General features: G+C 39.1%; 3 protein-coding genes and 4 pseudogenes across 3 annotated transcripts; 4 read left to right on the top strand and 3 right to left on the bottom strand.

Moving 5' to 3' along the window:
* Positions 1-1,232: 1,232 nt before the first annotated feature.
* On the bottom strand, positions 1,233-2,231 carry LOC129558160 (olfactory receptor-like protein OLF4). Its single transcript, XM_055429026.2, has one exon. The coding sequence runs from the start codon at positions 2,229-2,231 to the stop codon at positions 1,233-1,235; it is 999 nt and encodes a 332-aa protein (XP_055285001.2).
* A 16,691-nt stretch (positions 2,232-18,922) lies between these two features.
* Positions 18,923-20,153, bottom strand: LOC129558161 (olfactory receptor 7A17-like; annotated as a pseudogene).
* A 9,990-nt stretch (positions 20,154-30,143) lies between these two features.
* On the bottom strand, positions 30,144-31,133 carry LOC129558162 (olfactory receptor 7A17-like). The gene has a single exon (XM_088839320.1). The coding sequence runs from the start codon at positions 31,110-31,112 to the stop codon at positions 30,144-30,146; it is 969 nt and encodes a 322-aa protein (XP_088695446.1). The 5' UTR covers positions 31,113-31,133.
* A 32,207-nt stretch (positions 31,134-63,340) lies between these two features.
* Positions 63,341-64,345, top strand: LOC129559322 (putative olfactory receptor 7A2; annotated as a pseudogene).
* Positions 64,346-79,080: 14,735 nt separating this feature from the next.
* LOC129559383 (olfactory receptor 7A10-like) lies at positions 79,081-80,064 on the top strand. Its single transcript, XM_055431051.2, has one exon. The coding sequence runs from the start codon at positions 79,111-79,113 to the stop codon at positions 80,062-80,064; it is 954 nt and encodes a 317-aa protein (XP_055287026.2). The 5' UTR covers positions 79,081-79,110.
* A 26,950-nt stretch (positions 80,065-107,014) lies between these two features.
* On the top strand, positions 107,015-108,117 carry LOC129559276 (olfactory receptor 7A10-like; annotated as a pseudogene).
* A 23,552-nt stretch (positions 108,118-131,669) lies between these two features.
* On the top strand, positions 131,670-132,649 carry LOC129559085 (olfactory receptor-like protein OLF4; annotated as a pseudogene).
* The last annotated feature ends 11,530 nt before the right edge of the window (positions 132,650-144,179 follow it).

Here is a 144,179-nt window from a genome sequence, read left to right as displayed (position 1 = left end):
AGAGAAAGACAGATGAATATAGATTCCATGAGGAGCCCAGCAGAGATCAGAACAACTCCACTCTACACAGTTTCATTTAATAGTGAAGGGGTTATATTAAAACATTTATCATTAGGATGAGTTCTAATGCAGCAATATCCAATGATACAACATAAAAGCGAACAGAACTGAGAGCCACATTAATAATCTACTTCCTATATTCTAGACATTTATATGATATTTAAACACAGCATTCATAGTTACTCTGCTTTTAAATTTTATGTCAGATAATTGCATTTTAAAAAGTGACTCCATTGAAATTTCATTCCAGGTAAGTAGGAGATTGGAAGACAAGTGTGTTTGCTCAAATTGTGACCCTGTGTGATGTGACCAAACAGATATTAAAGCTCTTCTGTGAGTCTTTTTTGATCATGATGACCCATACATATATTTGTATATAGAACCTCAGACCTTGAGCAACACAAGGGCTAGGGGCATCAACACTTTGCATCTTCAAAAGTTATATAATCTTATAGTAATTTCTTTATATCCAATAATTCAACCAACTTTATTTAAAATAATATGATTTGTCTTGGTTGTTAACTATATGCTTTTTTTATTTTAATTTTATTTTTTTCTATTTTATTTGGAGGCTAATTACTTTACAATATTGTATTGGTTTTGCCGTACATTGACAAGAATCTGCCCTGAGTGCACATGTGTTCTCCATCTTGAACCCCTCCTATATTTTTTTTAAATAAGTAATAGAATTCATGATTCTTTCAGAAAGACAAATGAAAATTACTTGGGGTGTCATATGAGTTTTTTTAATTAATTATTTTTTAATAGGAGGATAATTTCTTTACAATGTTGTGTTGGTTTCTGCCTTACGACAACAAGAATCAGACATAACTATATGTATCCCTCCCACTCCTTCATCCCACTCCTCTAGGGTATCACCATTTTGAGAAGCAATTATTCTGAATAGATCTGTGATGAGACATCAGAAGAATGGGATTTCCAAACATTTCTACTCTAAAGTTAGGAAAATTTTGAAGTAGGAAACAGTATATACTGTCTGAATATCAAGCTGATGAAAAAACTTAAAGTTACTAAAATTTGCATAGAGAAGCTGAATCAAAACAAAAAGGAAATCTGAGGAAATAAATAGAAGAAGTAAGTTTTATTCTGCAAAGATCAAAGCATTGCAATATCTGCTTCCAAGTCTTTGAGTCATGTGATCAAGAAAACATTCATTTCTTTCGTGTAACAGGCAATTTTATACCTGGCATCCCTAAATAGAATCTGTTCAGAGACCTCTTTATGTCTTTGTTCCTCAGACTGTAGATGAAGGGATTCAGCATGGGCATGACCACAGTGTACATCACCGAGGCTATTGCACTTGTGTGTGAGCTATGTGTAACAGCAGAGCTAAGGTACACTCCTAAGATTGTACCATAAAATAAGGAGACAACTGAGAGGTGAGATGCACAGGTAGAAAATGCTTTATACTTCCCCTGAGCTGATGCGATTCCAGTTATGGAGGAAACTATTTTAGAGTAAGAGTAGATTATGCCAGCAAAAGGACTACCACCAAAGAGAACAGTTGAAAAATAGATCACTATGTTATTGAGAAAAGTGTCAGAACAAGAAAGTTGTATCACCTGGCTGAGTTCACAGAAAAAGTGGTGGATTTCCAAGTCTGAGCAGAAGGACAATCGCAACACCATCAAACTGTGTAACAAGGAATACATGATATTCATTATCCAGGAGAGCAGTACTAGCAGTCCATAGAGCTGGGGGCTCATGATGACCATGTACTGCAGGGGGTGGCAAATGGCCACATACCGGTCATAGGCCATCACAGCCAGGAGAACGTCATCCAATCCTGCAAAGAGAATGTAAAAATATATCTGGGTGATGCATCCTTCATAGGTGATAACTTTGCTCTGTGTCTGGATGTTCCACAGCATATTTGGGATGGTAGTGGAGGTGAAACAGATGTCTACAAAGGACAGGTTGGAGAGGAAGAAGTACATGGGGGTGTGGAGGTGGGAGTCTGAGCTGACAACCATGATGATGAGCAGGTTTCCAAGCACAGTGACCAGGTACATGGCAAGGAAACTCCCAAATATGAGGGGCTTCAATTCTGGTTCCTCTGAAAATCCCAGAAGAATAAATTTTGAAATTTGTGTATTGTTCTCCAGTTCCATGTGGCAAATGTGACTATTGGGAAAAAAAGAAAGCAACATGATTAATTTTCACTTAAACAGGCATGCCTGAAATAGCTGAAATACTATAATTTCTATTTTGCAGGCAAGAAATTTATGTTAATATGTTGCATATATATGAATTTTTCTTGATGGTATACCTCATTTCACCTCTGACTAGAATTTTTATTTTCCCATTCTGAGTAAATGTACAAGGGTTTTGATCCCTGGGTCAGGAAGATCCCCTGGCAAAGGGGATGCCTACTGACTCCAGTATTCTTGCCTAATTCCATGGACAGAGGATCCTGACAGGCTACAGTCCATGGGGTCACAAAGAATCAGACACGACTGAGCTACTAACACTTTCACTTTACAGTTTTAATAAGAAACTCTTTCATGCCTTTGAGAGCAAACATGTCCCAAGCACAAAGAGGGATTCAGAAAAACAAATCTCCACATTCCAAGAATGAAGATAGATGATATTAAAATAAATATTTTCTAAAATATGTCAGTGGTGACAGATGTTACGAAGAAAATAAAACCAGATACAAAGGAGAGAATAGTAGAAGGAGTTATTTTGCACTGAGTGTTCAGGCAAGGTCTGCAAACAAAGGGTTATTTGAAGAGACATCAAGAAAGTGAGCAAAGCATCTAGTGTGATACCAGGGGAAATGTGTTCCTGGAAGATGGAGCTGCCACTGCAGAGGATGCAAACAAAGAAGCCAGTTGGTCAAAGGAATAAGCAAGAGGCTGAGTGATTAAAGATGGTGTCAGGGATGCTGAGGAAAAACATGGTCTCCCTGCTACAGCTGAACCTTCATTCCACAGAGAATCCCTCCTTCCATGTTGTTCCCAGCACTTCAGAAATGTAGTTGCAAAGGCACCCTGTGAATTGAAGGAGATCCTCTTCTTAGTACCATATGTTCACTGAGTTCTGGCCTCTCTCACCTTATTGTGTCACCTTAATATATGACCAGATGCTTCTGCTTTAAGAACTGCTCTCACTCCGCAAGGCACAGACACACTGTGGCTTCCTGGACGTGTTCCTGTCATGATTTTCTCATCCAGAACCACGCTCCTTAGGCCATCTGTGGTGACAGCTCAAGCTGGTCAGATCAGAGAAATTCCACTTCATAAATTTCCAAGGCAGCAATAAACTTGAGGTTCCTTTCTGTTCTGGCCACTTGATGCAAACAGCCAACTCATTGCAAAAGACCCTGATACTCGGAAAGATTGAGAGCATAAGGAAAAGGGAGCAAGAGAGGATGAAATGGTTGGATGACATCACTGACTCAATGGACATGAGTTTGGGCAAACTCCAGGAGATGGTGAGGAACAAGGAAGCCTGACATGCTGCAGTCCATGGAGTCACAAAGAATTGGAGACAACTTGTCAACTGAGCAATGACAACAACCATCATTATTTAAAGAAATATAAAAAGTATTCAAGACAGATAGATATAATGAAGGGAAAAGATCTAATGAGCTCCAGTGCCCCTGAGAAAATGTGACCGAGAAAAATTTCCTTTCTTTGGGAACATTGCAAAATCAGCTATATATCCTTAATGCTCAGGTAAAATCATAAAGAAAAATATGTTTTGCCACTGACAGAAACAATGATATATATGTAATGTGAAAAATCATACAGATTTAATACCCCAAGAGAAAAATAAGCAAAGAGAGTAAACTAAGAAATCAAAATGGAAACATGGAATACAACAAAATTTCTCTGTGTGTTATATGAATCAATAGATTTGTTTGTCCTGAGTGTTTTTCATATTATTTTACAAATTACATTTTTGTCATCTGATACTGAATGAAGAAAGACCTGTATATTTTCTTATGGGAGATATTTTATTTATTATTCTTGTACTTAATAATTTTTTTCAATAAATCCAGTGGGCACAATTTAATTCTTGTTCTGGTCTTTGTCCAACATGCAAAGGTCTTTCCATACCATACTTATAAAGCCTGAGGAGGTAATGAAAATTCATTCTGTTATTCTGGATAAATGTATTTGCATAATTTAAACCTGAGGATACTATGTTGTAGTCTGTGCTGTGCTGTGTTGTGCTTGGTGGCTGAGTTGTATCTGACTCTTTGCAACCCCATGGACTGTAGCCCACCAGGCTTCTCTGTCCATTGGGACTCTCCAGACAAGAATACTGGGGTGGGTTGCCATGCCCTCCTCCAAAGGATCTTCCTAACCCAGTAATCAAAGCCAGGTCTCCTGCATTGCAGGCAAATTCTTTACTGTCTGAGCCACCAGGGAAACCATTTTAGTCTACTGTACTGCAACTCTGTCACTATAGTGCAATATCAGTAGAGACTTCAACTGCATTACTCACTCATTTTTCCCAAATATATGTGAATATATGTACATTTATTTAAAAATGCACTTAGGAAAGTTAGAAATTATGAAATAAAAAGAATAGCAAAAACAGTAAAAAAAAAAAAAAAAAGGTGATTTTGCACAATTGTATTAAATAAAACTAAGTGGAACATCAAAACTGAAACATGATATACAATAACAGTCATTGGACAATTACGGCATTAAATAATAATTAATTAAGAAAAGACTTTGACTCAGGAGAATATAACACATAATTTATCCAGAAGTTTTGGCACATAGCAGATGCTTTGCTATTATTTGTTGAATGATTAAGAATTAGATCCCCTTAGATATGAACACTATCCTATAGGTGCATTATATTTCAGTTTGGTTGGAAAAGTCCAGATTGTTGAATAAAACTTTGTCTACCTGGAAGAAATTGAAGAGGTTCCTTATATAGCACATCTTTTAAAAAAGGGACCAAAGATGCCAAAAGTAAACAGTCTACTTTAGATGAATACATAAAAAACTACATATAAAGTCAATAGGTGGGAAGAATATCATAATTAATGTGAGAAAATCAGAAGTAATGAGAAAGACAGGTTTGACTCTATAAAACTTAACATTTTTATGGTGAAAAACACACAACCAAAAGTCAATTGCGGAACCAATAATCTGTCAAAATCATTGGAAATGCAGCTAATTGTCAAGAAATAGGCATAAAACATATTGATGTATGATAATAAAAATCGACATGCTGATCAAATATATGAATCTTTACTCAAAGTGACTAATAGTTTAAAAATCACCAAGAAGTCTCATTCACAACCCTCAGACTGGGAAAACACTTACTGTTGACTGAGGTTGAAACTTCTAAACAGGTATCACAGACATAAGGGGAGTTCTGTAATTTTGCTGGCAAAAATGTGATGTGGAGAACATTTTGGAAACTACCTATGACAGCTCTTGATTGTGGAAGCATGGATATTATTTAACTCAGAGTTCCTCCATCTCTGCACTACTGGACATTCTCTGGCAGATCATTTTCTGTGGTGGGGTCTGCCCTGTATACTGTAGGATGTTTAGAAGCATCCTTGCCCATCATCTACCCTTCATCAGTGTGATAGTGAAAAATGTCTACTCATATCGCTAAGTGTCCCCTGGAGGAAACAATTACCCTTTGTTGGGAAGCAGTTTTAAATTGACAATCTCCACATATTTTCATAATAATTTATAGCATATCTGCAACTTGTTAAGAGACAGCAGATCTGAAAATTTCTCATCACAAGAAATAAATTGGAGCTATATGTGGTGACAGATGTTAACTAGATGTACTATGGTGATCATTTAGTGATAAATACTGAATCAACATGCTATATGCTTGTAACTCATATGTTGTCATGTGTCAGAGAAAGGAAGTGAAAGAAAGTGAAAGTCTCTCAGTTGTGTCTGACTCTTTGAGACCCCTAGCCCACCAGGCTCCTCTGTCCATGGAATTCTCCAGGCAAGAATACTGAGTGGATTACCATTTCCTTCTCCAGGAGATTTTCCCTTCCCAGGGGCGGAACTCTGGTTTCCTGCATTGCAGGCAGATTTATTACCAACTGAGCCACAGTGTCAAATTACAAATTCTTTCTTAAAAGTGATGAAGAGAATGCTGTATTTGACAGATTTGACTGACAAAATTTATAAATACTTATATAATCCCCACAAATATATCTATACATACATAAAAGAACTAAAGGATGTTCAGCTTTTTGTTTAAAAAGCTATTCTTTCTTTCAAAGAATTACATTTTAAAAAGGAATAACAGTACTCTGATACCACTATGTAAAATAAAAGTTACAGAGATATTTTTCAATATAGAAACATTCAATGCCTAACAAATTCACAAATATATTCAGCCTCACAGGTAATAAAATAATTGAAAAGTAAACCTCTTGACATACATCTTTTCACCTATGTAACTAAGTTTTTTTTTTTCCTTACGTGAATACCCACCGTGAGAGAAGATACTGTAATATGTAGGTTTCATTCACAGATGTTGCAAGGGTATATTCGCAAATAGTCTTCAGTTTAGATCTTTCTCCTCCATGTGAAAACAGAATCTAATATGTCCCATCTTACAATAAAAGGAAATGCCCTTACCTCACTGTCTGACCCTCCAGGTAATACCCTATTTGTCCACTCCTGTTAATCAACAAGATCCCTGGGCTCATGTTCTACATTTACTGGTAGCAGTTTAGGCCTACCATTCCTTCTTCTATTGGGTTTCCAGTAGCATGATTTAATTGTTAAAAGTGACTCTCATGTTTCCAAGCACAATGTTTACTTGGAAAGCCAGCAAACAGCCACAATGATCTCTGACCTCTGGGCTATGCTAGATTGGTCCCAGGTGACCTCAGGTACACGTTCCTGACATCCCTCCTCTCTGACCCTCTCCCGAAGTATCTGTGGAGCTCTCAGACTCACCTGCTTAGGAACTCTGCATGGACATTTTCCCTGCGAAGGTCAAAATCCCCTCCCCCCTAAATAATTGGTGATGGAGAGCAAAGTTTGTCCATAAACAAGACAGCAGCATTGGTCTCTCACCCAAATTTAGGACTGCATAAGCAAGGACCATGTGCTATCCAACCATGTGGCACAGGCTGAGGGACTGCAGCAGAGGAGATATTTATAGCTTCCTGTGTCAGCTCATTAGGCATGTTTCCTCTTGTTACTCCAACCTCTATATACATAATTCTCCTGGGAGATATTGGTCTGGACAGAATGGATTTTTTTTCCTGCTGATTCTCTGTTCCTAGGAGACTGCATTATAAGTTAGGTGAATTCAATTTTTATCATTCCTTATTTAATTCTTCTGCTTCCAAAAGGCTAAACCTCCCAGAATCTCATTACTTCCCTGAGTTCAAATTTTCTCATATGGGCATATGTCTTGACTAGGTCCTTAAGGTCTTCAGTGCTTTGATTAGTGGTTGCAATACAACTCCTGAAATATTTGAGAATTATTATTTCTCTCTTCAAAACGGATGCTAACTTCACTTCTTTAATGTAAAACTGTGATATTAAAATTCTTGGTTTCAAGAAAGTTTTACAAAGGCAATAAGGATTTCCTACTGATAGTACATCTGTCATTTACCCCTCATTATAAAACATTAAAATTATAAAAAGATATATTTAGATGTTGTTATGTAACACTAGTTTAGAATATTACAGGGACTGTCAAGTTTAGTCTTGATAACTGTGTGTTCAATGAGTTAGAATGTATAAGAACCCATTCACACTGCAGAAATGGTACTCAGAGGGATTTAATGTTCTGCTTAAAGGTATAAACCAAGTAAGTGATGGAATCTTGGTTGGAATTGGTCAAGATACTTTCAGTTCTCAAACTCTGGGCAGTGATTCTCAATCAGAGATGATTTTGTCCCTGGGGATATTTGACAATGTCTAAAGGATTCCTCATGCGACGAGTTGACTCACTGGAAAAGAGTCTGATGCTGGGAGGGATCGGGGGTAGGAGGAGACGGGGACGACAGAGAATGAGATGGCTGGATGGCATCACGGACTCGATGGACATGAGTTTGAGTGAACTCCAGGAGTTGGTGATGGACAGGGAGGCCTGGCGTGCTGTGGTTCATGGGGTCGCAAAGAGTCGGACACGACTGAGCGACTGAACTGAACTGAATTGAACTGAACTGAAAGGATTCTACTAATCCCCAGTATACAGCAGGATAGCACACTGTACCTTTCCTGCCTCAAATGCCAACAGTGAGAATATGTGTGTGTTTAGTTGCTCAGTTGTGTCTGATTCCTTGCAATGCCATGAACTGTAGCACGCCAGGCTCCTCTGTCAGTGTGATTTCACAGGTAAGAATATTGGAGTTGATCGCCATTTCCTTCTCCAGGGGATTTTCTCCAACCAGGGATCAAAGGGTCACCTGCATTGTAGGTGGATTCCATACAATCTGAGTCACCAGGGAAGCCTGTAAGAATGTAAGGAAATCTACCTTTAGATCAGAGCATCTATAGGTTCTTTGTTTATTTTTTTAATTTTTTTTAATTGGAGGATAATTACTTAATTGTATTGGTTTTTGCCATACATTGACATGAATCTGCCACGGGTGTACACGTGTTCCCCATCTTGAACACCCCTCCCACCTCCTCCCCATATCATCCCTCTGGTTCATCCCAGTGTACCAGTCCTGAGCACCCTCTATCATGCATCAAACCTGGACTGGCGATTCGTTTCACATATGATAATATACATGTTTCAATGCCATTCTCCCAAATCATCCCACCCTTGCTCTCTCCCACAGAGTCCAAAAGACTTTCTATACATTTGTGTCTCTTTTGCTGTCTCGCATACAGGGTTATCATTATCATCTTTCTAAATTCCATATATATGCGTTAGTATACTGTATTGGTGTTTTTTTTTCTGGCTTACTTCACTCTGTATAATAGGATCCAATTTCATCCACCTCATTAGAACTGATTCAAATGCATTCTTTTTGATGGCTGAGTAATACTCCATTGTGCATATGTACCACAGCTTTCTTATCCATTCATCTGCAGATGGACATCTAGGTTGCTTCCATGTCCTGGCTATTATAAGCAGTGCTGCAATGAACATTGGAGTACATGTGTCTCTTTCAATTCTGGTTTCCTCGGTGTGTATGCCCAGGAGTGTGATTGCAAGGTCGTATGGCAGTTCTATTTCCAGTTTTTTTAAGAAATCGCCACACTGTTCTCCATAGTGGCTGTACTAGTTTGTATTCCCACCAACAGTGTAAGAGGGTTCCCTTTTCTCCACACCCTCTCCAGCATTTATTGTTTGTAGACTTTTGGATAGCAGTCATTCTGACTGGCGTCAAATGGTACCTTATTGAGGTTTTGATTTGCATTTCTCTAATGATGAGTGATGTTGAGCATCTTTTCATGTGTTTGTTAGCCATCTGTATGTCTTCTTTGGAGAAATGTCTGTTTAGTTCTTTGGCCCATGTTTTGATTGGGTCATTTATTTTTCTGGAATTGAGCTGCAGGAGTTGCTTGTATATTTTGGAGATTAACCCTTTATCAGTTGCTTCATTTGTTATTATTTTCTCCCATTCTGAAGGCTGTCTTTTTACCTTGCTTGTAGTTTCCTTTGCTGTGCAGAAGCTTTTCATTTTAATTAGGTCCCATTTGGTTTTTTTGTTTGTTTGTTTGTTTGCTTTTTGGTGGTTTTTTTTTTTTTTTTTTTTTTTTTTTGCTTTTATTTCCAATATTCTGGGAGGTGGGTCATGGAGGATCTTGCTGTGATTTATGTAGGAGAGTGTTTTGCCTATGTTCTCCTCTAGGAGTTTTATAGTTTCTGGTCTTACATTTAGATCTGTAATCCATTTTGAGTTTATTTTGGTGTATGCGGTAAGGGAATGTTCTAGTTTCATTCTTTTACAATTGGTTGACCAATTTTCCCAGCACCAATTGTTAAAGAGGTTGTCTTTTCTCCATTGAATATTCTTGCCTCCTTTATCAAAGATAAGGTGTCCATAGGTGCATGGATTTATCTCTGGACTTTCTATTTTGTTCCATTGATGTATATGTCTGTCTTTATGCCAGTACCATACTGTATTGATGACTGTGGCTTTGTAGTAGAGCATGAAGTCAGGCAGGTTGATTCCTCCTGTTCCATTCTTCTTTCTCAAGATTGCTTTGGCTCTTCGAGGTTTTTTGTATTTCCATACAAATTGTGAAATTATTTGTTCTAGCTCTCTGAAAAATACCATTCGTAGCTTGATAGGGATTGCATTGAACTTATATATTGTTTTAGATAGTATACTCATTTTCACTATATTGATTCTTCCGTTCCATGAACATGGTATATTTCTCCATCTATTAGTGTCCTCTTTGATTTCTTTCACCAGTGTTTTATAATTTTATATATATAGGTCTTTTGTTTCTTTAGGTAGATATATTCATAAGTATTTTATTCTTTTCATTGCAATGGTGAATGGAATTTTTTCCTTAATTTCCCTATTTTCTCATTATTAGTGTATAGGAATGCAAGGGATTTCTGTATGTTGATTATATATCCTGCAACTTTGCTATATTCATTGATATTATATGCCAGTAAAATGGACACCTTGAAAGAAATGGACAAATTCTTAGAAAAGTACAACTTTCCAATACTGAACCAGGAAGAAATAGAAAATCTTAACAGACCCATCACAAACACAGAAATTGAAACTGTAATCAGAAATCTTCCAGCAAACAAAAGCCCAGGTCCAGACGGCTTCACAGCTGAATTCTACCAAAAATTTAGAGAAGAGCTAACACCTATCCTACTCAAACTCTTCCAGAAAGTTGCAGAGGAAGGGAAACTTCCAAACTCATTCTATGAGGCCACCATCACCCGAATACCAAAACCTGACAAAGATGCCACAAAAAAAGAGAACTACAGGCCAATATCACTGATGAACATAGATGCAAAAATCCTTAACAAAATTCTAGCAATCAGAATCCAACAACACATTAAAAAGATCATACATCATGACCAAGTGGGCTTTATCCCAGGGATGCAAGGATTCTTCAATATCCACAAATCAATCAATGTAATATACCACATTAACAAATTGAAAAATAAAAGTCATATGATTGTCTCAATAGATGCAGAGAAAGCCTTTGACAAAATTCAACATCCATTTATGTTAAAAACCCTTCAGAAAGCAGGAATAGAAGGAACATACCTCAACATAATAAAAGCTATATATGACAAACCTACAGCAAACATTGGAGTTGGTGATGGACAGGGAGGCCTGGCGTGCTGTAATTCATGGGGTCGCGGAGAGTCGGACACGACTGAGCAACTGAACTGAACTGAACTGAACTGAACAGCAAACATTATCCTCAATGTTGGAAAATTGAAAGCATTTCCCCTAAAGTAAGGAAAAAGACAAGTGTGCCCATTCTCACCACTACTAGTCAACATAGTTTTGGAAGTTTTTTTCACAGCAATCAGAACAGAAAAAGAAATAAAAGGAATCCAAATTGGAAAAGAAGAAGTAAAACTCTCACTGTTTGCAGATTACATGATCCTCTACACAGAAAACCCTAAAGACTCCACCAGAAAATTACTATAGGTTCTTTGTGCATACAAATCACCAAGGTTTGTGGTTCAAATGCACATCGTGACTCATCAAGTCTCTAGAGGGCTCAGGGACTGCCTTTGCAGCAAAATCTTATGTGTTGAAGCTTCAGGTCTTGCTCTGTGGACCACAGTTTGGATATTATTGCAGTGGTCCTGTGTTAGAGTCAAGTACACATAGATTTCATCTTCTCCCTGAAGGGTCTTTTATGTACGAATTTTGAAAGAATCATTTTCACTTGCTTCATAGGTGATAATAATTGTGTCCAGATCTCTAAAATATAATAGCTCTTGAGTGACATCAAATAAAATATATATTAAAAAGACTCTAGGTCCTCCTGGTGGCCCAGTGGCTAAGATTCCACATTCCCAACACAGGGCCGGGAATCAATACCTAGTTAGGGAACTAGATCCCATATGCTACTTAGAGTTCTCATGCCACCTCTAAAAAAAGATCCTGCATGCCTCAACTAAGACATGCCACAGTCTAATAATTTTTAAAAAGGGGAAAAAAGAAGATTATGGGGTAGGCAGCATAAGGGATTCCAGAAGCTTTCATATCCTAAACCAAAGAACTTTGGAATATATTTGTTACATAACAAGGTAATTGAGACAGTAGATGGGATAAAATTACTAGTCATACATTTAAGATAAGAAGATTATCCCAGATTATCCACCTTGAAAGTGAAAGTAGCTCAGTCCTGTCTGACTCTTTGCGACCAATTCTCCAGGCCAGAATTCTGGAGTGGGTAGCCTTTCCCTTCTCCAGGGGATCTTCCCAACCCAGGGATCAAACCCAGGTCTCCTACATTGCAGGCAAATCCTTTGCCAACTGAGCTATCAGGAATGTAAACACAATGATCCTCTAAATGTGGAAGACAGAGGAAAAATTGGGGTCAGAGATTTGAAGATGCTGTGCTGCTGGCACTGCAGATGGAGGAAGGATCATAAGCCAATGTATGTAGATATCGCCTGGAAACTGGAATAGAAGAAGGAATTCATTCTCACCTGGAACATCTTAAAAGATCCAAACCCTCCAGATGTCTTGATTTAAGCCCATTAAAAACCTATTTTAGGCTTCTGATCTCTAGAGGTTTAAGATAGAATGTTTTTTATGTCACAGTCTGTTATTTTCTTACAGCAGCAAGAGGAATCTAATGATACTTAACCAAGAAAATATTGTTGCCAGGAAAAGAGTTTAAGCTTCTCAAATCATTCACCCTTGGCATGTCATTCTATATTGAAATCCCTTTTCAATAAAAAATTAGAGTTAATTTGGAGATATTCAATACCATTACCTGGTATAGAGAATTTCTCGTTACATAATGTAAATGTGGTTCTGACTTCAAAGGCTCTAGGAATTTAAGGTAGTAAAAAAGTAATCCCTATTCAAAATAAAGTAAAACTTTTACTTTAACTCTTCTAGGTTATGTTTATTCAAATGTCATACCCTTCAATCTCTCTCAGGTTTTCTTTCAACATGGTAGATGAGATGATGAATGAGTTTATGTATATATGCATATGTGTGAGTGTGTTTAATTGAAAGAACAATATGTACAAATGCACACACATATATATATTCACATACTAGCTATTCTTGAACGCTTTCTTTGGACACATCAAAATAAATCAATATATATCTAACATTCATTTATTCCTTACAGCATGCACCTGAATAAAGGTTTGCTATTAAACTTGAGCCTCTTGATGAAAGTGAAAGAGGAGAGTGAAAAGGTTGGCTTGAAGCTCAACATTCAGAAAACAAAGATCATGGCATCTGGTCCCATCACTTCATGGGAAATAGATGGAAAAACAGTGGAAACAGTGTCAGACTTTGTTTTTTTGGGCTCCAAAATCACTGTGGATGCTGATTGCAGCCACGAAATTAAAAGACGCTTGCTCCTTGGAAGGAAAGTTATGACCAACCTTGATAGTATATTAAAAAGCAGAGACATTACTTTGCCAACCAAGGTCCGTCTAGTCAAGGCAATGGTTTTTCCCGTGGTCATGTATGGATGTGAGAGTTGGACTGTGAAGAAAGCTGATCGCCGAAGAATCGATGCTTTTGAACTGTGGTGTTGGAGAAGACTCTTGAGAGTCCCTTATACTGCAAGGAGATCCAACCAGTCCATTCTAAAGGAGATCAATCCTGGATGTTCATTGGAAGGACTGATGCTAAAGCTGAAACTCCAATACTTTGGCCACCTCATGCGGCGAGTTGACTCACTGGAAAAGACTCTGATGCTGGGAAAGGTTGGGGGCGGGAGGAGAAGGGGACGACGGAGAATGAGATGGCTGGATGGCATCACCGACTCTGTGGACATGAGTTTGAGTGTACTCCGGGAGTTGGTGATGGACAGGGAGGCCTGGCGTGCTGTGATTCATGGGGTCGCGGAGAGTCGGACACGACTGAGTGACTGAACTGACTGACTGACTGATTAAACTTGAGCACATTTTGAACTCTAAAAAATGAACCATGCAATGTGTACAGATAATTTTTGAAATTTAACAAATTGTATAGTTTAAAACTTGCAGTTTATTGTATGCAATTACACTTCAAGGAATTAGTTAGAATTTAAAACTTCTGGTTTTGCATGATTCAAGGTAGTAAATAAATCCCATGCAGTTGATTCACACCTAAAATTGGGAGATATCTCTTCTACCAAGGAAGAAAACAAGTGTCCTATATAGATATAGGAACAGTGAAATTAAAACAGTTAACATTTGATAAACCACTTTTTTTCTGTAAATTAAAGACTAACCTACAAAGGTCCATAGAGCCAAAGCTATGGTTTTTCCAGTATTCACGGATGGATGTGAGAGTGAACCATAAGGAAGGGTGAACCACAAAGAAGGTTGAACCATAAAGAATGCCGAAGAACTGGTGCTGTCAAACTGTGGTGCTGGGGAAAACTCTTGAGAGTCACTTGGACTGCAAGGAGATCAAACCAGTCAATCCTAAAGGAAATCAACCCTGAGTGTTCATTGGAAGGACAGATGCTGAAGCTGAATTTCCAATACTTTGGCCACCTGATGTGAAGAGCCAACTCATTGGTAAAGATCCTGATGCTGGGAAAGACTGAAGTCAGGAAGAGTAGGGGGCAACAGAGGATGAGATGGTTGGATGGCATCAACAGCTCAATGGACATAACTTTGAGAAAACTTCAGGAGATAGTCAAGGACAGGGGAGCCTGCATGCTGCAGTCCATGGGGTCACAAAGTGTCAGACATGACTGAGTGATTCAACAACTACTACATTTATAAAAGGAAGAAATTGGCATAAAGTGGCTCAAGAGAGAAGAACACTACAACCACACACAACATCGTGGAGGAGCCTTTAAAACACAAAATAGAGCCTGACAGTAGACCCATGAAGAAGAGATAACCTGTCTCAGAATATCGCCCCACTATATACTCCGAAGTTAATCGGTTTTATGAAGACCTACAAGACCTTTTAGAACAAACACCCAAAAAAGATGTCCTTTTCATTATAGGGGACTGGAATGCAAAAGTAGGAAGTCAAGAAACACCTGGAGTAACTGGCAAATTTGGCCTTGGAGCACGGAATGAAGCAGGGCAAAGGCTAATAGAATTTTGTCAAGAGAATGCACTGGTCATAGCAAAAACCCTCTTCCAACAACACAAGAGAAGACTCTACACATGGACATCACCAGATGGTCAACACCGAAATCAGATTGATTATATTCTTTGCAACCTAAGATGGAGAAGCTGTATACAGTTAGCAAAAACAAGACCAGGAGCTGACTGTGGCTCAGATCATGAACTCCTTATTGCCAAATTCAGACTTAAATTGAAGAAAGTAGGGAAAACCACTAGACCATTTAGATATGACCTCAATCAAATCCCTTATGATTATACAGTGGAAGTGAGAAATAGATTTAAGGGACTAGATCTGATTGATAGAGTGCCTGATGAACTCTGGACGGAGGTTCGTGACATTGTACAGGAGACAGGGACCAAGACCATCCCCATGGAAAAGAAATGCAGAAGAGCGAAATGGCTGTCTGAGGAGGCCTTACAAATAGCTGTGAAAAGAAGAGAGGCGAAAAGCAAAGGAGAAAAGGAAAGATATAAGCATCTGAATGCAGAGTTCCAAAGAATAGCGAGGAGAGATAAGAAAGACTTCCTCAGTGATCAATGCAAAGAAATAGAGGAAAACAACAGAATAGGAAAAACAAGAGACCTCTTCAAGAAAATTAGAGATTCCAAGGGAACATTTCATGCAAAGATGGGCTCAATAAAGGATAGAAATGGTATGGACCTAACAGAAGCAGAAGATATTAAGAAGAGGTGGCAGGAATACACAGAAGAACTGTACAAAAAAGATCTTCATGAGCAAGATAGTCAGATAGTCACGATAACGTGATCACTGACCTAGAGCCAGACATCTTGGAATGTGAAGTCAAGTGGGCCTTAGAAAGCATCACTACTAACAAAGCTAGTGGAGGTGATGGAATTCCAGTTGAGCTATTTCAAGTCTTGAAAGATGATGCTGTGAAAGTGCTGCACTCAATATGCCAGCAGATTTGGAAAACTCAGCGCTGGCCACAGGACTGGAAGAGGTCAGTCTTCATTCCAATCCCAAAGAAAGGCAATGCCAAAGAACGCTCAAACTACCGCACAATTGCACTCATCTCACACGCTAGTAAAGTCATGCTCAAAATTCTCCAAGCCAGGCTTCAGCAGTATGTAAACCGTGAACTTCCAGATGTTCAAGCAGGTTTTAGAAAAGGCAGAGGCACCAGAGATCAAATTGCCAACATAACGCTGGATCATGGAGAAAGCAAGAGAGTTTCAGAAAAACATCTATTTCTGCTTCATTGACTATGCCAAAGCCTTTGACTGCGTGGATCACAATAAACTGTGGAACATTCTGAAAGAGATGGGAATCCCAGACCACCTGACCTGCCTCTTGAGAAACCTGTATACAGGTCAGGAAGCAACAGTTAGAACTGGACATGGAACAACAGACTGGTTCCAAATAGGAAAAGGTGTACGTCAAGGCTGTTTATTGTCACCTTGCTTATTTAACTTATATGCAGAGTACATCATGAGGAACGCTGGGCTGGAAGAAGCACAAGCTGGAATCAAGATTGCTGGGAGAAATATCAATAATCTCAGATATGCAGATGACACTACCCTTATGGCAGAAAGTGAAGAGGAACTCAAAAGCCTCTTGATGAAAGTGAAAGAGGAGAGTGAAAAGGTTGGCTTGAAGCTCAACATTCAGAAAACAAAGATCATGGCATCTGGTCCCATCACTTCATGGGAAATAGATGGAAAAACAGTGGAAACAGTGTCAGACTTTGTTTTTTTGGGCTCCAAAATCACTGTGGATGCTGATTGCAGCCACGAAATTAAAAGACGCTTGCTCCTTGGAAGGAAAGTTATGACCAACCTTGATAGTATATTAAAAAGCAGAGACATTACTTTGCCAACCAAGGTCCGTCTAGTCAAGGCAATGGTTTTTCCCGTGGTCATGTATGGATGTGAGAGTTGGACTGTGAAGAAAGCTGATCGCCGAAGAATCGATGCTTTTGAACTGTGGTGTTGGAGAAGACTCTTGAGAGTCCCTTGGACTGCAAGGAGATCCAACCAGTCCATTCTAAAGGAGATCAATCCTGGATGTTCATTGGAGGGACTGATGCTAAAGCTGAAACTGCAATACTTTGGCCACCTCATGCGACGAGTTGACTCACTGGAAAAGACTCTGATGCTGGGAAAGGTAGGGGGCGGGAGGAAAAGGGGACGACGGAGAATGAGATGGCTGGATGGCATCACCGACTCTATGGACATGAGTTTGAGTGAACTCCGGGAGTTGGTGATGGACAGGGAGGCCTGGCGTGCTGTGATTCATGGGGTCGCGGAGAGTCGGACACGACTGAGCGACTGAACTGAACTGAACTGAACTGATATACTCCTATGTGATAATAAAGGCATTATTATCCATTTGCTCTTAGGACAACCTGTTATGCAGCAGGAAACTGATATAATAATCCAAGTGAAGAGAACTGAGGAAATTAAAATAATATATTGCTTCTCATTCTAGGCAGTTCTGATATTTGAATAGCACTCTATTTTTCCAGTCTATTTCGTATAACTGTGACTCCATTAAAAAGTAACTCCATTGAGATTTTCTTATAGGTAACCATGCAAGGTGAAAAGGACTTGCTTGTTTGTTCAAACTGTGAGACTCTAAATCACAGGAATAGACAGGAATTTAAGCTCTCTAGTGAGCCAAACTTTGGAGACACACACACACAGACACACATATATATGTATATTTATATTGTTTACTCAGCATGCTTCCAGTGGTTATGATAAAACTTAGAATAAGGAAAGATATTTCATTTACTGCACTGGAAGAAATCATATCTATAAGCAGCATTGCAAGTTTTCAAGCAGAAGAAGAAAGATAATTCAATATAAAATATAATTACACCAAACAATGCTTTACCCCAACAATAAACCAATACCCATGGACACTGATGATACATACAACAAGTAAATATACATCAGAAAAAAATAGTTTGTCTACTTAAAATCTGGCATAAATCCGTGTTTCATTATACTTAAGATCATATCAGACTCCAGAAATTATGTCAAACTCTTTATTGAAACTTACGTTTCACATAGACTACAAATGGAGACATGCATTTGATGATCAGTATTTCCAGTGATTCGAGTAGCCAATGTGGAACCTGAGCTATATAAAGAACAAGATACTTTATGGAATAAAACCAATGCCCTGTTAGAAAACTCACTATATGGTAAAGTCTGCATTTTCAGGAAGAGCAATTATGGTAGTGATGTTAAAATGAATGATGAGCAAAAAGTGATAAATTGTGGTTTCACAATTTATACTCTTATAAAATTATGTAACTGGCTTTAGTTGCCAAAGTAGCTTTTTTTCCCTCAAAGAAGTAGCTAAATTCATAATCATTCATTTAGTAAAATGAGATAAACTTGTTCTGTACATATAGTTCAAGAAGAAAATATTCATAGGAGATGGACCCAGTCTTACGAGGTATCTGGGAATTTCAATTTATTTCACTTAAGACTATGAATCAATTTGGGACAGTAGAAAAATGAAAAAGGATAAAATATATATGACAGGTCAGAAAAGGTAATGAAGTGAGTCGCTGAAATTGAAATCAAAGAAATAGAAATAGCAGACAATAAGTGGAAGGAGCAAGTGCTATTTCCACAATCTCATCAAATAATCACAAAAAGTTGCCCTGAGGCTTTAGCCCTATTATCATAGGCATTTCTCCAGCCCAAGACCAAATGACCCCGCTATAGTTTCCATACCAAAGAGTCTTCTCAGAGCCCTCTTTATATCTTTATTTAACAGACTGTAGATGAAGGGGCTTACCATGGGTGTGACCAGAGTGTACATCACCGAGGCAGTTTTACTTGAGTGTGAGCTGGGGGTAGCAGCAGAGCTAAAGTACACTCCTGCTGCTGCTGCTAAGTCACTTCAGTCTTGTCCGACTCTGTGTGAACCCATGGACTGCAGCCCACCAGGCTCTCCCGTCCCTGGGATTCTCCAGGCAAGAACACTGGAGTGGGTGGCCATTTCCTTCTCCAATGAATGAAAATGAAAAGTGAAAGTGAAGTCGCTCAGTCGTGTCCGACCCTTAGCGACCCCATGGACTGCAGCCCACCAGACTTCTCTGCCCATGGGACTTCCCAGACAAGAGCACTGGAATGGGGTGCCATCGCCTTCGGCATGTACAATAAAATAAGGAAACGACTGAGAGGTGAGATGCACAGGTAGAAAATGCTTTTTACTTCCCCTGAGCTGATGAGATTCCTCTTATGGAGGAAACTGTCTTAGACCAAGAGTAAAGTATGCCAGCTGGAGCCCAGATGTCCAGCTCCCAAATACATCACCATGTTATTGAGAAAGGTATCAGAACAGGCAAGTTGGACCAGACATTTTATTTCACAAAAATAGTGAGGGATTTCCAAATCTATACACAAGGACAGTCTCAGCACCATTAAGCTGTGTAACAAGGAATGCATGGCACTCATTATCCAGGATATCAGAACCAGCAGTCCACAGAGCTGGGGGTTCAAGATGACTGTGTAGTGCAGGGAACGGCAGATGGCCAGAAAACGGTCGTAGGCCATCACACTGAGAAGAAAGACAACTAATCCTGCAAAAAAAATATGTAAAAATACATCTGGGTAATACATCCTTCATAGGTGATAATGTTGCTCTGGGTCTGGATGTTCCACAGCATCTTTGGGATAGTGGTGGAGATAAAGCAGATGTCTACAAAGGACAGGTTGGAGAGGAAGAAGTACATGGGGGTGTGGAGGTGGGGGTCTGAGCTGACAGCCACGATGACAAGCAGGTTTCCAAATACAGTGATCAGGTACCTGAAGAGGAAAATCCCAAATACGAGGGACTGCAGTTCTGGTTCCTCTGAGAGTACCAGAAGGAGAAATTTTGAAATTTGTGTATTGTTTGCTGTTTCCATGTGGTGGAGATGACTACTGGGAAAAAAAGAAAATGGTATTACTAAATACATTACTAATTTTCACTCACACAGATATAACTCACATAGCTGAAATACTGTAGTTTTTATTTTGCTGTAAAGGAATTGATGTTATACTGTAATTTTAATTTTCAGTTCAGTTCAGTCACTCAGTCGGGTCCATCTCTTTGAGACCCCATGGATTGCAGCACACCAGGCCTCCCTGTCCATCAAAAGCTCCCAGAGCTTATTCAAACTCATGTCCATAAAGCTGGTGATACCATCCAGCCATCTCATCCTCTATGTTCCCCTTCTCGTCCTGCCTTCAATCTTTCCCAGCATCCAGGTCTTTTCCAATGAGTCATCTATTTGCATCAGGTGGCCAAGGTATTGGAGTTTCAGCTTCAGCATCAGTCCTTTCAATGAATATTCAGGATTGATTTCCTTTTGGATTGACTGATTTGATTTCCTTGCAGTCCAAGAGACGCTCAAGAGTCTTCTCCAACACTACAGTTCAAAAGCATCGATTCTTCAGCACTCAGTTTACTTTATAGTCCAAATCTCACATCATACATGACTACGGGAAAAACCATAGCCTTGACAAGATGGACCTTTACTGGCAAAGCAATGTCTCTGCTTTTTAATATGCTGTCTAGGTTTGTCATAGCTTTTCTTCCAAGGAGCAAGTGTCTTTTAATTTCATGGCTGCAGTCACCATCTGCAGTGATTTTGGAGCCCAAGAAAATAAAACCTGTCACTGTTTTCCTATCAATTTGACATGAAATGATGGGACTGGATGCCATGATCTTCGTTTTTTTAATGTTGAGTTTTAAGCCAGCTTTTTCACTCTTTCATTTTCATCAAGAGGCTCTTTAGTTTTTCTTTGCTTTCTGCCATAAGGATCTGAGATTATTGATATTTCTCCTAGAAATCTTGATTCCAGCTTGTGCTTCATTTTTTATTTTGCTGTCAAGGAATTGATGTTAATATGTTGTGGATAGATATATTCTCCTTGAGGGTATACCCTATTTCACTTTTGATTAGAAGATTTTGCCCTATTCTCATCTTGGCTCCATAGAATTCATGCATTTAATGAGAACTTTCATGTATTTGAGAAATATATATATTGAGAGTCAGTCATGTCCCAAGCACAAATAGGAAATAAATCTGGAAAACAAATCTCCCACAATCCAAGGACAGTGAAAAATGATATTAAAATAAATATATCATATTATATAATATAATATGTCAGAAGTTGACAGATGTCTCAATTGTAAAGAATCTGCCTGAAATGCAGGAGATGCCCGATATGTGGGTTCGATCCTTCTTTTGGGAAAATCCTCTGGAGGATGAAATGAAACCCACTCCAGTATCCTTGCCTGGAAAATTCCATGGACAAAGGATCCTGGTGGGCTACAGCCCATGGGGTCACAAAGAATCAAATATGACAGCACACGTCAATGATTTAAATGAGTTACAGGTGTTATGAAGAAAACAAAGTAAGATCACTAGTTCAGGGTCAATGCATGTTATAGGATGCTCGGGGCTGGCATGCGGGGATGACCCAGAGGGAGGATGAAGGGAGGAGGGAGGTGGGAGGGGGTTCAGGAGGGGGAACTTATGTAAACCCGGGGCAAATTCATATCAATGTATGGCAAAACCAACCAATATAATATTGTAAAATAATTTGCCTCCAATAAAAAATAAATTAATTACATAAAAAAAAGAGAGAATAATAAGAGGTGTTATTTGTACTGAGTGTTCAGATAATGCCAGCAAACAAGGTGATCATTGAACAGATAAGTCAAGAAAGAGAGGGAAGGATCTTGTATATCAGAAGTGTGTGCCTGGCAGAGGGAATGGTTGCTGCAAAGTAACTAAGGATGATCCTAGTTCCACATGTTCAAATCCAAACAAGGAAATCAGTGGAGCAGGGGAGTGAGGTAGAGGGGTAGTGATTAGAGATGGTATCAGGGATGCTAAGGAACAAGTTGGCTTCCCTACTACAGGTGACACTTCATTCCACATAGAATCCCTCCTTCCATGTGGTTCCTTGTATGTGTGTGTGTGTGTTTGCTTAGTTGCTCAGTCGTGTCCAACTCTTTATGACCCCATGTACTATAGCCCACAAGACTCTTCTGTCCATGGGGATTCTCCAGGAAAGAATATGGAGTGGGTTGCATGCCCTCCTCCAGGAGATCTTCCAAGCCCAAGGATAGAAACCCACATTGCAAGCAGATTCTTTACTGTCTAAGCCACCAGAGAAGTCTGTGATTCCTTGTGCTTTATGTATTTAGTTGTAAAAACCACCCTGTGAATTAAAGGAGAATCCATCCTTAGTACCTTCTGCTCATTGAGTTCTGGCCTCTGTATTATAAGGCATCTTTACATATGAGTCCAGATGCCTCTGCTTTAAGAACTGGTCTCAGTCCATGAGGCACAGAAACTCATACACATGGCCTCCTGGACTGTGTTCCTACTATGCATTTCTCACCCAGAACCAGCATAAATCAGTATAACTCAAGCTGGTCAGATCAGATTCTTTTTCTCCTAAACAATGTATAAATGGTTTCCAGAAATCCCAGTTCATAAACTGGTCATGAACCAATACACTTGGGGTTCTTTCTTATGGTCACTTTCATCTATATATTTAAAGAAACATAAAACAAGCCTGTGTATATAAGAGAGAGAAGAGACTGGGGGTATGAAATAGACATTAGAGGGTAAAAGATTTAATAAGCTCTAATGGTTCCTGAGGGGGCTTCCCTGGTAGCTCAGCTGGTAAAGAATCCTCCTGCAATGCAAGAGACCCCAGTTCCATTCCTGGGTTGGGAAGATCCCCTGGAGAATGGATAGGCTACCCACCCCAGTATTCATGGGCTTTCCTGGTGGCTCAGACGGTAAAGAATCCGCCTGCCAATGCAAGAGACTTGGGTTCAATCCCTGGTCCAGGAAGATTCCACATGCCATGGAGCAACTAAACCTGTCCACCACAGCTATTGAGCTTATGCTTTAGAGTCTTGGAGTCAGAACTACTGAAGCCCTTGCTCACTAGAGCCTGTGCTCTGCAATAAGAGAAGCCACTGCAATGAGAAGCCCTGCACTGCAACCAGAGAGTAGCCTCCTCTTGCCATAACTAGAAAATAGCCCAAACAGCAGAGAAGATCCAGCACAGCAATAAATAAATAAACAAAATAACTCAATGCAACAAAACTGAATGACTATCTAGAGTTAAGTTTCGTAAAGACATGAAACAGTAATACTATAATGATACCGACACGGACCACTGATTCAATATTAAATTGCCAAAGATTTGGATATAAAAGAATATAAGAGAAGGTATCTTAAAATGCAAGGAGGAAGCGGTATTCAAGTTATAATTTTTATCTTAAATAAAGATACATGGATTCAAATGTGCTTATGGGAGACAAAGTTGACCTTTATTTAAATGAGAGAGAAGAATGCCTTTTAGATAATGACCACAGGTGACACAATTTTAGAATTACATTTAACCAAAAAAGACAAAAAGGAACAATAAGGAATCAGAGAGATGAGAATAAAGTTAGAAATATGTATAATTGTGATTATGTTATATATGTATATGTTAGTTAGAAATATGTATAATAGGTAACTAGCACTAAAAATATGCAGACCGTTCATTATCTTTTTTGTTTAAAACAAGAATTTTTCAAGTGAAGAATATCACAATGACACAATTAATTAGGTAAAAGAAAGAATAAAAAAAATAAAAAGCAAAATAGAGAACACATATGGACTGAATGCTAGATTTGGCCACACAAAATTTGTTTTGTATCAAACATTCTCACAAATATATCTATACATACATAAAATAACTAAATGACAATCATTTTGTGGAAAAAATAAAGCCAATTCTTTTAAAATAATGTGATCAAAGACAGAATGCAATTACTCCAATCACACCATACAAAGGACTCTCACAATTTCTGAATAAAAGAGTAAATTATTAACAAATAGATATGTAATACAGCCTCGTAAGTTATAAAATAATGCCAAAATAAAGTTCTGTCAGTTCAGTTCAGTCGCTCAGTCGTGTCCAACTCTTTGCGACCCCATGAATCTCAGCATGCCAGGCCTCCCTGTCCATCACCAACTCCTGGAGTTCACCCAAACTCATGTCCATCGAGTTGGTGATGCCATCCAGCCATCTCATTCTCTGTCGTCCCCATCTCCTCCCACCCCCAATCCCTCCCTAGTGTGCCCATTTTCACATATCAAATTTTTTATACTACTATCCAGGAAAGAAAAGTTACTATGTTTCAAGAAGCTTTATTGTAGGCATGTATTTGCAAGAATCCCTTGGTCCAGATTTCACTCACTAACACAGAAATAGTTAAACTTGCTTTATCTTATTTATGAAAATAAATACACTGACTTCACTCTATATGCCACCACATCTAATAATCTATTTCTTTTCTCTTGCTGTTTAGTATGTCATTAGACTTATGTTCAAATTTTTCTGGAAGGGCTTTATGCCTCCCACTCCCTCTTCTAATTGAACTTCCATTATTATCACTTAATTTGTAACACTGAGCCTCACATTACTGAGGTCAATGTCTTTTCTTTTTAGGTCATAACTAAACATACTTCTTTATAAATCAGACCAGCAAATAACAGGCTAATCTCTGATATCTGAGCTAGGCTAGATTGGTTCACAGCTAACTTGAGATATAAATTCTAGTTTGCCATTCTTTCCAAACCTCTGCCACAGCATCTACTGGGATCCCAGACTCTCCTGGATGGGAAATATGAGAGCAAGGTCTTTTGTGGAAGTTCAAATTTCTCCTGGATGGCTGATATTAGAGACTGAAGCTCTATCCCCACGTGACAGCTGAAGGGAATGAAGGACTGGTTTCCCAGCCAGACTTGGGTATCCAAAAGGAAACATGTCCTATGGCATCCAGATTTCTAAGACTGATAGGCCTGCAGCAGAGAAGATTTATAGCTCACTTTATCTCATTTGGGCTTCCCTAGTAACTCAGACAGTAAAGAATCTGCCTTCAATGCAGACGACCTGGCTTCTATCCCTGGGTCGGGGAGATCCCCTGGAGAAGGGAATGGCAACTCACTCCAGAATTCTTGCCTGGAGAATTCCGTGGATGGAGGAACCTGGTCATAAAGAGCTGGACACAACTGAACAACTAACACACACATCTTCTCATTAGGCATCTTTCTGCTATAATTCCCATATTCTGAACATGATTTCCCTAGGGGACATGAGTCTGGACAGAAAGGAAAATTTTCCTTTTCATTCTCTGTTCCTAAGAGACCATGTTACAATGCAAATGAATTCTGTTTTTATTACTCCTTCTCCTTAATTCTCCTATGCCCAAAGGTGTAAACCTCCCAGCACTTTATTGTAGCCAGAATTAAGTTTTCTCAAAGGCTAAGGCTAAGAATTCTCTCTTGATTATATCCCTTGGATCTTCCAAGCCTTGACTGGTGGTAAACACAGAGCTCCTGATATTTCTAAAAATTATTTTATGAGTATGAAAGCATTGACCTTTCATATGAAACCTTAGACACTATGTTCTTGGCTCCCCAACATTTTTTCCAACACATGCTTACATCAGAAGTTTTGAGCTGTCATTTGGTACTTCATTATCAATATTTGTAATTATAAGACAAATTTAGATATTGTCATACAGCATATATAATTTAGCACATCATAGGGATTGTCTGATATAATTTTTATAAAAGTTCATTCTGTGATGTAGTCCTCTTTCTACTTCATTCTCCATTATAGAAATGAGACTCAGGGGGTTTAATGTGATGCTCAAAGGTATAAATCAAGAAAGGGAAGGAGTCTTGATTTCGAGTCTTGATCATCAGAATGCTTTTAGTTCATAAACTCCAATGCAGTGATTCTCTATCAGAGATGATTTTGCAACTAGGTGTATTTTGCAATGTCTAAAGAGAGGCTGCATTGGGCTGAACACCTGTAATGCACAGAACAGTATCCAATACAAATAATTATACTGGCCCAAATACCATCAGTGAAAAGGTATAAAAATTTATTCTAGACTACCACTTCTCTAAATTCACTGCTCCTACAAATCACCAAGGATTATAGTACAAATGCAAATTATTATTCAACAGGTCTGATTCACACTATGTTTCTAACAATATCCTACCTGTTCTTGATGCTGCAGGTCCTGGTCTATGGATCACAGTTTGAGTAGCAAGGAAGTGGCTCTGTTTTATATCCAGGTACAAGTAGTTGTAAGTCTTTACCAAGTCTTCCATTATGTAATTTGAAAGAATCTTTTGCACTCACCTTATATACAGTAGTAAATTCTCTTTGATATTTTTTTTTGTATAAGGATTCTTGAGTGACATCAAATGATTTGTATCTGAAAAAAGACTCTTTTAGTAGAAAGAATAAAATCCTCCCAAAGATTTCTATGTCATAATCACAAGAACTTTTGAATATTCTAGTTTACACAGCAAGAGAAATTTCAACAGCAGATGGAATATGTTTGCTAATCAGTGATCTTGATATCAGATTAGCATGGATGCTCAAGTTGATCTAACATAATCACGGTGGTCCTCTTAGGGAGGAAGACAGAGAAAGAGGAACTGGAATCAGATAGACTTTTCAAAATGCTGGTGCACTTTGGTTTTAATATGGAGGAAAGACCATAAACCATGGAAGGCTGGCATTCACTAGAAGTAAAATAGGAAAGTTAATGCATGCAGCACTTAGAGGGATCGCTGTCCTGCAGACATCATAATTTGAGTCCAGTGAGAACTTTTTAGGCTTCTGACCTTATAGAACTTTTAGATATCTGTTATAACCTGCTGAAAGTGAAAGTCGCTCAGCCGTGTTCAACTCTTTGTGACCCCAATACAGTCCATGGAATTCTCTAGGCCAGAATGCTGGAATGGGTAGCCTTTCCCTTCTGCAGGGGATCTTACCAACCCAAGAATCGAACCCAGGTCTCCCGCTTTGGAGGCGAATTCTTTACCAGCTGAGCCATGAGGGAAGCCCATAGAAATGGCAGCTGTGGGATTCAAACCCCCGCCCCGGAAGAGACTGGAGCCTTAATCCATCCCAGGCCATGCTACCACACGTTGTAACCTGCAAATGCGGTAATTTTTAAGAGTATTGTTAGTTGCTCAGTCGTGTCCGACTTTGTGAACCGATGGACTGTAGCCCACAAGGCTCCTCTGTGCATGGCTTTTCCAGGCAAGAATATTGGAATCTAATACAGATATTTGTCCAATCAGATGTTGTTCCTAGAAGCTGAGTTTAAGACTTTCAACTCAGTCAGTGAGCTTCCTTTAGGTACAGCATTTTTGTGCTGAAATTCTACCTTAAACAAAAGGAGAAATTTGGGTCAGTTTGAAGATCTTTTGCCACATTAGCTAATAAAGAGAATTTCACTTTGCCTAAATGTAATTGTGGCCATGACTTTGAGGCCATTGAGAATTTAAGGTGGGAAGAGTAATCCATTATTATTAATAAAATTAAGGTCACACATTCTACTTTAAATTTTTCGGTCAGCATTTCTACATTCTGATTTATGTTAATTCATTAATTATTTTCACTGCTGTCCCTCTAACTTTCTCTCAAGTTTTGTTTCAACACAATGGATGAGATTCCAAATGAGAATGTGTTGCCCATGCATATATGTGTGAGTGTGTTTGTTTGAGAGAAAGGTGTAGACAGACGCAGGCATATATATACGTACGTGTATTCCTAACCTTGAACATGGTCTGTGGACTCAGCAAAGTACTTCTGTACTTTTCATTCACTGCTCAAAATATTCATATGAAGTTAAGATTTATTATCCCACATTTCCTTCTGACATAAGTAAAACTGAGGCTCAGGAAAATTACATTTTTAACAAAAACTTTACAAATAATTAAAACTTATTGTGCAATTATTCAAACTACACAAAAATGGAACCATGTAATATGTACTGTTAATTTTCATAATTCAGCAAATGGCATACATTTAAAATGTGTGATTTATTGTGTCTAATTATGCTCCAGTGGGGGCTTCCCTGGTGGCTCAGATGATAAAGAATCTGCCTTCTATGCAGGAGACCCAGGTTCAATCCCTGGGTTAGGAAGGTCCCCTGGAGAAGGGAATGGTAACCCACTCCAGTATTCTTGCCTGGAGAATTCCATGGACAGAGAAGCCTGGCAGGCTACAGTCCATGGAGTCACAACAAGTTGGACACAACTGAGCAACTAACACTCACTCACTCATACTCCAATGAGTTAGTTAAGAATTTGAAATCCTCTGGTGGGGCATGGCTCAGGGTACGATATAGAGAACATGCTTTGAGTCACACCTAAAATTGGTGAGAGAAAACTCTTCTAACTAGGTAGAAAGCAAAGTGTCACATATGGACATTGGAACAGAGAAATTTAAATAAAACAACAAAGATTTGATAATCCCAATTATTTCCTGAAAACTGAAGACATATTAAAAAGGAATAAGTTAACACAAAGTGATTCAAGAGACAGGAGCAACACAACATCATGTGCATCATGGATAAACCTTAAAAGCCACAGTATAGAGCCTAGCAGTTGATAAGAGATCCGAGAAGAGATAATCAGAACTCCAGTCAACTCCCTATCATATAATCCCATTTGACAGCAAATGCATTATGTTTAACGATTTACTTTTAGAATGACTTGTTATGAATAACAGCTAACTGTTGTGTGTGTTAGTCATTCAGTCATGTTGAACTCTTAGAAACCCCATGATCTGTAGCCTGCCAGACTCCTGTCCATGGGATTCTCCAGGCAAGAATACTGGAGTGGGTTGCCATTCCCGTCTCCAGAGGTCTTCCTAACCCAGGGATTGAACCCTGGTCTCCCACAATTGCAGGCAGATTTTTTACCATCTGAGCCACCAGGAAAGCCCTGTAACAGCTAACTGATACAATAATCAAAGAGACCAGAACTGAAGGAAATTATAACAACATGCTGCTCCTAATTCTGGTCGTTTGTTCTGGTATTTGAATAGCATTTCACTTCTCCACCTTCTGGTTAAGATCAAATATAGTATAGGGGCTTCCCAGGTGGCTCAGTATGTAAAACCCACTTGCCAGTGCCAGAGACACAGTAGGTGTGGGTTTGATCCCTGGGTTGCGAAGATCCTCTGGAGGAGGAGGAAATGGCAACCCACTCCAGTATTCTTGCCTGGGAAATTCCGTGACAGAGGAGCCTGGTGGGCTACAGTGTCAGTGTCCCTGCGATTGCAGAGTCAGACACAACTGAGAAAGTGATCACACACAATATTACTGTGATTCAAGTTTATTTTCTATACAATAATTACAAGTGATTCTACTGAGGCTCCTTCAAACCTAACAGTGAATAGTTGAAAAGATACACATTTACTATCACTACACTTTAACTGGTTACAGCAAAATTTAGAGTAGCAGGAGACACTCCATTTAGATTAATTGAAGGAATCATATTTGTAGGCTGCAGTGGAAGCTCTTAAGAAGCAGAAAGATAATTCAATAGAAAATGTAATCACAAGAAACAATATTCATCCCAACAATAAACCACTTCTCATGTGGTCACAGACCCTGTGTTCATCAATAAGTAAATGGAAATTTCCAAATATTTCTCTTCCATGTTTGGGACAAGCTTAGGGAAAATAAGAAACAGAAAAATGGAAGACTTTCTATATCATGAAGACTAAAAGCTTAATCAAGTGAGTTAACTAGATTTGTATACAGAAGTTGAAATTAAAGAAATAGATATACTTAGCAGTTCATATGGGGAAGGAAATGGCAACCCACTCCAGTGTTCTTGCCTGGAGAATCCCAGGGATGGGGGAGCCTGTTGGGCTGCCGTCTAGGGGGACGCACAGAGTCAGACACGACTGAAGTGACTTAGCAGCAGCAGCAGTTCATATAAGGAACAAATCCTACTTCACAATCTGAACAAATAATTGTTATTCCTGCCTCCAATATTTGAGTCCTGTACTCACAGGCATTTTTTAGCACCAGGACAATTTGTCCTTTTATAACTGACATTCCAAAGAAACTTTTTTAGAACGCTCTTTATGTCTTTATTCCTCATACTGTAGATGAAGGGGTTCAGCATGGGTGTGACCACTGTGTACATCACGGAAGCTGTTGCACTGGAGTATGAGCTGTGCTTAGTGGCAGAGCTAAGGTACACTCCAAAGCCTGTACAATAAAATAAGGAGACAACTGAGAGGTGAGATGCACAGGTGGAAAAGGCTTTATACTTCCCCTGAGCTGATGAGATTCTATGTATGGAAGACGCTATTTTAGAGTAGGAGTAAAGTATTCCACCAAGAGGAACACCACCAAATACGCCAACTCCAAAATACATCACAATATTATTAAGAAAGTTATCACAACTGGCATGTTGGATCATGTGTTTCAATTCACAGAAAAAGTGGGGGATTTCCAAGACTGTAGAGAAGGACAGCCTCAACACCATTAAGCTTTGTAACAAAGAGTTCAGAGCACCTATCACCCAAGATATGAGAACCAGCAGTCCACAGAGAATAGGGTTCATGATGACTGTGTAGCGCAGGGGGTGGCAGATGGCCACAAACCGGTCATAGGCCATCACTGTCAGGAGGAAGATGTCCAATTGTATAAATAGAAGGAAACAATATATCTGGGCTATGCAACCTTCGTAGGTAATGACTTTGCTTTGAGTTTGTATATTCACCAGCATCTTTGGGATGGTGGTGGAAGTGAAACAGATGTCCACAAAGGACAGGTTGAAGAGGAAGAAGTACATGGGGGTGTGAAGGACGGGATCTGAGCTGACGGCTAGGATGATGAGCAGGTTTCCAAACACGGTGATCAGGTACATGGAGAGGAAAAGCCCAAATATGAGGGGCTGTTGTTCTGGTTCATCTGATAATCCGAGAAGAAGAAATTTTGAAATTTGTGTGTCATTGCCTCGTACCATATGGTGGTGGTCACTACTAGGGAAAAAAAAATTACATCATTAATTCCTACACATGTGGACATTAACAGTGGAATGCATTATATGTATTTAAAAAGGATCTACTATGTCTGGGTCTCCATTGATACCCTGAGAGAGAACGGACTTGTGGACACAGTGGGGGAAGAAGAGGGTGGGGCAAATTGAGAGAGTAGCATTGAAGTACAGACATTACCAGCTGTAAAACAGACAGATAGTGGGAATTTGCTGTATGATGCAGGAAGTTCAAACCCAGTGCTCATGACAACCTAGAGGGATGGGATGAGGTGAGAAGTGGGAGGGAGGTTCAAGAGGGAGGGAACATATATATACTCATGGCTGATTCATGTCAATATATGGCAGAAACCAACACAGTATTGTAAAGCAATTCTCTTCCAATCAAAAATAAATATGTAAAAAAATTAAAAATAAAAGGATCTTTTGTGACACGTGTGATTATAACATCCTAAAATTCAGATTTCCTCCCAAGAGTTCACATGTGACTGCGTTTTAATGCAAAATTCTTTCATCCATCTGAAGAATTTACATTGAATACCATCTTCTAAGGTAAAAGTATAGACTGCCGAGAACAAAACTCCCTACAACACAATAATGAATAAAATATAAATTAGTTAATTAAGAAAGAAATTACCATGTCTTATTGTGATAAATGCTATAGAAAAAACATGCAGATATAAAATAGAGTGAATGGTGCTCCTACATTTTACTAGGAGTTCAAGACTTGCAAACAAGGAGAAATTTGAACAGAGGCTTGAAGAAAGACAATGCAGAGACATCAGGTTATCTGAGGGACAAATGTGCCCTGTTGGGGGAGGAGTCAGTCTAAAGGCTCAGAGTATGTTTCACCTGTACTTGTCTCAAATAGTCAAGATTCAAAGGGAAGCCAAAGTGTAGAGGGGAATGAAAAAGAAGAGATATGTTAGAGAATGCTGAGGAATGATGTGACCTTCCTGCTGCTGCTGCTGCTGCTGAACCTTCATTCACACATTGCTCCTTTTACATTTTTAATTTTTCTTCAGATGATTCCTATAATTAGAAATGTATCCCCTTTTTATCTCCAACTGACTGGTTAACGTTATTGTATCTTTTTTTTTTTTTTGGTTCCTGACTTCCCTCATGCACTACAATATTCTTTTTTTTTTTAATTGGGGTGTAATTTCTTTAAATGCTGTGTTAGTTTCTACTGTACAATAAAGTAAGTAAGCTACAAGGTCACCGTTTGGAGTACATAAACCTAAGTACCACTGCCAGAGAACTGCTCACACCCCACAACACACACACACACACACACACACACACACACATTTATACACAGAGACAAGGTACAGCATGTTATGACTTATTGGCCTTGTTACTTCCTGGATCTTCTCACTTCTAGCCACAATAACTTTGAAAAGATTGATGAAGGGAATTTATCAACATTATATGATCTTTGCCCTAGAAAATGTAGAAATAGTACCAATAATCTAGTTGGCAAGCCTCCCAAGAACACTTCATTTAATATGACCGTTTTGTATCTTTCATTAAAAGAAAAATTAGAAAGCATTTCTAAAAACAGAAAGAGAAGACAGAAATGGACATTTGGAGGAAAACACGATCTTCCTTAGGGTCTCACCTCTTGGTGGTTGCCTTATCCTAAATCTGAGGCAATGGGGGTCTGTAAACCTCAGTTTTGCAGGCATTTCAGCCTCTAGGACAAGTCTGATGACCTCAATGACCTACACCATGGTAATCCCCATGATGAACCCCTTCATCTATAAAATAATATCTAATAACCTCAGGTGTTCTCCAAGAGATTGTGATGAGGAAAAATCTTCCTTACTTGTGTCAGCATTCCTAGTTATATACCTTTGCTGCAGAATATCTAGTAATGCAGGCTGAAGCAATCTATCAAAGGAGAAAGGAATCATATCTTTAGGATGTCAAGACATCTTATTGATTGACCATCTCACTGGAAAAATGAACAAAGGGAATTAACCCACAATTTACATCAGAACACAGACAATGTGCAGCAATAGATGATTAAGAATTTTAAAACATAAACGGAAACAGAGTTTCTCAGTCAGTTCAGTCACGCAGTCGTGCCCAACTCATTGCAACCCCATGAATCACAGCACGCCAGGCCTCCCTGTCCATCACCAACTCCCAGAGTTCACTCAAACTCAAGTCCATCGAGTCGGTGATGCCATCCAGACATCTCATTCTCTGTCGTCCCCTTCTCTTTCTGCCCCCAATCCCTCCCAGCATCAGAATCTTTTCCAGTGAGTCAACTCTTCGCATGAGGTGGCCAAAGTACTGGAGTTCCAGCTTTAGCATCAGTCCTTCCAATGAACACCCAGGACTGATCTCTATAGAATGGACTGGTTGGATCTCCTTGCAGCCCAAGGGACTCTCAAGAGTCTTCTCCAACACCACAGTTCAAAACCATCAATTCTTCGGCGATCAGCTTTCTTCACAGTCCAACTCTCACATCCGTGCATGACCAAGGGAAAAACCATAGCCTTGACTAGACGGACCTTTGTTGGCAAAGAAATGTCTCTGCTTTTTAATATACTATCTAGGTTGGTCATAACTTTCCTTCCAAGGAGTAAGCGTCTTTTAATTTCATGGCTGCAATCAGCATCTGCAGTGATTTTGGAGCCCAAAAAAATAAAGTCTGACACTGTTTCCACTGTTTTTCCATCTATTTCCCATGAAGTGATGGGACCAGATGCCATGATCTTCGTTTTCTGAATGTTGAGCTTCAAGTCAACTTTTTCACTCTCCTTCTTCACTTTCATCAAGAGGCTCTTTAGCTCCTCTTCACTTTCTGCCATAAAGGTGGTGTCATCTGCATATCTGAGGTTATTGATATTTCTCCAGGAAATCTTGATTCCAGCTTGTGCTTCTTCCAGCCCAGCGTTCCTCATGATGTACTCTGCATAGAAGTTGGATAAACAGGGTGACAGTATACAACCTTGTCGTACTCCTTTTCCTTTTTGGAACCAGTCTGTTGTTCCATGTACAGTTCCAACTGTTGCGTCCTGACCTGCATACAGGTTTCTCAAGAGGCAGGTCAGGTGGTCTGGTATTCCCATCTCTTTCAGAATTTTCCACAGTTTGTTGTGATCCACACAGTCAAAGGCTTTGGCATAGTCAATGAAGCAGAAATAGATGTTTTTCTGGAACTCTCTTGCTTTTTCCATGATCCAGCGGATGTTGCAAATTTGACCTCTGGTTCCTCTACCTTTTCTAAAACCAGCTTGAACATCTGTAAGTTCACAGTTCACATATTGCTGAAGCCTGGCTTGGAGAATTTTGAGCATGACTTTACTAGGGTGTGAGATGAGTTCAATTGTGCGGTAGTTTGCACATTCTTTGGCATTGCCTTTCTTTGGGATTGGAACGAAGACGGACCTTTTCCAGTCCTGTGGCCACTGCTGTTCTAAGTGGTTTTAAATGCCAAACTTTTGAATCAGAAAACCACTATTTGAATCTCAGATTTGATGTTTGGACTTAGTGAGACTTCAGGTCCATTCTATATGTTAATGTCCTTACTCAAATAGTGGGGATAGTGGTATTTACCCTCCTAAGTTAGTAGACAAATTTAATCAATATATGTAAAGGATTGACATAGTTCTTTCAGTTTTACAAAGTGTATGATTATCACTGGTGATGAGATTTGGCTGATTTTTGTTGTTCTACCTCACAAATGTCTCCACTGCTTTCTCACCTCTTTCTAATGAAAACTTCTAAAGTAAAGCTTGTTAGCATATCCACTGGTGTATATTAAGCATAACTTTTTGATTTGAACGTCCAACATGAGAGAAGATCCTATGATGTGTGTGTCTCAAGAATGCTGTTGCAAAATAGTATCTATGCCCATGACTCTAGGTCTTTCTATAATAATAAATTCAGAAACTGCTCAAATACATCTTACCATAAAAATCTGAAAAATGCATTTATTTCACTGCACATGCCTAGAAAGCTAGTACTTTTTTTCCTCTTCCCCTTAACTGCCAAACTCTTGCTAATAAGTAATAATTAATTGGAGCCAATGTATGTTTCTAATTCCTCGGTTTCATCCTCTGAATTTCCGTGCCCATCTCTTAATTGTCATCAACAATCCTTGTGTTGCTGAGTCCAACATATACTTCTCTTTATAACATTAAATGAATCATAAGTTAATTAACCAGTGTAGCAAACAAATATAACAATTATCTTGGCTTTCAATACAGTTAAGTTCACAGGTGACTGACTTCAGGTAAAAGTTTTCCACTTTCAGTCTTGCTGAACCTCCCCTGAAGTACCTATTGAACGCTCAGACTCACCTGAATGGGGTCTATGAGAGGAAAACCCCTGGGTAGATATCTGAGTTCCTCCGTGGATGGTTGATATAAAGATTGAAGCTCTATTACCAGGCAGGCTTGGAACTCCAAAAGCAAAAATCATGTCTTGTCTTGCTGAAGGTTGTATAGGCTGAGGAAATATTTACAGCCTCCTGTGTCTGCTCTGTAGGCACTTTTCCCATTGTTAGTCCCACCACTGAACACATTACTTACCTATGGGACATTGACCTGGATAGACAGCAAATTTTTCCTACTGATTCTCTGTTCCCAGAAGACCAATTAGAAGTGAGGAGAATCTAGTTTTTGTTAACTTCTTCTCAAGAATTGTCCTTCCTTCTAGAGGTCTAACCTCTTTGCACTTTATCCTAACCTTGAGTTAATATTTTCTCCTAATCTGTAACAGAAGAAACTATCTTGACTTGATTCCATGGACCTCCAAAGTATTGTCTTGTTCCAGGGAACAACCTCTCCTTATCTCTAGAACATCGGTGACTGGTGACCCCATTCAATAGGAGAGAGGTATGTTGTTTACTACAAATCCATATATAGTCCTTGGTTTCATATGATTTTTGACAAATCATAAGACTTATACATGTAACTATAATTTAGAGCTGTCACTTACTCCTCTTTAAATAAGTTTGCTAATTATAAGTTATATTTATGCACCATGTGCAAAGATTAGAATTTTATTTGTAGTGTCTTATTTTATTTCTACAAAATTCCATTCTTTGTGGTCTGTACTATTACTAACTTCACTTTACATTTGCAAAATTAGAGCTCCAAAGTGTTAAGTGATCTGCCATAAGCTGTGAGCTGAGAAAGGGGTTTGATTTGATTGGAACTGTCTCAAGATATTTCTAATTCTCACGCTGTAGTCCAGTGAATCTCAACAAGGGTGATTTGCCTCCAGAGAACATCTGACATTGTCTAGAGAAAATTTTGGATGTCACAGTTATGGAGGTGCCACTTAGCAGTTTGAAGCAAGGATGCCCCTCAAAATCCTACAGTGCATAGGATGGCCCCCACCATAGAATTATCCATCACAAATGTCAACAGAAAGAAGAAAGACTCTTCTAGACTGGAACTTCTCCAACACTGACATGTGTAGGAGTCACTTGGGAATCTTGTTCAGAAACAATTCTGATTCATGGGTATAAGATGGGCCCAGAAATTCTGAGTTGATCTGTGCTCCACTCTTGAGTGCCAAAGCTATGGTCCAGTGTTAGATTCAGGTGCAGGTATTGTGACGTCACCAGGCATCCTCCTGCCCATATCAGGACTGACATTAGGTGGTAAAATGTTGGACTCAGTAGTTCCCTCCTGGATGTACCTTCCCCATCCCCTCCCCTGATGGTAACCACTAGTTTGTCTTCTGTATCTGTGAATTTGTTTCTATTTTTCATATATCCATTACTTTTTAATTTTTTTAGATTCCACATATAACTTATATATGGTATTTTTCTTTCTCTGTCTGATATATTAATATTTCATTAAGTATAATACCCTCTAATATCATCCATGGTGTTGTAAATGACAAAATTATTTTTATGGCAGAGTAGTATTTCATAATATATGTGTGTGTATATATATATACACAGATATATCTAACATATACACACAATTTATATGTGTGTGTGCTAAATCGCTTTAGTCATGTCCAACTCTTTTGCCATCCCATGAACTGTAGCCCACCAGGCTCCTCTGTCCATGGGATTTTCCAGGCGAGAATGTTGGAGTGGGTTGCCATTTCCTCCTGCAGGGGAACATCCTGACCCAGGGATGGAACCTCCTCTCTTATGTCTCTTGCACTGGCAGGCAAGTTCTTTACCACTAGTGCCACCTGGAAAACCCATACACAATATACACTGGATAAATAAAATGTGATTATTTATGCTATATATAATCACATTTTATGTATGATATTCATGGAATTCTCCAAGCATAAATACAAGAGTGGGTAGTCATTCCTTTCTGTATTGCAGGCAGATTCTTTACTGTCTGAGCCACAGGGACAATATATATATATATATATATATAAAACACCACAATTTCTTTATTAATTAATCTGTTGATAGACACTTAGCTTGTGTATGATTCTTGTGCTGTGTATTTAGTTGCTCAATTGTGTCTGACTCTTTGTGACCCCATGGACTGTAGTCCACCAGGCTTCTCTGTCCATGGGGATTCTCCAGGCAAGAATACTGGAGTAGGTTGCCATGCCCTCCTCCAGGTACATATCTTGATTATTATAAATAATGCTGCTATGAACGTTTGGATGCATATATCATTTAGAATTAAGATTTTCATTTTCTTCCATTATCTATATATGTATGCCCAGGAGTGGAATTGTTGGATCTTATGGTAGTTCTATTTTCAGTTTTTGAGGAAACTCCATACTATTTTCCACAGTGGATATATCCATTTACATTTCTACCAACAGTGTAGATATGGTCATTTTTCTCTAAATCTTTGCCAACATTTGACTTTTGTGGTCTTTTTCATGATAGCTATTCTGACAGGTGTGAAAGGATATCTCATTTGGTTTTGATTTGCACTTCTTTGATGATTAAGAATTGAACACCATTTCATGTGTCCATTTGCCATCTGTGTGTCTTCTTTGAAAAAATGTCTGTTTTTTTCAAAGATAAGAAGGGCTGGTGGAAACTATGATTCACCAAGGAATATGAGCTTTACACACATTGTTGTTCAGTTGCCTAGTTGTGTCCAACTCATTGTGATCCCATGGACGACAGCACACCAGGCCTCCCTCACCATCTCCTAAAGTTTGCCCAAGTTCATGTCCATTGCATCGGTGACGCCAAGCAGCCTTCTCATCCTCTGATGCCCTCTTCTCTTCTGCCCTCAATCTTTGCAAGCATCAGGGACTTTTCCAGTGGGTTAGCTATTTGAATCAGGTGACCAAAATACTGGAGCTTAGTTTCAGCATCAGTCCTTCCAGTGAGTATTCAAGGTTGATTTCCCTTAAGATTGACTGATTTGATCTCCTTGCTGTTCAAGCAACTCTCAAGAGTCTTCCCCAGCACCAGAGTTAGAAGGCATTAATTCTTTAGCATTCTGCTTTCCTTAAAGTCCAGCTCTCACAACTGTACATGATAGCTGGGGCAATCACAGCCTTGACACATATGAGCAGATTACAGAAGCAAAGTAAAAAAGCTTGAAAGAGTCTAATTTTTTTAACTGAACTGGTACAGAGTCAGCATGAGGGGCTCTGAGTTTATGTCCCCACATGGAACAAAGCATGTAATGGTGGCTCTTAAAACTCTCTGCTCACTTCATGGGACCCTGGGAGATCTTTAAGATGGTGACTCTGTCTCCTAGATCAGGTAATCCTGGACTCACTTCTTATCCCAGTAGATTTTCTGGAGTCCCAGTGATCTTAGCAAATGTGGAGCTCAGATATAGTTATTACAGCTGCTTGTTGATCTGTACCTGTTCTGTGCCAGGTAATTTCCTGTGAGTTTTACAATATTATCAACCTCTCAACTCCTTAGGCAGCATTTCCCCAGTTTATAGATAAGGAAACAAATGTCTGAAAAGTTTATTTCCTGTTAAGAGAGAAGTACTCAAGAAGCTCATGTAAAATTGTGTTTGCAGAAGTTGAATGATTGAGTCCACCATTTACATCAGACATGAGGTGGGGAGGAAAATTCTTGATGGAGAAGAGCTTAAACTACCTACACCTGACTCTTAACACTGGACCACAGTCTTGATACTCACAGAGTGGTCCACAGAACAGAAAATCTGGGAGATTATTATAAATGCAGAATTTCTGTGACACCCTAGTCCTGTCAAATCAAAATTTGTATTTAAATACTATGCCCTAGTGATTCATATACACATTGATGTTGGGGAACTGCTTGTTTAGTGTTTCTCACCCTCACCACTATTGACATTTGTGCTGGATAATTCCCTATAATGAGGGCTGCCCTGTGTTTTGCAGTTTGCTGGACTGCATCCCTGGTCTCATCACACCACATGCCAGTAGCACTTCCCCAGATGTAACAGTCAAAACTTTCTCCAGATATTGCCAAGGGACCTCTGGAAGCAAAGTCATCTCTGATTTAGAACCACTCACCTAAAGCAAGAGAACTAGAAATAGATTATGTAATAATCAAAGCACACACCGTATTCAGCTTCTAAACTTGGGCCTTTGAATTGTGGTGCTAGAGAAGACTCTTGAGAGTCCCTTGGACAGGAAGGAGATTAAATTTTGCTTTAAATCCTAAACTCTTAGGATTAAGTCAATCCTAAAGGAAATCAACACTGAATATTCATTGGAAGGACTGATGTTAAAGCTGAAGCTCCAATACCTTGGCCACCTGATGGGAAGAGCTGACTCATTGGAAAAGACCATGATGCTGGGACAGATTGAGGGCAGGAGGAGAAGGGGACAACAGAGGATGAGATGGTTGGATGGCATCATCGACTCAATTGGCATGAGTTTGAGCAAACTCTGGGAGATGGTAGAGGACAGAGAAGCCTGGCGTGCTACAGTCTGTGAGGTCGCAAAGAGTCAGACATGACTGAGTGACTGAACAACAATAGCAACAACTTTGGGCCAGTCACCTAATTCTGAAAATTGAGAAGGAAGGTCAGAATTGCACAGCCCTCATAGAATGGACCTTTGAAAAAAATAAATGAGACATATGTGTAAGATTCTAAGCCCAGCCCACCATATATTAAATGATCTAAACTTTTCTCTTATAATTTTTCATAAATGTTTCATATATAAGAGAAAATGCCAGCTTTTCATGTGTAATAAAATTGATGTATCAAAAGCATTATGAAATCAAAGATTATTTTTACCTATGGCTTTTATAGCAAAGGAACACAGTCCACTAATTTATTAAAGAAGTAATAGTAAATTTCTGGTGGTATCAGGAGCTGTGTTCCCACCACACGTCAATCCTTTTGAGCTGCAAGTGAATTAATCAGGCTCCTGAGTCTTAGATTTGGAGAAAACTTGATCTCAGGGTTGTATAAAGTTTAAATGTTAACTGGAAACCAGAAGTGTTGATGGAGTAGTATTGATAATAAGAATTAAATACACCTGATGTCTAAGCTCATCTCTTGGGAATTGCAAATCAGCAGGAAAAAATTCCTGTTTTATCCAGACCACTTTCCATGGGCAAATGTGCTCAGAGGTTGGAGTGACAGTGGAAAATGTGTTAATGAGCAGATGTGGTGAGCAGATAAAGAATATATAGGGCTGTAAATATCTCACTGTTGTAATGTCTGAGCAGTTCCACCTTGAGCTGAAGCAGTCACAGTTTTTGCATCTTGATTCCTAGGTCTGGCTCCATTTCACACCTTCCTGGTCTCTTGCTGAAGACAGAGCTTCAGTCTCCGTCATCAACCATCCAGTGAGGAATTTGAACTACCACACAGAGGTCAAACTCTGAGTTACCATCCAGGTGGCTACAAGACACACATGTACACCCATGGCTGATTCATGTCAATGTATGGCAAAAACCACCACAATACTGTGAAGTAACTAGCCTCCAATTAAAATAAATTAATTAGACCCCAATTAATTCTGCAGGAGAAAGAGAAACTGAAACCCAAGAATAAGTACCTGAGGTTACCTGAAAACCTAAACACCTGACTCAGAATGGAGACTTCTCCATGTTTGTTTACTTGATAGAATAATTAATTCAGAATCAATGTATTTAATAAGTTGAATAGAGAAGTGTCTATTGGATTCAGAAATTCAAGGACTATTGTCTACATTTAAGTTTGGGAATGAAAATTTAGTTGAATGAGACTCAAATGGGAAATGTAGTGTTGTCAGTAAAATTTGAACATTTCCGAGGAGATGAGCAATTAGGGAAGCAGAAAAATAATTAGGTGAGAAACATTTTTCAGTGATGATTATATTTTATTTGTATACTTTTGATTTTAAGATGGGATATATATGAGCAACAAATCAATGGACATAGCCGCTGCCTTGTAACTACAGTTCTTGAGATACATATTTCACAGAATCATCTCTAACACTGCATATTTACTTGAAAAATTGCATTTCATATGCAAGCAGGCATATGGTAGAGGGCTTAACTTTGCAATTATTTCATTATGTGAGACACCAAATATATTTTGGAGTTTATTAGCCATTTTTCAATACTTTACTACAAATTCTCTATGCACATTCTTTACTTTATATACTGCAATCTGAGTGTTTTTATTTATTTTCTTTTTTGTCCATATCATTTCCTTCATAGTTTATTTCATCTCCAGCTCTCAGAGAAAAAGCCAGGAACTTCACTCCAACATATGGAGGAAGGGGAGGATGAGATGTATTTTTAATGCTTTGACAAGATTTCTATGCTAAAACTAGAGAAATGTGCTCAGATGCTCAGTCATCTCCAACTTTTTGTGACCCCACAGACTGCAGCCCACCAGGCTCCTCTGTCCATAGGATTCTACCAACAAGGATACTAGAGTGGATTGCCATTTCCTCCTCAAGGGGATCTTCCTGATCCAAGGATCAAACTCATGTCTCTTACGTCTCCTGCATAGGCAGGTAGATTTTTACCACTAGTAAAGGGCTTCCCTGGTGGCTCAGAGGGTAAAGCATCTACCTGCAAGGTGGGAGAACTTGGTTCAATCCCTGGGTCGGGAAGATCCCTTGGAGAAGGAAATGGCAACCAACTCCAGTATTCTTGCCTGGAGAATCCCATGGATGGAGGAGTCTGGTATGCTGCAGCCCATGGGGTCGCAAAGAGTCAGACACGACTGAGTTACTTCATTTTCACTTTTCACGTGGGAAGCCCTAGAGAAATATGTCAGATATCATTTCTATGACACCATTTCACCCCAAACTTCTCTAAGCTGCAACCGTTTCCCCTTGTATCTCTGAATTCTATATCCCAATTTCTCTTTATTATTATTTTTATTGTATTCTTTCAAACAAAATATTACAATTTTTCAAAGGAATTTGCTATTTGGCATTTAATTTTTTTTTTCATTTTTTAGAAGTTTATTCTTTTTATTATTTTTTTAATTTATTTATTTTAATTGGAGGCTATGTGTGTAATTTTGTTTAATGTGTTTGTTGGAGTGTGTGAGAGCTTATGGATGTGGTCAGATCTAATATTTGGTTATATTTTGTTCTCCCTCCCACTGCATTTTAAACATAGAATGTTCTCCTCATCTTTAGCAGTAATAAATCACCTTTTAATATGAATTGATATCTTATTTCATATGTTTTAGCAGTAGTGCAAGCATTTGCCTTTAGTAGTTAGATCTATATTAAAGACTTCCATCATTTGTTGACATCTTGTGAAATACATGCTTTTGCTTTCAACTGAAGATAACTTGCATCTTCCTCATAATCATGTTTAAGCCCATATATGTTTCAGTTCAGTTCAGTTCAGTAACTCAGTCGTGTCCGACTCTCCGCAACCCCATGAATCACAGCACACCAGGCCTCCCTGTCCATCAGCAATTCCTGGAGTCCACCCAAACTCGTGTGCATCGAGTCCGTGATGCCATCCAGCCATCTCATCCTCTGCCATCCCCTTCTCCTCCTGCCACCAGTCCCTCCCGGCATCAGGGTCTTTTCCAATGAGTCAGCTCTTCACATGAGGTGGCCAAAGTATTGGAGTTTCAGCTTCAGCATCAGTCCTTCCAATGAACACCCAGGACTGGTCTCCTTTAGGATGGACTGGTTGGATGTCCTTGCAGTCCAAGGGACTCTCAACAGTCTTCTCCAACACCACAGTTCAAAAGCATCAATTCTTTGGCGACCAGCTTTCTTCACAGTCCAACTCTCACATCCATACATGACCACTGGAAAAACCATAGCCTTGACTAGACAGACCTTTGTGGGCAAAGTAATATCTCTGTTTTTTAATATGCTATCTAGGTTGGTCATAACTTTCCAACTATCTAGGTTTGGTCATAACAAGGAGTAAGCGTCTTTTAATTTCATGACTACAATCACCATCTGCAGTGATTTTGGAGCCCAAAAAAATAGTCTGACACTGTTTCCCCATCTATTTCTCATGAAGTGATGGGATCAGATGCCATGATCTTCGTTTTCTGAATGTTGAGCTTCAAGCCAACCTTTTCACTCTCCTCTTTCACTTTCATCAAGAGGCTTTTTAGTTCCTCTTCACTTTCTGCCATAAGGGTGGTGTCATCTTCATATCTGAGGTTATTGATATTCCTCCCGGCAATCTTGATTCCAGCTTGTGCTTCTTCCAGCCCAGCGTTCCTCATGATGTACGCTGCATATAAATTAAATAAGCAGGGTGACAATATACAACCTTGACGTACTCCTTTTCCTATTTGGAACCAGTCTGTTGTTCCCTGTCCAGTTCTAACTGTTGCTTCCTGACATGCATATAGGTTTCTCAAGAGGCATGTCAGGTGGTCTGGTATTCCCATCTCTTATTTAGGTTAAAATTAAAATGTTAGTTACTGTTTCCCACACAATTTTACAATCACATTTCATATTCTTTGTTACTTTTTTTCCTATTTAATTTATATTTAAAGCCTGTGTTAATGTGATTGTTGTTATTTTGTATTCTCCTTTCAGGTATTCATCTTGCTATTTCATTCAATTTTGTTTAGCCAAGTTGTTTTCAGTTGGGTGTATTTAACCTGGTTTTATCCCCCATGCTAGTCTTTTTATTTATAAATTCCATTTTCTAAAAATTTATTTCTATATTAAGGCCCATATTGATGAAACCACAGAGTGAATAAAGCAGATGGGGTTCCTGCCCATCTGGGTCTCGTATTTTAATGAAGAAAGAAGATATGGTCTCTTGAGTCTGAACACCTTGCTGCCTGTTCTCTCTGAAACCTGCCTCTTCTGCTGAACTCTTAATTCACATTGCTTTTCCCTCAGCAGGTACTGGTCTTTTTTGAAAACTATTCTTGCAATTACTGGAACTGATTAGAAAGATTTTGGACTGTGTCCCCTAGCAAAACATACCTTTTACCTGTGACTCGGAATGCATGCACAACAAAGCAAGCAATACATGTTTGCACATGTCAACATACACACATGTGCACACTCACACACACACACAAACACAGAGCTGAACAAAGAAAACCAAAATACCCTGACGTGATATGCTGCACTCTGGATTTATCACTGAACTGGTATGGGAAACAGCTAAGTGTGAAATAGGAAGTCCTATTCAGAGATGGCGTAAATGATCCCTTGACATGGAAATTTCATTGAAAAATATGGACACTGAGTTTTTGAGTGCAAAATATAAGTTGTAGAATTTCAGCTGTTTTTGCAATGCCAATTTTTGAGAAAACTATACTATTTTGTGTTTCCAGGCAGTCACATTCACCACATGAAACCAGGAAATGATATGCAAATAACAAAATTTCTTCTCCTGGGATTATAAAAGAAACCAGAGCTGCAGCCTCTCATATTTGGGCTTTTTCTCCACGTGTACCTGATCACTGTGTTGGGAAACCTGCTCTCATCATCCTGTCAGACTAGACTCCCATCTCCACACCCCCATGTACTTCTTCCTCTCCAACCTGTCCTTTTTAGACATCTGTTTCACCTCCACCTCCATGCCAAAGATGCTGAATAATATACAGACAAAGAACAAAATTATAAGCTACGAAGTCTACACCACCCAGGTAAACTTTTTCCTACTCTTTGTTGGACTGGACAATTTTCTCCTTGCTGTGATGGCCTAAGTGATGGCCTTTGTGGCCATCTGCCATGCCATGCACTACACAGTCATCATGAACCCCCGGGTCTGTGGGGGGTTTTTTAGACATGTTTCACCTCCACCTCCATGCCAAAGATGCTGAATAATATACAGACAAAGAACAAAATTGTAAGCTATGAAGTCTGCACCACCCAGATAAACTTTTTCCTACTCTTTGTTGGATTGGACAATTTTCTCCTTGCTGTGATGGCCTCAGTGATGGCTTTTGTGGCCATCTTCCATCCCATGCACTACACAGTCATAATGAACTCCCGGGTCTGTGGACTGCTGGCTCTGATGCCCTGAATGATGAGTGCCCTGAATTCCTTGTTACAAAGTTTAATGGTGTTGTGGCTGTCCTGTACAAACTTGGAAATCTACCACTTTTTCTGTGAAATTAGTCATGTGGCTCAATTTGCCTGTTAGGGCACATTTCTTAATGTTATGGAGATGTATTTTGCCACTGTGATGTTGGGTGGTGGTTCCTTCATTGGGATTCTTTATTCAAATTCAAAGATAGTTTCCTCCATAAGAGGACTCTCATCAGCTCAGGGGAAGTATAAAACATTTTCCACCTATGCATCTCACGTCTTGGTTGTCTCCTTATTTTAGTCTACATACCTAGGAGTGTACCTTGTCTCAGCAGCTACTCACAATTCACACTCAAGTGAAACAGCCTCAGTGATGTACACTGATCACACCCATGGTGAACCCCTTCCTTCATCTACAGTCTGAGGAACAAAGATATAAAGAGAGCTCTGAGGAGAATGGCATTGAGCATGTATATTGTCATATGTGAAACAAATCGACAGTCCAGGTTCGATGCATGATACAGGATGCTCGGGGCTGGTGCACTGGGATGACCCAGAGAGATGATATGGGGAGGGAAATGGGAGGGGTGTTCAAGATGGGGAACACACGTACACCCGGGGCAGATTTATGTCAATGTATGGCAAAACCAATACAATAATGTAAAGTAATTAGCCTCCAATTAAAATAAATAAACTAAAAAAAAATAAAATAAAATAAAGAATCAATGAGATGGCAGTTTTATAAAAGCCAGTTGTCCTGGGGCTGATGAAATACCCATGATTTAAGGGATCTAAGACTCAGAGCCAGAAATTTCTATTTTTTTTTTTTTTTTGTAATTCATTTATTTTTTATTGGAGGCAAATTATTTTACAATATTATATTGGTTGGTTTTGCCATACATTGACATGAATTCACCCCGGGTTTACATAAGTTCCCCCTCCTGAACCCTGCTCCCACCTCCCTCCTCCCTTTATTCTCCCTCTGGGTCATCCCCGCATGCCAGCCCCGAGCATCCTATAACATGCATTGACCCTGAACTAGTGATTCATTTCACATATGACAATCAGATTGTTAGATACAACTTGCTCTTTCTGCTTATTTCCTGGAATTTCCTTTTGTTGTACTCAAGTCCTCTACACAATTTGCCCCTCCCTTTGTTAAATGTATATATATATATAAACATAGTTTTGCCCTATGTCCATACAGATAATGCATTTAGATATTCTGCAAATTTTCCCATGCCTGGATTAAAAATATTTGAAAATTTTAATATCTTACCTGAGGAAACAGATTTCCTAAAACTTACTTCTTCTCAAATGACATATATCACATCAAATAATTTCCCTGAAAGAATAATCTTGTTTTACCCACATGCAGAAAGCAAACTATGCCTGGCAACTAAGGCCATTTGTATAATTTCATTGTAGAGGAAGGTATGAAGCTACAGATTTTACTTCAGACCATCATTTTTGTCATTGCTACCACATCTTCTATTCATCACAGTATAGACATTAACTTGTCCATTTAAGTCTCAGCCTATTAGTAGATATGCTTTTGGCTAACTGTGTCTGAAGCACTTAACTGGGCTGCATTATGTACTTCAAGACTACACAGCCATTTTCCTCCCAAGTCTATAATGTGGTTGGATAGGCCCTTGTGGTGTTTATTACTATTGTAGGATGACCCTCAGCAATATGAGTGCCAAAGAACTGATCCTTTTGAACTGTGGTACTGGAGAAGACTGTTGAGAGTCCCTTGGACTGCAAGGAGATCCAACCAGTCACTCCTAAAGGAAATCAACACTGAATATTCACTGGAAGGACTGATACTGAAGTTCCAATCCTTTGGCCACCTGATGAAAAAGCCAGCTCATTGGAAAAGACTCTAATGCTGGGAAAAGGACATGATTGAGAGACTAAGCCCAAGCACAAGAGAAGAAGGGGGAGACAGAGGATGAGACATGGTTGGATGGCATCACTGACTCCATAGACATGAGCTTGGCAAACTCTGGGATATAGTGAAGGACAGGTGAGACTGGTGTGCTGCAGTTCTCGGGGTTGCAAAGAGTTGGACTCAGCAACTGAACAAAACCTCAACAATATCTATTGGCAAACTGAAAAAAATATAGTAATAACAAATCCTGGAAGGTACACAGCATGACCAAGGTCTATGTATTTAAGTATTATGTAGAGAAACAAATGAAGAAAGAGAAAAATCCAACTGGGGGCTGTGCTTTAGTAAGTTCTGAGGGTAAGGTGGCTAGGATTCTGCTGGTTCATTATTTAATGATGAATACATAAGGTGAAATGATGGCATAACCAAGGAAAAGCAGACACTCTTGAGTTCAGTTATCCATTTACTCGGGGCTTTCTAAAGGGGCACCTCATGGGCGTGGGTCTTCTGGGTGTTTGTCTAGTAGCTGTTGTCATACAGCTGGCAACATGTTCATTTAATGTATTGTCTTTTAAAAGAATGCCTCATTGAATGTATAAATTACTTTGGGTAGTATACTCATTTTTACAATATTTATTCTTCCAATCCACGAACACGGTATATTTCTCCATCTATTCGTGTCCTCTTTGATTACTTTCACTAGTGTTTTATAGTTTTCTATGTACAAGTCTTTTGTTTCCTTAGGTAGATATATTCCTAAGTATTTAATTGTTTTCGTTGCAACAGTGAATGGAATAGTTTCCTTAATTTCTCTTTCTATTTTCTCATTATTAGTGTATAGGAATGCATCAAGCTACCAACAATATTTTTCACAGAACTAGAACAAATAATCTCACAATTTGTATGGAAATACAAAAAACCTCGAACTGGGGGAATTAACCTGCCGGACTTCAGGCTCTATTACAAAGCCACAGTCATCAAGACAGTATGGTACTGGCATAAAGACAGAAATATAGATCAATGGAACAAAATAGAAAGCCCAGAGATAAACCCACGCTCCTATGGACACCTTATCTTCGACAAAGGAGGCAAGAATATAAAATGGAGAAAAGACAGTCTCTTTAACAAGTGGTGCTGGGAAAACTGGTCAGCCACTTGTAAAAGAATGAAATTAGAACACTTCCTAACACCATACACCAAAATAAACTCAAAATGGATTAAAGATCTAAATGTAAGACCAGAAACTATAAAACTCCTAGAGGAGAACATAGGCAAAACACTCTCCGACATAAATCACAGCAGGATCCTCCAAGACCCACCTCCCAGGATATTGGAAATAAAAGCAAAAATAAACAAATGGGAACTAATTAAAATCAAAAGCTTCTGCACAGCAAAGGAAACTCTAAGCAAGGTGAAAAGACAGCCTTCAGAATGGGAGAAAATAATAGCAAATGAAGCAACTGATAAAGGATTAATCTCCAAATTATACAAGCAGCTCCTGCAGCTTAATTCCAGAAAACTAAGTGACCCAATCAAAAAATGGGCCAAAGAACTAAACAGACATTTCTCCAACGAAGACATAAAGATGGCTAACAAACACATGAAAAAATGCTCAACATCCCTCATCATCAGAGAAATGCAAATCAAAACCACAATGAGATACCATTTCACACCAGTCAGAATGGCTGCTATCCAAAAGTCTACATGCAATAAATGCTGGAGAGGGTGTGGAGAGAAGGGAACCCTCTTACACTGTTGGTGGGAATGCAAATTAGTACAGCCACTATGGAGAACAGTGTGGAGATTCCTCAGAAAACTGGAAATAGAACTGCCATATGATCCAGCAATCGCACTCCTGGGCATACACACCGAGGAAACCAGAATTGAAAGAGACACATGTACTCCAATGTTCATTGCAGCACTGTTTATAATAGCCAGGACATGGAAGCAACCTAGATGTCCATCTGCAGATGAATGGATAAGAAAGCTTTGGTACATATACACAATGGAGTATTTCTCAGCCATCAAAAAGAATGCATTTGAATCAGTTTTAATGAGGTGGATGAAATTGGAGCCAATTATACAGAGTGAAGTAAGCCAGAAAGAAGAACATCAATACTGTATATTAACGCATATATATGGAATTTAGAAAAATGGTAACCTGAACCCTGTATAAGAGACTGCAAAAGAGACATAGGCATTTAGAACAGTCCTTGGGACTCTGTGGGAGAGGGTGAAGGTGGAATGATTGGGGAGAATGGAATTGTAGCATGTATATTATAAGTGACCAGTCCAGGTTCGACGCATAAATTTTCCTCTGTTAAAAAAAAAAAAAAAAGAATACTAGAGACTGGAAATGAAAAGCAAAGGAAAATCCAAAGTTAACCAACAAAGACCTACTGTATAGCACAGGCAACTCTGCTTAATGTTATATGGTAGCCTGTTTGGGAGGGGAGTTTGGGCAAGAATGAGTACATGTATATGTATGACTGAGTCTCTTTTCTATTAACTTGAAACTGTCACAAAGTTGTTAATCAACTATTATAATACAAAATAAAAAGTTAAAAAAAAGAATACTAGAAGCTAAAAATAAAATAAAATAAAAGAATGCCTCAGAAATCGAAAGCTGAATTACTGGCTCTTACATTGTAGTTGAAACCTTAATGCCAGACAGATACTTAAACTGCAGACTTGCTAGTGTCTCATAACTGCACTTCTGGTTTCATTCAATTATTCATCTTGGTGATCACAAGTGTGCTCAGTCAGTCAGTCAATCATGTCTGACTATTTGTGACTCCAGGGACTGTAGCCTGCCAGGCTTCTCTGTCTATGGGGTTCTCCCAACAAGAATACTGGAGTGGGTAGTCATTCCTTTCTCCAGGGGATCTACCCCACCCAGGGATTGAACCAGCACACACACACACACACATATGTATATATATACCTCCCAGTGAAACCTACATGGAAAGACAAACTGGAATAAATTTACCTGATACTATCTTAGTGTCACAGATGACCATAAATGTGAGGAAAAAATGTTAAATCACACATTTCATTATGATGCAATATGTTTATTTTACATTCCACACATCTATAAATTAAGGCATGGAAGATAGGTGCCTACAAGTGAAGGGGTTTATTCATTGAAGTGGGGGATTGGTTACTGTATTTTATTACTAAATTATTATCCTCTTTCTGCTTGAAAACTTCTAATGCTACCTACTTAAATGACTCTTCTTATTGTTCTAAAACTAACTCCCATTTCCTAATATTTGTAATAAACACGAAAAGGGATAGCGATTGAACGATGTCAGTTCATCCATTTCCCATCTCCTTTATGTTCAGAAATCAGTCCATTCTTTGTGATCAGAGAATGATCCACACACAAGAGTTTGATATCCTGCCCGGACACTGATATCTTGCCCAGGTCACCAGTTTTTCTCCACAAACATGCAAGTCTATCTACCTCTCCTACTTATCTAGAGAGAACCTCAAGGTAGTCACTTGTCACTACACTGATCTGAAATATATTTGAATAACAGAATGATCATGGATTTTCTCCTCAAATATCTCCCAGAGATTGCTCGAATTCATATCCTTTGAGTTGGTGGTGATATTTAACAATCACATGCTCTGCTGTCCTCTACTCCTTTTGTTTTCCATCTTTCCCAGCATCAGGCTCTTTTCCAATGAGTTGGCTCTTCACATCAGGTGACCAAAATATTGGAACTTCAACTTCACCATCAGTTCCTTTCAATGAGTATTCAGGGTTGATTTCCTTTAGGATTGACTGGTTTGATCTCTTTGAAGTCCAAGGGACTCTCAAGAGTCATCTCCAGCACCAAAATTTGAAGCATCAATTCTTTGGTGCTCAGTTTTCTGGATGAGAATATACTTCATGTTTATATATGTGTGTGTAATTTGACAGTGATAACAGCTTTAAATGTTTTGTTATGTAGTTGCAAACAATTTAAGCTCTCTGAACTTCTTGTCTCCTTATTTCTGAAGGTAATGTGGGATAGTAAATGTAACTTCATATAGATGCTCTGAGAAATAAACAAAATGAATATAGAAATGCATGAATTTCTATAATCATTTTTTAGTCTAAAGAAAACACTCAAGTGCAAATGCTGTTTCTATGTATGTGTATTTGGCTACAATTTTCTTTCAAATAAGCACAATCCTATACATAAATGTAAGGGCTTCCCTGCTGGCTCAGTGATAAAGAATCTGCCTGCCAATACAGGAGTCATTACTTCAATCCCTCGGTTAGAAGATATCCTGGAGAAGGAAACGACAACCCAAGCCAGTATTTTTGCCTGGGAAATCCCATGGACAGAGGAGCCTGCTAGCTACAGTCCATGGGGTAGCCAAAGAGTTGGACATGATCTAGTGACTAAAACAACAACAAACAATACACATATGTACACACACAGATAAGATTAGGATTCCATCTTTTCTTTTTAAAGGATAGGAGATCCAACCAGTCCATTCTAGAGGAGATCAATCCTGAGTGTTCATTGGAAGGACTGATGCTAAAACTGAAACTCCAATACTTTGGCCACCTCATTCGACAAGTTGACTCACTGGAAAAGACTCTGATGCTAGGAGGGATTGGGGATGGGAGGAGATGGGGACGACAGAGAATGAGATGGCTGGATGGCATCACCGACTCGATGGACATGAGTTTGAGTGAACTCCGGGAGTTGGTGATGGACAGGGAGGCCTGGCGTGCTGTGATTCATGGGGTCGCAAAAAGTCGGACATGACTGAGCGACTGAACTGAACTGAACTGAGAGAGAAAAGTAGAGAGAATAGAAACAAAATGAATGGACATTTCAATTAATATAAAAGAAAAGAATGTAGAAATATAGACACAAAAATTTAAAATACAATGGGTGACCTCTATCTTCATAGTGGATTACATTTCTTTCATTAATGTCACAAGGCATCATAGTCAGACAACTTTTACAGTTATGTAATACATAGATCATTGTATAAGCTAATGGTATGAAATAACTTCATACTGATTTCAAAGTTTTTTCTACTTAATGTGGGTTTTCAACATAAAATGCTCTTATTAAAGTAACAATGAATGAGTTGAGAATGTTAAACTCAATTTTTGCCAACAAATTTTATTGAATGAGCATCTATATTAGGTTTCTGCTACTGTTGTAAAATATCCCCAAACTATTGGTTACAATAAGCAAATACGTGGGATCTCCCCTGGTGGCTCAGACAGTAAAGCATCTGCCTACAATGCGGGAGACTGGGTTAGATCCCTGGGTCGGGAAGATCCTCTGGAGAAGGAAATGACAAACCAGTCCAGTACTCTTGCTGGAAAAGCCCTGGGAAATCTCATGGACAGAGGAGCCTGGTAGGCTGTTACAGTTCTGGATATCAGAAGTATAAAATGAATGAGTCTCATTGGATTAATATCAAAGTTAGAAAGTGGCTCAAGTTGGCAGCATAGGAAGATCAGACACTGACCTCAACCCACAGGCACACCAAATATGCAGCTACATATGGATCAATATCTTCTGAAATTGTCTGGTTCTGAACCAGTACCATACTGTTTTGTTTACTGTAGCTTTGTATATATGTTGATATTAGAGACTGTTGCAACTCCAGCTTATTCTTCTTTCTCAAGATTGCTTTGGCCATTTTCAGTATATTGTTTTTATCCATACAAATTTTAGAATTATTTTTCCTAGTTCTGTAAAAAAGAAAGTGCCTTTGTTATTTTGATAGGGATTCCATTGAGTCTGGAGATTGCTTTGGGTGGTATGGTCATTTTAACTATTAATTATTTCATTGTATATCTTTCCGCTTTTTGTGTCATCTTCAGTATCTTTCATGAAAGTTTTACAGTTTTCAAAGTTCAAGTTTTTTGCCCCTTTATTAAATTACTCTTCAGTTATTTATTCTTTGATGCAACAGTAAATTATATTTTCCCATAACTTATCTTTCTTATCTTTCATTATTGACAAATAGAGACTTAACAGATTTCTGTATATTAATTTTGTACTATGCAACTTTACTGAAAAAAACGTGTTATTACTGGTGGTGTCTTTAGGATTTTCTATATACAGCATCAGGCTTCCATGGTGGCTCAGTGGTAAAGAATCTGCCTGCCAATGCAGGAGACATGAGTTTGATCCCTGGGTCAGGAAGATCCTAAGGAGAAAGAAATTGAAACCCACTGCAGCATTCATACCTGGGAAATCCCATGGATAGAGGAACCTAGTGAGCTACAGTCCATGGGGTTGCAAAAGAGTCAGATACGACTTAGTGACTGAGCATGTATGCATATATAGCATCATGTCAATTGCAAACAGTAACAATTCTTCCTTTCCAGTTAGATTATTTTCATATCTCTTTCTTATTTCTCTGTCTAGGACTTCTAATATTATGTTGAATAAAATTGTCAAAGTTGGGTATCTTTGCCTTGTTCCTGATTTTACGAGAAATACTGTTAACTTTCATCAGTGAGCATAATGTTGGCTATTGTTTTGTCATATATAGCGTTTTTTTATGTTGAGGTATTTTCCTTTATGTCCACTTTGTTGAGAGTTTTTATTATAAGTGCATATTGAATTTTGTCAAAAGGTTTTTTGTATATATTCAGATGATACTACAAATTTTATTCTTCATATGTTAATTAGAAGTATCACACTGATCAGTCTATTGGCATTTAACTATCTTTGCATCCCTGGGGTAAATCTCAATTGGCCTTGGTGTGTGACTCTTTTAACGCATTTCTGAGTTTGGTTTGTTAATATTTTGTTGAGTATTTTTGCATCTATATTTATTGGTGGAATCAACCTGTCATTATCTTTGTTGTGGTATGCCTGTCTTGTTGAAAATGAAGTTATGACAGCTTCTGGAATGAGTGAATACACTATTCATTCAAAATAACATGCAAGCATGAATTTTCATTCAGAATAGCTAAAACTACCTACACCTGAGTTGCATAGGCCCACAGCCTGGCTACTCAGAGTGGTCCAGTCTGAATATCTGGGCCCCAGGACCTGATGAATCCGAATCTGTATTACAATTACAACCATAGGTAATACCTATGCACACTGAAGTTGGGGAAATGATGGTCTAGAAGAGGTTTTCTCACCTTCTCATGCTGACAGTTGAACTAGGTAACTATTTGTATTGAGAATTGCTGGTGTTTAGCAGCATTCCTTCGGACATTGACAAATATTCCCAGGGGCAAAATAATCTTGGGCTGATCAGTCTACAGTTTGAAAGCCGGACGCATCCTGGCAGAATTCTGATTAAGGTCCTTTCTATACTCAGTTTGAACCTTTAAGCATATCGTTAAATTCCTTTAAACACATTTCTGAAATGTGGAATTGTGCTCATAGTAATACTACCTCATAATATAGTTTTCTAAAAGGTAATTCGGACAATGCCTAAGAGATGCCAACCTCAGGTGAACAGTACTAAAATATAGACACATAACATCTACAATTAACAAAATATTTTATAGTGAGGGGGTAAGTATCAGCTCTTAGCTTGTGATGAAATTTGAAATCCCTAATACTTGAACGAGTGTTTTAAGAAGCCAGAGACTGTGGTGCCCCAAATTGCATTTCAGTTCTCCCCTTTGCTGAAGAGAAGAATAACAATTTTCTGAGGACAACAAGGCTGTGTGCTGACTATAAAGCAACCTTTTAGGGATCAAATGTACCTAGTCCTGACAAGTTCCTTAATGTCAGACTTTGGAGAAAATATTAATTCAGGGTTGGGATAATGTGATTGAGGTTAGATCTCCAAAAATCAGGAAAGATTGAGGACAAGTATAATAAAAGATTGGATTCACTTGACTTCTAACCTGATCTCTAGGGAACAGAGAGGCATTAGGAGAAATTGCCTTTCTGTTTATTCTAGAGGCCCAGAGAGAAATCACGTACTTAGCGATTGGAATAACAGGAGGGAAATGTGCCTAATGAGCAGGTATAGAGAGCTATTAATATCTTCCCTGCTGAGGTCCCTTAGTGTTTGTATCCCTAAGCTGGACAGGGCATGACAGATGCTTTGGAGTCATAAGCCTGAATCAGGAGCCAATGTTTTACCACTACTCTGCTGTCTTGTCTGGTGACAGAGCTTCTGTTCTCATCATCAACAATTCAAAGAGTAATTCAGATTTCAACCAGAGAACTCCCTCTCTGAGATCCCATCTAGGTAAGTCTGAGAACCCAGCAGGTGCTCCAGGAAAGATTTGAAGAAAATGGAACCTGAGAACTTTTTTCTTAAATCACCTGAGAACCTAATCAGTCTAGCCCAGAAATGAGAGCTCACTGTGTTTGTATTCTTGATTAACTAGTGAAGTATAATTTATTTATTTACTATGTTAATAAGGATGTGTCTGTTTGAATCTGCAGTGCAAGCTGATAAGGAAGTGATAGGAATTGAGGTTCGGCATGAAGACATTGTAAAGTAAGTGAGGTAAAAATATGGTTCCAGTAAAATTAAAACATACGTGAGATTTGCTCTTCAGAGGAGTAGGAAAGTATAGTATTACATGTGGAGGACTATGTAGTAAATAAAGAGCATTTTTCAAATTTCTAAGTTGCAGTATATTTGAGCATGTTCTGCATTCCTCAAGAAGGTCCAGGTCAAAGGCAGTTTTGTTGTTGTTCAGTTGCTAAGTCATGTCCAGCTCTTTGCAACCCATGAACTACAGCATGCCAGGCTTCCCTGTCCTTCACCATCCCCCATAGTTTGCTCAAACTCAAGTCCATTCAGTCTGTGATAACTGTCTGATCCTCTGTCGCCCCTTCTCCTCCTGCCCTCAATCCTTCCCAGGACCAGGGTCTTCCCAGGTGGCTCAGACAGTAAAGAATCTGCCTGCAATGTGGAAGACTTGGGTTCAATCCCTGGGTCAGGAAGACCTTTGGAGAAGGAAGTGTCAACCCACTCCAGTATTCTTGTCTGGAGAATTCCATGGACAGAGGAGCCTGGCGGGCTACAGTCCATGATGGCAAAGAGTTGGACATGACTGATCAAGTGGCAGGTTTACATTCTCTATCAAATTGATTGTGAAAGTTATTTACACAGTTTATGTATAAGGCTCTAAATGGCTCAGTGGTAAAGAATCCGCCTGCCAATGCAGGAGATTTGGGAGACTCAGTTTTGATCCCTGGGTTGGAAAGATCTTCTGGAGGAGGAAATGGCAAACCATTACAGTATTCTTGCCTGGAAAATTTATTAAAAAGCAGAGACATTACTTTGCCGACCAAGGTCCGTCTAGTCAAGGCAATGGTTTTTCCCGTGGTCATGTATGGATGTGAGAGTTGGACTGTGAAGAAAGCTGATCGCCGAAGAATCGATGCTTTTGAACTGTGGTGTTGGAGAAGACTCTTGAGAGTCCCTTATACTGCAAGGAGATCCAACCAGTCCATTCTAGAGGAGATCAATCCTGGATGTTCATTGGAGGGACTGATGCTAAAGCTGAAACTCCAATACTTTGGCCACCTCATGCGACGAGTTGACTCATTGGAAAAGACTCTGATGCTGGGAAAGGTTGGAGGCGGGAGGAGAAGGGGACGACGGAGAATGAGATGGCTGGATGGCATCACCGACTCTGTGGACATGAGTTTGAGTGTACTCCGGGAGTTGGTGATGGACAGGGAGGCCTGGCGTGCTGTGATTCATGGGGTCGCGGAGAGTCGGACACGACTGAGCGACTGAACTGAACTGAACTGAGAGGATCCTGGAGGGTTATAGTCCATAGGTGGCCAAGAGTCAGACACAACTGAGCACCCACCCTTGAAAGTTTTTAAATACTTTTTTCATGTTTTCAGAAAAAAAGTGATTTTTTTCCCACTAAGTTCATTGTTTGACATCAATTATTTTAAATATATATTTAGATACATGTGGGGAGTGTGTGAAAGTGTACACATTTCACATTTCACATGTATGGTCAGTTCTATTAGTTAATCATGTCACACCCTTACATATAATTACATTTTATATGGAGAAAAATTTTATGCATCCCTGATAATAATAGCAGACTTTTATATGCATTGTGTTCTTATTTCACATCTGTACTTCCTTATTTGTACCTTTTTTGCCTTTTGTAGTTAGATTTGTTTTTAAGAATAATAATCATCTTCTCCCCTCTTATGGAAGACATTTTTGGCATTCAAATGGCTACTGTCATTTTTCATAAGCATATTGGAATCTGTTTATGTTTTTATTGATAAAAAGTTTAATTTAATATACTGTTTCTTTTTCTACTTTTCAAAAATATAAAAATCTTTATATTTCTTACATAATCTTTAATTAAGAGACCCATGTGGATCTGGTTAAATTTTTACTTTATGTTTTACTTTTTATGTTCTTATTTCATAAGTCAGTCTTAGATTTTTATTAAATATCATTTAATACAATTGTTTGAATCCACTAGTTTTCACATGGTTTTATTTTCCTTACCATATTTTTTATTTCATGAATTCTCATTTCTTTAATTTTTCTCTATATAAATGCACATATTTTGAAAACACAAAAGTGAACAAAATATGAAATCTCTGTTCCTTTGGACCTTAAATCATAATAGGAAAGGCCTATTACATAATATAAATGCATGAATATGATATACTGTCCTCAGAGATAAATCATGTTAAAAGATAAACTTTATAGCTTATATAGTATTTTATGGAATATGGTGTGGAGAAGCCTCTGATGTTAAGACTAGGAACAGAACCAGTTCTAGAGCATGCCCATCAGATGTGTCAAAAATGACCAAAAACCAAAGCTAAAAATGCCAAAATGACCAAACCCAAGCTAAATAATGACACAGAAAGTAATACTACAAAGAAAAATGAGATAAGAGCCAGCACATCCACAGCTGCATGATTCTTTTATAAAACTGCTGTCAAATAAACAAAGATAGGTATAAAAATCTCAGTAAGACCAGGGGCATGAGGTGGATTCCATGGTGAATCAAGTGGAGTATAAAGGTCCAGTCAGTCTTTGGTCCCTCGAGACTGAGGTGATGTCAGCACCCACACTGTTGCCTGTTCTACCTCCAACTTGGCTCCTCTGTTGGGCTCTTCATTTATGCTGCTTTCCCCTCATTACTAGAACATCTCTTCTTAAACTTTTCTTGCCTTTAAAGCATTGGATTCTAGCTGTTTTTGACTATGTATCAAAACCATGCCTTTATTTTGTGATCCTGCATGCTTGCTCACAAAAGATTTAAAAAATGAACATATACACATACACGCATACTCACCCAGAACAGGACAAAAAGAACCATGAAGCAATTTTGCAGGAATTATGAATGACACTCCCCAAGCAGTAGATTGTATGTTGTTTGGTCTGCAACACTAAGGGTCTCAATCTTAGAATATTGGAAACATTTTTCTGGCATATCCTACCCACTTATATTAGTTCATTTGGCTCTCTGAATTTGTGGGTTCCACATCTATGGATTCACCCAACAATAGATTAGAAATATTCCAGGAAATCCAAGAGAGTTCAAAAAAAGCAAGATATGAATTTGAAATTCACCAATGTTGGTAATTATATGTACCACATTTTCTTCACCCATTCTTCTGTGAATGGACATTTAGATGACTTCCATGACTTGACTATTTTAGATAATGCTTCAATAAAAATTGCAGTGCATGTGTCTTTTTGAATTAGGCTTTCTCTGGGTATATCCCCAGTAGTAGGATTGCTGGGTATTGCATGTGTACATATTCAGTTGCTTTAGTCTTGTCCAATTCTTTGTGATCCATGGAATGTAGCCTGCAAGTCTCCTCTGTCCATGGGATTCTCCAGGCAAGAATACTAGTATGTTGCCATGCGCTCCTGCAGGGGATCTTCCCAACCCAGGAAACCAATGAGCATCTCATTCATCTCCTGCACTGCAGGCAGATTGTTTACTGCTGAGCCGCCGAGGAAGTCCCTTGCTGGGTCATATGTAGTTCTACTTTTTATTTTTTAAGGAGCTTCCTACTGCTCTCATAGTGGCTATTTCAACTTACATTCCCACCAACAGTACAAGAAGTTTCCCTTTTCTTCACATCCTCTCCAGCATTTATTGTTTGTAGATTGTTTGATGATGTTCATTCTGACAGGTGTGGAGTGATAACTTATCAGCTTTGAGTGCTCTGTGGTGACAGAAATGGGAAGGAAATCCAAAAAACAAAAATACGTGTATAAATACAATTGATTCACTTTGAAGTACATTGGAAACTAGCACAACATTGTAAAGCAAATATGCTCCAATAAAAATTAATTAAAGATAAAAATCTCAGAATGCAACTAAATAAACTATAGACTCTATTCTGTACATTACATCCCAATGACAATTTATATAACTGGAAGTTTGCATATTTTTTATTATTTTACCCATTTTCCTCATCTTCTTTCTCTGGCAACCACCAATTTTTCTCTTTTCTCTGAGCTCATTTTTTGTTAGGGTTAGGGTTTTTTGTTGTTGTTATTTTAGAAACTGTCATGGTCCGTGTGTGTGTTGGTAAAGAATTTCCAGACCTGAGGCAGAATCCGAGGAGAATAAAGTTTATTAGAGTGAGAGATGTTAAAACAGTGAGCCAGCTCAAGAGAGAGATGATGTTGAACAGGGGTAGTTAGTCCATTTTTATACCAAGGATACAATGAGCAGGATAGGGGTCTTACGGGTCATTTGCTGATTGGATGAGATGGGGGAAGAGTAAGGCAAATGCCTTCTCTCTATGGGGTAGGAGGGGAGACAGGTTATACTGCTCAGGAGGACCTGAAATTCTTTAATAGTTACAACATGGGGGAGGGAGGGACAATAAGAGTCTGTTTTTTCCTGTTCCTTCATTCCAAGGCCCTCCTTGTTTTTCTTCTGTTCTTTTGTCCTTGGGACACCACAGAATCCACGTGTGAGATTATATAGTATTAGTATTTTTCCTAGTCCATTTAACATAAAACAGTCAAGATCCATCCACGCTATCACAAATAGCAATATTTTATTACTTTTTATGGCTAAATTAAAAAGACAGCTTATTTTTTCATTTATTCATTGATGGGAATTTCATTGAATCTATAGGTTTCTTTGGGTAGTATGGGTATCTTAACAACAGTAATTCTCATGGGAGAAGGCGAGGGTGGGATGAATTGAGAGAATAGCATTGAAATATGTATATTACCATATGTGAAATAGATCATCAGTCCAGGTTCAATGCATGAGACAGGGTGCTCAAAGCTGGTGCACTGGGGCAACCCTGGGGGGTGGGATGGGGAAGGAGGTGGGAGAGGGGTTCAGGATGGGGGACTCATGTACACCCGTGACTGATTCATGTCAATGTATGGCAAAAACCACCACAATATTGTAAAATAATTAGCCTCCAATTAAAATAAATAAATTTTTAAAAAAAGAATAAAACCGCATCTTAAAAATAAAATAAAAAAACTATTAATTCTCTCAATTATGAGTAGGATATATCTTTCTATATACTTGTGCCTTCAATTTCTTTCACCAATGTCTTATACTTTTCAGTGTACAGGTCTTACACCTGCTTGATTATTCCTAAGTATTTTATTCTTTTTGATACAGTTGGAAAATGTGCTATTTCTTAATTTCTGTTTTGATAGTTCATGGTTAATGTAGAGAAATGCAACAGATTTGCAACTGATACTCATAGCAGCATTGTTCACAAAAGCCAAGATATGGAAATGACCTAAGGTTCAATGGATGGATGAGTGGATAAAGAGGTTAAGGTGAATGTACACAATGAAATAACACTTAGCCATAAAAAATGACACACAGAGGAAATCCTCTGACTTGAATGAAACATGGAGGCATTATACTAACTGAAAGATGTAAAACAAACAAAAAAATCAAATACTATATGATCTCACTTATATGTTGAATTTTAAATAAACAAAAACAGAAAGCTCATAGGAAAAACAGACTTGTGTCTATCAGAAGCAGAGTATTGAGGCTTAAGAAAATAGAAAAAAAAAATATCAAGAGACAAAAGCTTCCAGATATAAGTACTAGATGTAGATGCAATGTAAAAAATGATAAGTATAGCTAATGTTGGGCTTCTGTGATGTGTCAGTGGTAAAGAATTCCACCTGCCAATGCTGGAGTCACGGATTTGCTCCCTGGGTCAGAAGATCCCCTGGAAGAGGAAATGGCAACCCATTCCAGTATTCTTGCCTGGCAAATCCCATAGACAGAGGAGTTTGGCAGGCTATAGTCCACGGGGTCACAAAAGAGTTGGACACAACTTAGCAACTAAACAACAACCAAACTAACACTGCTGTACAATATATAGGAAAATTGTTAGGAGAGTAAATATAAGAATTCTAATCACTAGGAGGGCCTTATCTCATGGCTCAGATGGTAAAGAATCTGCCTGCCAGTGCAGGAGACCCTGGTTCGTTCCTGAGGTGAAAAAATTTTTATTTTCTTTTTTATTTTATTTCTTAGTTTATTTTTATTGTATCTATATGAGAAGATGGATGTTAGCTTAACCCATTTTGGTAATCATTTCAAAATATATGCAAATTAAACCTTCATGCTGTATTCCAAGAACTTACACAGTGATGTATATCAATTATTTTTTAAATGAAACTGGAAAATAAACAGTTGACTTTTGTCTTGTTCCTATTCAAAGAGGAAAAGCTTTCAGCCTTTCTTCATTGAATATAATGTTAGCTCTGGGCTTGTAATACATGACCTTTATTATGTTGAGCTATGTTCCTGCTTTATCCAATTTGTTGAGAGTTTTTAATCATAAAGATAGGTTGGATTTTGTCAAGAGGTTTTTCTGCCTCTGTTGAAAAGATTATACAAGTTTTATCCTTCATTTTGTTAATGCAGTATATACATTGATTGATCACAGACATTGAACCATTCTTGCATGCCTGGAATAAGTCCACTTGATCAGGATACATGATCCTTTTTATGTATTATTTAGTTTTGCTAGTGTTTTGTTGAGAATGTTTGCAGTGGGGATACTGGTCTGTAATTTTCTTTGCTTGTAGAGTCCTTGTCTGATTTTGGTATAAGGGCAATGCTGCCTTCATAAAATGAGTTTGAAATAGTCTCTTCCCCTTCTAGTTTTCGAATACTTTCTGAAGATTGATATTAATTCCTTTTTGAACGTATGGTAGAATTCACCAGTGAAGGCATCTCATCCTAGACATCTGTTTGTTGGGAGGTTATTTATTATTTATTCAACCTTCTTACTAGTGACTTGCTTCTTCACTTTTTCTGTTTTATAATGATTTAGTCTTGGGAGGTTGTATTTTTCTAGAAATTTTTCCATGTTTTCTGGATTATCCAACTTGACATATGATTGCTCACAAAAGTCTGTCATCATCCTTTACATTTCTCTAGTATCAGTTGTAAAATCTCCTCTTTCATTTCTAAATTGATTTATTTGAGTTCTGAACATTCCCTCTGCCAGGCACACACTTCCACACATAGTCTTTCATTTCTCTCCTTCTCTTACACGAAGTCACTGCCCAAATGTCACCTTGTTTTCAGGTCTTGCCTAAATATCCATGACAAATTGAATGCACTATTACTGTCTCCTTTATAGCTGCCTTAGATTTATTTATACCACTTGCTGCCATCTGTAAGTATTACATATTTTTCTCCATTGTTGAACTGTAGACACTTTTGCTCTTCAGGACCTTACAAGTAATTGCCTAGATAGTAACTATTAACGAATCATGGTCAGACCTCAATTTACATTCCTGAAATCATGAAGAATTTTTCATTAAAACTGTAGAATACATGACTTCTTGGGGAGAAAGTTGATTGGAACAAAAATTCCAAGTCAGAGATGGCACAGGGATAAATCAGATCTGCACACAGAATGTTAAAATTAGTTTCTTGATGGCCAAATGTAAAGCCAATATGTTTCATTCAAGTTTCTGTGAATATTTGTAATATTTTTTCTTTCCTGGTAGTTACTTCAAATACATGGAACCAGGCAATGATACACAAATTTCAGAGTTTATTCTCCTGGGATTCTCAGAGGAACCAGAGCTATAGCCCGTCATATTTGGGCTTTTTCTCTCCATGTACCTGATCACCGTGTTTGGAAACCTGCTCATTATCCTGGTCGTGTGCTCAGACTCCCACCTCCACACCCCCATGTACTTCTTCCTCTCTAACCTGTCCTTTGTAGCCATCTGTTTCACCTCTACCACCATCCCAAAGATGTTGTGGAACATCCGGACCCAGAGCAAAGTTATAACCTATGAAGGCTGCATCACACAAATTTATTTTTTCCTCCTCTCTGCAGTGTTGGACATCTTCCTCCTGACTGTGATGGCCTATGATCACTTTGTGGCCATCTGTCATCCACTGCACTACACAATCATTATGAATCCCCGAATCTGTGGACTGCTGGTTCTGGTGTCTTGGATCATGTGTATTCTGAATTCCTTGTTACAAAGCTTAATGATGTTGCAGCTTTCCTTTTGCACTAATGTGGAAATACCCTACTTTTTTTGTGATCTCAGTCAGATGACCCAACTTGCCTGTTCTGACAACGTTCCTAATTACATGGTGATTTATTTCACAACTGTCCTACTAGGCGGCGGTGCCCTGACTGGTATCCTTTACTCTTACTCAAAGATTTTGTCCTCCATATGTAGAATCACATCAACTCAAGGGAAGTATAAAGCATTCTCCACCTGTGCATCTCACCTCTCAGTTGTCTCCTTATTTTTTTCTACAAGCCTAGGAGTGTACTTTAGCTCTGCTGCCACCCAGAGCTCACACTCAAGTGCAACAGCCTCAGTGATGTACACTGTGGTCGCACCCATGCTGAACCCCTTCATCTACAGTCTGAGAAATAAAGACATAAAGGGGGCTCTGAAAAGACTCTTTGTGATGGTAAGTCTAAAAAGGCAAATAATCCTGGGTCTGGAGAAATGCCCATCATTGCAGGGCACAATGCCTCAGAGTCTGTTGTTGTGATTCTTTAATCAGACTGTGGAAGTGAAAGTTTCTCTTTTATTTATTTCCTGAATTTTTATTTTTTCAACTATCTGGTACAATGGAATTACCTCATTTATTTTTCTTTTGGAATTACCTCATTTATTAATGAAGATATTCAGTGATTTTCTTCTCTTTTTTTTCTTCCTGTTTCCTTACTTTTTTTCTCAAACTTTGATATGAAAAAGTTGAAAAATCCTATGTATTGCAAGGAACTGCCTTAATTTACTAAGAATCAGTTCAGTTCAGTCTCTTTGGGACCCCATGGACTGCAGCACACCAGGCTTCCCTGGCCATCACCAACTCCCCGAGTTTGTTCAAATTCATGTTCATTGACTGGGTGATGCCATCCAACCATCTCATTCTCTTTTGCCCCTTCTCCTTCTGCCTTCAATCTTTCCCAGCATCAGGGTCTTTTCCAATGAGTCAGTTCTTTGCATCAAATGGCCAAAGAATTGGAGTTTCAGCATCAGTCTTTACAATGAGTATTCAGGACTGATTTCCTTTAGGATTGACTGAGCTGATTTCCTTGCAGTCCAAGTGACCCTCAAGAGTCTTCTCCAACACCAGAACCCAAAAGCCTCAATTCTTCAGTGCCCAGCTTTCTTTATGGTCCAACTCTCATATCCACACATAACTAGTAGAAAACCACAGCTCTGACTACACAGGCCTTTGTCTGCAAAGTAATGCCTCAGCTTTTTAATATGCTGTCTGGGTTGGTCATACCTTTTCTTCCAAGGAGCAAACATCTTTTAATTTCAAGGCTGCAGTCATCCTCTGCAGTGATTTTGGAGCCCAAGAAAATTAAGTCTCTCATGGTTTTCATTGTTTCCCCATCTATTTGCCATGAAGTGATGGGAACAGATGTCATGATTTTAGTTATTTGAATGTTGAGTTTTAAGCTGGATTTTTCACTCTCCTCTTTCACTTTCATCAAGAGGCTTTTTAGTTCCTCTTCACTTTCTGACATAAAGGTGGTGTCATCTGCATATCTGAGGTTACTGTTATTTTTCCCAGCAACTGTGATTCCAGCTTGTGCTTCATCCAGCTGGCATTTTGCATGATGTACTTTGCATATAAGTTAAATAAGCAGATGACAATATAAAGTCGTGATGTACTACTTTCCCAGTTTGGAACCAGTCTGTTGTTCCATGTCCAGATCTAACTGTTGCTTCCTGACCTGCATACAAATTTCTCAGGAGGCAGGTAAGGTCATCTGGTATTCCCATCTCTTTAAGAATTTTCCACAGTTTGTTGTGATCCACACAGTCAAAGGCTCTGGTGTAGTCAGTAAAGCAGAAGGAAATGTTTTTCTGGAACTCACTTTTTCAATGATCCAGCAGATGTTGGCAATTTGACCTCTGGTTCCTCTGGCATTTCTCAATCCAGCTTGAACATCTGGAAGTTCACGGTTCATGTACTGTTGAAGCCTGGCTTGGAGAATTTTGTGTATTGCTTTCCTAGCATGTGAGATGAGCTCAATTGTGTGGTTTGAGCATTCTTTGGCATTGCCTTTCTTTGGGATTGGAGTGAAAACTGACCTCTTCCAGACCCATGGCCACTGTTGAGTTTTCCAAATTTTCTGGCATATTGAGTGCATCACATTCACAGCATCATCTTTTAAGGTTTGAAATAGCTCACCTGGAATTCCATCACCTCCACTAGCTTTGTTAAGGCCCATTTGACTTCACATTCCAGGATGTCTGGCTCTAGGTGACAGATCACACCATCATGGTTATCTGGGTCATTAGGATTTATTTTTGTATAGTTCTTCTGTGTATTCTTGCCACCTCTTCTTAATATCTTCTGCTTCTTTTAGGTCCATACTGTTTCTGTCCTTTATTAAGAACCATTTCTTCTCAAATGACAAATATCACCCTAGTTTACTGTGTCACCATTTTTATTAAAAGAATCATCCACTGGAAAAAACTAAATATGGAAGCGAGGTCATGTTTATAATATTATAGAAGAGGAAAAACCTGAGAGTACAGTTTTTCACTTCTATGTCCATCATCCCTTTTTATACCATTGCTGAACTGGTGTTCTTGATGGTATAGACCTTTATATAATTATGTGTTTTATAACAGTCCGTTGGGCTTTATTCTCCGAATTAAGATTTTGTTCTCTTGTCCACATTGGCTACCAAAGTCACTGGCAAAACTGTTTATCAAATGCATATCTGCCCTTGTAGTCTATACAGAAGTAGTGAGTGAAATGAAAGTTGCTCAGTCTTGTCTGATTCTTTGCAACCCTGTGGACTATATAGTTCATGGAATTTTCCAGGCCAGAATACTGGAGTGGGTAGCCTTTCCCTTCTCCAGAGGATCTTCCCAACCCAGGGATCAAACTCAGGTATCCCACATTGCAGACAGATTCTTTACCAGCTAATCCACAAGGAATTTACTTAGTATGACCGTCGAGTCAGAGATGATATTGACTATAATAATGTAAACTTTATACTTTATAATATTATGCATGGCATTCATTTTCAGTCTGTACATATACCTGTTAAAGTAACAAATACCTCCTTACCCATAGGTAGAGACAGTAAGGAATAAAAGTATTAGCATAATATATAGGCGGTGCTGGTGGTAAAGAACCTGACTGCCAATGAAGGAGACAGAAGAGACCTGGGTTTGATCCCTGGATCAGGAAGATCCCCTGGAGGAGGGCATGACAACACACTCCAGTATTTTTTTTTTTTCTTTTTTTATTGGAGGCTAATTACTTTACAATATTATATTGGTTGGTTTTGCCATACATTGACATGAATCCTCCCCGAGTGTACATGAGTTGCCCTTCCTGAACCCCTCTCCCAACTCCCTCCTCCCTTTACCTCCCTCTGGGTCATCCCCGCACACTAGCCCCGAGCATCCTGTATCATGCATCAAACGTGGACTGGTGATCCGTTTCACATATGATAATATACATGTTTCAATGCCATTCTCCCAAATCGTCCCACCCTCACCCTCTAATAGCAAATGAAACAACTGACAAAGAATTAATCTCCAAAATATACAAGCAGCTCCTGCAGCTCAATTCCAGAAAAATAAACGACCCAATCAAAAAATGGGCCAAAGAACTAAACAGACATTTCTCCAAAGAAGACATACAGATGGCTAACAAACACATGAAAAAATGCTCAACATCCCTCATAATCAGAGAAATGCAAATCAAAACCACAATGAGATACAATTATACACCAGTCAGAATGGTTGCTATCCAAAAGTCTACATGCAATAAATCCTGGAGAGGGTGCGGAGAAAAGGGAACCCTCTTACACTGTTGGTGGGAATGCAAACTAGTACAACCACTATGGAGAACAGTGTGGAGATTCCTTAAAAAACTGGAAATAGAACTTCCATATGATCCAGCAATCGCACTCCTGGGCATACACACCGAGGAGACCAGAATTGAAAGAGACACATGTACTCCAATGTTCATCGCAGCACTGTTTATAATAGCGAGGACATGGAAGCAACCTAGATGTCCATCAGCAGATGAATGGATAAGAAAGCTTTGGTACATATACACAATAGAGTATTACTCAGCCATTAAAAAGAATGCATTTGAGTCAGTTCTAATGAGGTGGATGAAACTGGAGCCTATTATGCAGAGTGAAGTAAGCCAGAAAGAAAAACACCAATACAGTATACTAACGCATATATATGGAATTTAGAAAGATGGTAATGATAACCCTGTATATGAGACAGCAAAAAAGACACAGATGTATAGAACAGTCTTTTGGACTCTGTGGGAGAGGGCGAGGGTGGGATGATTTGGCAGAATGGCACTGAAACACGTATACTATCATATGTGAAATGAATCACCAATCCAAGTTCAATGCATAATACAGGATGCTCGTGGCTGGTGTACTGGGATGAGCCAGAGGGAGGATATGGGGAGGATGGAGGTGGGAGGGATGTTCAGGAGGGGAATACAAGTACACCCAGGGCGGATTCATGTCAATGTATGGCAAAACCAACCAATATAATATTGTAAAGTAATTCAGTTCAGTTCAATTCAGTTGCTCAGTCGTGTCCGACTCTTTGCGAACCCATGAATCACAGCATGCCAGGCCTCCCTGTCCATCACCAACTCCCGGAGTTCACTCAGACTCATGTCCATTGAGTCGGTGACGCCATCCGGCCATCTCATTCTCTGTCATCCCCTTCTCCTCCTGCCCCCAGTCCCTCCCAGCATCAGTCTTTTCCGATGAGTCAGTTCTTTGCATCAGGTGGCCAAAGTATTGGAGTTTCAGCTTTAGCATCAGTCCTTCCAATGAACACCCAGGACTGATCTCCTTTAGAATGGACTGGTTGGATCTCCTTGCAGTCCAAGGAACTCTCAAGAGCCTTCTCCAGCACCACAGTTCAAAAGCATCAATTCTTCAGCAATCAGCCTTCTTCACAGTTAGCCTCCAATAAAAAAAAAAAAAAAGACTCTACCAGAAAATTACTAGAGCTAATCAATGAATATAGTGAAGTTGCAGGATATAAAATCAAGACACATAAATCCTTGCATTCCTATACACTAAAAATGAGAAAATAGAGAAATTAAGGAAATAATTCCATTCACTGTTGCAACGAAAAGAACAATACACTTAGGAATATATCTACCTAAAGAAACAAAAGACCTATATATAGAAAATTATAAAACACTGGTGAAATAAATCAGAGAGGACACTAACAGATGGAGAAATATACCATGTTCATGGATTGGAAGAATAATTTTGTGAAACTGAGTATACTACCCAAAGTAATTTATAAATTCAATGCAATCCCTATCAAGCTACCAAAGGTGTTTTCACAGAGCTAGAACAAATAATTTCACAATTTGTATGGAAATACAAAAAACCTCGAAGAGCCAAAGCAATCTTGAGAAAGAAGAATGGAACTGGGGGCATCAACCTGCAGGACTTCAGGCTCTACTACAAAGCCACAGTCATCAAGACAGTATGGTACTGGCATAAAGACAGAAATATAGATCAATGGAATAAAACAGAAAGCCCAGAGATAAATCCATGCACCTATGGACACCTTATCTTTGACAAAGGAGGCAAGAATATTCAATAGAGAAAAGACAATCTCTTTAATAAGTGGTGCTGGGAAAACTGGTCAACCACTTGTAAAAGAATGAAACTAGAACACTCCCTAACACCATACACCAAAATAAACTCAAAATGGATTAAGATCTTAATGTAAGAGCAGAAACTATAAAACTCCTAGAGGATAACATAGGCAAAACACTCTCCGACATAAATCACAGCAGGGTCCTCCATGACCCACCTCCCAGAATATTGGAAATAAAAGCAAAAATAAACAAATGGGACCTAATTAAAATGAAAAGCTTCTGCACAGCAAAGGAAACTATAAGCAAGGTGAAAAGACAGCCTTCAGAATAGGAGAAAATAATAGCAAATGAAGCAACTGACAAAGAATTAATCTCAAAAATATACAAGCAACTCCTGCAGCTCAATTCCAGAAAAATAAACAACCCAATCAAAAAATGGGCCAAAGAACTAAACAGACATTTCTCCAAAGAAGACATATAGATGACTAACAAACACATGAAAAGATGTTCAACATCCCTCATAATCAGAGAAATGCAAATCAAAACCACAATAAGGTACCATCTCACGCCAGTCAGAATGGCTGCTATCCAAGCGTCTACAAGCAATAAATGCTGGAGAGGGTGTGGAGAAAAGGGAACCCTCTTACACTGTTGGTGGGAATGCAAACTAGTACAGCCACTATGGAGAACAGTGTGGAGATTCCTTAAAACCTGGAAATAGAACTGCCATATGACCCAGCAATCCCACTGCTGGGCATGCACACCAAGGAAACCAGAATTGAAAGAGACATATGTACTCCAATGTTCATTGCAGCACTGTTTATAATAGCCAGGACACGGAAGCAACCTAGATGTCCATCTGCAGAAGAATGGATAAGAAAGCCGTGGTACATTTCCACAGTGGAGGAATACTCAGCAATTAAAAAGAATACATTTGAATCAGTTCTAATGAGGTGGATGAAACTGGAGCCTATTATGCAGAGTGAAGTAAGCCAGAAAGAAAAACATCAATACAGTATACTAACACATATATATGGAATTTAGAAAGATGATAACGATAACCCTGTATACGAGACAGCAAAAGAGACAGAGATGTATAGAACAGTCTTTTGGACTCTGTGGGAGAGGGCAAGGGTGGGGTGATTTGGCAGAATGGCATTGAAACATGTATATTATCATATGTGAAATGAATCACCAGTCCAAGTTCGATGCATAATACAGGATGCTCGTGGCTGGTGTACTGGGATGAACCAGAGGGATGGGATGGGGAGGGAGGTGGAAGCGGAGTTCAAGATGGGGAATATATGTACACCCGTGGCAGATTCATGTCATTGTATGGCAAAACCAATACAAAAATGTAAAGTAATTACCCTCCAATTAAAATAAATAAATTTTAAAAAATAATAAATAAAAATAATAAAAAGCAGAGACATTACTTTGTCAACAAAGGTCCTTCTAGTCAATGCTATGGTTTTTCCGGTGGTCACGTATGGATGTGAGAGTTGGACTATGAAGAAAGCTGAGCATCAAAGAATTGATGCTTTTGAACTTGGTGTTGGAGAAGGCTCTTGAGAGTCCCTTGGACTCTGAGGAGATCCAACCAGTCCATCCAAGGAGATCAGGCCTGGATGTTCATTGGAAGGACTGATGTTGACACTGAAACTCCAATACTTTGGCCACCTGATGTGAAGAGCTGACTCATTTGAAAAGACCCTGATGCTGGGAAAGATTGAGGGCAGGAGGAGAAGGGGACGATAGAGGATGAGATGGTTGGATGGCATCACCGACTCAATGGGCATGGGTTTAGGTAGACTCCAGGAGTTGGTGATGGACAGGGAGGCCTGGCGTGCTGTGGTTCACAGGGTTGCAAAGTGTCGGACACAACTGAGGGACTGAACTGAACTGAGCTATCAGGGAAGCCCTTTGCTTCCTTGATGAGATTTATTCTGAAGTGTTTTTATTGAGATTTTAGATGAGATTTTTTTGTTTGCATTCCATTTCTGATATTTCATTGTTAATATAAAGAAATGAAACTGATTTCTGCATGTCAATCTTGTATCCTGTTACCTTGATGAATTTTTCTGTTCTACTAGTTTTTATGTGGGATCTTTAGGGTTTTCTGTATAGATAGAACCATGTTATCCATTTTAAAAACAATATTACCACTTCCTTACCAATTTGAATACTTATTAATTTCTTTTTCTTATCTGACTACTCTAGGTAAGACTTCCAATACTATATTAAAGAGAAGTGGTGAGATTGGGAATCCTTATCTTGTTGCAGATTTTAGCAGATTTAGTGCAGGTTTTCAGCTTTGCAATGTTGAATATTAGATCAACTGTGCATTTATCAAAAATAGTTTTATTATGTCCCGACATGTTCCTTCTATACCTACTTTCATAAGAATTTTTATCACAAAAGGATGCTGAATTTTATTAAACAACTTTTCATTATTTCTGCACTGATTTTTATTATAGCATTCCTTTTATTATTTTCTTCTTTCCTTCCAACATTGGGCTATTTGCTTTTCTTTTACTATCTCCTTTAGATATAAAGTTAAATTCTTTTTTAGAGATCTTTCTTGTTACTTGAGGTAGGCATTATCACTATAAACTTGCCCCTTATTACACTGTTGCTTTATCTCAGAGATTCAAATATGTCATACTTTCATTTTCATTTGTCTTCTGGGTTTTTTAGTCACTCCTTTGATTTCTTTGTTTTTTATTTTAAATTTGTTTACTTTTTCATTGAAGGATAATTACTTTACAGAACTGTGTTGGTTTCTGCCAAACATCAACATGAATCAGCCATAGGTTGACCCAATACAATTCAGTAACATGATGTCTGGCTTGCATATATATGTGGTTTTTCCACCTTTTTTCTTATAGTTGATTTGTAGTTTCATACCTTTATGATGGAAAATGCTTAATATAATTTCAGTATTCTAAACTTATTGAGACTTGTATTATGTCCTGACAAATGGTCTATTCCTGAAAATTTTACATGTGCACTTGAGAAGAATGCATATTTTACTGCATTTGTATAAAATGTTGCTATTCTAAATATGTTCCCCAGAATAAGACCTGTAAAATCAACTTTACCCAGGAGGCTTTTTGATTGTTTTTTGTTTTTGTTTTTGTTTTTTCAGAATCTCTGTGCCCACCAGAACCTGATAAAATCTTATCTGTATCAGAACTACAATCCTGCATGATTCCTACACACAGTGAAGCTGGGGAAATGCCAATCTGGAACAGGTTCTCACCTTCTCCAGTTGACAAATAAGGCTGGGTAATTAGTTGTATTGAGTACTGTAGGTGTGTAGCAGTATTGCTTCAGTTATTGACAAATATCTCAAGGGCAAAATTATCTCTGGTTGAGAACCAATGACTTACAGTTGAAACATGGAAGTATCCTGACAGAATTCTGATCAAAGCCCTTTCCTGCCTTAGTTTGAGCCTTTCAATAAATCATTTAACTGCTTCAGGCACATTTATTTCTGCAGTGGGAAATAGAGCACAACATATGCCATGAAGTGCCTAAAATCTATTAGTCTCAGGTCAAATAACATTAATAGCACTGGGATGAACCAGAGGGATGGGATGGGGAGGGAGGTGGGAGGGGGGGTCAAGATGGGGAACATATGTACACCCGGGGCAGATTCATGTCAATGTATGGCAAAACCAATACAATAATGTAAAGTAATTAGCCTCCAATTAAAATAAATTTTTAAAAATAAATAAATAAACATCTAATTTTTAGAAAACAATTAACAAATATTTTATGTGAGGGAATAAATGACAGTTCTTAACTTGCAATAAAGAAGGACACTCTTAAATTTTGGACAAATGTTACAAGTCAACAAGTGTGATTACATATCAAAGGAACACTTCTTTCTTGTTGAAGAAAAAAAGCAGTTTTATGAGAATTAAAGGACTTTGTGCTCACCACAAATTAATCTTTTAAGGATTAAAGGAACTTAGTCCTAACAGTTCCCTTAGTCTCAGGGTTTGGAAAAAAATTAATTTAGGATTAGGCTACAACTGTCCTGATTAGACCTCTGAAAAACAGACAAGATCAAGCACAAGGAGTAATAAAGACTGGATTTACTTGACTTTGAAGCTGATCTCTTGGGATCAGAGACTCATTAGGAAAGTATTTCTTTCATTTTATTACAGTGGCCCAGAGAGAAATCATATATGGAGAGGTAAAACTAACTGGGGGGAAATATGCCTAATGAATAGGTCTAGCTATTAATATCTCCCTTGCTGAGGTCCCTTAGTGTTTGCATCCATAAGCTGGACTGGACACAGAGTTGCTTTTAGAGTCAAAAGTCTGGATCAGGGGCCAATGCTTTACTACACTCTGCTGTCTTGTCTGATGATAGCTTCAGTCTTCATCATCAGCCACCCAGTGACTCAGATTCCACAAGAGACCTCCTTCTAAGAAACTTCATCTAGGTAAGTCTTAGAGCAGAGGAATTACTTCAGGAAAGATTCAGAGTATATGAAACCTGAGAACTTTCACCTGAATTCAGCTAAGAACCTAAACAGCCTAGCCCAGAGGTGAGAGAATACTGTGTTTATATTCTTGGTTAACTAACAATGTACAGTTTATTTATTTAATCTGCTAATAATAATGGGTTTTTTTGAATCTGCAATGCAAGTTGACAATTAAGTGATGGGAATGAAGGTCTAGTTCAATGACAATGTAAAATAAGTGAGATAACATATTTCCAGTAAAATTAAAATATATATGAGTTTTGCTGTTCAGCAGAATAAGAACAAACATAGTATTATATGTGGAGGCCTATGCAGCAATTTGAATATTTTTTAAATTTAAGCATATTCTGTATTCACTTAAAAAGCATCTAAGTCAAAGGAGGTAGATATTACCTGCAACATCAGTTTGTGAGACATCTATTTCACAATATCTTCTCTTATGCTATGTGCTCACATGAAAAAAAATGCATCTAATAAATCTGAAGAAGAATACTGAATACTTTGTCTTTGCAGTTATTTCATTACTGATGAGTCCATATATGTTGATTTGGGGGAGATTTTTACATATTTTTTCTATTATAAGTTGAATGTGAAAGTTTTTTTCACAGTTTATATACAGGCACCTGAGTTTTTAAATATTGTTTTTGTTCCATATTTTCAGCAAAAATTGATTTTTTGCACTAACTGCTCTTTGACATTAATTTATATATATATAAATTTATTAATTTTATATATTATATATATTATATATTATAATATAATGTAAAATATATTAATTTATATATATAAATCAACTTATATATATATATGTATATACATGTGTGTGTGTGTGTGTGTGTGTGTGCTAACATATGGTCTATACTATTTCCCAGCACAAAATTTTCTAAAACTTAAGTCACAGTGCCTATAAGATGTTAATCTCAGGTTAAATAGTATTAAAGTACCTAAATTTTTTAAAATAGTTGACAGATACTTTATATGAGAGCATAAATGACAGCTCTTAATTTTTTTTAATTTATTTATTTTAATTGGAGGCTAATTACTTTACATTATTGTATTGGTTTGCCATACATTGACATGACTCTGCCCTGGGTGTACATGTGTTCCCCATCTTGAACCCCCCTCCCACCTCCCTCCCCATCCCATCCCTCTGATTCATCCCAGTACACCAGCCCCGAGCATCCTGTATCATGCATCGAACCTGGACTGGCGATTAGTTTCACATATGATAATATGCATGTTTCAATAAAGGAAGACATTTCTAAATTTTTGAACAAATGTTTTAAGAAGCAAAAAAATGTGGTGCCCATGATTACATAATATGTATATGTTTTAGGAGGGGATCTGTGAAAATATATGCATTTTGAGTGGTTCAGTCAATCAGTTCAGTCACTAGTCATGTCTGACTCTTTGTGACCCCATGGACTACCCCACGCCAGGTTTCCTGTCCATCACCAACTCCCAGAGCTTGCTTTATTAAGTGGTTGGTTCTATTATTTAATCATGTCATGTCATCCCATGTTATATTTTACATATTTGGAAATTTTTTCTGTATCCTCGGTAGTAATAACAGTCCTTTATATGTAGCATGTTCTTATTTCACATCTGCATTTCCTTAATGGTAGTTTTTTTGCCTTTATGCTTAGATTTGTTTTTAAAAATAGAAGTCATTTTCTCCCCTCTTGTGGAAGGCTTTTTTTTTTCATTCAATTAACTACTGCTTCTTTTTCATAAGCATTTTGGAATATTTTTATTGTTATATTGATAGAAAGTAAAACTTTAGATACTATCTATTTTTTTGCTTTTCAAGTATTGTGTTTTTACATTTTCCATTAATAGGCCTTTGCCGTTTTGAACTATAATTAAAGACCCATAATAATACAATTAAAATTTTATATGTCTTATTTCATATCAATCTTATTAAATATCATTTAATACAATTAATTGAAACCACTAGTCTTCACATGGTTTTATTTTTCTTTGCATCATTTTTGTTTTGTGAATTGTCATTGCCTCAATATTTTTCTATATAAACGCACACACTTTAAAACACAAAACTGAAAAAAATATGAGGCTTCTGTTCATTTGAATATTAAATCATAATAGAAAAATTTGTTGTAATCGTATAAATTCATAAATGTGATATACTGTCCTCAGAGATAAATCATATGTTAAAAGGATATATTATCTTGGCCTCTGTAGGATTTTATGCAATATGACATGGAGAAGCCTCTTCATGTTGGACTAGCAACAGAATCAGGTCTAGACTGTGCCCATCACTATTGTAAATACTGCTGCTATGAACATTGGAGTACACTGTCTTTTTCAAATATGGTTTTCTCAGGGCATATGCCCAGTAGTGGGATTGCTGGGTCATCTGGTGATGTTATTCTTAGTTTTTAAGCAATCTTCATACTGTTTCCCATCACAATATTATAAAGCAATTATACTCCAATTAAAAAAACTTTAAAAAATAAAAATAAACAAAAATAGAGAAACTTCTCATACTGCCATAAATTTCAGATATTTTGACTATGTAGAGAAGAAGGCATGCCTTTTACATTGTTTTACATGCCTTTTACATTGCATATTGTAGTATATGCCAATACAGAAATAAACTCATATGTACATACACAGACTGATATACTAACATACATACAAGGGACTGAACAAAGAGAACCTTGATGTGATTTTGTCTGTATCCCTACTCTGGGGGATGCTCTTTGATAAGTTATTTTGTGTTGTATTTAATCTATTATATTTAATTCTAGCATTTCCCTGCCTCTGTTCATCCTTTCATCATCTTTCAGCCTTGGCAATTTTGTGGGACCATAATCTTTCAAGTTCAAGTAATATATATTTATTCATCTACCATTTCCAACTAAGTCTGGTGTGGGTGGGGTCAGAATGGCTGTGAGTAAGTGTAGCATCATTACATGTGTCAAGATATTCACAACATAGAAAAATAACAAGGCATTAGAAGTACACATTGATGCCTCATACAATTAAATTAAGTGTATGAGGAAATGTCATTTTCTTTTAGAATTATTAATTTAAAAAAAATGGTTCTTGAGAGAGCTTCCTCAAGCAATGTGAAAGCATAGATGGAGTTTTTGAAGACAAAGGAGGCATGAACATTTCCAAGTAAGAAAGTGAATGAGACTCAAAAAAAGGGAAGAAGTATTATAGTGACTCTGAGCATTAAAACTTTCACATCTGGTGAAACAGTCAAGTTCAATGTTTACTAGATCTATGTGGTCAAGAGCAGCGCAATGTGAATGTGAAGTTTATAGAAAGCACACAGGGTGAGCATCCTTTTAAGCTACAGAATTTTGGCTTCATTCTCCAGTGGTGATTCACTATTCTGAATTATGTGTTTATTCATTTTGCTCATTTTCCTATTTCATTCAGTAAACTATCTTTGCATCATAAGGACATCAGTCCTTTGTCTTTTGAATAAATTGATATTTTGCTGCTTTACGGGTTATTCTGGGCATCACGGGGCTTCTTTTGTGGCCTGATGGTAAGAAATCCTCCCGCAAAGCAGGAGATGCAGGAAACACTGGTTCAATCCGTGGGTGGGGCAGATCCCCAGAGAAGGAAATGGCAACCCACTCCAGTATTCTGGAAAATCCCATGGACGGGGCTATAACAGAAGTTGCAGTACTCCCCAAACTAAAGAAGCTTTCTCCTCATCTCCTTCTCTCAGAGACCACCTGAGTTTATTAGGCCATTTTTCTCCCTCATGTATATTTCTTTCCTACAACTATGCTTTTTGAACTTTTTTAAATGTTTCATCAAATAATGAGAGAAAATAGTCATATTAAAATGGAGAGCCATGTGTCACTGTCCATAGAAAACTTAATAACTGGAATTTGGGTACTACTTTCCCATAATTGAGGGTATAGATGATCTGGTTTTGACAGCTCACCTTGTATTATTTCTGTTCTAATTTTGCAACTGAAGTTGAGAAGATGCTGTGTGTGTTTGTGTGTGTGTGTGTGTTGTGAGGTATGAGAGTCCTTATGGCAAGAGTATCTGAACTCATATATGCAAATTATTCTCCTTAAAATACAGACACCAGAGAGTAACATGGAAACTTACGTTGCCATACGTAAAAGAGATAGCCAATGGAAATTTGCTATATGACTCAGAGAACTCAAACAAGGCCTCTGTAACAATCTAGAGGGGGAGGATGGTGAGGGAGATGGGAGGGAGGTTCAAGAAGGAGGGGACATATGTATACTAATGGCATCATGTTATTTGGCAGTTAACAACAAAATTCTGTAAAGCAATTACACTTCAATGAAAATAAATACAAAACAGAATGATGGAAATCATAAGATTAGAGCAAAAATATATTAAATAAAATCAACAAATTAAAATATATATATGCAGACACAAGAAAGTTACCATAATACTAAAATTAAGAGTGAAATTAATTCCTATGCTCAGAATTTCTTGGGAATAAAATTTATAAAGTGCAAGAACAACATGTGAATGATTACTCCCTGTATCTTCATTCCTTAGCACTCTGTCCTATTTCTCATCACTCTCCTTCTTGGTCATTCCCCTTGACACACAAACTTCCACTTGAGCCTTGACTATCAGAAACAATGGCCTTCCTCAGGGTCTTTGCACTGGCCATTTCTCCTGCCAGGCCCACATTTCCTGAGATAACCTTAACACCCCAGACCTTCTTCCTTGATATCTCTGTTCAAATGTTATATTGTTTGCCAGCCTAGCTGAACACCCAGTAAAAAATAACACCTCATCTACTACTTACTATATACCTTCTCTAACTTTTCTCCATTTGAAATTTTGTTCTAATTCTACTTGTCTACATTCTTTCTCCAGCATTGGACTATAGGGACTTGTGTCTCTTAGCACACCCTATTTATTCAGGAGATGGTGAGTACTCAATATATAGCCTCAATGCTTTGTCAGAATCCCTCATTCAAAGTTTACAATACATGACTACTTGGTGAAAAGACAGAGATGAACAGGAATTTGTAATCAGAGGATGCGCCAAAGGGGAAAAGTTTCACACCAAAACTGTAGGTGTTGATTTCTTGACTGCAAAATGTAAGTTGTACCATTTCAATTATTCAAGTAAGGTCCATTTTTGTTAAATCAGTCTTATTATTTTTATTGCTAGGTAGTGCCCTCCACTACATGGAATCAGGAAACGATACACAAATCTCAGAATTTCTTCTTCTGGGATTTTCAGAGGAACCAGAACTGCAGCCCCTCATATTTGGGCTTTTCCTCTCCATGTACCTGATCACTGTGTTTGGAAACCTGCTCATCTTCCTGGCTGTGAGCTCAGACCCCCAACTCCACACCCCCATGTACTTCTTCCTCTCTAACCTTTCCTCTGTAGACATCTGCTTCACCTCCGTCACCATTCCAAAGATGCTGTGGAACATCCAGAGGCAGAGCAAAGGTATAAGTTACGTGGGTTGTATTAGCCAGATACACTTTTTCCTACTCTTCGCAGGGTTGGATAACTTTCTCCTGACTGTGATGGCCTATGACCGCTACCTGGCCATATGTCACCCTCTGCACTATACAGTCATGATGAACCCCCGGCTCTGTGGACTGCTGGTTCTGGTGTCCTGGGCAATGAGTGCTCTGAATTCCCTGTTACAAAGTTTAATGATGCTGCGGTTGTCCTTCTGCACAGGCTTGGAAATCCCTCACTTTTTCTGTGAACTCAATCAGGTTGTCCGATGTGCCTGTTCTGACACCTTTCTTAATGACACAGTAATATATTTTGCAGCTGCAATCCTGGGTGGTGGTGCATTCACTGGAATCATTTATTCATACTCTAAAATAATCTCCTGCATACGAAGAATTTCATCAACTCAGGGGAAATATAAAGCATTTTCCACCTGTGCATCTCACCTCTCGGTTGTTGCTTTATTTTATTGTACAGTCCTCTCAGTGTACCTTAGCCCTGCTTCTACCCACAGCTCACAGTCAAATATAACAGCTTCAGTGATGTATACAGTGGTCACACCCATGCTGAACCCTTTCATCTACAGTCTACGGAATAAAGACATAAAGAGGGCTCTGAGAAGATTCATTGGGATGGCATCTCTAAAATGCCAACTTACCTCTGGTTGAAGAAGTGTAAATGATTGCCAGGCTAAAAAAACTGGAGCAAGAAATCATTATTTTTTGACCAGATTGTAGGTGTAGATTATGCTTTTTCTATTATTTCCTGGTTTTTCCTTTGCTTTGACTTCAACTATCTACATTTAAGAGATTCAATTTTTTAAGATTTCCACTCTAACATATAAAATATTTTTTCTGCTTTCACACAGAGAATAATAAATGATCATGATATCTGGCTATTAGTCATTTATTAATGATATATACAGGTGCAGATTAGCTGGCATTAATGGTGGAAGTTAGATTGGGGGAAAAAATAGATAAGGACTATTTTCCAAGCAGAGGAAGTGCCCAGGGATTTATAAAACTTAGAAATTCAAATCCACCACAAGTAGAAGAAAAACTAGTTCTTTCTTAATGAGAAAAGGAAACAAAATCTAGCAGACATGCAGGACCATACCTATGGAGAATAATGGTTGCCAACAAACTGAGTGCATCAACTAGGTAAGAATGGGCTAATTTGAAGTAATTGACAGGACAAGGAGTAGAATTGTGATGGATGCCTGATCAAAAGTGTGTGGTCTTGGTGGGAAAGAAATGAAACTGGGAGGTGACTAATGAATTGAGAATGAAAGGAAGACTTGAAAGCCCTGAATTTTTGCTGAGCAGATGGTTGGATGGCATCACCAACTCAATGTACGTACGTTTGAGCAAAATGACCTTCCTTTCAAAATCTTTCCATATACTAGGATTGTAATGCCTGCTTCCTGATTCCTTCCTTTCCTGATTTCTTTTCTTCCCACCATTCTCCTGTTTGTTTGGTTTTTTAACCCTGCAATGACTATTTCTTGTCTTCTGTATCTTCATACCTTAAACATCATCTTCCCCCATCCTTATGTAAACTGATACCCTTGACTCCTAACTCACTGAGAAATCGGAAGAACTTAGAAACAATTTTCCAAAGGGATGCACCTCCATAACAATCCACCCACCAACTCTATCACTAAAATCTGCCTTCCTACCTGTCACTTTAAACACTGCTGCTATGAAAGCCAGTATATATATATATATAATCTCATCAGCTCAAGGGAAGTATAAAGCATTTTCCACCAATGCATCTCACCTCTCAATTGTCTCCTTATTCTTTTGTACAAGCCTAGAAGTGTACCTTAGCTCTGCTGCTACCCGCAGCTCAAGTATACTGCCTTGGTGATGCACACTCTGGTCACACCCATGCAGAAACCTTTCATCTACAGTCTGAGAAACAAAGACATAAAGCGGGCTCTGAAAAGACTCTTTGTGATGTTGAGTCCAAAAAAGCCAATTATAAAGGATTTGGAGAGACGCCCATGACTACAGGGCTCAAAGTTTGAGAGTCAGTAGTTGTGATTCTTTAATCAGATTGTAGATGTAGAAGTTGCCTTTTTATTTGTTTCCTGGAATTTTTAGTTTTTTCAGCTGCTCTGTACAATGTAATTACCTCATTATTAATGAAAATATTCAAAGGCTTTCTCTTCTTTTTCTTTCCTCCTGTGTCCCTTCTTTTTCTTCAAACTTTGGTATGAAATGTTGAAAATTCCCATGTATCTCATAGAACTGCCTTAACTTATTAAGAATCATTTCTTCTTAAATGACAAATATCACCCAATATAATATGTCTTCAGTTTTACTAAAAAGACTGGTCATGAGTTACCCCTTTATTGGGAAAAAAACCTAAGCTTGGAAACTTGGTTGTGTTTATAGCACTACAGAGAGGAAAAACCTGAGACTACAGTTTTTTATGTCTATGTCCATTGTTCCTTTTAATATCACTTCCTGAATTGGTGTTCCTGATAATGAGGACTTTAACATGCCAGTGTCTTTTTTTATATATGAAAGGCCATTGAGTTTTATTCTCCTAAATAGTATTCTGTTCTCTTAGCAGGCTCTATATCCACATTGACTACCATAGTTACTGGAAAAAACTGATTATCAAATACATGTCTGACAGTTTCAGTCTACACAGAAACAGAAACCTCAATAAATAGATTGACTTAATATGACCTTCAGGTCAGAGAAGACATTGAAAATAATGAAACAAAGTTTAAATTATACTTTGTAATATCATGCATGTCATTCATTTTCAAACTATACATCTACTCAATAAATTAAGGAAAACCTCCTTACCCATAGGTAGAGACAGTAAGAAATAGAGGTATTAGCATAATACATAGGAAGCAGAGAATACTGAGAAGGGACAATACAAGAATTTCACAAACTAATAAACAGGCAATTCATCTCCTAGACTATATGCCGAGACATTCACAATATCCATAGTTTTATACATTTATGAATGAAATTTACATACTACAAATGAATGTATGTTTCAGGGTCTTTATTTCAGATTCAGTTGTAATTTGTTGTCTAGATAGTTCATTAAAGTTTAAAAGTATGTTTTTAAATTGTAAGAAAATTTTAAAAAATAGTATGGGATATCGGTGTCAATGCATAAGATGATTTCTTCATTGAGGTGAAGGACTGATGAAACTGTTTTATATTTTCTTATTGAATCATCTTATTCTTCCTGATTGAAAACTTGAAGTGATGCCTACAACCATTATTTCCCATTGTTCTACCCAAAAAACCTAATTCATTCTAAATACTGTCATAAAAAAAATGAGCAGTAAGTGATATTATCCACTTCATATCTCCCATATGATACAATAGAATTACTTCAGTTTTCATGATCAAGATTCATGAAAGAACTTAAATTTCTGCCTACTCAAATGGTTCAGGGTCAACAGTTTTTGTGTACAAATATGTATGTCCTTGCAAGCTCTCCTTGGTATCTGGAGAGGAATATCAATCAAGTCACTTTTTAATGCAGTTCTGTAGGCTATCAGGATGCTCAAGTGGTCTAAGGTATCAGACTCAAGCTAATGCAATTTTATGAAGAAAAAAAAAAAAAAAAACTTGAGTAACAAAGTAATCTGTAATCTCCAAATGTCAGAACATGGTCTAACCTGGGGACAATAATCCAAAAAAGAGGGGATATGTGTATGCATAACTGATTCACTTTGCTGCACACCTAAAACTAACACAATATTGTAAATTAACTATATTCCAATAAAACATTTTTTAAAAAGAAACAGTAGATTACTATTGCCCACTTCATTCACTTTATTACATTTTTTAGTGGGCTGCATTATCAGCCATCCTAAAATAAAATGGTAAAACGTAATGTGCGTGCATGCTAAGTCACTTCAGTCATGTCTGACTCTTTGCGACCCCATGGACTATAGCGCACCAGGCTCCTCTGTACATGGAATTCTCCAGGCAAGAATACTGGAGTGAGTTGCCATGTCCTCCTCCAGGGCATCTTCCTGGCCCAGGGATTGAACTGGTGTCTCTTATGTCTCCTGCATTTGCAGGCAAGTGCTTTACTACTAGCACCACCTGGGAAGCCCCAAAACATAATGTATTTGTTATTTAATGGGATAGGATGGTATGGAATTTTTCCAAGCTCTGTTAATTTCCTCATGAGCCTGTAATTAGCTGTCTATCTCTACATAGGGTTTCTTTTTTTTTTTTTTAGGATTTATTTATTTATTTGCATTACAATAGTTTAATATGAACAATCAGAACTAATTAACAGTATAACAATATTTTACAACTGAAATAATTAAAATAAACTATAAAATTACTATATAAAACAGGTCTGATCTAGCTTATTTACTTTCTATAATCTCTTCAGTGCTGCAAAACCATTTATTTCTTTTTTTTTTTTCATGTTTTAATAAACACTTCGTCTTTTTGTATTGCCTTCTTTTTCATCACAATAATAGAAATATAACACCATATATCACTGTAAAACACATTTCCACATAAATGCTGATAAGCACAAAATATTTTTCGTCATTTACATTTTAACTGTAATAATATATGGCAGGATTAAAGCTGCATCCATCATGTGTCTAACTAACCTTGCTGTAATGAATTTTTAAATGTAATGGTTTCTGTCGCAAAGTAAAATTGTACATAATGTCTAGTGACACAGTACGCTGGTGGATGGGTGGTTTTGGAAAATGGAAATGCAACTTCATTTTTAATTAAATTTATAAACTTCACCACCTCCACCTCCAGCCAGCTTCCCAACCCTCCCTCCCACCACCATTATTTATTTATTTATTATTTTTTTTTAAATGAGGCTTTTAATTAATGTTTGACAGAGCTGATTCAGGTTGAATAGACTAAATTTCTTTAAACAAACTTACTTATATTCCAGAGTCCTTTAAAAACTTAATAGCATTTATACATTGAAGGTATTTGATTTTCTTGTAACTAGCACTTCAAATGCAACAAGCATTTGAAGCAACAAGCATTTGACCCAACAAGTAAAACTTTCTACAGTTCATAACTTTTACAAATAAAATAAATTAAATGTACAGTGAATAAGTTCTCTGAAATATTTCAATATTTCTGCAGGTTTAGTAACATCATAAAATACATTCCAACTAAAATTCACAAATCTAAAAACCTGTTAGGCATTTTTAGGCGTTTTAAGTTGGAAATGAAGACCAATGTTACATCGTAATATGCCAATTACAAATAGTACTTCAAATAGCAAATACTACAGTTTGTCCCAAACTTTAAAAACTATTCATGAACTCAACACTGAACTATTGATGGCTATGAGAATTGTTTCCTAGCCTTTTTGAAAATTTCAACCCATTTACGTTTAAGGTAATTATTGATAAGTACGATCCCGTAGCCATTTCCTTTATTGCTTTGGGTTCAAGTTTATACACTCTTTCTGTGTTTCCTGTCTATAGAAGATCCTTTAGCATTTGTTGGAGAGCTGGTTTGGTGATGCTGAATTCCCTCAGCTTTTGCTTGTCTGTAAAGCTTTTGATTTCTCCTTCATATTTGAATGAGATCCTTGCTGGGTATAGTAATCTGGGCTGTAGGGTATTTTTTTTCATCACTTTAAGTAGGTCTTGCCACTCCCTTCTGGCCTGAAGAGTTTCTGTTGAAAGATCAGCTGTTATCCTTATGGGAATCCCCTTATGTGTTATTTGCTGCTTTTAATATTTGTTCTTTGTGTTTGATCTTTGTTAATTTGATTAATATGTGTCTTGGAGTATTTCGCCTTGGGTTTATCCTGTTGGGGACTCTCTGGGTTTCTTGGACTTGGGCGATTATTTCTTTCCCTATTTTAGGGAAGTTTTCAACTATTTTCTCCTCAAGTATTCTCTCATGGTCTTTCTTTTTGTCTTCTTCTTCTGGGACTCCTATGATTCGAATGTTGGAGCGTTTAACATTGTCCCAGAGGTCTCTAATATTGTCCTCATTTCTTTTAATTCATTTTTCTTTTTTCCTCTCTGTTTCATTTATTTCTACAATTCTATCTTCTAGTTCGCTAATCCTGTCTTCTGCCTCTGTTATTCTATTGTTTGTTCCCTCCAGAGTGTTTCTGATCTCATCTATTGCATTATTCATTGTATATTGACTCTTTTTTATTTCTTCTAAGTCCTTATTAAATCTTTCTTCCATCTTTTCAATCCTTTCCTCCAGGTTATTTATCTGTAACTCCATTTTGCTTTCAAGATTTTGAATCATTTTCACCATCAAAATTTGAAATTATTTATCAGGTAAATTCCCTATATCTTCTTCTTTTGTTTGTGTTGGTGGGCAATTATCTTGTTCCTTTACTTGCTGGGTATTTCTCTGCCTCTTCATCTTGCTTATATTGCTTTGCTTGGGGTGGCCTTTCCCTCTTCTTGCAGTTTGTGGAGTTCTCTTTATTATGTAGTTTCTTCGCTGTGTGTGGGGTTGGACGGGTGACTTGTCCGGGTTCCCTGGTTAGGGAAGCATGTGTTGGTGTTCTGGTGGGTGGAGCTGGATTTCTTCTCTCTCCTTTAGAAGACAATGGGCTGCTTTTCTGGGAGCCTGATGACCTCTGCCAGTATTCAGAAGTTGTTTTGTGGACTTTACTCCGCATTCAAATGTTCTTTTGATGAATTTGTGGGGGAGAAAGTGGTCTCGCCGTCTTATCCCTCCGCCATCTTGTTCCTTCCTCCCCAGAACACTGGATTCTTATATTCCACTTGGTCGTGGAGTATCTCTTCCCAGCTGCTCCAGCAAGGTGCAGCCGCTGTACCTTACCTTGGACGAGGGGTATCTCCTCAAGGCTGCCCCTCCTGCTTTGAATGTGGATCAGCTCCTCTCGGCCCTCCGGTGCCCAAGCAGCCACCGCCTCCTGGACGTGGTACAGCTCCTCTCGGCCACCGCCCTAACCCTGGGCACGGGGTAGCTCCTCTCAGCCACGATTCTGCACATGGTCGGTTGCGCCGGAGCCGGGCGTCTCTCACGTCTGCACCGCCGGAGCCGGGCGTCTCTCGCGTCTGGGCCGCCGGAGCCAGGCGTCTCTCGCGTCTGCGCCACCGGAGCCGGGCGTCTCTCCTACATAGGGTTTCTAAGGCTCATCTGGGCCTGGCTATAGTGCTCTTCCATCTTAAACTAAATTATAGTCAGTTCGTTCATTTCTATATCTAATTAATCTAGTTTACAGGAAAAAATGATTTTATCATATGTGCATTTTCTTAATTTATTCCACAGCTCCTATGGTCATACATAACACTTTGCTTTCTTCCAAGTTAGAAGACATATCATCCACACTTGTTCAGTGTGGCTCAGCTACCTGTATTCAATCTGACCCTGAGTCATGCATACTTAGATTTTTTCCCCTTTAACTGATTAGAGCATGCCATGCGATAAACTGAAGAAGGAAATGGCAAGCCACTCCAGTACTCTTGCCTGGAAAATCCCATGGACGGAGGAGCCTGGTAGGCTGCAGTCCAGGGGGTCATGAAGAGTCATACATGACTGAGCGACTTCACTTTCACTTTTCACTTTCATGCATTGGAGAAGAAAATGGCAACCCACTCCAGTGTTCTTGCCTGGAGAATCACAGGGACGGGGGAGCCTTGGTGGGCTGCCATCTATGGGGTTGCACAGAGTCGGACACGACTGAAGCGACTTAGCAGCAGCAGCAGCAGTAATAGAGGAAGTAGAGAGACTTTCCCAGGGTGACATCAAAACAAGATGGCAGTGTAGGAAATCCTATGCCTATCCCCTCCCAGGAGCATCAAATTGAAGAACTATTCATTCACCAGAACACTTTCATACAAGCAAAGCATTTCAGGTGAGGCATTACAGCACCTTGATAAAGGAAACTGCTTTTTTAAAGATGTATTGAATAGAATAGAAACCTACAAGTGGGGGAAAGACACGTAAAGGAAGTATTTGACTTCACTTCATACTTCAGTGCCATGTGTTTAATAGTGTCAGGCTAGAACCCACTCCAGTGTTCTTGCCTGGAGAATCCCAGGGACGGGGGAGCCTGGTGGGCTTCCGGCTATGGGGTCACACAGAGTCGGACACGACTGAAGTGACTTAGCAGCAGCAGCAGCAGCCCTTGTGGTCTAGACCTCAAGTCAGTTCCTGCAAACACAAGATCTGAACTTGCTGCAGCACCAGGCTATTCCTCATGCTTTCAGCATCCATGGAAGCTCCAGCAGACAGTCCATGCAGTCTCCTTTAGACACAGGCTTGTGGCTCATCTAAGCATCATGCTGGCCCCTGAGACCCAACATTCAGGCTTGACATGGAACCAATCCAGCATATGGGCCCCATTCTCTAGGAAATCTCATTCAAACTAAAGACCTCAATCTTCACCAGAATAAAACCAATCTCTACGGATTGAAATGTCAAGCCCATAGCAGGGGTCACTGGCACCTGGTTGGCAACTTTGGACCAAAATTTCATTACTGATCATAGAACTACATGTCATGCTCACCACCACAGACTCAAGCACCTTGTCTCCTCTGGTGATTTTAAGATCCAGCCCTTGCTTGTATGGTGTCAGACATTGGACAGACCACAGGGACCCGAGAATTAGGCAACTTGATTACTCAGACCCCAAACCTGCCCACCCAAGGACTCCAGAAACACTTCCACCTGTGGACATCATCAAGGAACTCACTCAGTATCTTTTGTAGGATGACTGCAGAAGGACTTGGGCTACTATCATGAAGAAATTTTTTAAAATCTGTTTTCAGATTTTACTGTTTTCTACAGTGGATGCACCAATTTACATTCCCACTAACAGTATAAAGAGGGTTCCCTTTCCTCCAGACCCTCTCCAGAATTTGTTATTAGCTGATTTTTAAAGATGACATTTCTGACCAGTTTGATGTTGTACCTCATTATTGTTTTGATTTGCATTTCTCTAATACTTAGAGATGATGAGCATCTTTTCATGGCCATCCACATGTGGAGACATGTGTAATTATGTCTTCTGTGCATTCCTCAATTTAGTTTTTTATTTAATTTGCATGTGTTTGAAATGAATCCCTTGTTGGTCACATCATTTGCAAATATTTTATCCTTGTCCATAGGCTATCTTTTCTATTTATTTATAATTGCCTTTGGAAGCAAAAGCTTATAAGTTTGATTAAGTCACATTGGATTATTTTTGCTTTTATATCTATTGTCTTGGAAGACTGACCTAAGAAAACATTAATACAATTTATGTTGGAAAATGTTTTGCCTGTGATCTCTTTTAGAAAGTTCGTGGTGTCTTCACTTATATTTAAGTCTCTAAGCCATTTTGAGTTTATTTTTGTGTATAGTGTGAAGCTATGCTCTTGCTTCATTGATTTACATGTGGTTGTTCCAGATATCTCAATCCCACTTGCCAAAGAGACTGTCTGTTTCCCACTGTTTCCTTTTTCAAAATTTAAGTGTCCATAGGTCTGTGGGTTTATTTCTGGGCTCTCTTTTGTGTTATACTGATCCATATGTCTAATTTTTGCCAATAGCACAGTTTTGATAACTATAGCTTTATAGTATTGTCTGAATGTGGGAGGGTTTTGCCTTCTGCTTTGTTCTTTTGTCCTCAGGATTACTTTGTCAACTGTGGGTCTTTCATGGTTCCATATATATTGTTGGATTATTTTTTCTAGTTCTATGAGAAATGTCATGGGTATTTTGATAGGGATTACCTTAAAATTGTAGATTGCTTTGGGTAGTATGGCCATTTAACAATATTAATTCTTCCATTCCAAGAGCATGAATAACTTTCAATTTCTTTGAACCATTTTTGTTGTTCAGTTACCTAGTCATGTTTGACTCTTCATGACCCAGGAACTGCAGCACTCCAGGTTTCCCTGTCCCTCACCATCTCTGGTTGTTTGCTCAAGTTCATGTCCATTAAATTAGTGATGCTGTCCAACCATCTCATTCTCTGTCACCCTCTTCTCCTCCTGCCTACAATCTTTGCCAACATCAGGGTCTTTTCCAATATTGAATCATTTTAAATTTGCTTTCTTAATGTTTTGGAGTTTTCAGTATATAAGTCTTTTGCCTCTTTGGTGAGGTATTTTCCTGAGTATTTTTTAGATTCAATTTTAAATGAAATTGCTTGTTTACATTCCTTTTCTGAGATTTCATTGTTAGTGTAAAGAAATGTGACTGATTTACGTATGCTAATTTTGTATCCTGCTACCTTGATGAATCTGTTCATCAGTTCTACTAGGTTTTGTATGGAATATTTAGAGTTTCCCATGTATATAGAGCATCATGTTATCTGTGTTTAATGACAACATTACCTCTTCCTTGAAAATCTGAATACATTTTACTTCTTTTTTTTTTTTTGTCTTCCAGTTCTACATTAAAGAGAAATGGTGAGAGTGTGAATCATAGTCTTAGTCTAGATTCTAGTGGAAAGTCATTCAGCTTTTCAATGTTGAGGATTATATTAGTTTTGCAATTATCATAAGTATTATCACTTGCACCTTTCTGAATGACATAGTGATGTATACTTCAGCTGGAGTACTAGGTGGGGGTCCCTTCATTGGAATATTTTGCTCTTACTCTAAAATAGTTTCCTCCATAAGAGGAGTCTCAACAGCTCAGGGGAGGGATAGAGCATTTTCGCCTGTGCATCTCACCTCTCAATTTTTGCCTAATTTTATGGTACGTCCTAGGAGTGTATCTTAGCCCTGCTGATACCCACTGCTTACAGTCAAGTTTAGCCGCCTCAGTGATGTACACTGCAGTCACACCCATGCTGAACCCCTTCATCTACAGTCTGTAAAATAAAGACATAAAGGGGTTTCTGAAAGATTCATTTGGATGGTTTCTACAAAAAGACCAACTATTCTTGGACTGAAGAAGAACCCGTGATTGCAGGGCTCAAATCAATGGAGCCTGAAACTACCTTTATTGAATCAAATTATGGAAGTAGAAATTTATCTTTCTATTGTGTCTTGAAATTTCCATTTCCGTGACTTCAAGTTTTCTCTACACTTAAGTAACTCAATTTATCAACTTTTCTGCTCTGATATCCATACAGTTTTTCCATTTGTCTATTCCTCTGCTTCCACAGAGCTTTCCCCAAACTTACACCAAATAGTTGCAAAGTTCTGGTTCTTGAGAATATGGATGTCTTTTTTTTTTTTTTTTTTGTAGTTTAATCTTAAGAATAATCTCCTCTCAGATGAAATATTATCCCAAGTTTTTTTTTTCTTTTGTTTCACTAAGAATTGGAGAAGGAAATAGCGACCCACTCCAGTGTTCTTGCCTGGAGAATCCCAGGGACTGGGGAGCCTGGTGGGCTGCTGTCTATGGGGTCGCACAGAGTTGGACACGACTGAAGCGACTTAGCAGCAGCAGCAGCAGCACTAAGAATAGTCATGAGTTGTATTACTCATATGGAATAACTCTACTTGGCACCTTCTCTGTGAAATGTATGTAACTCACCTTATTAGGCTTCTTTTTCTGTCTCATATATAGATAGTTTACCATTTATTTTCCTATTTTACAAAGTTTTCCCCAATCTTGTATCAGAAATACTTGGAACTTCCTGTTTTCTTCCCCCATAGGGCAGTGTGAATGTCTTACGAATAATTTCTTCTCAAATTATATTTATCATCCCAAGTTTTTTTTCCCTTTGTATACTGGAGTTATTAGTTGTATTTCTCATGTGAATAAAAACTACACTTGAAAACCCAGACAATGTATATTTTATAACAGAGGAAAATCTGAGACCACAGTTTGCCACATTTGCATACATCATTTATTTATATACAAAATTACCTTAACTGCTCTTCCTGATCATGTAGAGTTTGACTAATAATGTGCCTTATAGATGGGTTTCCCAGGTGGCACTAGTGGTAAAGAACCTGCCTGCCAATGCAGGAGCTGCCCCTTCAATCCCTGGGTCAGGAAGATATGTTGGAGAAGGGAATGGCAACCTACCCCATTATTCTTGCTTGATGAATCCCATGGACAGAGAAGCTTGGTGGGCTACAGTCCATAGGGTCTGAAAGAGTCAGACACTACTGAAGCGACTTAGCATGCATGTTCACGCATGCTTTATAGGTGGTGACTGAGTTTTATTCTCCTCCTTAACATCTTGGTTTTTTTTTTTATTCAGTCATGTCCACGTACCTACCATAGCGACTGGCAAAATGTTTATCAAATATACATCTCCTTGTGAAGTCTACACAGAAACACAAATTTGAATAGATAGGTTGACTTAATATGGTCTTTTAGTCAAGGAAGACCTTAACTACATATGATGAAGCAAAATTTTAAATTATACTTTATATTCAGTTCAGTTCAGTCGCTCAGTCGTGTCCGACTCTTTTCGACCCCATGAATCACAGCAGGCCAGATCTTCCTGTCCATCACCAACTCCCGGAGTTCACTCAAACTCATGTCCATCGAGTCGGTGATGCCATCCAGACATCTCATTCTCTGTTGTCCCATGAAGTGATGGGACCAGATGTCATGATCTTTGTTTTCTGAATGTTGAGCTTCAAGCCAACCCTTTCACTCTCCTCTTTCACTTTCATCAAGAGGCTTTTTAGTTCCTCTTCAGTTTCTGCCATAAGGGTGGTGTCATCTGCATATCTGAGGTTATTGATATTTTTCCCAGCAATCTTGATTCCAGCTTGTGCTTCTTCCAGCCCAGCGTTCCTCATGATGTACTCTGCATATAAGTTAAATAAGCAGGGTGACAATATACAACCTTGACGTACTCCTTTTCCTATTTGGAACCAGTCTGTAGTTCCATGTCCAGTTCTAACTGTTGCTTCCTGACCTGCATACAGGTTCTCAATACTTTATATTACTAAGCAATAAATTTCATTTTCATGCTGTATTGAAGTGTGGAAGACTGGTGCCCGGGCAAAAGGTTTTGTTGTTGTTGTTGTTGTTTCTTTTTTTGGTTTGTTCCATTTGGATGTAGAATTATTGGAAATATTTATTTTTATTATTGAATTAGCTTTTTTCTGCTTAAAAATGTACATTTCTCCCTACAAATGTGAATCGTCTACTGATCTTAATGAAATAACTCCTCCTTCATAAATTTTGTCATATTCGCTAAAAGAATATTTTTCTTGGTTAGTCTAGCTAAGGTTTTGTCAATTTTATCTTTTCAAAGAACCAGCTCACTTTTTAAAAAAATATTTGATATTGCTTTCCTTACCATCATTATATTTATCTCTGATTCAATCTTTGTTTCCTTTCTTCTTCTAGTTTTGGGCTCAGTTTCTTCTTCCTTTTCTAATACCTAGTCATAATTTTTCTTTTATTTTACTAACAGTAGTAATCAAAATAGCATAGTGCTGGCATAATAAGAGACATGTTAAGACCAGTCTACCACAGTGGAGAGCCTGGAAGTAAACCCATGCAGACATGATCTCTTAATATTTGACAAACCAGCCAGGAATACTCAGTGGAGAAAAGACTGTCTCTTTAATAAATTGTCCTGCGAAAACTGGGTATTCACACTTAGAAAGATGAAACTAGACTCTACTTATACCTCTCACAGTTCTACTGTCTCAGCAATTTCAATTATACAACACAGTATTTTCAACTATGTTAATCATGCTGTTTATGAGATCTTCAACCTTATTATCTCATATCTAAAAATTTGGACTCTCTTGCCAATCACTCCTCAATCCCCGGGCCCAGCACCTTACAACAGTCATTCTGCTTTTCTTCTATATGTTCATTTTTTATATTAAACACAAGCGATATCATATAATTTTTATCTTTTTCTGATTTACTTCATTTAGCATAATGCTTTCAAGGTCCATCCATATTGTTGCAAATGACAAGGTTTCCTTCTATTTAAAGTTAAAGTCCCTTGTCTATTTCTACCACATTTGGTCTATTTATCTGTCAACAGTTTGTCTCCATACAATGACTGTAGTGAATGAATGTAGGCATGCAGATAGGCCTTTAAGATAATGTTTTTCACTTCTTTTGAATATATCCTAGAAGTGGGATTGCTGTATTATATTGTAGTTCTATTTTAATATCTTGAAGAGCTTCCATAGTTTTGCAAGATGGCTGTACTAGTTTACTATCCCACCAACAGTACTAAAGTGTTTCCTTTTCTCCACATCTTCTCCAGTATTTATTAGCTCTTGAATTTTCAATAAAATACATTCTAACTGGTGTGAAATTATATCCCAGCATAGTTTTGATATACATTTACTTGAATAGTCATGGTAATTGGCCACCTTTTAATGTATTTGCTGGACAACTGTATATCTTTGTCCTTTGGAAAAATGGAAAAATGAAAAAAATGTCCAAAGGAAAAATGTTCTTTGCCCTTCTTTTTCTTCCAGTATTATTTAGATATAATTGACGTGTAGCACTGTGTAAACCGGGGGCTTAGGCTGTAAAGAATTTGCCTGCAATGCAGGAGACCCGGGTTCAATCCCTGGGCAGGGGAGATACTCTGGGGAAGGAGATGACAACCCACTCTGGTTTTCTTGCTTGGAAAATCACATGGATAGAGGAGTTTGGCAAGCTACAGTCCATGGGGTCACAAAGAGCTGGACATGACTGAGTGACTAACACTTTAATGCTGTACATATAAGGTAGTAGTCAGTCAGCTTTGCTTTATCATATTAGACAAATCCTGAAAGGTGTCTATGGCTCTGACCCGTGCTAGGCTGCATGCATATCTTCATTCTAGGAGTCATGCCAATGGATCAGCTCCTATGTGGGAGGTGCTCTTTCTTGTGATAGAGAGGGACAGTAATAGAAAGGGTGGACTTTCCCAAAGCTTCTTTGAGCTTCTCCTTTGGCACTAAGCACCCCATGTCTGGGGCTTCCCTGGTGGCTCAGAAGTTAAAGTATCTGCCTGCAATGCGGGAGACCTGGGTTAGATCCCTGGGTCAGGAAGATCCCCTGGAGAAGGAAATGGCAACCCACTCCAGTATTCTTGCCTGGAGAATCCCATGGACGGAGAAGCCTTGTGGGCTACAGTCCATGGGGTCGCAAAGAGTCAGACACGACTGAGCGACTTAACTAACCCCATGTCTTCCCTCATTCTATCCACCAAAGTATGCGACATTTCCAAGTCAAAGCCAGTCAGTGGGGACATACACTCCTCCCACCTGAGGCACATTCAAGACTCAAAGCAATGGGTCAGGACCTCCTAAGAGTATGAAGTAAGAGTAAACCAATACTTGTGAAGAATTTAAAAAGTCCACCTGGGGAAGAAACAACCACACAAAGAGTCTATACTTCTATAAGCAGCAAATGTGTATCAATTATATGCTATAGACTTGCAACAAATGAAGATAAGAAGAGTTGGGGAAAGGTATGATTTAAGAAAAAGCAGTTTTACACACATACTTAGTAAGGTATTTGTTGCTGTTTAGTCTCTAAATCCTGTCCAACTCTTTGTGATCACATGGACTGTAGCCCACCAGTCTCCTCTCTCCATGGGACTTCCCAGGTAAGAATACTGTAGTGGGTTGACATTTCCTACTGCTGGGGATCTTCCCAACCCAGGATGGAACTTGCGTCTTCTGCATTGCAGGTGGATTCTTTACTGCTGAAACACCAGGAAAGCCCTAGTCGATCATAGAAACATGGCAAAATCGATTGAGAGAGTAAAAATTCTCCCTGAGGCTATATAGAGCCAATATGAGGGTGTCACAGTTTATGTCCTGTGTAGAACAATTGTGATGTGTGTCCTCACAATCACTCTGCTTCCTGTGTGGGGCCCTCGGAGAAGATATGCCTTCAAGATCACATCTCACTGTCTCCCAAGAGCAGTCATCCTGGACTCATTTCTAATCAGTAAATTCTCTGGGAGTACAAATGATCTTAGTAATTTTGGAACTTGGACAAAATCATAACAGGTGCTACGGATTGAGCATCTGTTTGTGCCATGCAATTTCCTGTGACTCTAAAATATCATCAACTTCTCACACCAGCTCCTTAGGTGGAAATTCCCCAGTTTATAAATAAGGAAATAAAGGTTAAAAGTTTATTTCCTGTCAAGAGGGAAATATTCAAGAAGCACATGTAAACTTAGGTATGCAGATAGTAAATGACTGGATCCAACATCTGACCACATTTCATCAGACCTGAGGTGGGAAGGAAGAATCCTAATGGAGAAAATCTAAAATACCTACACCTGATGTAATACTGGTCTACAGTCTTGATACTCACCAGAGTGGTCCACAGAACAGGACCTGACCTGCAACATCAACAACATCTGGGAGCTTGTTAGAAATACTGAAACTCTAGAACACTCTAGTCTTGTCAAATCAGAGTCTGTATTTGAAAAATATTCCCTAGTTATTCACACACACATTTGATGTTGGGAGAAGTGCTTATTGAGTGAACAATGTTTCTCAGCCTCACCATATTGACATTGTGATAGGTAATTCTTTGTCTTAGGGGACGTCCTGTGCATTTTAGTTCTGCTAAACTGTATTCCTGGCCTCAGCACACTTTGTTTCAGTTGCGCTTCCCCAGATCTGACAATCAAATATTTCTCCAGATATTTCCAAGTGTTCTCTGGAGCCAAAATCATCTCTGATTGAGAACCACTGACCCAGAGCAAAAGAACTAGGAAATAGTCTGTGTTGTAAGCAAAGCACATGCCTTCAGTTCAGTTCAGTTCAGTCGCTCAGTCGTGTCCGACTCTTTGCGACCCCATGAATCACAGCACACCAGGCCTCCCTGTCACTCACAACTCCCGGAGTTCACTCAAACTCATGTCCATCGAGTCGGTGATGCCATCCAGACATCTCATTCTCTGTCGTCCCCTTCTCCTCCTGCCCCCAACCTTTCCCAGCATCAGAGTCTTTTCCAGTGAGTCAACTTGTCGCATGAGGTGGCTAAAGTATTGGAGTTTCAGCTTTAGCATAAGTCCTTCCAATGAACACCAAGGATTGATCTCCTTTAGAATGGACTGGTTGGATCTCCTTGCAGTCCAAGGGACTCTCAAGAGTCTTCTCCAGCACCACAGTTCAAAAGCATCAATTCTTCGGCAATCAGCTTTCTTCACAGTCCAACTCTCACATCCATACATGACCACTGGAAAAACCATAGCCTTGACTAGATGGACCTTTGTACTCAGTTCATAACGTTGAGCCAATCACCTCACAATTCTGAAAATTTAGAAGAAGTTTCAAAATTGTACAGTCCTCATAGGATGGCCTGTTGTAAAATTTAAATGAGATAATACATATATGATTCTAAGCTCTGCCTACAGTGTTTCAAAAAATCTAAGTGTATCTCTTATAATTACCAAACATTTTATAAGTAAAGGATGAAAAAACAGTTTAACACTTCTATTAAAAATATAAAATCCCTAATTGATGTGAGGAAAGCATTATGAATCCAAGGGTTATTTTACCCATGATTTTATAGCAAAGGGACATACTTCTCTCCCTTATTGAAGAAATAATGCTAATTTTCTGGATTTATCAAGAGCTGCCTTCTCACCATAAACCAGTGCCTTCAAGACCCAAGATACCAAGTCAAGACAGGTTCCTCAGGCTTAGACTTGGAGGAAATTATGACTGAAGTTTGTAAGAACATTTTAGTGTCAGACCTCTGGAAGCCAGGAGAGAATCTGGAGTAGTAATAAGAACTGAATACACTTAACTTCTAACCTGGTCCCTTGGGATCAGCAAATCGGGGGGGGGGGGGGGAGGCGGGGGAATTCATTCTGTCCAGACAAGTTCCCCTGAGGAAATCATGTGACCAAGGTTGGAGTAACAAGGGAAAATATGCTGAGCAGGTATAATGAGCAGGTTTCAGAAACTATAAGGAGCTACGACAGTCTCCACTGCTGCAATGTCTGAGCAGTTCCACCTTGAGACAGAGTGGGCATGGTTTTTGCATTTGCACCCCCAAGTCCTGTTCTGCTTCACTCCTTCCTGCTCTCTTGTTGGAAGACAGACCTTCAGTCTCCATCATCAAGCATCCAGGGAGGAATTTGGATTTCCACATAAAGACCTTCCTCTCAGCTATCCCAGCCGGGTGAGTAAAAGACTCCAGTGGGCACTGCAGGAGAAAGTTAGAGAGAGTGAAACCTGTGAAACCTATGAACATTTACCTGACGTCATTTGAAAAGACAAACAGCTGACCTGGAACATAGAGGTCTCCATGACTGTTTGTTTGATTGACTAATTTATAATAAATTTATTTAATATCTTAAAAAAACAAATGTCTATCAGATTCAGCAAGTCAAGGATTGATGTTGACAGTTATGGGATGGGAAAGAAAATCTAGTTGGATGAGACTCAAGAACAAATGGGGAGGGGGGGTTGTTCAGTTGCTCAGCAGTGTCCGACTCTGCAACCCCAGCATGCCAGGCTTCCTTGTCCTTCACTGTCTCCCGGAGTTTACACAAACTCATGTCCAACTCACGAATTGGTAATGCCATCTCAGCTGTCTAATCCTCTGTCATCCCCTTTCCCCCTGCCTTCAATCTTTCCCAGAAGTTTTGCTGTTTAAGGGAGTAGGAAAATAAACTATTAGATTAGGAATGGTTTGCAGTGAAATGAGGACATTTCATTTATTTGTTTTAATTTTTAAGATGGGGTATACTTGAGCAACTTCTATATTTATTAGGATCCCATGTGGCATAGTGGTAAAGGATCCACCTGCCAATGCAGGAGACAAGAGACACAGGTTTGATTCCTGGGTCAGGAAGATTCCCCTGGAGAATCTTCCCTTGGAAAATTCACTCTGGTATTCTTGCCTGGGAAATCCCATGGATAGAGGAGACTGGCGGCTTCAGTCCATTGGGTTACGAAGATTCAGTCATGACTGAGCATGCACTGAGCACACACAGATCAATGGAGTAGTTATTGCCTTGTAACCACAGTTGTTGAGATACACATTTCACAGAAGCTCCACTCACCCTGCATATTCACTTGATAAAGAAATTGCATTTAATATATAAACAGGCATATGTTAAAGGGATTAACTTTGCAATTAGTTCACTAGCTGAGAGATTGAACATAGTTTTAGGTTTATTAGCCATTTACTTTCTCTACTGCTAATCGTCTATGTAAGCTTCTTATTTTGTATACTGGTGTCTGAGTGATTTTACTCCTTTTTTTGTTGTTGTATTATTTCCTTTATAAATCATTTCATCACCAACTCAGAAAATGTCAGGAATGGCACTCCAACATGTGGAAGAAGGAGAGAATTAGACATATTTTTAGTACTTTGAAAATTCTTACTGCTGAAAATAGTGATACATGTAGTGTTTCTCTCCCCACTCTTCCCCTTCCCCACATAGGTGTGTTAGGTGTCTTTTTGTGACACCATTTCACCCAAAACTGGTCTAAGCTACAGCCAGTTCCCTTACTACAGATTCCCTATTCCTCTCTCCCTTTATTCTTGTTGTTGGTTTTTTTTTGCATTCTTTCAAACAAAAAATTATGATTTTTAAAAGAAATTTACTATTTACCTTTTAAATATTATATATATGTTTTCTATATATATAATTTCTCAAATATACCCCATCTTAAAGCATATATATAAATATATATATATATGCTTTCCAGGTGGTTCAGTGTGTAAAGAATCCACCTGCAATGCAGAAGATGTAGGCAGACACGAATTTGATCCCCAGGTTGGGACAATCCCCTGGAGGTAGGCATGGCAACTAACTCCAGTATTCTTGCCTGGGAAATCCTATGGTGAGAGGAGCCTGGTGGGCTACATTCCATGGGGTTGCAAAGAGTCAGACATGACTGAAGTGACTGAGCATGCAGGCATGAATGCACATGTATGTATGCATGATGTATTTGTTGGGTTGTGTGAGAGTTTATAAATTATGAGTTGTCCAGTCTATCAGTTGGTCATATTTTGTCCTCCCACCCATTGCTTTTTATTTTTTTTTTTAGGTAATTAATTTATTTTTTATTGGAGGCAAATTATTTTACAATATTATATTGGTTGGTTTTGCCATTTTTAAACATAGTAGTCATCCTTTGCTGCCATCTTGTGGAACACATGTGTTTGTATTCAGCTTAAGATTGCTTACATCTTTTTTAAAAGCATGTTTAAATCCATGTTTATATATTTGGAACTTGTAGTGCTAGATACTGCTTCCTTCACTGTTTTTTAAAAATTGTATTTCCAATCCTTTTCATAAGATTGCACCCATTTCATTTATATTTAACCTTATGTTAACTTGAGTGTTGTTATTTTGTATATTTTCTTTCAGATTCATCTTACTCTTTTACTACTATTCAACATTGTTTAGTAAAGTTGTTTTGAATCAGCTATATTTAATTTGTTTTTATTTCCTCTGATATTCTTTGTGTTTTATAAAATTTATTTCTACATAAATGCACATCTTTATGAAACCACAAGAGTGAACAGTGAACAAATCAGGTGAGGTCCCTGTCTGTTAGGGTCTCACATTCCAATGGAGAAAGAAGATTACAATAAAATAAATGCATGTGTGACAAAAATCCCTCAGGCATAAACCAAATGAAGAAAGGGGAAGATTTTTGTAGCATGTGGAAGGTTTTACAGCATATTGGAGGGGGAGGACTTTACCTTTGGGATAGGAATCAGAAACAAAAGTAGAATGTGACCAACAGGTTTGTCAAAAAGATATCAGAATACAAAGCCCAAGAGTAACAAAGAAAGATGCAACAGAAAAAAAAAAAAATGAGAAAAGGGCCAGCTTCATCTACTATTGGACCATATTAAAAATGGTGGTGTTTCAGTCCCTAAGTCGCATCTGACTTTTGTGACCTCATGGACTGTCGCCCATCAGACTCCTCTGCCCATGGGATTTCCCAGGCAAGAATACTGGAACTGGTTGCTATTTTCTTCCCCACGGGATCTTCCTGACTCAAGCGTATAATCTGGGTCTCCTGAATTGCAGGAGGATGCTTTACTGACTGAGCCACCTAGAAAGCTCATAATTTTAAAAAGTGATAAATGCACTCAAACATAGAAAAAACAGGAATAACTAATTCCCACACCTCAGGGGAATTAGATGGATACTGTAATAAGACAGTGGAGGAATAAACATGCAGTAAGTGTGTGGTTCCTTGGGTCTGAGGTCACTTTAGCACGTGCACTGCTTCATGTTCTCTCTGCAAACCAATTCTTTTGTTGAGCTCTTTATTTTTATTGTTTTTCTCTTAGCAGGAACTAGGCTTCTTTCAAAACTATTCTTGTGTTTACTGTGATGAATAAGAAATGTTTTTGATTGTGTCGTAGAGTAAAACAGGTGGCCCAAGTGGTAAAGAACCCACCTGCCAATGCAGGAGATGTAAGAGTTATGGGTTCAATCCCTGAGTCAGGAAGATCCCCTGGAGGAGGGCGTGGCTACCCACTCCAGTATTCTTGCTTAGAGAATCCCATGTACAGAGGAGAGTGGCAGGCTACAGTCCAAAGGACTGCAGAGTCAGACACAACTGAAGCGACTTCACACACTCTCAGGCAGAGTAAACAGGCAACTTACATATGATCTAGTATGTTTGCACAGACAAGAAATAAAGACACATGTATGCACCTATGCATACACACACAAACACACAAGGAAGCTAAACAAAGAAAACCAAAAACATTTACCACATATGACACATCCTTATATTTTCTTTTGTGTTTTACTGTATTCTCTTTTGGTCTTAAAAGCTGCATAGACTGTAACTGTAACAGGTCTGAGCCTCGAATAGAATGTAAAAAGCATTCCTCCAGCATGTCTTCCATATCTATGTTACTGTTTTCCAGCTTCATTTTGTTTTCTAATCATAGGCAATTTCTGTGAGAACATAGTCTTTCATTCCTTTATGCAAATATGTTTATTCAGCTACTGTTTGAAACTAAACTAAGTATGGGGTGTTAAGGATTATGTATGACATTGATACATGGCTCATGACACTCACAGTCTAGTAGAGAATATAAGATATGGAATTAAATCAAAATTACACACTGATGCTGAAGCTGAAACTGCAATACTTTGGCCACCTCATGCGACGAGTTGACTCACTGGAAAAGACTCTGATGCTGGGAAAGGTTGGGGGCGAGAGGAGAAGGGGACGACGGAGAATGAGATGGCTGGATGGCATCACCGACTCTGTGGACATGAGTTTGAGTGAACTCCAGGAGTTGGTGATGGACAGGGAGGCCTGGCGTGCTGTGATTCATGGGGTCGCGGAGAGTCAGACACGACTGAGCGACTGAACTGAACTGAACTGAAACTTATTGTGTAAATTATTGTAAGAGAGTATCTTTTTGTGGAAATGTTTAAAAAAAGAAGATTCATATAGATGATATCAGTTCAGTTCAGTTCAGTAGCTCAGTCCTGTCCGACTCTTTGCGACCCTATGCACTGCAGCACGCCAGGCTTCCCTGTCCATCACCAACTCCCGGAGTTCACTCAAACTCATGTCCATTGAGTCAGTGATGCCATCCAACCATCTCATCCTCTGCCGACCCTTCTGCTCCTGCCTTCAATCTTTCTCAGCATCAGGGTCTTTTCCAATGAGTCAGTTCTTCGCATCAGGTGGCCAAAGTATTGGAGTTTCAGCTTCAACATTAGTCCTTCCAATGAACACTCAGGACTGATATCCTTTAGGATTAACTGGTTGTATCTCCTTGCAGTACAAGGGACTCTCAAGAGTCTTCTCCAACATCACAGTTCAAAAGCATCAATTCTTCTGCACTCAGGTTTCTTTATAGTCCAACTCTCACATCCATACATGACTACTGGAAACACCATAGCTTTGACTAGAGGGACCTTTGTTGGCAAAATAATATCTCTGCTTTTTAATAGGCTGTCTAGATTGGTCATAGTTTTTCTTCCAAGGAGTAAGCGTCTTTTAATTTCAAGCTTGAAGTCACCATCTGCAGTGATTTTGGAGCCCCAGAAAATAAAGTCTGTCACTGTTTCCATTGTTTCCCCATCTATTTGGCATGAAGTGATGGGACTGGATGCCATGATCTTAGTTTTAAGCCAACTTTCTCACTCTCCTGTTTCACTCTCATCAAAAGGCTCTTTAGTTCTTCTTTGCTTTCTGCCATAAGTGTGATGTCATCTGCATATCTGAGGTTATTGATATTTCTCCAAACAATCTTAATTCCAGCTCGGGATTCATCCAAACCAGCATTTCTCATGACGTACTCTGCATACAAGTTAAATAATCAGGGTGACAACATACAGCGTTGACGTACTCCTTTCCCGATTTGGAACCAGTCTGTTGTTCCATGTCCAGTTCTAACTATTGCTTCCTGACCTGCACACAAATTTCTCAGGAGGCAGGTAAGGTCATCCGGTATTCCCATCTCTTGAAGACTTTTCCACAGTTTATTGTGATCCATACAGTCAAAGGTTTTGGTGTAGTCAATAAAGCAGAAGTAGATGTTTTTCTGGAACTCTCTTGCTTTTTTTATGATCCATCAGGTGTTGGCAGTTTGATATCTGGCTCCTCTGGCTTTTCTAAATCCAGCTTGAACATCTGGAAGTTCATGTTCATGTACTGTTGAAGCCTGGCTTGTAGAATTTTGAGCATTCCTTTGCTAGCATGGGAGATGAGTGCAACAGTGCAGTAGTTTAAGCATTCTTTGGCATTGCCTTTCTTTAGGATTGGAATGAAAACTGACCTTTTCCAGTCCCGTGGCCACTGCTGAGTTTTCCAAATTAGCTGGCATATTGAGTGCAACACTCTCACAGCATCATTCTTTAGGATGTGGAATAGCTCAACTGGTATTCCATCACCTCCACTAGCTTTGTTCATAGTGATGCTTCCTAAGGCCCACTTGACTTCACATTCCAGGATGATTGGCTCTAGGTGAGTGATCACACCATTGTAGTTATCTGGGTCATGAAGATCTTTTTTGTACAGTTCTTCTGTGTGTTCTTGCTACCTCTTCTTAATATCTTCTGCTTCTGTTAGGTCCATACCATTTCTGTCCTTTATTGTGCCCATCTTTGCATGAAAAGTTTCCTTGGCATCTCTAATTTTCTTGAAGAGATCCCTAGTCTTTCCCATTCTATTGTTTTCCTCAATTTCTTTGCATTGATCACTGAGGAAGGCTTTCTTATCTCTCCTTGCTATTCTTTGGAACTCTGCATTCAAATGGGTATATCTTTACTTTTCTCCTTTGCCTTTTACTTCTCTTCTTTTCATAGCTATTTGTAAGGCCTCCTCAGAGAACCATTAGGCCTTTTCTCATTTCTTTTCCTTGGGGATGGTCTTGATCACTGCCTCTTTTATGATGTCACGAACCTTCATCCATAGTTCTTCAGGCACTTTGTCTATCAGATCTAATCCCTTGAATCTATTCATCACTTCCACTGTATAATCGTAAGGGGTTTAAGTCATACATGAATGGTCTAGTGGTTTTCCCTACTTTCTTCAATTTAAGTCTGAATTTGGCAATAAGGAGTTCATGATCTGAGCCACAGTCAGCTTCCAGTCTTGTTTTTGCTGACTATATAGAGCTTCTCCGTCTTTGGCTGCAAAGAATATAATCAATCTGATTTCAGTATTGACCATCTGGTGATGTCCATGTGTAGAGTCTTCTCTTGTGTTGTTGGAAGAGGAGTTTGCTATGACCAGTGCGTTCTCTTGGCAAAACTCTATTAGCTTCATTCTGTACTCCAAGGCCAAACTTGCCTGTTACTCCTACTTTTTTACTTCGTACTTTTGCATTCCAGTCCCCTCAGTTCAGTTCAGTTCAGTCGCTCAGTCGTGTCCGACTCTCCGCGACCCCATGAATCACAGCACGCCAGGCCTCCCTGTCCATCACCAACTCCCGGAGTTCACTCAAACTCATGTCCATCGAGTCAGTCGTGCCATCCAGCCATCTCGTTCTCTGTCGTCCCCTTCTCCTCCCGCCCCCAACCTTTCCCAGCATCAGAGTCTTTTCCAGTGAGTCGACTCGTCGCATGAGGTGGCCAAAGTATTGCAGTTTCAGCTTCAGCATCAGTCCTTCCAATGAACACCCAGGATTGATCTCCTTTAGAATGGACTGGTTGGATCTCCTTGCAGTATAAGGGACTCTCAAGAGTCTTCTCCAACACCACAGTTCAAAAGCATCGATTCTTCGGCGATCAGCTTTCTTCACAGTCCAACTCTCACATCCATCCATGACCACGGGAAAAACCATAGCCTTGAATAGACGGACCTTGGTTGGCAAAGTAATGTCTCTGCTTTTTAATATACTATCTAGGCTGGTCATAACTTTCCTTCCAAGGAGTAAGCGTCTTTTAATTTCCTGGCTGCTATCAGCATCTGCAGTGATTTTGGAGCCCCAAAAAATAAAGTCTGACACTGTTTCCACTGTTTTTCCATCTATTTCCCATGAAGTGATGGGACCAGATGCCATGATCTTTGTTTTCTGAATGTTGAGCTTTTAATGTTTTAAAAGGACATCTTTTGGGGGGTGTTAGTTCTAGAAGGTCTTGTAGGTCTTATTAGAACCATTCAACTTCAACTTCTGCAGCATTACTGGTTGGGGCATAGTCTTGGATTACTGTGATATTGAATGGTTTGCCTTGGAAACGAGCAGAGATCATTCTGTCGTTTTTGAGATTGCACCCAAGTACTACATTTTGGACTCTTTTGTTGACTGTGATGGCTACTCCATTTCTTCTAAGGAATTATTTCTCACAGTAGTATATATAATGGTCATCAGAGTTAAATTCACCCATTCCATATGCAGTCTAAAAAAAGAAGATGGAGTCTTTTTTTTAATCAGAAGAAAATTGGTTTACGATGTTGTGTTGATTTCTGCCAGACAACATCGCAAATCAGCCATAACTATATAGGACGGGCTTCCCTGATAACAGTTGGTAAAGAATCTGCCTGCAATGCAGGAGACCCCAGTTTGATTCCTGGGTCGTGAAGAGCGACTGGAGAAGGGATAGGTTACCCACTCCAGTATTCTTGGGCTTCCCTTGTGGCTCAGCCGGTAAAGAATCTGCCTGCAGTGTGGAAGACCTGGGTTTGATCCCTGGGTTAGAAGGATCTTCTGGAGAAGGGAAAGGCTACCAATTCCAGTATTCTGGTATGGAGAGTTCCATGGACTGTATAGCCCATGGGGTCGCAAAGGGTCAGACACAACTGAGTGACTTTCACTTTCACTTTTCACTTTTATATACGTGTGTGTGTGTGTGTGTGTGTGTGTGTGTGTGTATCACCTTCCTCTTGAACCACCCTCCCCTACCCATAGCCCACTCCCACAGAAAGCCAGACTGAATACAAAATTGTCATATTTAAATAGAGCCCTGTTTTATGTGTCCAGGGTATTTAGGTACTATTGAAACTGAAGCTCCAATCCTTTGGCTATCTGATGCAAAGAGCTGACTCTGCAAAAATAGTACTGGACTTTAGGTACTATTGGTACACTTAGGAAAGAAAAATAATCTAATGTTGACAGCTGGACTTGTGACATTGTTTTCCTAATTGTGTGCCTGAGATTGAGAATAGCCTGGTCATTGCAAGGAGGCCTCTTAGTACCTCCAAATTTTCTGATACTATATCTCATCACTCTACCTCATGGACTTTCCCGTGGATACAAAAGCTTCCTTTCAAACTTGATTTTCTAAAACAAATACCTTTTCAGGTCCTTCCACCTTGGAGTTGTCTCTGTCCACCACACGCATTTCCTTCAGATAACCTCACATCTCCGGCCCTCAATTCCATGAGGTCTCTGTTCAGATGTTTGGCGGACTATCTGAACACTTCATAAAACATTGTTCTTGTTGTTCACTCAGACATGTCCAGCCCTTTGTAACCCCATGGACTGCAGCACACCAGGCTTCTCTGTACTTCACCATTTCCTGAAGTTTGCTCGAACTCATGTCCATTGAGTCGGGTGATGCCATCCAACCATCTCATCCTCTGTGGCCCTCTCCTCCTCCTGCCCTCAATCTTTCCCAGCATCAGGGTTTTTTGCAGAGTCATCTCTTTGCATCAGATAGGATTGGAGCTTCAGCTTCAGCATCAGTCCTTCCAATGAATATTCAGGGCTGACTTCCTTTAGAATTGACTGGTTTGATCTTGCAGTCCAAGGGACTCTCAATAGTCTTCTCCAACACTACAGTTCAAAAGCATCAATTCTTTGGCCTTCAGCCTTCTTTATGGTCCAACTCTCACATCTGTACATGACTACTGGAGAAACCATGGTTTTGACTATAAGGACCTTTGTCAACAAAGTGATGTCTCTGCTTTTTAATATGCTATCTAAGTTTGTCATAGTTTTTCTTTCAAGGAGCAAGCATCTTTTAATTCCATGGTGCAGTCACCATCCACAGTGATTTTGGAGCCCAAGAAAATAAAGCATAATACCCCCATTAACTTTTTCTTCATACTAGATCTCTTTCTTCATATCAACTATCTCTCAGTACAGTATGCTCTTTATCTAGAAGTAGGTCAGTCCTCAATTTATATTCCCCCAAAACATGGCAGAATTTCTCATCTAAACTCCCAAAAACATGACTATTTGGGGAGAAGGCTGGATATGGGCCAGGAGTTGGTACTCAGAGATGGCACAGGGGATTTCTTGAAGGAGAAATTTTCATACAAAAATTATGGATTTTAATTTTTGAATGCAAAATTTTAGAATTTCAACCTTGTTACAATGCCAATTTCAGATAAAATCAGTCATGTCATTTGTTTTGTTTCCAGGTAGTCACCTCTACTTCATGGAATTGGGGAATAATACACAAATTTCAGAATTTCTTCTTCTGGGATTCTCAGAGGAACCAGAACTACAGGCCCTCATATTTGGGCTTTTTCTTTCCATGTACCTGATCACTGTGTTTGGAAACCTGCTCATCATCCTGGCAGTCAGCTCAGACACCCACCTACACACTCCCATGTACTTCTTTCTCTCCAATCTGTCCTTTGTAGACATTTGTTTCACCTCTACCACTATCCCAAAGATGTTGTGGAACATCCAAACACAGAGCCAAGTTATCACCTATGAAGGTTGCATTGCACAAATTTATTTTTTCCTCCTCTCTGCATTATTGGACATCTTCCTCCTCACGGTGATGGCCTATGACCGCTTTGTGGCCATCTGTCACCCCCTGCACTACATGGTCATTATGAACCCTCGGCTCTGCTTTCTGCTGGTTCTGGTGTCCTGGACCATCAGTGTCCTGAATTCCTTGTTACAAAGTTTAATTTTGTTACAGCTTCCTTTTTGCACTATTGTGGAAATCCCTGACTTTTTTTGTGACCTCAGTCAGATAACCCAACTTGCCTGTTCTGACACCTTTCTTAATAATATGGTGATGTATCTTACAGTTGTGCTTCTGGGTGGTGGTCCGCTGGCTGGTATCCTTTATTCTTACTCAAAGATAGTTTCCTGTATATGCAGAATCTCATCAGCTCAGGGGAAGTATAAAGCATTTTCTACCTGTGCATCTCACCTCTCAGTTGTCTCCTTATTCTTTTGTACGAGCCTAGGAGTGTACCTTAGCTCTGCTGCTGCCCACAGCTCCCACTCAAGTGCAACAGCCTCGGTGATGTACACTGTGGTCACACCCATGCTGAACCCCTTTATCTACAGTCTGAGAAACAAAGACATAAAGGAGGCTCTGAAAAGATTCTTTGTGATGGCAAGTCTAAAAAGGTCAATTATTCTGGATTTGGAGAAGTGCCCAAGATTGCAGATCTCAAAGTCTTAGAGTCAGTAGTTGTGATTTTTTTATCAGACTTTGGAAGTACAAGTTACCCTGTTATTTATTTCCTGGAATTCTAATTTTTTTCAACTTCTCTACACAATTTAATTACTCATTTAATTACTCTTCTTTGTCAAATATCCATTTTTCTTTCCTTCTATTCTTTCTTCCTATTTTTCCTACTTCATCCCCAAGTTTTGATATCAAAAAGTTGGAAATTCTCATTTATCTCATGAAACTGCTTGGGTTTATTAAGAACAATTTCTTTTAAAATGACAAATACCATTAAAAAATAAATTAACAAAATAAAATGACAAATACCATCGCAGGTGATGCATTGATGCATCTTAGTTTTGCTAGAAGAATAGTCATGAGTTACCACTTCATCAGAAAAAAACTAAACTACAGAATTCATTTTTATAACATTCTGGGAAAGGAAAAACCTGAGACTACAATTTTTCACTTCTGGGTCCATCATTCCTTTTTATGGCCTGAACTGGTGTTCCTGATAATGTAGACCTTAACAAAACAGTCTGTTTTATAAAAGGTCATTGGGTTTTAGTCTCCTGAATAGGATTCTATTCTCTTATCAGACTCTATGTACACATTCCCTACCATAGTCATTAGCAAAGCTGATTATAAAATACAGATCTGCCCTTGTAGTCTACACAGAAACAGAAACTGAAGTAAATCAATTGACTTAATATGATCTTCAGCCATATTATGACTTAGTCAGAGTCATATGACAATATGAATCAGAGATGACATTGCATATATTTATACAAATTTTAAATGATACTTTGTATTATTATTCATGCCATTTATTTTTAAGCTGTATGTATATTCATTAAAGTATGGAATATCAGTGTAAATGTATAAGGTGATTGATGAACCTGTTTTTATTTTTTCTTATTGAATTATCTCACTCATCCTACTTAAAAATTTCAGATGATGCCTACAGCTGTTACTTTTTCCACTGTTCTAAATAAAACTTAACATCCATTCTAAATGTTGTCAGAAACAAAATGAGCAGTGAATGGGCAGTATCACCCACTATTTATCTCACATAGCAATTCCTTCAACTATCACGATCAAAACCGAATCATAAGAATGTGCTTTCTTGTATAGACATAAGACCCAGGGTCAGCCTGTTTTGCACAAAAATGCATGTTCTTGCAAGCTCTCCTGGCTATCAGGAAAGAAACATCAATGAAATCACTTTTTAATAGAGTTGTGTGGATGAGAGTAATCGGCAATGCCATTTGCAAATGTTAGAACACAGTGAAACATAACAAGCAGTAGATTATTATCTTTGCTCTTAAGATCGTTCCACTGATGATTATATTTGTTAGCAGGCTGAGTAACCATCCATCATAAAATAAAATATTAAAACATAATGTATTTATTATCAAATGAGATGGTATGGCTTGGAGTTGTTCCAAGTTATACTAGATTTCCTGTGAATCTATAATTAGCTGCCAGTCTCTGTAATTAGCTTTCAGTCTCTACACAGTTGGAGAAGGAAATGGCAACCTGCCGGGAGCCAGCGAGGGAAATCCTACCCATGGCAAAGGTCAATTGGGGAAGAGGCCTGGCAGGCAAAGGTTAATCAGGACTCCAGGAACCCCCTGGACTTACCTGAACATCTACCCCAAAGAAAACTGGAGTCTGACTGCCTTACTATCTTACGTCTCTTATCAAGTCCTCTAATACTTACGGGGGCTTCCCCCCAACCACCTTTCTCTGAAAACATTAATTCAGAGCTGTAGTTAAAAAGTTCTCCTTGGCTTAATAGGAGTGTTCCAATCCAAGCCCCTCTGATAGCTTTCTAACTTGCATGACAAGTTTGTCCGGGATCTTACAACTATGAATGTGACTGTTCATAGCCTCCCAGCCATGCAAGGACAGAAAGCCTAATACTCTAAAATACAGGAATTTGTTGAAGAAGTTAAAATTATTAGAATAGTACTAAAAAAGATTTCAGTGTTGAATCAATGCTTGCTGCAAAGTTTCCTCTATCTATTGTATCCTTGGAAATATATTAATCACATATAGAGAAAATAAGTAGTAGCCTTTGATTTAACCACATCAGATCTTAAGTTAATAAATTCCTTTCTTGTAGCTCACTACACCTTTGCCTTATAGGAATGTAACTTTGTCATGTGTCTAGCACCTGACTTTAGGAAAATCATCTTAAAAGAATATAAGATTTTTTCTAGCTAACTAACCTTTGTTAAGAGAGAGGGCCATAAACTGTTGGCAGGCCACCTGGCCAGAAGATGATGTAAACCAACTAAAACTTTTGTATATCACGAGACATACAAAAATGAGCCCTGATCCTGATAAGGGTCAAGATTGCTGACCCCGCATGATTTTGGCGTGACTCTATACCTCCCTTTCTCTATTTTTTATGTGCACAACTTAGGGTATAAAAGCAGCACTGGAAAATAAAGTTTGGGGCCTTGCTCACTGAAGCTTGGTCTCCCCATGTCGTTCTTTCTCTTTTTCCATCCTTTTCTCTGTTCTCCTTTTTCTGGTTGAGATCCTTGGAGCGCTGGGCCCTCTGAGTTTACTTATCTGCCTGGGCTTCTAAGACCCACTTGAGGGGGTGTCCTGGTGGGGTGCCTCCAGTGATTCGAGAGGGCGCCCGCGGCCTATGTAAACAGAGTAAACCCCGTGCTGGGGTTTTATTGGTTTCCAGCGTAAACCAAGGAATCATCAGCCCCTGTCTCTCTCTCTCTCTTTCTCTCTCTCTCTGACGCCGACGCCGTTCATCCCGAGGATACCCTGGGTCCATATCGAGACTGGTCCCCAATAGCAACCCACTCCATTAATCTTGCCTGGAGAATCCCAAGGACAGAGGAGCCTGGTGGGCTGCCATCTATGGGGTCGCATAGAGTCAGAAACGACTGAAGGAACTTAGTAACAGCAGCAGCAACAGCTCTATACAGTACTTCTAAGGCTCATCCATGATCCTGTGCCTGGTTGTAGTGCTTGTCTCTCTAAAACCAAACTGTGGACAGTTCACCCATTTCTATATCTAGGTTAACATAGTTTACAGGAAAAAAAAATGAGTTTGTCACAAGTAAGTTGTCTTAAATAAGACTGAGAGCCAAAGAATTGATGCTTTTGAACTGTGGTGCTGGAGAAGACTCTTGAGAGTCCCTTGGACTTCAAGGAGATCAAACTAGTGTATTCTAAAGAAAATCAACCCTGAATATTCATGGGAGGACTGATGCTGAAGGTCCAATAATTTGGTCACCTGATGTGAAGACCTGACTCATTGGAAAAGCCCCTGATGCTGGGAAAGACTGAGGGCAGGAGGAAAAGAGGGCAATACAGGATGAGGTGGTTGGATGACATCACTAACTCGGTGATGGGAGTCTATCGGGGACCTGCCTCGATATGGACCCAGGCTATCCTCGGGATGAACGGCGTCAGCGTCAGCGAGAGAGAGAGAGAAAGAGAGAGAGAGACAGGGGCTGAAAATTCCTTGGTTTACGCAGGAAACCAATAAAACCCCAGCACGGGGTTTACTCTGTTTACATAGGCCGCAGGCGCCCTCTCAAATCACTGGAGGCACCCCACCAGGGCACCCCCTCGAGTGGGTCTTAGAAGCCCAGGCAGATAAGTAAACTCAGAGGGCCCAGCACTCCAAGGATCTCAACCAGGAAAAGGAGAACAGAGAAAAGGATGGAAAAAGAGAAAGAACGACATGGGGAGACAAAGCTTCAGTGAGCAAGGCCCAAAACTTTATTTTCCAGTGCTGCTTTTATACCCTAAGTTGTGCACATAAAAAATAGAGAAAGGGAGGTATAGAGTCACGCCAGAATCACGCGGGGTCAGCAATCTTGACCCTTATCAGGATCAGGGCTTATTTTTGTATGTCTCGTGATATACAAAAGTTTTAGTTGGTTTACATCATCTTCTGGCCAGGAGGCCTGCTAACAGTTTATGGCCCTCTCTACTATCAAAGGTTTAGTTAGCTAGAAAAAGGCTTATATTCTTTCAAGGTGATTTTCCTAAAGTCAGGCGCTATTCTCCAAAGACACATGACAAGGTTACATTCCTATAAGGCAAGGGTGTAGTGAGCTACAAGAAAGGAATTTATTAACTTAAGATCTGATGTGGTTAAATCAAAGGCTACTACTTATTTTCTCTATATGTGATTAATATATTTCCAAGGATACAATAGAAAATATGGAAACTTTGCAGCAAGCATTGAAATGAAATCTTTTTTAGTACTATTCTAATAATTTTAACTTCTTCAACAAATTCCTGTATTTTAGAATATTAGGCTTTCTGTCCTTGCATGGCTGGGAGGCTGTAACAGTCACATTCGTAGTTGTAAGAGCACGGACAAAATTGTCAGGCAAGTTAGAAAGCTATCAGAGGGGCTTGGATTGGAACACTCCTATTAAGTCTAGGAGAACTTTTTAACTACAGCTCTGAATTAATGTTTTCAGAGAAAGGTGGTTGGGGGGAAGCCCCCGTAAGTATTAGAGGACTTGATAAGAGGCGTGAAATAGTAAGGCAGTCAGACTCCGGTTTTTTGGGGGGTAGATGCTCGGGTAAGTCCAGGGGTTCCTGGAGTCCTGATTAGCCTTTGCCTGCCAGGCCTCTTCCCCAATTGACCTTTGCCATGGGTAGGATTTCCCTCGCTGGCTCCCGGCAGGAGCCTGACTGTTTTGACACCCACGGATTGTAGCCTGCTAGGCTCCTCTGTCCATGGGATTCTCCAGGCAAGAATACTGGAGTGTGTTGCCATGACCTCCTCCAGGGGATCTTCCCGACCCAGGGATCGAACCTGGTGTCTCTTATGTCTCCTGCATTGACAGCGGGTTCTTTACCACAAGCGACATGTAGGAGTGAAAGTGAAAGTTGCTCAGTATGTCCAACTCTTTGAGACCCCGTGGACTGTAGCCAGCCAGGCTCCCCTGTCCATGGGAATTCTGTAGGTCAGAATACTGGACTGTGTAGACATTCCCCCCTCCAGGGGATCTTCCCAACCAGGGAGTGAATCCAGGTCTCCCGCATTGCAGGCGGATTCTTTACCTTTTTAACCACCAAGGAAACCAGTGCCACCTGGGAATCCCATTGAACAGGGTAAGGGAAGAAAATTTCATATGACTCCCATCTCCTCTACCCCAAGTCTGGAGATCCCAGTGAAAAGAGAGACACCTCAAAGTGGGGAAAGAAGAGTTAAGTGAACATCTGTACTTATAATTTGGAGTAACAAGAGGAATATGTGCCCAACGAACAGATATAGGGAGCAAAATTCTTCATAGTTGAAAATTCAGGGCTTAATGGGACACCATTGTTTCTTTTGGGTGTTCAAAGCCTGACTGAGAGACCGTTATTTCACTCCTTCCTGCCATCTTGCCAGGGGTAAGATTTCAATCTCTACCATCAACCATCCAGGGGGAATTTGTGATTCCTTCTGGAGACTGTCCTCTCAGAGATCACAATCCTTGAGTCTGAAAGCCCCGTAGATATTGTAGGAGTGAATCAGAGAGAAGGAAAACCAAGAATGCTTACCTGAGCCAATCCTCCCTAAACTATGACCCCCAATTCACTGTGATTGGTTGCTTGTTTGCTTTATTCATTCATTATCTTATTTATGATGCCTAAGAAAGAAGATGCATCTTCATGCAAAGATGGGCTCGATAAAGGACAGAAATGGTATGGACCTAACAGAAGCAGAAGATATTAAGATGAGGTGGCAAGAATACACAGAAGAACTGTACAAAAAAGATCTTCACGACGAAGATAATCACGATGGCGTGATCACTCACCTGGAACCAGACATCTTGGAATATGAAGTCAAGTGGGCCTTAGAGAGCATCACGACAAATAAAGCTAGTGGAGGTGATGGAATTCCAATTGAGCTATTTCAAATCCTGAAAGATGATGCTGTGAAAGTGCTGCACTCAATATGCCAGCAAATTTGGAAAACTCAGCAATGGCCACAAGACTGGAAAAGGTCAGTCTTCATTCCAATGCCAAAGAAAGGGAATGCCAAAGAACGCTCAAACTACCGCACATTTCCACTCATCTCACACGCTAGTAAAGTCATGCTCAAAATTCTCCAAGCTAGGCTTCAGCAATATGTGAATCGTGAACTTCCAGATGTTCAAGCAGGTTTTAGAAAAGGCAGAGGAACCAGAGATCAAATTGCCAACATCCGCTGGATCATGGAGAAAGCAAGAGAGTTCCAGAAAAACATCTATTTCTGCTTCATTGACTATGCAAAGCCTTTGACTGTGTGGATTGCAATAAACTGTGGAACATTCTGAAAGAGATGGGAATACCAGACCACCTGACCTGCCTCTTGAGAAACCTGTATGCAGGTCAGGAAGCAACAGTTAGAACTGGACATGGAACAACAGACTGGTTCCAAATAGGAAAAGGAGTACGTCAAGGTTGTATATTGTCACCCTACTTATTTAACCTATATGCAGAGTACATCATGAGGAACGCTGGGCTGGAAGAAGCAAAAGCTGGAATCAAGATTGCTGGGAGAAATATCAATAACCTCAGATATGCAGATGACACCACCCTTATGGCAGAAAGTGAAGAGGAACTCAAAGGCCTCTTGATGAAAGTGAAAGAGGAGAGTGAAAAGGTTGGCTTGAAGCTCAACATTCAGAAAACGAAGATCATGGCATCTGGTCCTATCACTTCATGCGAAATAGATGGGGAAACAGTGGAAACAGTGTCAGATTTTATTTTTGGGAGCTCCAAAATCACTGCAGATGCTGATTGCAGCCATGAAATTTAAAGACGCTTACTCCTTGGAAGGAAAGTTATGACCAGCCTAGATAGCATATTAAAAAGCAGAGACATTACTTTGCCAACAAAGGTCCGTCTAGTCAAGGCTATGGTTTTTCCCGTGGTCATGTATGGATGTGAGAGTTGGACTGTGAAGAAAGCTGATCGCCGAAGACTTGATGCTTTTGAACTGTGGTGCTGGAGAAGACTCTTGAGAGTCCCTTGTACTGCAAGGAGATCCAACCAGTCCATTCTAAAGGAGATCAATCCTGGGTGTTCATTGGAAGGACTGATGCTAAAGCTGAAACTCCAATACTTTGGCCACCTCATGGGACGAGTTGACTCACTGGAAAAGACTCTGATGCTGGGAGGGATTGGGGGTAGGAGGAGAAGGGGACGACAGAGAATGAGATGGCTGGATGGCATCACCGACTCTGTGGACATGAGTTTGAGTGAACTCCGGGAGTTGGTGATGGACAGGGAGGCCTGGTGTGCTGTGGTTCATGGGGTCGCAAAGAGTCAGACACGACTGAGCGACTGAACTGAACTGAACTGAAGAAAGAAGTGAATATTGTACTCAGAAAAGCAAAGGTCAATGTTGAAAATTAAATTGAAGTGCCATGTTATGTTTCTTCAGTCCTGTCTGACTCTTTTGACCCTGCAGAGTGTAGTCCGCCAGACTCCTCCAAGAGAACGCTAGAGTGGGTTGCCATGCCCTCCCCAGGGGATCTTCCTGACCCAGGTATTGAACCTGCATCTCTTACAACTCCTGCATTGTCAGGAGGGTTTTTTACCACTAGTGCCACCTTGGAAGCCCAATTAGAAGACAGAATGGGAGATGTAAAGTGTTTCTTGTAAAAGTGGAAAATAAGTCCAAGGATCTTTGTAATTAACTGGAGTATAGAAATATCCTTATTAGCAGAGGAGGGAAAACACAGTGAAGTGATGGCATTCTTTTTATTTTAAAAGATGGTGCATACTTGACTGTATATTAATGAGAAACACAGACCAAAGAATTCTTTTTTTTTCTTGAAAGTATTCTCTTGCAATAGCATTCATTAGATATATTTCTCATGGTATCCTCTCAGTGTGGGTATTCACATGAAAGAAAATTACAGCTAAAACACCATGACTACAGCCCTTCACTTCACTGAGGAATTGAAGAATATGAATGAAATGCAATCAAAATATGGGTTAAGTTTCACAAGGGGAAAGGGCCACGAACAACTATTGTGGCGTGTGACAGCCCTGAGCTCTGAAAAAACAAAGCTGCATTCCAGGTTCGGCACTGACTTTGGAAACAGCGGTTACACAGGCTTGGCATTAAAAATGAATCTCTGGAGAAGGAACAAGATGCCGGAGGAATAGGATGGTGAGACCACTCTCTCCCCCACAAATTCATCAAAAGAACATTTGAACGTGGAGTAAAGTCCACAAAACAACTTCGGAATGCTGGCAGAGGACATCAGGCACCCAGAAAAGCAGTCCATTGTCTTCAAAAGGAGGTAGGAAAAAACATAAAAGATAAAAAGGAAGACAAAAGAAGTAAGGATGGAGCTCCGTACTGGGAAGGGAGGCTTTAAAAAGAGAGAAGTTTCCAAACACCAGGAAACACTCTCACTGGCAAATCTGTGGAGAGCCTTGGAAGCTCAGAGGGCCACATAACCGGGAGGAAAAAGAAATAATTAAAACCCACAGATTACCTGCCAAACGGTAACTCCCAGTGGAGAAGCAGCACAGACGCCTGCATACTCCATTAGCAAGTGGGGGCTGGGCAGGGAGGAGCCGGCTGAACTGCTTAGAGAGAGGACTGGGCTTGAATGCCCCGAGGGCAATCTGAGAGAACTGGGGATAGCAAAGCAGACTGGGATAGCTTCGAAAGCTCTAACCTAAGACTCCACCAGCCCCGCTCACAGAACAAAGGGCTGAGCAGAGCGAGCCGGCTGCAGTCGGCCCATCCCCCATCCCCCGCCAAGACAGGCAGGGAGGGCAGCCAGAGCCAGAGGGGGCAACCGCGGCCCAGGAAAGGCGTCCGATACAAACTGCAGGCAGGCTTGTTGCTAATCGAGACTTCTTGGGCTCGGGCCAGTCGATATCCGCCTGAGAAGGTGCGCCAGTTATACACCCAGAAAACTGAATGGTAAGGAAAGTTATGACCAAACTTGATAGTATATTAAAAAGCAGAAACATTACTTTGCCAGCCAAGGTCCGCTAGTCAAGGCAATGGTTTTTCCAGTGGTCATGTATGGATGTGAGAGTTGGACTGTGAAGAAAGCTGATCGCCGAAGAATCGATGCTTTTGAACTGTGGTGTTGGAGAAGACTCTTGAGAGTCCCTTATACTGCAAGGAGATCCAACCAGTCCATTCTAAAGGAGATCAATCCTGGATGTTCATTGGAGGGACTGATGCTAAAGCTGAAACTGCAATACTTTGGCCACCTCATGCGACGAGTCGACTCACTGGAAAAGACTCTGATGCTGGGAAAGGTTGGGGGCTGGAGGACAAGGGGACGACAGAGAATAAGATGGCTGGATGGCATCACCGACTCTGTGGACATGAGTTTGAGTGAACTCTGGGAGTTGGTGATGGACAGGGAGGCCTGGTGTGCTGTGGTTCATGGGGTCTCGGAGAGTCGGACAAGACTGAGCGACTGAACTGAACTGAACTGAACTGAGGGACTGGGGAGGTGATAAGTCGCAGCAACTGCGCTCGCCAAACACCTGGTCACCTGAGCTGCTCAGACCGGTGAAGGCACAAAATGCAGGCCCAACCAAGTCTGCGCCTTTGTGGAGTATGCAAGAATCTGAACTTGAGCCGCCCAGACCTGGGAAGTGCATACAACCCAGCACTGGCCACGGACAGTTCCTGGCAGAGCAACCTAAAACCTGTGCAGTGTAGACTGGGACAGCACACGTGCTGTGAGCGGGGGCAATCCCAGTGTGGCTGAGACGCTGCGAGCACTCCCCACAGACGCCAGAGATATTTGTCAGCAGCGTTCCTCCCTTCTCAGAAAAGGACTGAAAAACTAAGCCTTAAAAAGTGTCCACACGCCCCCTAGTATCAGGGCAGAAATTAGACACTGAAGAGACCAGCAAACAGAAGCTAAAACAGAGGGAACCACCTTGGAAATGACAGATAGAGAAGTCTAGAGGCTACTCGAAGAATAAGACTAAAAACCAGAGGCAAGAGGCTTAAGCCCGAATCCCGAGAACACCAGAGAACTCCTGACTCCAGGGAACATTCATCGATAGGACCTCATCAAACGTCTCCATACCTACACTAAAACCAAGCATCACCCAAGGGTCAACAAGTTCCAGAGCAAGACATACCACGCAAATTCTCCAGCAACACAGGAAAATAACCCTGAGCTTCAATACACAGGCTGCCCAAAGTCACTCCAAACCCACTGAAATCTCATAACTCATTGCTGTACACTTCATTGCACTCCAGAGAAAAGAAATCCAGCTCCATCCACCAGAACACCGACACAAGCTTCCATAACCAGGGAACCTTGACAAGTCACCCATCCAACCCCAAACACAGCAAGGAAACTACATAATAAAGAGAATTCCACAAACGGCCAGAACAGGGAAAGGCCACCCCAAGCAAAACAATATAAGCAAGATGAATAGGCAGAGAAATACCCAGCAAGTAAAGGAACAAGATAAATGCCCAGCAACACAAACAAATGAGGAAGATATAGGGAATCTACCTGATAAAGAATTTTGAATTTTGATGGTGAAAATGATTCAAAAATCTTGAAAGCAAATGGAGTTACAGATAAATAAACTGGAGAAGAGGACTGAGAAGATGGAAGAAAGGTTTAATAAGGACTTAGAGGAAATAAAAAAGAGTCAATATACAATGAAAAATGCAATAGTTGAGATCAGACACTCTGGAGGGAACAAACAGTAGAATAACAGAGGCAGAAGACAGGATAAGCAAGCTAGAAGATAGAATTGTAGAAATAAGTGAAACAGAGAGGAAAAAAAAAACAAATTAAAAGAAATGAGAACAATATTAGAGACCTCTGGGACAATGTTAAATGCTCCAACATTCGAATCATAGGAGTCCCAGAAGAAGAAGACAAAAAGAAAGACCATGAGAGAATACTTGAGGAGATAATAGTTGAAAACTTCCCTAAAATAGGGAAAGAAATAATCACCCAAGTCCAAGAAACCCAGAGAGTCCCCAACAGGATAAACCCAAGGCGAAATCAAGACACATATTAATCAAATTAACAAAGATCAAACACAAAGAACAAATATTAAAAGCAGCAAGGGAAAAGCAGCAAATAACACACAAGGGGATCCCCATAAGGATAACAGCTGATCTTTCAACAGAAACTCTTCAGGCCAGGAGGGAATGGCAAGACATACTTAAAGTGATGAAAGAAAATAACCTACAGCCCAGATTACTGTACCCAGCAAGGATCTCATTCAAATATGCAGGAGAAATCAAAAGCTTTACAGACAAGCAAAAGCTGAGAGAATTCAGCATCACCAAACCAGCTCTCCAACAAATGCTAAAGGATCTTCTCAAGACAGGAAACACACAAAGGGTGTATAAACTCAAACCCAAAGCAATAAAGAAAATGGCAACGGGATCATACTTATGAATAATTACCTTAAACGTAAATGGCTTGAATGCCCCAACCAAAAGACAAAGGCTGGCTGAATGGATACAAAAACAAGACCCCCATATATGTTGTCTGCAAGAGACCCACCTCAAAACGAGGGACACATACAGACTGAAAGTGAAGGGCTGGAAAAAGATATTCCATGCAAATAGAGACCAAAAGAAAGCAAGAGTAGCAACACTCATATCAGATAAAATAGACTTTAAAACAAAGGCTGTGAAAAGAGACAAAGAAGGAAACTACATGATGATCAAAGGATCAATCCAAGAAGAAGATATAAAAATTATAAATATTTATGCACCCAACATAGGACCACCACAATATGTAAGACAATTTGTAACAAGTATGAAAGCGGAAATTAACAACAATGCAATAATAGTGGGAGATTTTAATACCCCACTTACATCTATGGATAGATCAACTAAACAGAAAATTAACAAGGAAACACAAACTTTAAAAGATACAATAGACAAGTTAGACCTAATAGATCTCTATAGGACATTTCACCCCAAAACAATGAATTTCACTTTTTTCTCAAGCGCAAAAGGAACCTTTCTAGGATAGATCACATCCTGGGCCATAAATCTAGCCTTGATAAATTCAAAAAAAATGAAATCATTCTAAGCATCTTTTCTGACCACGGTGCAGTAAGATTAGATCTCAATTACGGGAGAAAAACTATTAAAAATGCCAACATATGGAGGCTGAACAACACGCTGCTGAATAATGAACAAATCAGAGAAGAAATCAAAAGAGAAATCAAAATATGCATAGAAATGAATGAAAATGAAAACACAACAACCCAAAACCCCTGGGACACTGTAAAAGCAGTGCTAAGGGGGAAGTTAATAGCAATACAGGCACACCTCAAGAAACAAGAAAAAAGTCAACTAAATAACCTAACCCTACATCTAAAAAAATAAGAAAAGGAAGAAATGAAGAACCCCAGGGTCAGTAGAAGGAAAGAAACCGTAAAAATTAGGGCAGAGATAAATGCAAAAGAAACAAAAGAGACCATAGCAAATATCAACAAAGCCAAAAGCTGGTTCTTTGAGAAGGTAAATAAAATTGACAAACCACTAGCCAGACTCATCAGAAACAAAGGGAGAAGAACTAAATCAATAAAATTAGAAATGAAAATGGAGAGATCACAACCGACAACACAGAAATACAAAGGATAATTAGAGAATACTATCAGCAATTATATGGCAATAAAATTAATAACTTGGAAGAAATGGACAAATTCCTAGAAAAGTACAACTTTCCAAAACTGAACCAGGAAGAAATAGAAAATCTGAACAGACCCATCACAAGCATGGAACTAGAGGAAATAATCAGAAATCTTCCAGCAAACAAAAGCCCAGGTCCAGACGGCTTCACAGCTGAATTCTACCAAAAATTTAGAGAAGAGCTAACACCTATTCTACTCAAACTCTTCTAGAAAGTTGCTGAGGAAGGGAAACTTCCAAACTCATTCTATGAGGCCACCATCACCCTAATCCCAAAACCTGGTAAAGATCCCACAAAAAAAGAAAACTACAGGCCCATATCCCTGATGAACATAGATGCAAAAATCCTTAACAAAATTCTAGTAATCAGAATCCAACAACACATTAAGAAGATCATACATCATTACCAAGTGGGCTTTATCCCAGGAATGCAAGGATTCTTCAATATCCACAAATCAATCAACATAATACACCACATTAACAAACTGAAACATAAAAATCATATGATTATCTCAATAGATGCAGAGAAAGCCTTGGACAAAATTCAACATCCATTTATGATAAACACACTCCAGAAAGTGGGAATAGAAGGGACATACCTGGATTTTCATTGGAGGGACTGATGCTAAAGCTGAAACTGTAATACTTTGGTCACCTCATGCGACGAGTTGACTCACTGGAAAAGACTCTGATGCTGGGAAAGGTTGGGGGCGGGAGGAGAGGGGGAAGACCGAGAATGAGATAGCTAGATGGCATCACCGACTCTGTGGGCATGAGTTTGAGTGTACTCCGGGGGTTGGTGATGGACAGGGAGGCCTGGCGTGCTGTGATTCATGGGGTCGCGGGGAGTCGGACACGACTGAGCGACTGAACTGAACTGAACCTCAACATAATAAAAGCTATATATGACAAACCCACAGCAAACATTATCCTCAATAGTGAAAAACTGAAAGCATTTCCCCTAAAGTCAGGAACAAGACAAGGGTGCCCACTCTCACCACTACTATTCAACATAGTTCTGGAAGTTTTGGCTACAGCAATCAGAGCAGAAAAAGACATAAAAGGAATACAAATTGGAAAAGAAGAAGTAAAACTTTCACTGTTCGCTGATGACATGATCCTCTACACAGAAAACCCTAAAGACTCTACCAGAAAACTACTAGAGCTAATCAATCAATACAGTAAAGTTGCAGGATATAAAATCAACACACAGAAATCCCTGCATTCCTATACACTAATAATGAGAAAATAGAAAGAGAAATTAAGGAAACTATTCCATTCACTGTTGCAATGAAAAGAATTAAATACTTAGGAATATATCTACATAAGGAAACAAAATACTTGTACATAGAAAACTATAAAACACTTGTGAAAGTAATCAAAGAGGACACTAATAGATGGAGAAATATACTGTGTTCGTGGATTGGAAGAATAAATATTGTCAAAATGAGTATACTACCCAAAGTAATTTATACATTCAATGCAATCCCAATCAATCTACCAACGATATTTTTCACAGAACTAGAACAAATAATCTCACAATTTGTATGGAAAGACAAAAAAACCTCGAATAGCCAAAGCAATTCTGAGGAAGAAAAATGGAACTGGGGAAATCAACCTGCCAGACTTCAGGCTCTACTACAAAGCCACAGTCATCAAGACAGTATGGTACTGGCAGAAAGACAGAAATATAGACCAATGGAACAAAATAGAAAGCCCAGAGATAAATCCACGCACCTATGGACACCTTATCATTGACAAAGGAGGCAAGAATATAAAATGGAGAAAAGACAGTCTCTTCAGCAAGAGGTGCTGGGAAAACTGGTCAGTTCAGTTCATTTCAGTCACTCAGTCGTGTTCAACTCTTTGCGACCCCATGAATCACAGCATGCCAGGCCTCCCTGTCCATCACCAACTCCCGGAGTTCACTCAAACTCATGTCCATCGAGTCGGTGATGCCATCAAAACTGGTCAGCCACTTGTAAAAGAATTAAACTAGAACACTTCCTAACACCATACACCAAAATAAACTCAAAATGGATTAGAGAGCTAAATGTAAGACCAGGAACTATAAAACTCCTAGAGGAGAACGTAAGCAAAACACTCTCTGATATAAATCACAGCAGGATCCTCCAAGACCCACCTCCCAGAATATTGGAAATAAAATCAAAAATAACAAATGGGACCTAATTAAAATCAAAAGCTTCTGCACAGCAAAGGAAACTATAAGCAAGGTGAAAAGACAGCCTTCAGAATGGGAGGAAATAATAGCAAATGAAGCAACTGATAAAGGGTTAATCTCCAAAATATACAAGCAGCTCCTGAAGCTCAATTCCAGAAAAATAAATGACCCAATCAAAAACTGGGCCAAAGAACTAAACAGACATTTCTCCAAAGAAGACATAAAGATGGCTAACAAACACATGAAAAAATGCTCAACATCCCTCATCATCAGAGAAATGCAAATCAAAACCACAATGAGATACCATTTCACACCAGTCAGAATGGCTGCTATCCAAAAGTCTACATGTAATAAATGTTGGAGAGGGTGTGGAGAAAAGGGAACCCTCTTACACTGTTGGTGGGAATGCAAACTAGTACAGCCACTATGGAGAACAGAGTGGAGATTCCTCAAAAAACTGGAAATAGAACTGCCACATGATACAGCAATCGCACTCCTGGGCATACACACCGAGGAAACCAGAATTGAAAGAGACACATGTACTCCAATGTTCATTGCAGCACTGTTTATAATAGCCAGGACATGGAAACAACCTAGATGTCCATCTGCAGACGAATGAATAAGAAAGCTTTGGTACATATACACAATGGAGTATTACTCAGCCACTAAAAAGAATGCATTTGAATCAGTTCTAATTAGGTGGATGAAACTGGAGCCTATTACACAGAGTGAAGTAAGCCAGAAAGAAAAACACCAATACAGTATACTAACGCATATATATGGAATATAGAAAGATGCAAATGATAACTCTGTATACGAGACAGCAAAAGAGACACAGATGTATAGAACAGTCTTTGGGACTCTGTGGGAGAGGGTGAGGGTGGGATGATTCGGGAGAATGGCATTGAAACATGTATATTATCATATGTGAAACGAATCACCAGTTTAGCGTCTATGCATGTTACAGGATGCTCGGGGCTAGTGTGCGGGGATTACCCAGAGGGAGGATAAAGGGAGGAGGGAGGTGGGGGGGCGGGGTTCAGGAAGGGAAACTCATGTACACTCAGGGCGGATTCATGTCAGTGTATGGCAAAACCAACCAATATAATATTGTAAAATAATTCAGTTCAGTTCAGTCGCTCAGTCTTGTCTGACTCTTTGCGACCCCATGAATCACAGCACGCCAGGCCTCCCTGTCCATCACCAACTCCCGGAGTTCACTCAAACTCATGTCCACAGAGTCGGTAATGTCATCCAGCCATCTCATTCTCTGTCATCTCCTTCTCCTCCTGCCCCCAACCTTTCCTAGCATCAGAGTCTTTTCCAGTGAGTCAACTCGTCGCATGAGGTGGCCAAAGTATTTCAGTTTCAGCTTTAGCATCAGTCCTTCCAATGAACACCCAGGATTGATCTCCTTTAGAATGGACTGGTTGGATCTCCTTGCAGTACAAGGGACTCTCAAGAGTCTTCTCCATCACCACAGTTCAAAAGCATCAATTCTTCGGCGATCAGCTTTCTTCACAGTCCAACTCTCACATCCATACATGACCACGGGAAAAACCGTAGCCTTGACTAGATGGGCCTTTGTTGGCAAAGTAATGTCTCTGCTTTTTAATATGCTATCTAGGCTGGTCATAACTTTCCTTCCAAAGAGTAAGCGTCTTTTAATTTCATGGCTGCAATCAGCATCTGCAGTGATTTTGGAGCCCAAAAAAATAAAGTCTGACACTGTTTCCACTGTTTTTCCATCTATTTCGCATGAAGTGATGGGACCAAATGCTATGATCTGTGTTTTCTGAATGCTGAGCTTCAAGCCAACCTTTTCACTCTCCTCTTTCACTTTCATCAAGAGGCTTTTTAGTTCCTCTTCACTTATTGCCATAAGGGTAGTGTCATAGCCTCCAATAAAAAAAAAAGAAAAAAAAAGAAAATTACATAATATATCAAAGCCGACATGGTAATGACCTTTACTTTCAAATTATTTCATTATCCGTGAAGGTGAATATATTTGTGAGTTTGTTAGATGTGTACTTTCTCCATCATCTATGGGAGTCCTTTCCTTCTGTATAGTGATGTCATAGTATTTCTACTGCCATTTTTCTTCACATTCATTAAAAAAAGCAAAAAGGGCTTTTTTTTTTTAACCAACTAGCTGTTTTACATTTGGTTCATTTATGTATTTATAGATTTTATGTTGAAGAGGGGAATACTAATTTTCTAGAGTTATTGGAAAACATCCCCTCACAAGTCAATGCTTTGAAACTCCATGGGACCTAGTAAACACAGGTTAACATTCTCAGATTTGAAGAAAACGTTAGAGCAAGGTTCAGAATAGGTGTAATGAGGTGAGACTTTTGAAAGGCAGGAGAGTTCATGGAGAACTAAGAATAGACTGGATTCACCTGATTTCTAATAATCTGGTCTCTTGGGAACAGAGACTCAATAGGTATCATTTTCTTTGTGTTCAGATCAGCGTCCCACAGGGAAATTATGAGCTTAGAAGTTGGAGCAACAAAGGAAACAGTGCCTAAGGAGCAGCCTAGGGAGCTATAACTATATCCTCTGCTGTAATTCCTTAGTGTGTGCATTCCTGGTGCTGGAGAGGACTTGGTTGTTGCTTTTAGAGTCTTATCATAGTTCAGGAACCAATACCTTGTTCCTTCCTGTTGACTTGTCTGGAAACAGAGCTTCCAATCTCCATCACTGATCATCCAGACAGTAATTCAGACATCCATACAGAGATTTTTCTCTTAGAGACATTATCCAGGTACATCTAAGAACTCAATACATATGTGAGGAAAAACGGTTCAGAGAGAAATGAACCTGAAAATTTTACCTAAGCTCACCTAAGAGTCAGACCACTCTAGCCCTGAGACAAGAGATTGCTATGTGTCTATGCTAGATAGACTAATTAACCTATAATTAATTCACTTAATGTGGTAAAAAAAAAAAGAGAGAGAGAGAAGGGTCTTCTGAACTTAGAAATACAAGGAGCATTGTTGCAGCTAACTCATGGAATAGAAAGTTCAGCTTTCTATTTCTATGAGAATGAAGAAGGAATTCGAGGCACAGTGTAGTTCCGGTAAAATTAGAACATAGCTGAGGATATTTACAGTTAAGGGGAGTTGTATTATAGAATATTAGGTTCAGAGTCTTGTGCAGTGAACTAAAGGCATTTTTTAAATGCTTAAGATGGGATGTATTTGAGCATGTGTTTACTAGAAAGACTCATATTTTGACTAGATACTTTGTTTTTATGATATTGAGCCACACGAACTGTTATTAAATTTTGGAGACTAATCCTTTGTTGGTTTCATATTTTGTAAATATTTTCATGTTTTGAATCTTTTATTTTCATGTTTGTCCGTGTATCATGTTTAAGTTTGAGAATGTTTGTGTGTTGATTAGAAACAGACTAAGGGAGGTGGCTATTTGTTTGCATATATGTCCCTCATGTTGGATATCCATATGGATAACAAATTGTACCTAATATGAAAAAGAGTTATGCTGACAAGCTCTACTTTACAACCATTTCATTACTGAGAGGTGGGGAAGCAACAGTGACACTTGAAACGTAGGGAAAAAAATCAACTTCATCTCATTAGTAGTGATAACCATTCATTTGTTAACAGGAAGGAACTATTCTATTTACTTATTGAATAAATCTGTTGAGCACCTCCAGACAGTGTATAGTACTCTCTTACTATGTAAAAGAGAACATTAGCATCTATAAGGATTCCATTGGCTCCCCATGACAAAAAACTAATATGTGGTACATCCAAGATTCTGCCAAAACTCAGTTTTCAAGTGCCCAGAGTCTTTTCCTATGGCATCGTTTTTTAAAATATTTCACTATTTCAATTTTTAAAATGTACAACGGTTGTTTACCTTGCATATTTTCTGTTTTAAATTGAGAATTTATTTCCTATGATCATTACTCTAATGGAATGTTTAATCAGTAAAGGGTCATAACATTGTAAAATGTTGTTTGGTTCTCTGGAGACTAAATTGTGTGTATGTTTTTCCTGATTTATTAGGTATTTGGGGCATTGACGAGATATAACTGGGGTTCGAATATTGCCAGAACCAATAAAAATTTTTTTCCTCATTACAATTTCTCAGGAACCACGTGAGTATTCTAGATCTTTTCACCCACTGATGTGTAGGTCTCTCCTCTTTTTAAATTGACTTTTATGTTTTCTTAAATACAGGATACAAAATGGTCATATAAATATAGATCTCCATGTTTACATATCCGTGGGAGGCTTACCATCTGGAATTTGGGTATTACTTCTACATTCTTTTATTTACTGAGGTAACATTGCTTTAAAACTTTGCATAAGTTTCACGTGAATATTATATTTTGACTTCTACTACAATGTAAGAGTCTGCTGCTAGGAAGGATTGGGGGCGGGAGGAGACGGGGACGACAGAGATGGCTGAATGGCATCACCGACTCGATGGACATGAGTTTGAGTGAATTCCGGGAGTTGGTGATGGACAGGGAGGCCTGGCGTGCTGTGATTCATGGGGTCGCAAAGAGTCGGACACGACTGAGCGATTGAACTGAACTGAACTGAACTGAATGTTCCCTGCAACAACTACTGTGTTCTTTGTATCTAAGTGTTGTTAGAGTTATTTCCTTCCATCATACCTCCTAGTTTAGATGAACATTTGTCAAAAATGACAATACTGAGTAGTATTCCATGGTAAACACCTACCACATCTTCTTTATCCATTCTTCTATAAATGGCTGCTTCCATGTTTTAGTTGTTTTCAATAATACTGCAATGAACATTGGTGTGCATACCTCTTTTCAAATAGTGGGACGTTGAGGGGGGGGTGGCAAAATATTCAGAAGTGGAATTTTTGGATGATATGTCAGTTTTATTTTTAAATTTTGAGGGACTTCCATGCAGTTTTTCAACAGTGGCTCCACCAATTTACATTCCTACCAACAGTGCATAAGGATTACCTATGGTCTACACCCTCTTTAACGCATTATTTCTACACTTTTTGATAATAGTCATCCTAAAAGACTGTTCCATACATCTGTGTCTCTTTTGCAGTCTTTTGGACTCTGTGGGAGAAGGCGAGGGTGGGATGATTTGGAAGAATGGCATTGAAACGTATATTATCATATGTGAAACGAATCGCCAGTCCAGGTTCGATGCATGATACAGGATGCTTGGGGCTGGTGCACGGGGATGACCCAGAGGGATGATATGGGGAGGGAGGTAGGAGGGGGGTTCAAAATGGGGAACACGGGTACACCTGGGGTGGATTCATGTCAATGTATGGCAAAACCAATACAATGATGTAAAGTAATTAGCCTCCAATTAAAATAAGTAAATTTTTAAAAAAGATAGTCATCCTAATGGGCCAGAGGTGATATCTCATTTTAGTTTTGCTTTGCATTTCACTAATAATTAGTGAGGTTGGACATCTTTTCATGTGCCTGCTGGTCATTTGTATGTCTTCTTTGGAGAAAAAGTCTATTCAGCTCTTCTGCCCACTTTTGAATTAGGTTGTTTGTAGTTTGATTGCTCTTTTATATGAGTTCTTTATGAATATTGGATATGAACTCCTTATCTGGTACATTATTGGTGAAGAGGTTTCCCTTGCTGAGTAGATCTTTAATTAATCCCATTAGATTATTTTTGTTTTTTTCTGCCTTAAGAGAAGTATCTAGCAATGTATTGTAAAAGAACATATTGCCTTTGTCTTCTTCTAGAAGTTTTATGATTTCTCAGGTTTTGCATTCATTCAGCCCAGTTCAGTTCAGTCGCTCAGTCGTGTCCGACTCTTCGGGACCCCATGAATCACAGCACGCCAGGCTTCTCTGTCCATCACCAACTCTCGGAGTTCACTCAAACTCATGTCCATCGAGTCGGTGATGCCATCCAGCCATCTCATTCTCTGTTGTCCCCATCTCCTCCCCGCTCCCAATCCTTCCTAGCATCAGACCCATTTTGAGTTGAATTTTTTTGTTAGGAGTTAAATTTTTATTCTCCTGTTGCAATTGTAAATGGGTTTGTATTTGAGCTTTTTTTCCTGCTAGTTCATCATTATTGTTTATAAACATTGTAGTTTTTTATATTGACTTTATACCTGTAACTTCATAGTATTCATTTGTTATTTCTAATAGTATTTAGTGGGATCTTTAGAGTTTCCTACACAAAAATTTATGTCATCTGCAATTTATGATAGATTTACCTCCTTTCTATTTCCAAAAAATAAATGTCTTTTACTTATTTTCTCGCCTCATTACACTGGCTAGGACTCCAGCACTATACTGAATAAGAATAGGAAGAGTGGGTACCTTTGTCATGTTCCCAAAGCTGAAACTCCAATACTTTGGCCACCTCATGCGACGAGTTGACTCACTGGAAAAGAGTCTGATGCTAGGAGGGATTGGGGGTGGGAGGAGACGGGGAAGACAGAGAATGAGATGGCTGGATGGCATCACCGACTCGATGGACATGAGTTTGAGTGAACTCCGGGAGTTGGTGATGGACAGGGAGGCCTGGCGTGCTGTGATTCATGGGGTCCCAAAGAGTCGGACATGACTGAGCGACTGAACTAAACTGAACTGAACTGAATCTTAGAGAGATAGCATCTAGTTTTTCAACATTGATTATGCTGTTAGCAGTGGGTTTGTCACATATGGGTTTTATTACGTTGAGATAAATTCCCTCTATACCCACTTTATTGAGAATTTATATGGTTAAAATTTTTATGAATCTTTTGAACTCTCTTTCAACATCAGCATCTTTTTCTGGATCTACTGAACTGATCATATGATATGTAGTCTTCATTATGTTATTGCTGTTTTCCATGTTAATTTGCAGATGTTAAAACATCCTTGCATCCCAGAGACATAAACCACTTGACTACACTGTTTTATGGTGTGTGGTCCTTTTAAGGATTGTTGTATTCTTTGTTAATATTTTGTTGAGGCTTTTTGCTCTATGTTCTTCAGATCTATTGCACTATATTCTTTTCCTCTTGTTGATGTTCTAGTTTGTTTTGGGAATCAGGGTAAATTTGGTCTCATGAAATTATTAAGGATGGCTTTCTCTCTGTTAATTTTTGGAAAAGTTTGGGGAGGACAAGTAGTGTTTCAAAGAATTCACCCCTGAAGCTGTCTGGTCCAGAACTTTTGACTTGGGGGGAGCTTTTTGGTTACTGTTTTAATATCTGTACTAAATGATAGGTCTGTTCAAATGTTCTATCCTTTCATGATTCAGTCATGAAATGTCATATAATTCTAAGATTCTGTTTATGTTTTCTAGGTTGTCCAATTTGTTGACTTATAGTTGTTCATAATCTTTTGTGTTTCTCTGGTATTCATTATTATTTCTCCTTTTTCATTTCTGATTTTATTAACCAAAGACTTATGCCTCTCTATTTTTTTTTAGTGAATCTAGTAAAGATTTACTGATTTTGTTTTGTCTTTTCAAAGAATCAGCTGTTAGTATGACTGATCATTCTTATTTTTATAGTCTTTATTTCATTAATTTCTTCTCTGATTTTTATTATTTCATTCTTTCTACTGAATTTGAGCTGTGTCTTCTTCTTTCTCTACTTCCTTTAGCTATAAAGTTAGATTGTTTGTTGAGCACATTCTTGTATCTTGAGGTAGGTCTGTGTTCTTATAAATTTCCCTCATTCATTTGCTCATCTCAGAGATTTAGATATGCTGCATTTTCATTTGTATTTGTCTTCAGATATTTTTCTTAATGACTTCTTTGATTTCTCAGTTGACCAATAATTGTTCAGTAGCATGTTGTTTAGCCTGCATATATTTGTGGGTTTTTTTCAGTTTTCTTCTATAGTTGATTTGTAGTTTCACACCATTGTGATCAGAAAATGACTGATGAAATTTCAGTCTTCTGAATTCATTGAGACTTTACCCAATATATGGGAAACAATACTCTTGAGAAAGTTCCATGTGCACTTGAGAAGAATGTATATTCTGCTGCATTTGGATGGAATGTTCTGTACAAATCTATCATGTCCATCTGGCCTAAGGAAAGCGTAAGGCTGTTGTTTCTTGTTGATTTTCTGTCTCAGTGAACTATGCAATGATGTAAAAGGAGTGTCAGTCTCCTCCTCTATTATTGTGCTGCTGCCAATTTCTCCATTTAGGTCTCCTAATACTTGCTTTATATATGTTAGTTCCTGTATTTTAGATGGATATATCTTACCAACATTTAGTATAACTTTATCCTCACCATTTTTTGGTCTTTTTGAACTCTCAGTTTAAAAAAAAAAAAAGCACCCTCATCCACTGTTTTAACACTTTTTTACACTATTCATAGAGTCTGTCACCATGTGTCATGATATAAGATATTTATGTGCTTATATTCTTTATCATTATTTTTTTTGGCTTTTCTTTCTCAGAATTTTAAACCTAGAAAATGGCTAGAATTCAGCATATATTCCTCAAATGGATAAAAATATTTCTCATAAAAACTGTGTAATGCATGATCCCTTGAGAGAAAATTTGAAAGCTTTCTCCACATCATAATCTAACTGGGACTATCTTAACAATTTAGATCTGCTTTTTCCACTTAGGTCAGTATTATGCCTCTCTCTCTAACAAAATTCCTAGTCAGAGATGTCATAAAACATCCTTTAAATGTGAAGATTCATTAAAAATACAGATGAAAAGATGGATGAATAGATAGATAGAGAGGTAGAGATAGATATAGATGTAATTGTAGCTTTTTCAAATGAATAATGCCCATTTCGGTAAAAATGATGCACGAATTTTTTTTTTCATTCCTAGTCATCAACACCACAACATGGTACCAGGAAATGATACACAAGATTCAGAATTTCTTCTTCAGGGATTGTCAATGAAACCACAGCTACAACCCCTCATATTTGGGCTTTTCCTCTTAATGTACCTGATCACTGGGTTTGGAAACATGCTCATCATCCTGGCTGTCAGTTCAGATTCCCACCTCCACACCCCCATGTACTTCTTCCTCTCCAACCTGTCTTTTGTAGACATCTGTTTCACCACCACAACAATCCTAAAGATGTTAATAAATATACAGAGCCAGAGAAAATCTATATCCTATGAAGGCTGCATCAGTCAGATGTATTTTTACATGCTCTTTGCAGTGTTGGATGATTTTCTTCTGACTGTGATGGCCTATGACCGGTATGTGGCCATCTGCCACCCTCTGCACTACACAGTAATCATGAACCCTCAACTCTGTGGACTTTCGGTTCTGCTATCCTGGATCATTAGTACCCTGCTTTCCTTGTTAGAAACCTTACTTGTGTTACGGCTGTCTTTCTGTACAGATTTGGAAATCCCTCACTTTTTCTGTGAAATCAAGCAGATTGTCCAACTTGCCTGTGATGATACACTTCTTAATGATACCATTATGTATTTTACAGCAGTGCTGTTGGGTGGTGGTCCCCTGGCTGGTATCCTTTACTCTTACTGTAAGATAATGTTCTCCATACATTATCTCATGGAATCTCATCACCTCAGGGGAAATATAAAGCAGTCTCCATCTGTGCATCTCACCTCTCAGTTGTCTCCTTGTATTATTGTTCAAGCCTAGGAGTGTACCTTAGCTCTGCTACTGCTCCCCACAACTCTCATTCAAGTGCAACAGCCTCCGTGATGTACACTGTGGTCACACCCATGCTGAACCCCTTCATCTACAGTCTCAGAAACAAAGACATAAAAAGAGCTCTGAAAAGAGTCATTCACATGGCAGTTATAAAAAGGGAAATTGTTCTGGGTTTGAAGAAGCATCCTTGAAGAAGAGCTCAAGCTTTGGAACAAAAACTCCTATTCTTTGATTAGGGTTCTTGAACTTGCTTTTTCTATTCATTATATGGAATTACTGTTTCTTTTACTTTTACACTTTAAATAAATTGTGCACTCACTTTTTTTTCATTTATTTATTTTAATTGGAGGCTAATTACATTGTTGTATTGGTTTTGCCATACATTGACATGAATCCACCCCAGGTGTACATGTGTTCCCCATCTTGAACCCCCCTCTCACCTCCCTCCCCATACCATCCCTCTGGGTCATCCCCGTGCACCAGCCCCGAGCATCCTGTATCATGCATCGAACCTGGACTGGTGATTCGTTTCACATATGATAATATACATATTTCAATGTCATTCTCCCAAATCATCCCACCCTCGCCCTCTCCCACAGAGTCCAAAAGACTGTTCGATACATCTGTGTCTCTTTTGCTCTCTTGTATACAAGTTTATCGTTATCATCTTTCTAAATTCCATATATATGTGTTAGTATACTGTATTGGTGTTTTTCTTCTAGCTTACTTCACTCTGTATAATAGGCTCCAGTTTCATCCACCTCTTTAGAATTGATTCAAATGTATTCTTTTTAATTGCTGAGTAATACTCCATTGTGTAAAGGTACCACAGCTTTCTTATCCATTCGTCTGCAGATGGACATCTAGGTTGCTTCCGTGTCCTGGTTATTATAAACAGTGCTGCAATGAACATTGGAGTACATGTGACTCTTTCAATCCTGGTTTCCTCAGTGCGTATGCCCAGGAGTGTGCACTCACTTTTTGAAGCTTTCTCCTCTATCTGATGAAAAGACAGTTATCCCCATTATCCACTTTCCTATTTTCACAAAGTTTTTCCTAGCCTAAGAACAGAAAGACTTTGAAATTCTGGTTAATTTTGTGGTGCTATAATTTCATCTCAGGTGATATATGCACATGCATGCATGCTCAGTTGCTTCAGCTGTGTCCCACTCTTTGTGACCCCTTCGACCACAGCCATGGATTCTCCAGGTGAATATACTGGAGTGGGTCACCCTGCCCTCCACCAGGGGATCTTCCCAACCCAGCGATTGAACCCAGGTCTCCTGCATTGCAGGCAGCTCCTTTACTGCTGAGTCACTGGGGAAGTCCCAAATGACATATATATTATCCCAAATATTTTCAAAAGAATTACACATCCTGGAAAATGGATAACAAAGTGTCCATAAGCACATATTTATCACTAATATTTTAAATGCCAATGGGCTAAATGTTTCAATTAAAGACATAGGGTGGCTGATTGAGTTCACACACAAAAAAAGAGAAAATCTTCTATCTTCTATATGCTATTTATAAGAAACTCACTTCAGAGCTAAATTCACACAAAGAATGATAGTAAAAGGATAGAAAAGATATTTCATGCAAATGGAAATTAAAAGAAATAAGAGATATGGAGAACATTATCTCAGGGGAAAAAGACTAAAAGAAAGGCTACAACTTGGCGTATGTGCTGGGCTGAGAAGCCAATGGGGCGAAGCTACTGTCTCTGGGATTATAACTGAATGCCTCTAAGTCAGAATCCCGCCCAGGCTGAAGGATTCAGCAGCGCCATGGGAGCCCTGGATAGCCTGTACCCTGCCGTCCCCACCGGCGGGGCACCGTCCACGACCCTTGGGGCGTGGCATGGCATGCCCTGCCCGGCTACTGGACCAGGGTCTAGTGCAGAGAGCCCTTCATCCCGAGACACCGGGAGCGGAAAGGCGGCCGCCCCCTCACCTGTCACGCACTGAACATTCATGCGGAACCTGGTGTTAAACCATTCCTAGTCGACCTGTTTCTGGGTGGAAGTTTCTTTTGTAGCAGAGCAGCTCCTTCCCCGCGATCTATTTTTGACACAAGGGTTTGTAAGAAAAAATAAATTAGAATAAATTATCTTTTTTAAAAAGATAGAAGAAAAAAAAGCCAAAACTAAAGATAAGTACTTTATATAATAATAAAGTCATAAATACAAGAGTACATAATAGTTGCTAGCACAGGTGCTTAGTACGGGCTTGCCACATGGTGCTAGTGGTAAAGAACCTGACTGACAGTGCGGGAGATGTAAGAGACCTGGATTTGATCCCTGGGTTGGGAAAATTCCCTGGAGAAAGGCACAACTACCCATTCCAGTTTTCTTGCCTGGAGAGCCCCATGGACAGAAAAGCCTTGCAGACTACAGTCCGTATGGTTGCACAGTGTTGGACACTACTGAAGTGACCTAGCACAACACACACACACCCACGTAACATAATATAGGAACACCTGGGAAAGACCCCGATGATGGGAAAGATTGAGGGCAGGAAGAGAAGGGAGGGACAGAGGATGAGATGGTTGGATGGCATCACCAACTCAATGGACATGAGTTTGAGCAAACTCCAAGAGATAGTGGAGGACAGGGAAGTCTGACACGCATACTGCAGTCCATGGGGTGGCAAAGAGTTGGACACGACTGATTAAGTGAACAACAAGAGTAGGAAGTTGCTGTTTAGCACAGGGAGCTCAGCTAGGTGCTCTTTGAAGACTTATAGGAGAGAGGGTGAGAGGGAGACTCAAGAGGAAGGGACATATATATACTTATGGCTGATTTACTTGTTGCATGGCAGAAACTATACAATTTAGTTTCAATACAACAATACAATACAGAAACTAATTACACTGTAAAGTAATTATTTCCAATTACAATTTTGTTTAAAAAGACAATCATGGTCAGTCTTATTATATTTAGGTCAGCTGGTTAGTAACCTCCCTCTCTCTACCAACTCAATCCCCCTCCTTATATTAAATAATATATTCTAAGGTTCTACGGATTAAGATGTGGCCATTCTTTGGTGGCCCTTATTCTGATTATTAAAAAGTATCTTTCAGAAGTATAGTATTTGGAGTCACTTAAGTGCCCTTATATAAAAGAAACAAAACCAAAATTTATCATGGCCTCTGGAATGAGTAAATATCATTCTTTCAAAATTACATGCAAAGGCCTTTTTTGGGTGCAAAAATCTTAAAACTCTAGACTCTGACAAAGGATCACAGACTTACTACCCAAAGAATGGTCCACAGACCAAATCCTGAATGCATTATCATCACCCAGAAGCTTATTAGAAATTCCGAATCTCAGGGCCAACCAGAACCTACTGAGTCAGAATCTGCATTATAACTACAATCATAGGGGATTCTTATGTACAATGAGTTTGGAGAACCATTGGACTAGAATAGGTATTCTCTTCTTCTCCCTGCTAACCTTGGGGCATGATAATTATTTGTTTTCTGTTCTATCCCACACATTGTGGGTGTTTAGCAGCACTTTTTCAGATATCACCAAATATCCCCAGGGGCAAAATGATCTCTGGTTGGAAACCAGTCACCCACAGGGAACTGGGAATATCCTGACAGAATTCTAATCAATGTTTCCATCCCTCACTCAATTTATATCTTGGGCAAGTCACTAAATTTCTCCAAGTCCAGTTTCTTCAGTGGAGTACATACAGTACAACATTATAGAATGAACTTTCATAAAGATTAATTATAATCTGCAAATACAGGTTATATGGCTTAAAAAGAGATCTAAATGTATCTGTTAAAATTAAAAATCATTTTTTTAATGAGGGACTAAATGACAGCCCCTAATTTTACTTACTTAATTTGTGATACAAGTATAAAAATCCTACTTATTTAAGCAAAATTTTCATGAGGCCAAAAGATATAGTGTTCAAAGTTTCATATTAAAAGAATCCACTTCTTTGCTTTATTGAAAGGGTAACAGCAATTTTCTGGAGATATTAGGACTCTGCAGTCACCAAAAATTAATGCTTTGAAGATCCAAAGGACCTAATCAAGACAGGTTCCTCAGTCTTAGATTTTTGAGAAAATGTGGACTCATGGTGGATAAGGTACTAGGAGGTTATACCTCTAGATGGCACAAGAGTTCATGGAGAAGGATTAATATTAATAGTATTCACCTGATTTGTGAACTAGTCTCTTGGAAACAGAGAATCATTAAGAGGAACTTCTGTCTAGACCAGTGCACTGGGGGAAATCACATGCTTGAGGCTGGAGTAACAAGAGGGAAATGTCCCTAATGACCATATCTGCTGCTGCTGCTGCTGCTGCTGCTAAGTTGCTTCAGTCATGTCCGACTCTGTGCGACCCCATAGACGGCAGCCCACCAGGCTCCTCTGTCCCTAGGATTCTCCAGGCAAGAACACTGGAGTGGGTTGCCATTTCCTTCTCCAATGTGCGAAAGTGAAAAGTGAAAGTGAATTCGCTCAGTCGTGTCTGACTAGTAGCGACCCCATGGACTGCAGCCCATCAGGCTCCTCTGTCCATGCGATTTTCTAGGCAAGAGTACTGGAGTGGCTTGCCATTACCTTCTCCGAATGACCATATCTAGGCATCCATAAATATCTCCTGCAGTCCCTCAGCTTCTACATCCTTGAGTCGAAGGAGACATACTTGTTGTGTTGGAGTCCTGTGTCTGTAAAGGAACTGGCACTTCACTCTTTACTGCAGTCTTCTCTGAGAACATAGCTACAGACTTCGTCTTCAATCCCGCAGGGAGGAATTCAGACTTTCAGAGACCTTCCTATCAGAGTGTGTCTCCATGTGAGCCTGGAACACACCGCTCCTTTAGGAAAGATTCAGAGAGACTGCAAGCTGAGAAATTTTACCTGAAAGTCATAAGAGATTGTAATGAGCATAGCTCAGAGCCAAGACTTGGACATGTGTATTGGTCAACTAATTTGTAAGTACATTATAATTTGTTAAAAAGATAGGTGTCTTTTAGACAGCAATACAGAGATCATTCTTGACAGTTAAGTGATGAGACTGAAATTAAGTGGATAAAATTTGATCTGGAGGCATAAAGTGGTTCCAATAAAATTAGAACATATTCTGTTCAGTTGCTCAGTTGAGTCCAACTCTTTGTGACCCCATGGACTGCAGCATGCCAGGCCTCCCTGTCCATCACCAATTCCCGGAGTTTACTCAAATTCATGTCCATCGAATTGGTGATGCCATCCAACCATCTCATCCTCTGTCATCCCCTTCTCCTCCTACCTTCAATCCTGCCCAGCATCAGGGTCTTTTCCAGAGAGTCAGTTCTTTGAATCAAGTGGTCAAAGTATTGGAGTTTCAACATCAGTCCTTCCAATGAATATTCAGTACTGATTTCTTTTAGGATTGACAGGTTTGATCACCTTGCTGTCCAAGGGACTCTCAAGGGTCTTCTTCTACACCAAAGTCATAATAGCTGCAGTGAAATGAGCAATTGTTTTCTGCCAGGTGATTTTCTATAATCCCTGAAATATTAAAAACTTCTCGACCTACTCCTTAGGAGGATTTTCCCTAGTCATGTAAGAGGAAACTGGAGAAAGAAATGGCACAAAATCCCATGGACAGAGGAACATGATGGGCCATAGTCCATGGGGTCGCAAAAGAGTCAGACACAACTGAGTGACTAAACAACAGCAACAACATAAGAGAAGACAAGGCCTAAAAATTTTACCATCTGTCCAGAGGGAAATACTCAAGAGCTGTATGTAAGTTTGTTAAGGCAGGAGCAGAATGGCATTTGACCACCACATTTGATATTGGTCCTGCATTTGATCACCTTACATCAGACATGATGTGAGAAAAAAGAGTCTTGATGGAGAGGAACTAAAACACCTATGCGCATGTGCATGCATGTTGTGTCCCTTCAGTCATGTCCGACTGTTTGGGACCCCTGGACTGTAGCCTATTAAGCTCCTCTGTCTGTGGGATTCTGCAAGCAAGAATACTGGAGTGGGTTGTCATGCCCTCCTCCAGGGGATCTTCCTGAGCCAGGGATCAAATCCATGTCTCCTGTGTCTCCTGCACTGACAGGCGTGTTGTTTACCCTTGTACCACCTGGGAAAATACCTCCATCCGACTCTAACACTGGACCACAGTCCTAATACTCAAAGACTCCTCCAAAGAACAAGACCTGAAACACCAACATCTGGGAGATTGTTACAAATGCAGAATCTCTGGGCCACTCTGGTCCTGCCAAATCAGAATCTGTATTTAATGATAAGATTCCCTAGTGATTCATTTATACACTGATTCTGGGAGAAATGTCTTGTGAAGAACCATGTTTCTCAACCTCACCACTGTTGACACTGTGATGGCTACTTCCTTGGGGGCGGGAGGGGGGGCTATCCTGTACTTTTAGTTTGCTGACCTGCATCCTTGGATTCAACCCACTACATCCAGGAACACTTCCCCTTGTGGGAAAATCAACTATTTCTCCCCATACACCCAAAACTCTGGAGACAAAATCATCTCTGATTGAGACCACTGGCCTGGTGCAAGAGAATTAAGAAGTATTTTGTATTCTAAACTAAGTACATCCCTTACTCAGTTCATAACTTTGGAACAACCACTTAACACTTCTGAACCACAATTCTCCAAATATAGAATGAAGCTCATAACTGTTCCATTCCCATCGGTTGGACTTTTGCAAAAAATGAATGAGGCAATATATATATATAAGTTTCTAAGCTCACCTCATAGTGCATTAAAAAAATCTAACCGTGTCTTTTGTGATTATCAGTTTTTTTTAATAAATAGTGGACTTTATTTGCAATACAGAAAGTAAATGGCTAATAAACCCCAAAATATATCCAGTATCCCAGGCAATAAAATCATTGCAGAGGAAAACCTTTACCATCTGCCTGTTTGCTTAGTAAATGCAATTCAAATGCCAACTTTTCATTTATATTAAAAGCATTAAACTCTTGATTGATGTATCAAAAGCATCCATTTTTGTTTTTAAAATCCTTATAAAACAAGGATTATTTTAATGATGATTTTATAGCAAAGGAACACAGTTAATTTATTGAAGAATAAATAAAAATTTTCTGGAGATATCAGGAGCTGTGTTCCTACCACAAGTCAATACTTCAGACTCAAAGGACCTAGTCAAGACAGGCTTCTCTGGCTTAGTTTTGGAGAAATCTTTGACTCAAGATTGTAAATCAAGATTGCTTAAAAGGATCCATGTTTCACCCTTGGAAGCCATAAGAGTTCATGGAATAGCAATAAGCATTGGATAGACCTGACATCTAAACTAATCTCTTGGGAACAGCAAATCAGCACTGACAATTTCCACTCTGTCCAGACTTGCTACCATGGGGAAATGTGCTCAGGGTTGGAGTAATAATGAAAATGAGCAGATACAGTGACTATGCTGCTGCTGATAAGTCACTTCAGTCGTGTCCTATTCTGTTTGACCCCGTAGAAGGCAGCCCACCAGGCTCCTCTGTCCCTGGGATTCTCCAGGCAAGAACACTGGAGTGGGTTGCCATTTCCTTCTCCAATGCATGAAAGTGAAAAGTGAAAGTGAAGTCGCTCAGTCGTTTCCGACCCCATGGATTGCAGCCTACCAGGCTCCTCCATCCATGGGATTTTCCAGGCAAGAGTACTGGAGTGGGGTGCCATTGCCTTCTCCATACAGTGATTATACAGAGCTTTAAATCCCTCCACTGCTGCAATGAGTGAACAAGTTCAACCTTGAGCTGGAGGTAGCGTAGTTTTTGCATTTGGATTCCTAAATTAAACTCAGGTACTCCTTCCTTCTTTCTTGGTTTTTCAAGCATAGAAAGTTGTTCTACAGACATAGTTGTAATAAGCCACCTTTTAGAAGCATTGCCATCTCACTTCACATATCCTTTATTACTGTTACCTTTTGCCTTTAGTGATTAGATCTATTTTATAAATATCAATCATTTGAAGCCATCTTGTGGAACTCATTCTTTTGAATTCAATCAAAGATTTCATGGGGCTTCCCAGGTGGTTCAGTGGGAAAGAATCTGCCTGCCAATACAAGAGACATGGGTTCAATCCCTGGGCTGGGAAGATCCCCTGGAGAAGGAAATGGCAACCCGCTCCAGTATTCTTGCTTGGAAAGCCCCATGGACAGAAGAGCCTGGCAGGCTATAGTTCATAGTCACAAAGAGTCAGACATGACTGAAGTGACTTAGCAAGCATGCATGTATGATGCACTCTAATATTTTGTGTTTTATTTATTCAGTTCTACTTTATTCTTTTTTATTGAAGTATAGTTGATTTACAATATCATGTAGTTGCAGGCATACAGCACAGTCATTCAATTTTACACACATTTTACACATATATATATATGTGTGTGTATACAAACATGCACATTCTTTTTCAGATTCTTTTCCTAATAAGTTATTACAAAATATTGAGTATGGTTCTGCACTATACTGTAGGTCTTTTTTGTTATCTATTTTATATACAGTAGTGTGTATATGTTAATCCCAACCTCCTCTTTCCAGTTTGGTAATCATAAGTTTGTTTTCTGTATCTTTGACTCTATATCTGTTTTGTAAATACATTCATTTGTATTTTTTACAAGATTACATGTATGAATAATATCATGATATTTTTCCTTCTCTATCTGGTTTACTTCATTTATTATGATAATCTCTAGGTTCATCCATGTTGCTGCAAATGGTATTATTTATGGCTGAGTAATAGTCCATTGTAAGACCGTAGGTATTGTGAGAAGGCATCAGAGGGCAGACACACCGAAATCATAATCACTGAAAACTAGTTGATCTGATCTCATGGACCACAGCCTTGTCTAACTCAATGAAACTAAGCCATGCCATGTGGGGCCACCCAAGACAGGTGGGTCATGGAGAGGTATGACAGAATGTGGTCCACTGTAGAAGGGAGTGGCAAACCACTTCAGTATTCTTGCCTTGAGAAACCCAAGAATAGTATGAAAAGGCAAAATGATAGGACACTGAATGAGGAATTCCCCAGGTCGGTAGGTGCCCAATATGCTACTGGAGATAATGAAGAAATAAATCCAGAAAGAATGAAGGGATGGAGCCAAAGCAAAAACAATACCCAGTTGTGGATATGACTGGTGATAGAAGCAAGGTCCAATGCTGTAAAGAGCAATATTGCATAGGAACCTGGAATGTTAGGTCCATGAATCAAGGCAAATTGGAAGTGGTCAAACAGGAGATGGAAGAGTGAACATAGACATTCTAGGAATAAGTGAATTAAAATGGACTGGAATGGGTGAATTTAACTCAGATTACCATTATATCTACTACTGTGGACAGGAATCCCTTAGAAGAAATGGAGTAGCCATCATGGTCAACGAAAGAGTCCAGCAGTACTTGGATGCAATCTCAAAAATGACAGAATGATCTCTGTTCATTTCCAACGCAAACCATTCAATATTATAGTAATCCAAGCCTATGTCCCAACCAGTAATGCTGAAAAAACTGAAGTTGAACAGTTATATGAAGACCTACAAGACCTTTTCGAACTAACACCCAAAAAAGATGCATTTTTCATTATAGAGGACTGGAATGCAAAAGTAGGAAGTCAAGAAACACCTGGAGTAACAGGCAAATTTGGCCTTGGAGCACGGAATGAAGCAGGGCAAAGGCTGATAGAGTTTTGCCAAGAGAACTCACTGGTCATAGCAAACACCCTCTTTCAACAACACAAGAGAAGACTCTACACATGGACATCACCAGATGGTCAACACCGAAATGAGATTGATTATATTCTTTGCAACCAAAGATGAAGAATCTCTATACAGTTAGCAAAAACAAGACCAGGAGCTGACTGTGGCTCAGATCATGAACTCCTTATTGCCAAATTCAGACTTAAATTGAAGAGAGTAAGGAAAACCACTAGACCATTCAGATATGACCTAAATCAAATCCCTTATGATTATACATTGGAAGTGAGAAATAAATTTAAGGGACTAGATCTGATAGAGTGCCTGATGAACTATGGACTGAGGTTCGTGACATTGTACAGGAGACAGGGATCAGGACCATCCACATGGAAAAGAAATGCAAAAAAGCAAAATGGCTGTCTGAGGAGGCCTTACAGATAGCTGTGAAAGAGAAGCGAAAAGCAAAGGAAGAAAGGAAAGATATAAGCATCTGAATGCAGAGTTCCAAAGAATAGCAAGGAGAGATAAGAAAGCCTTCCTCAGCGATCAATGCAAAGAAATAGAGGGAAACAACAGAATAGGAAAGACTAGAGATCTCTTCAAGAAAATTAGAGATACCAAGGGAATATTTCATGCAAAGACGGGCTCGATAAAGGACAGAAATGGTATGGACCTAACAGAAGCAGAAGATATTAAGAAGAGGTGGCAAGAATACACAGAAAAACTGTACAAAAAAGATTTTCACGACCAAGATAATCACGATGGTGTGATCACTGACCTAGAGCCAGACATCTTGGAATGTGAAGTTAAGTGGGCCTTAGAAAGCATCACTATGAACAAAGCTAGTGGAGGTGATGGAATTCCAGTTGAGCTATTTCAAATCCTGAAAGATGCTGTGAAAGTGCTGCACTCAATATGCCAGCAAATTTGGAAAACTCAGCAGTGGCCACAGGACTGGAAAAGGTCAGTTTTCATTCCAATCCCAGAGAAAGACAATGCCAAAGAATGCTCAAACTACTGCACAATTGCACTCATCTCACACACTAGTAAAGTCATGCTCAAAATTCTCCAAGCTAGGCTTCAACAATACATGAACTGTGAACTTCCAAATGTTCAAGCTGGTTTGGGAAAAGGCAGAGGAACCAGAGATCAAATTTCCAACATCCGCTGGATCATGGAAAAAACAAGAGAGTTACAGAAAAACATCTATTTTTGCTTCATTGACTATGCCAAAGCCTTTGACTGTGTGGATCACAATAAACTGTGGAACATTCTGAAAGATATGGGAATCCCAGACCACCTGACCTGCCTCTTGAGAAACTTATATGCAGGTAAGGAGGCAACAGTTAGAACTGGCCATGGAACAACAGACTGGTTCCAAATTGGGAAAGGAGTACGTCAAGGCTGTATATTGTCACCCTGCTTACTTAACTTATATGCGGAGTACATCATGAGAAACGCTGGGCTGGAAGAAGCACAAGCTGGAATCAAGAATGCCAGGAGAAATATCAATAGCCTCAGATATGCAGAATGACACCACCCTTATGGCAGAAATTGAAGAGGAACTAAAGAGCCCCTTGATGAAAGTGAACGAGGAGAGTGAAAAGGTTGGCTTGAAGCTCAACCTTCAGAAAACTAAGATCATGGCATCTGGTCCTATCACTTCATGGGAAACAGATGGGGAAACAGTGGAAACAGTGTCAGACTTTATTTTTGGGGGCTCCAAAATCACTGCAGATGGTGATTTCAGCCATGAAATTAAAAGATGCTTACTCCTTGGAAGGAAAGTTATGACCAACCTAGATAGCATACTAAAAAGCAGAGACATTACTTTGCCAACAAAGGTCCATCAAGTCAAGGCTATGGTTTTTCCCGTGGTCATGTATGAATGTGAGAGTTGGACTGTGAAGAAAACTGATCGCCAAAGAATTGATGCTTTTGAACTGTGGTGCTGGAGAAGACTCTTGAGAGTCCCTTGGACTGCAAGGAGATCCAACCAGTCCATTCTAAAGGAGATCAGCCCTGGTGTTCATTGGAAG

Source organism: Moschus berezovskii, chromosome 8 (assembly GCF_049115385.1).
Source record: "Moschus berezovskii isolate FMDL1 chromosome 8, NW_MosBer_1.0, whole genome shotgun sequence".
In the NCBI taxonomy this organism is placed as follows: domain Eukaryota; kingdom Metazoa; phylum Chordata; class Mammalia; order Artiodactyla; family Moschidae; genus Moschus; species Moschus berezovskii.
Note: the sequence above shows the minus strand (reverse complement) of the source record. Positions and strands in the feature narration are given on the sequence as shown.

What these genes read in the sequence shown, in the direction of transcription:
- LOC129559383 (XM_055431051.2), top strand. Translation starts at nt 79,111, where the DNA reads ATGGAATCAGGAAACGATACACAAATCTCAGAATTTCTTCTTCTGGGA.
- LOC129558160 (XM_055429026.2), bottom strand. Translation starts at nt 2,231, where the DNA reads ATGTTGCTTTCTTTTTTTCCCAATAGTCACATTTGCCACATGGAACTG.
- LOC129558162 (XM_088839320.1), bottom strand. Translation starts at nt 31,112, where the DNA reads ATGGTACGAGGCAATGACACACAAATTTCAAAATTTCTTCTTCTCGGA.